The 144,179-nt window shown below is 46.9% G+C and overlaps 3 protein-coding genes across 5 annotated transcripts; 1 reads left to right on the forward strand and 2 right to left on the reverse strand.

Moving 5' to 3' along the window:
• Nucleotides 1–5,836: 5,836 nt before the first annotated feature.
• SMG9 (SMG9 nonsense mediated mRNA decay factor) lies at nt 5,837–20,326 on the reverse strand. The gene is made up of 14 exons (XM_040420358.1): nt 19,929–20,326; nt 18,025–18,184; nt 17,795–17,869; nt 15,912–16,134; nt 14,793–14,890; nt 14,274–14,386; nt 13,810–13,921; nt 13,634–13,729; nt 12,337–12,422; nt 11,895–12,001; nt 8,022–8,129; nt 7,446–7,571; nt 6,448–6,592; nt 5,837–6,289 (listed from the first exon to the last, which is right to left on the reverse strand). Exons 2-14 carry the CDS (start codon nt 18,178–18,180, stop codon nt 6,211–6,213), a joined length of 1,524 nt encoding a protein of 507 aa, XP_040276292.1. The 5' UTR covers nt 18,181–18,184; nt 19,929–20,326; the 3' UTR covers nt 5,837–6,210.
• A 35-nt stretch (nt 20,327–20,361) lies between these two features.
• LOC120991549 (zinc finger protein 721-like) lies at nt 20,362–25,696 on the forward strand. Of its 3 annotated transcripts, none has more exons than XM_040420350.1 (3): nt 20,362–20,455; nt 21,982–22,101; nt 22,873–25,696. In XM_040420350.1, exons 1-3 carry the CDS (start codon nt 20,369–20,371, stop codon nt 25,264–25,266), a joined length of 2,601 nt encoding a protein of 866 aa, XP_040276284.1. In that variant the 5' UTR covers nt 20,362–20,368; the 3' UTR covers nt 25,267–25,696. The 3 variants fall into 3 exon arrangements, with proteins under 3 accessions (XP_040276284.1, XP_040276280.1, XP_040276276.1); XM_040420346.1 differs by lacking the exon at nt 20,362–20,455 and adding an exon at nt 20,483–20,729; XM_040420342.1 differs by lacking the exon at nt 20,362–20,455 and adding an exon at nt 20,483–20,688 and having other exon boundaries at nt 22,873–25,694.
• A 34,838-nt stretch (nt 25,697–60,534) lies between these two features.
• Nucleotides 60,535–113,230, reverse strand: KCNN4 (potassium calcium-activated channel subfamily N member 4). Its single transcript, XM_040420367.1, has 9 exons — nt 112,738–113,230; nt 89,937–90,032; nt 80,554–80,972; nt 77,148–77,280; nt 76,741–76,851; nt 66,822–66,940; nt 62,256–62,325; nt 61,294–62,171; nt 60,535–61,182 (listed from the first exon to the last, which is right to left on the reverse strand). The coding sequence occupies exons 1-8, from the start codon at nt 113,026–113,028 to the stop codon at nt 62,025–62,027; spliced, it is 1,386 nt and encodes a 461-aa protein (XP_040276301.1). The 5' UTR covers nt 113,029–113,230; the 3' UTR covers nt 60,535–61,182; nt 61,294–62,024.
• Nucleotides 113,231–144,179: the final 30,949 nt, after the last annotated feature.

Below are 144,179 nucleotides of genomic sequence, written 5' to 3' on the forward strand. Positions count from 1 at the left end.
CCTTTCTGTGAGTAAGTCTCTCGAATCAGGTCTCTGATCCAGCGGGCTAGAGTTTGTTTCGAGGCCTTGTTGCCTCTGTTCTTTCCCCCAAAGGAAACAAAGAGGTTCTGTGATCTTCTCCACGGCTCCGTCCTTTGGAGGTAAGCGAGAATGGTTCTTCTTACGTCGAGGCAATGGAACCTTTCTTCTTTCGTATTCTTGGGGGAGGTACAAAAGGAGGGAAGAATTATTTCCTGCTCTCTGTGAAACGGTGATACCACTTTTGGCAAGAAAGATGGGTCTAATTTCAGAATGACTCTGTCATCCAGAATCCTCAAGAATGGTTCTCTGATGGAGAGGGCCTGAATCTCCCCAATTCTACGAGCTGTGGTAATAGCTAGTAAGAAGACAGCTTTAAGGGAAAGCATTTTATCTGATAATTGGTCAATAGGTTCAAAGGGGGGCCTACAAAGACTCTCTAGGACTACATTTAAGTCCCATGGGGGAACCGTCTGTCTAACAGTGGGTCTTAACCTGGAAATCGATTTAACAAACCTCTTAATCCACCTGTGGTCGGCCAGAGGGGTGTCAAGAAAATTACTCAAAGCCGAAATCTGGACCTTAAGGGTACTGGGCTTTAGGCCCAGGTCGAACCCTGCCTGTAAAAAGTCCAGAATGCAGCCTATAGATGGGACCGAGATTCCTGGATGAGTGTCTGCGAGCCATGATAAAAACCTTTTCCATATCTTTAAGTATATGGCAGAGGTTACCGGTTTTCGGCTCTGCTGCAAGGTTGAGATTACCTTATCCGAAAGGCCCTTACTTCTCAGGATTTGCCTTTCAGGATCCAGGCTGTTAGCATTAACTTCGAGATTCGGGTGTTCCAGGGGCCCCTGAACGAGAAGGTCCTTCCTTGCTGGAAGGGCTATTGGGTCTTCTAGGAGTAAGTCCGTCAAGAGCGGAAACCAGGCTCTCTTTGGCCAGGCTGGGGCTATCAGGATAAGGGTCGCTGAGCAAGCCTTTAGTTTTTTCAGGACCAGCGGAATTAAAGGAAACGGAGGAAAGGCATAAGCTAATTCCATGTCCCATTTGTGGGATAAGGCGTCTACCCCCCTCGGATTGTCTCTGGGGTTCAGGGAGAAGAATTGATCTACCTGGGTGTTCCTTCTGGAGGCAAATAGGTCTATCTGTGGGAACCCCCATTGATGGCATATTTGAAGGAAAACTTCCCGGTTTAGACACCATTCGCCTGCATCGAGACAGTGTCTGCTCAGAAAGTCTGCCGTGGAGTTCTCTGTCCAGTGAAATATTTTTCCGGATAACTCCAGAAGTAGAGGGTTCCTGGTACCCCCCTGACGCTTCAGGTAACATACAGTGGTTATGTTGTCTGACAGCACTCTGATGTGGTGGTTGGAGAGAATATATTCGGCTGACATTAGTGTCTTCCATACCGCCTTCAGCTCCCTGTAGTTTGATGATCTGCGGCTGTCCAGGGTGGACCATTTGCCCTGGAAGACATGTCCTTCCAGATGGGCCCCCCAACCCCACTGGCTTGCATCCGTGGTGATGATTATAGAAGGAGAAAGGTTCCAGGCAACCCCCTTCTTTAGGTTTCCGGGATTGGTCCACCAGGATAGAGAATCTAGACACCGCTTTGTAAGTGTTATCTTCGAGTCCAAGGACTGATGATCCCTGTCCCAAGCTGCCAGCACTGCTGACTGTAGGCCCCTGGAATGGAACTGGGCCCACGGGATCACTGAGATGCATGAAGTCATTAGGCCAAGGATCTTCATTGCCTCCCTTAAAGTATGACCCTTCTGTTTCTGAAAGGCCAAAATCTTTCTCCTTATTGTCTCCTGTTTGGATTCTGGAAGGAAGGAGAACTGACTTTCTGTGTCCAAGAGAACCCCTAAGAACTGTTTTTTGGTGTTTGGTACCAGGTCGGATTTGGGGTAATTTATCACCCAACCTAGATCCTTGAAGAGGGCTAAGGTCTGATGAATACTGCCCTCTAGATTTTGTTTTGTGTTGGCTATAAGAAGAAAATCGTCCAAATATGGAACAATCCTTATTTGCTGCTTTCTCAAATGCGCCACCATTTCCGTGATGACTTTTGTAAAGATTCGCGGGGCTGAAGAGATTCCAAAGGGGAGACACTGGAATTGATAATGAAGAACCGTCCCCTCCTGAATGACTGCAAACCTGAGATATTTCTGGTGTAGGGGGTGAATCGGGATGTGGTAATACGCATCCTTCAGGTCCAAGGTGCATAGAAGGTCTCCGTCTGAAATCAACGGAATTGCCGACTTTATGGATTCCATTTTGAATTTGTGATAGGTTAATGATTTGTTCAGGGACTTCAAATTGATAATTGTCCTGAAGGATCCGTCTGGTTTCTTTATTAGAAAGAGACTTGAGTAATGACCTAGAAATTTCTGATTTTCCGGAACCTGGACGATAGCATTTAATTTTAGTAGCTTCTGCACGTCCAGACCTAATTGATTCTGCTGACTTACTGAATGGACTTTTGTAACCAGGAATCTTTCCGGGGGAGGACCACGGAAATCTAATTTTACCCCTTCTCGGATGGTTTTTAGGATCCACTGGTTTTGGGTAATCCGAGTCCAGGATTCCCAAAATAAGGGGAGCCTGCCCCCTACTGGCCTGATGTCATTGCTTACTTGGGCCTGAGTTGGGATTGAAGAGGAAACCCCTACCTCTCCCTCCTTTAGGGTAGCTCCATCTACCTGTTTTACCTTTCCCTCTCTCTGAGGGTGTATACTGTTTGGAGGTCTTACGAAAGGGCTGCACAGGCTTTTTTGCTTTTTCCTCCGGAAACCCTTTCTTTTTATCGGCTGCGCTTTCCAGAATGGAATCGAGGACCTGGCCGAAAAGGTATGTTCCGGTGAAGGGAATTGCGCATAATTTGTTTTTAGAGGCAATGTCTCCTGTCCAGGATTTGAGCCAGAGGGCCCGTCTTGCAGTATTCGTAAGAGCGTCGTTCCTGGCAGCGAAACGAATGGACTCTGCTGAGGCATCCGCCATGAAGGATGCAGCAAATTTTAATAAGGGTAAGGACTCAAGAATTTCCTCCCTGGAGGTTTTCATCTTGAGATGCTCCTCCAGTTGCTCCAGCCATAAGCACATTGCTCGAGCCACTGAGGTTGCTGAAATGTTAGCATTAATAGTGGCCGCTGAGGATTCCCAGGCCTTCTTCAGGAGTCCATCCATTTTCCGGTCCATGGGGTCTTTTAATTGTGAAGAATCCTCGAATGGAATAGATGTCTTCTTCACCACCTTGGCCACCTGGATGTCGACTTTTGGAATTTCATCCCAAAGTTTAGTCTCCTCTGGATTGAAGGCCAGTCTGCTCTTGAATTCCCTGGGAATATAGAGCTTTTTGTCACCTTCTTCCCATTCCTCCTTGATCAGATCTTGAAGGTAAGAATTCACCGGGAAAATCTTTCTTTTCCTGGCCCTTAATCCGCCGAACATCTCGTCCTGTATAGAACGTTTCGGCTCCTCCTCCTCCACTGCCATGGTCTGCCTTAGTGCAGTAAGGAGCGAGTCCAGCTGATCCGAGGAAAACAGGTATTTCCTTGGCTCCTCTGACATCGAAGGGGGGATCTGATCCTCCCGATCGTCTGAAGGGTACCCGGTTTCTTCCTCTGAATCCGATACCAAGTGTACCCTGGTACGCTTGGACGGAGGGGAAGCGGGAACTGGAAGGGAAGGGGGCTGATTCATTCCGGCCGCCTGTACTTCCTCCCTGACGATGGTTCTCAGCTCTTCCAGGAAGGATGGTTGTTCTTCCTTCAGGATCCTTGCTAAGCAATCCATGCAGAGGGCCTTTTTATACGACTCAGACAGCTTTTTTGTGCATGTCGCACACTTCTTAGTTTTTTTCTTGGTGTCTCCATGCGGTCTATGTCCCGCCTCCTTTTCCACCTTAATAGGGGGAGAAGGAGATATAAAAACCAGCCTAGGGGGAACTATACACCTGCCAGCCGGATACTACTTACATTAGTCTGGACGAGGGGGTCAGCTACCGCATCTAGCTTGCTTACACCTTGGCCTTCCATGATGCAACCGCCACATAAGCATTCATCATAGCATTTAAATAAGGTTCCTACCTTACAGGCCCTCCCCTCATCGCCGCCGGGACCGCCTCCTCTTCTGGGGGACTCTTCCATAGAAAAATCAACCCCACATGCGAGGCCCCAAACCGAGGCCTCCAGCATGTATGCGCGCTGCCATCTTGGACGCGTCACTTCCGGGTCATCAGGAAGTGACGCCGATCGCATCATCGAGGAGGGCGGAGCCGCTGCTGAGCGCAGAGCTCCGTTGGAGAAGCCGCTCAGCGTCCGGGTACCTGCGGCCTGCTCAGGAAAAAAAGGTACCGGACAAGCTAGGGGACCCCTTCCCAGAGGGGTGCTGGCTTTTAGGCCCCACGGAGGCTGAAGAGGAGAGGCAAGAGCCCCCCGACCAGCCTCGGCCTAGTGTTTGCTCCCTACGTTTAGCAGGGATCCACTCACTGCTCCTATCCCTGTAGGGACAGGAAGAACACTGGTGGGAGGGTAGGGGAGGGGCCTTTTAACCTCTCACGCTTCCTGTCCCTACAGAGATCCAATAGGACATCCTCCAGTGGGTACTGTCATGGAGGGACGTCCTGGAAAAGTCAACTCTTATTAACGTTATGCGTGGTGTGAGCGATGAGGAAGAAGGTTCTGGCAGGACAGGAGTGGTCGGGACAACCATGGTCCCAGCGCCTGATTTACACCCACATCACAGAAACGTGAGGTATTGGGACCTCCCCGGGATTGGAACTCCAGGATTTAAGCCGATGGATTATCTGCAGTCAGTTAACTTCAATCAATACGACTTTTTTTTCATCATCACAAAGGAAACGTTTCAAAGAATGTCACATCCTCTTGGCCCAAGCCATCAAGTCCATGGGGAAGAAGTTCTACTTTCTGAGATCTAAAATAGACTCGGAAAGGATAGGACAGGACGCCTGAACAACGGAAACCAGACGGATCCGTTATGCCGCCCATAGACTTCTATTATGATGGAATGCAAAACGGAACGCCTCGTAAAGGCTTCCGTTTTATATGCAGTCATAGAATTCCGTTATTGTCCTGTTCCTGCTCCTAGAGGCTCCGTTCTTCCACCTCTGTCACCTACCTCCAAGTCTTGATTGACAGGGCCAGGCAGTGTTCGTATCCTCCTGCCGGCCCTGAGCACATGGTAAATCTCGCGCCTGCACCGTGCAGTATTGAGCGCAGGCGCAGTAAGGAAGTCGGCAGCCAGTGAGCGTCCTTCCTTCACTATGCCTGCGCCGAATACTGAACGGCACGGCACAGACGCGAGATTTAACATGCACTCAGGAGGATGCGAACGCTGCCTGGCCCTGTCAATCAAGACTTGGAGGGAGGTGGGAGAACGGAGCCTCTAGGAGCAGGAACAACGGAATCGGCTAGTTAGGTTCAGATGACGTTAGCACATCACTAATGTCAGCTGAATCTAATTTAGGTATTTCTGGTGACAGAAACCCTTTAATGTTGATATTCATGGATTTCATAAACCCTAAAAAAGCTGCAAAGGTAAATCATAAACCATGGATCGGCAAGGAAGGACACAGGAACCCAGCGTCGTCCAGCGATGGTGGTGAATGTGGCTCTGCAATGTCTCCCCATATTCAGGGTGCGCTTCCTATAAAGAACGACTTCCTAATAGATCATTACAATGGTCTCCACCGCTTATCATCACAGACTTTCAGGGTGGTTTGTGGCAGGAAGCACCTGGCGTTTAGTACCCACCTCCTACAGAACGGACGGTAGTCGCATAAAGCCCTGGATCAGGTTGTTGCACTTGTTTTATTGTCATTTATTCCCTTTTGGGTTGTGCGCTCACTATGGCGCCCCATGATGCCCTCGCTGACTTTAGTGCCCCTGTGATGCCCGCACTGACTCTGGCGGCCCCGGCCGCAGGTATTTACAACGTCCCATGATGAGAACAGATGAAATCCTCCTCCTGTATGAGAGGAATTTACCTTCGTCTCGCCCCCTCCGCTTTGTACAGGAAGGTAAGACGCCATAGCTGGGGCTCCTCCATGCTCGTCCTGCTGGAAGGAATGAGGTGCCCTGTGTACCCCGGATGCCACGTTATGTGACCTCTCGTCTACTGGGCAGAGCCACAGTCTATAAGCACCATACTGGCTGGGAGACCGTCCTAGCCCAGTAACCTGCTGTACTCAGAAAGTGCCGACGACTTCTTCACCCCGTCCCAGATACGAGCGGCATAGTGGAACCTGCAAAGAAGGAGAACGTGATTATTCTGATGCAGAGAAAGTGCAATTCCTTTAATCCGGCATCTGATTTTCCAAAACTTTTGGCCACAGAACTGTAAATTATTGAAAGTGTCTCTCTATCCTGACAGGTGGGCTTCACACATTCACGATCCCCTTACCAGTTCTTTTCCGTCAGGATGGTATGTGAAAGCTGCGGCCGTGACATGGACATAATCTGGCTTCGGAGTTTACTGATCATGGTGTGGAAGCTGGGGTGCCCCTTGTACGCCGGCAGGACAGGGAACGCTGGATTTCCTCCTGATCCTGCAAAAGAAATACAGAATGGTGGATATAATAACGGATAGATAAATCTGCTGCATTTCATCCGTACACACACCGTGGTATCGAACACTAGACAGCAGCAGATCGGGGCGGCCTCCGTGGATGCCACAGATGACAATCAGATCTGAGAACTTGTGGACAAGTCTGCTCCTTCATCGCTTTGTCACGTTCCTCATTCTTAGACAATTATTTGTAGTGTATCCTGCTGAAAGGGGTCATTGCCATGAAGGGGGGGGGGGGGTTCTTGTCAGTACAATGGTCGGGTAGGTGGTACGTGTCCCATCCACATGATGCCAGGAGCCAAAGTTTCCAGCAGAACATTGCCCGTATGATCACACTGCCGTCTGCCTTCTTCCCATAGTGCACCGGGTGCCATCTCCTCCCCAGGTAAGTGACGCACACACCCAGCCATCAGACCAGGCCGCCTTCATCCATGGCAGGTCTGATTCTCAGGTGCCAATTATTGGCACTTTTTGAAGAGGACAGAGGTCACCATGAGCAGTCTTATCAGTCTGTGGCCACACAGCGAGCTGCGATGCCCGGTGTGTCCTGACGCGTCTCTGACAGCAGGCTGCCACTCTACAGCAGCTCTTCTATGGGACTGGACCAGGCGGCTAGCCTTCGCTCACCACACAGCAATGAGCCTTGGACGCCCCCGACACTGCTGCCGGCTTACCGGACGTACTTTGATGAACCATTTTTGGACCATCCATTCTGAAGATGCTGAGGCCCAGACACAGTCACTCAGATCATTAGGCTTGTTCGTCTTTCCGCCATTATGACTAGATGATGTTATTCACGTCACCTGCAGATCTGGAAGAGAATTGTGACCTACCTGCTCTGGAGTTGGCTTCATCAGTATCGTTCTCCATGGTTGGTATTAGAAATAAATTCACTTCCGATTCCAGGAAGTCATAGGGTAACCCAGGAAAGATGTTGCAGTCCAACATGGAGACGGTGCCTTCAAGAGAAGAGACATGGGAGCAGGGGCTAAATTACAGCGATTAAACATAGTCTGCAGATGAGGCCTTATATTAGCCATAGGACCCCTTCAGAGCAGTTTACAAGTGATGGCCTATGGTCAGGCTATCGATATCTGACCGGCAGGAGTGACACCCGGCACCCTCCCCGATCAGCCTATGCCCGTTGTGTAGTGGACGGAGCTGGTTACTGACGTGCTGCTCCAATGAGGAGACCGTAACAAGTGAATGGAGCCAAGTAGGTTCATTACTGCAGAACAGCTAATCAGCGGGAGGGCAGGGTGTGCGACCCCTGCCAATCAGATAGTGAAGATCTATACTGAGGTTAGGCCATGACTTCTGAAAGAGTGGACAGCCCCTTTAACTCGTCATCAGCACTGTGGTTCACATCCAGCCCGTGTGTCCGTGGTGTCAGCTTGTGGCGACCTTACCTTTGTACCGCAGGCGCGAGTGAAGCATGAGCTTGTCAACCACCATGTTCATCTGCTTCAAGGTGCGGGGACAGAAGTCTTCTCTTTTGGCTTTATTTTGTAGGAACACTGAAAAGGAAGATCGATAATGGTAGAAGAGATCCAGTGACAGGACCACCTACCTGCATAACGAAAATGGAGAGTACCTAACAAGAGGCGCTAGAGAGGAGACAGCAGAAGACAAGCCATATTCCATGGATATTTAATGAAGGCTGAAGTTAGTGGAGGGATTAGTGCTTCTAGGGAATCTCTCCGACCCGGAGGAACAACTGCGCCGAGGGCGGCCCAGCCGCTGGGGGACACAACTGCGCCGAGGGCGGCCCAGCCGCTGGGGGACACAACTGCGCCGAGGGCGGCCCAGCCGCTGGGGGACACAACTGCGCCGAGGGCGGCCCAGCCGCTGGGGGACACAACTGCGCCGAGGGCGGCCCAGCCGCTGGGGGACACAACTGCGCCGAGGGCGGCCCAGCCGCTGGGGGACACAACTGCGCCGAGGGCGGCCCAGCCGCTGGGGGACACAACTGCGCCGAGGGCGGCCCAGCCGCTGGGGGACACAACTGCGCCGAGGGCGGCCCAGCCGCTGGGGGACACAACTGCGCCGAGGGCGGCCCAGCCGCTGGGGGACACAACTGCGCCGAGGGCGGCCCAGCCGCTGGGGGACACAACTGCGCCGAGGGCGGCCCAGCCGCTGGGGGACACAACTGCGCCGAGGGCGGCCCAGCCGCTGGGGGACACAACTGCGCCGAGGGCGGCCCAGCCGCTGGGGGACACAACTGCGCCGAGGGCGGCCCAGCCGCTGGGGGACACAACTGCGCCGAGGGCGGCCCAGCCGCTGGGGGACACAACTGCGCCGAGGGCGGCCCAGCCGCTGGGGGACACAACTGCGCCGAGGGCGGCCCAGCCGCTGGGGGACACAACTGCGCCGAGGGCGGCCCAGCCGCTGGGGGACACAACTGCGCCGAGGGCGGCCCAGCCGCTGGGGGACACAACTGCGCCGAGGGCGGCCCAGCCGCTGGGGGACACAACTGCGCCGAGGGCGGCCCAGCCGCTGGGGGACACAACTGCGCCGAGGGCGGCCCAGCCGCTGGGGGACACAACTGCGCCGAGGGCGGCCCAGCCGCTGGGGGACACAACTGCGCCGAGGGCGGCCCAGCCGCTGGGGGACACAACTGCGCCGAGGGCGGCCCAGCCGCTGGGGGACACAACTGCGCCGAGGGCGGCCCAGCCGCTGGGGGACACAACTGCGCCGAGGGCGGCCCAGCCGCTGGGGGACACAACTGCGCCGAGGGCGGCCCAGCCGCTGGGGGACACAACTGCGCCGAGGGCGGCCCAGCCGCTGGGGGACACAACTGCGCCGAGGGCGGCCCAGCCGCTGGGGGACACAACTGCGCCGAGGGCGGCCCAGCCGCTGGGGGACACAACTGCGCCGAGGGCGGCCCAGCCGCTGGGGGACACAACTGCGCCGAGGGCGGCCCAGCCGCTGGGGGACACAACTGCGCCGAGGGCGGCCCAGCCGCTGGGGGACACAACTGCGCCGAGGGCGGCCCAGCCGCTGGGGGACACAACTGCGCCGAGGGCGGCCCAGCCGCTGGGGGACACAACTGCGCCGAGGGCGGCCCAGCCGCTGGGGGACACAACTGCGCCGAGGGCGGCCCAGCCGCTGGGGGACACAACTGCGCCGAGGGCGGCCCAGCCGCTGGGGGACACAACTGCGCCGAGGGCGGCCCAGCCGCTGGGGGACACAACTGCGCCGAGGGCGGCCCAGCCGCTGGGGGACACAACTGCGCCGAGGGCGGCCCAGCCGCTGGGGGACACAACTGCGCCGAGGGCGGCCCAGCCGCTGGGGGACACAACTGCGCCGAGGGCGGCCCAGCCGCTGGGGGACACAACTGCGCCGAGGGCGGCCCAGCCGCTGGGGGACACAACTGCGCCGAGGGCGGCCCAGCCGCTGGGGGACACAACTGCGCCGAGGGCGGCCCAGCCGCTGGGGGACACAACTGCGCCGAGGGCGGCCCAGCCGCTGGGGGACACAACTGCGCCGAGGGCGGCCCAGCCGCTGGGGGACACAACTGCGCCGAGGGCGGCCCAGCCGCTGGGGGACACAACTGCGCCGAGGGCGGCCCAGCCGCTGGGGGACACAACTGCGCCGAGGGCGGCCCAGCCGCTGGGGGACACAACTGCGCCGAGGGCGGCCCAGCCGCTGGGGGACACAACTGCGCCGAGGGCGGCCCAGCCGCTGGGGGACACAACTGCGCCGAGGGCGGCCCAGCCGCTGGGGGACACAACTGCGCCGAGGGCGGCCCAGCCGCTGGGGGACACAACTGCGCCGAGGGCGGCCCAGCCGCTGGGGGACACAACTGCGCCGAGGGCGGCCCAGCCGCTGGGGGACACAACTGCGCCGAGGGCGGCCCAGCCGCTGGGGGACACAACTGCGCCGAGGGCGGCCCAGCCGCTGGGGGACACAACTGCGCCGAGGGCGGCCCAGCCGCTGGGGGACACAACTGCGCCGAGGGCGGCCCAGCCGCTGGGGGACACAACTGCGCCGAGGGCGGCCCAGCCGCTGGGGGACACAACTGCGCCGAGGGCGGCCCAGCCGCTGGGGGACACAACTGCGCCGAGGGCGGCCCAGCCGCTGGGGGACACAACTGCGCCGAGGGCGGCCCAGCCGCTGGGGGACACAACTGCGCCGAGGGCGGCCCAGCCGCTGGGGGACACAACTGCGCCGAGGGCGGCCCAGCCGCTGGGGGACACAACTGCGCCGAGGGCGGCCCAGCCGCTGGGGGACACAACTGCGCCGAGGGCGGCCCAGCCGCTGGGGGACACAACTGCGCCGAGGGCGGCCCAGCCGCTGGGGGACACAACTGCGCCGAGGGCGGCCCAGCCGCTGGGGGACACAACTGCGCCGAGGGCGGCCCAGCCGCTGGGGGACACAACTGCGCCGAGGGCGGCCCAGCCGCTGGGGGACACAACTGCGCCGAGGGCGGCCCAGCCGCTGGGGGACACAACTGCGCCGAGGGCGGCCCAGCCGCTGGGGGACACAACTGCGCCGAGGGCGGCCCAGCCGCTGGGGAATAGGACTCGCCAGGTATCATCGTTTTACCTCTGCACCGACCAGGCATGCATTTGTATCTCTCCATGCCCATTTTCATATTGGAAGGGAAAGTAATATAGGAGGGAGGAGTAGTCCCCTTCCTGGTGGTCTACAGTACAAGAAGTGGTTAATATTTGCTCACTAGTGGTCTAGGGTAAAAGAGAGATTAATATGTGATCCCTGGTGGTCTAGGACAGGCATGGGCAAACTGCGGCTCTCCAGCTGTTGTAAAACTACAAATCCCATCATGCCCTGCTGTAGGCTGATAGCTGTAGGCAGACTGGGAGTTGTAGTTCTAAGATTTGACTCTCCGTTGGTCTACTGTAAAGAGGGGGTTAATATTTGATTCCCTGGTGATCTGGGGACATGCCTCCTTCCGTGATGGTCTAGGACAGACACCAGACACTACCACCAGTTGGTGCGGGGGTCACTCACATGGCAGGCTCACGATGTGCACAGCTACCCTTCATGACCTGCACTGATCATAGCGCTCGGTGTCTGGCAGGGACTGGCAGTGCCATGGATCCGCCAGGTCAGTAAGGACACAGGGGTCTGGTGAGGCTGGAGGCCCCCGACTCTGGACAATAACCTGAAAGGTTCATCTTACAGCCTGAAGTGAAGTACAGCTCCATACTGAGCCAACAGCTGCCCATCCCCCACAGCTCCTACCCATGATAAGGCCCATTAGTTCTGATACATCATTGAGCTTGTTAACCCCTTATACACAGTATATCATGACTTACCTATGTGGGGGTAATACTCGATGCCTTCATCCCCTCCAGATGACCCACTAGACTCATGACTGGGAGAAGGGGTAGACGGTTTCAGCATCTCGGCGGTCTGCAGGAACCTAGACATAAAGGAAGACGGATATAAAGATCTAGTTATTACATAACATTACAGTGTCCCTGAAGCTGCTCAGTGCACAAAGGGTTAACCAGCCAGGATCAGAGCGGTGCTGGGGGGCTGCTGGTGCCCTGGGATTATGTCATGCAGAGGAAGGGGCGCAATGGGGCAAGAGAAGCACCTAGATGCCACAGTGAGCATGGACAATGTAATCTAAGGGGTTAAACTGGATGGACCCGGGGGGCGAGGTATCAGCACCAGGGGCCGAGGCGGTCACATCTCCTGAGCTCGCGCCTTACGAGAAGTGAGGGACCTTCTGTAACCGCGCCCAGATCTTACCGGTACAAGTTAAAGTCTGTGAACCAGTCCTGGACCACGACGACGACATGACAGACCGTGAACAAGAAGGCCGCGATCTGTAAGGACTGGAAGCAAAAGATGGTCAGGGGAGGAGGCGGCCGCGCTGAAACATGGCCATCGGGGCTTTTTTGCAATAAAATTAATTGGTTTTGCAGAACGGTTTTGTGAAACCACTGCCATTTTTGGCCTCGTTTCTGACTTCCGCGCGTTAGTACCACTTTTTGTGCGACTGCGTTTGGTTTGTTGGCAATTCCCTTTTCTGAACGTTATAAATGACTAAATATTTCTGTAAAAGGTTAAACCAGAATAATGACCAGCCTCTGCTAACCTCCGCTGCACCTCTTCCCACCTCAGGCCACAAGATGGCGCACGTCTGCTGTGGAGGATACCCACTAGGGATGAGCGAATCCACTGCGGATGAAATATCCAAAGTCGATTCACATAAAACTTCGTTAGAATACTGTACGGAGCGAGCGCTCTATACGGTATTAGAACGTATTGGCTCCTGTGAGTCGAAGTTATTACTTCGCGAACTTCAGAAATTAATTTCTACTGTAAAAAAAACTTTTACCGAAATCGGGTTCAGATCCAAGTGGTGCCTTGAAGTTATTATCCGAAGTCTCGCGAAACTTCGCAATGTAATAACTTCAACTCATCGGAGCCAATACATTCTAATACTGCATGGAGCGCTAGCTCTGTACCGTATTCTAACGAAGTTGTATGCAAATCGACTTTGGACGTTTCATCCAAAGTAGATTCACTCATCCCTAATACCCACCCATTCTATAGACCATTGGTGGCGAACCTATGGCACGGGTGCCAGAGGCGGCACTCAGAGCCCTCTCTGTGGTCACCCAGGCCCTGGAAAAAGTCTATGGTCTACCAATATGCCTTCGACTTCTCCTGCCATTTATCGGCGCAGGGCGCACTACGAGCGGCACTATGGGCGGCGCAGGGCGCACTACGAGCGGCACTATGGGCGGCGCAGGGCGCACTACGAGCGGCACTATGGGCGGCGCAGGGCGCACTACGAGCGGCACAGGCAGCGCACTGAATGTAGGCAGGCTATTAAAGCTACATGATAAAGTACATGGCAGATACACTGTACTGGACTGTAGTATTCAGATTAAATTGCCGTGTCGGCACTTTTTGATACATAAGTGGGTTTTGGGTTGCAGTTTGGGCACTCGGTCTCTAAAAGGTTCACCACCACTGCCATTAGACATTGGATGCTGCGTGCTGCCACCTAGAGGTTGTCTGCTGCTCCACCACTCACCTGCATCTCCACATAAGTGTGTGGCAGATTGTATTCGGGGGGCAGTTTCCGGTCGTTATTGATCAGATGGTCCAATATGGCCGGACTCAGGATGGGCTGAGGAACAGAAGTAAACCTATTTATACCATGCACTGCGCCACTCCTCTGCCCACGTCATGCCCGTCTTCTGCATTTACCTGCGTGTCCAGGAAGATAATCCTCTCCTGACTGATGAAGAAGTCGATGCCGCTCGTCTGGTTCCCAGCTCGCTCTCTCACCTCTTGACTTTGCATCCTGAAGACGTACGCCCTGAGGGAGACAGAAGGTTCGGGGGGCAAGGGGTTATATGGAGACATCAAAGGACCAGTGCTTCTCAATGTACCTGCACTAGAGACATCAAAGGAAGGGACAAGAGACTTTACAGCATTAGCACAGCCCCCAACCATGACCTGCCTGGATGTGCCGGCCTCCTCACCAGGCGGGTCAGCAGTCGGGGGACCTGCATCTATCACACACTGGGCTCCTTCCACCTCCACAGAGCACTTGGAGACGCCCCTTTAAGATGATGATGGCTGCAGGTTAAATAACGAGAGCATTCCCCCCGAGATTTCAGCTGCTCTATGTAACGCTGAGGACACGCTCAGCACATCGGGGGCCTCACCTCTGGTCGTCATCTGGAGAGTTGGCAGACAGAAGGGACATCATGGTGGACTTGCCGGAGCCCTGGAGGCCAAGGATGCCGACAACCAGGACGTCTGTCTGATCCAGCAAGAACTGAAACAGAAGAAGAAGAAGAAGTACAACACACACGGCATGGATATACCGACAACACGGGCGTACGCCGGGCGCCAACTGCGTCACCAGGACACAATGGAAGGGGGGATTATTCTGTGGTCACTGTGGCCATCAAAGGGTTAAACCGTCAGGATGGGAATTTCCTCGGAACCCGGCTGCTAGAGCAGAGGCCGTATTAGCAAGGGGTTAAAACAAGTTTAAATGGCTGCAAGTTATGAGAAAGACTAGATTGTAAATTCAGCGCTGATCACGTTCCCGGAACCAGACGTGTCAATTCACCAAGACGCCAACAGGAGGCAGCAGGGGCCCCAGGGAGCAGAACCATTGCTGTATCTGCAGGACATGTCTGATGAGAAGTCAGTGACGCTGTAAGGAAAGTCCTCACCTCAATGGCGCTGTCACACCAGTTCATGTACTCATCCACCAGCTTAATGCTGTGCTTCATCTTCTGAGGGGGCATCAGCTTCGCCTGACCGACCACCGCTGTAAGGAGGGGACAGATGTACACAGTGACTGCACCAGCAGAATAGTGAGTGCAGCTCTGGAGTATAATACAGGATGTAACTCAGGATCAGTACAGGATAAGTAATGTATGTACACAGTGACTGCACCAGCAGAATAGTGAGTGCAGCTCTGGAGTATAATACAGGATGTAACTCAGGATCAGTACAGGATAAGTAATGTATGTACACAGTGACTGCACCAGCAGAATAGTGAGTGCAGCTCTGGAGTATAATACAGGATGTAACTCAGGATCAGTACAGGATAAGTAATGTATGTACACAGTGACTGCACCAGCAGAATAGTGAGTGCAGCTCTGGAGTATAATACAGGATGTAACTCAGGATCAGTACAGGATAAGTAATGTATGTACACAGTGACTGCACCAGCAGAATAGTGAGTGCAGCTCTGCAGTATAATACAGGATGTAACTCAGGATCAGTACAGGATAAGTAATGTATGTATACAGTGACTGCACCAGCAGAATAGTGAGTGCAGCTCTGGAGTATAATACAGGATGTAACTCAGGATCAGTACAGGATAAGTAATGTATGTATACAGTGACTGCACCAGCAGAATAGTGAGTGCAGCTCTGGAGTATTATACAGGATGTAACTCAGGATCAGTACAGGATAAGTAATGTATGTACACAGTGACTGCACCAGCAGAATAGTGAGTGCAGCTCTGGAGTATAATATAGGATGTAACTCAGGATCAGTACAGGATAAGTAATGTATGTACACAGTGACTGCACCAGCAGAATAGTGAGTGCAGCTCTGGAGTATAATACAGGATGTAACTCAGGATCAGTACAGGATAAGTAATGTATGTACACAGTGACTGCACCAGCAGAATAGTGAGTGCAGCTCTGGAGTATAATACAGGATGTAACTCAGGGAAGGATTTTTTGTCTAGGAGTATATACAGAATGGCGCTGCTGCTAATATACAGGTCTGATGCAAATGACTGGGTTAGAGGGTGATCATAAACAGTCCGCACTTACGATCCACGTTACCGCCGGCATTCGCCGCTGCAGCCGCCATGCCCCTGTTCTGTATCTGATACACGGGCTGTGTTGGGCGCTGTCCTTCTTTCTCCACCTTGGCTGTGGCGGCTGTCGGCGTGAGGCTGGCGCCCTCTGCTGTCGGGGCCGGCTTACCCTCCTCTCTGGCCTTCATAAGTACGATGGGCTTTTCCAGAGCAGGCGGGGCTGACGTCGGCTTTGGCTATAACAGCAGAAGAAAACAACGTCAACCACACCCAGCCCCGCCGGACCGGCCCACCGCTGCATGGCGCCCCCATCTTGGCCATATGGCGCCACTAGCGTCAGCCAGAGGCAAGATCTACAGCAGCTAGCTACTCCGATTAATGGGGGCAGGGAATCCAACCCCTAATAATGTGCATGGAAAGGGTGGGCAACCTGTTTAACCCCTTAATGACGCACACAGAACTGCTTTATATTCCCATGGATTTTGCCGTATGAGGGCTTGTGTTTTTTGCAGGATGAGATGAGTTTTTAATGGCGCCATTTTTGGCTACATATAATGGATTGTCGAAGGGCTCGTGCACACGTATGTATGTTGCGGTCTGCAAAACACAGATCCGCAAAAAAAAAAAAAACAGATGACATCCGTGTGACATCCGTATTGCATCTGTTTTTTTTTTTTGCAGATCCATTGTTACAACGCCTATGCTTGTCCACAAAACAGAAAAACGGAACGCACACGGAGTCATTTCAGTTTTTTTTTTGCGGACCAGTGAAGTGAATGGTTCTGTATACGGACCTGTAAAAAGACGGAACGGACAGAAAATACGGTCACGTACATGAGCCCTAACCTTTGTTCCTCCTCTCTTTTTATGGCGCTCATCGTGCGGTATAAATGACATCTCTGAGTCGTTACGATTTCAGCGATACCCTTTTTAAAAAGGGGCTGTGCACCAATTTCCAGACCTCTCATACTGGTGGGACCCACGCTGGTGATCATACCTGATCCCGGCCTCCGCTGCTTATCTAAGGACCCTCAGCGGTCGTCCGCTCCCCTTGGATCACATGACCATTTGCCGGGGGAGAGAACGAGCCGATACCCAGCAGGTACGATAACCAAGGTGGGGTCCAGCCAGTCTGAGAAGCCTGGAAATTAGTACGCAACCCCTATTTAAAAAAAAATATTATTTTTTCAGTCACCACATCTTATGTAGTTTTTTAATATTTTTCATAATACATTTTGTAAAAATAGATTTTTATTTTGCATTTTTTTCCCCTGTGATTTCCGTTTTTTATAGTCCCGCTATGGGATTCTTTCATCCCTTGTATAATACACTGCGATACAGACAGGCAGCGTATTAGGTACTGCCTTAGGCAAGGCCCTACAGGCTCACGTACATGGCAGACCTGGGGGCATTTGTGAGGCCCCCCAACTACCATGGCAAGCCATTGGTACCCTGCGATCCTGTCATGGGGGCACCGGTGGGCTGACAGAGGGTGCTCCTGCCTTTACTGTCGGAGGAGCACACATCTATGGGGGGCATAAGCGACTGACTGAGACCCCGACTCAAATGCAGGGTCACTTACTTATTTTTTTTTCCTCTTGGAATCATTTTACTAAAAACCGCTGTTGATCAGCTCCAGCGGGCCCTCAGAGCTGGAATCCTCACATCCATGAGCTGCAGCTCCTCCCGCAGAAGACCCCATGAACGCGAGGCCTGCGCTGAGCAGAGTCCTGAGCTCGGCTCCTTCTGTAGCCGAGCATAAATCGGTAAGTGACCCTGCATTTAGATCCGGAACCGCCACCAGTGTATGCCGCCCTGCAGTACGCACTGGGACTGGCGACAGGTTCAATGTTATAGAGTGCCCGCTTTGCCCCTCTACAGGCTCCAGCTACTTACCCGCTCTGCAGTGGGCTTCGCCAGGATGATGGGAGTCTTCTGCATGGTGTAGCCAGAGTTATCGTCATTTCCATCCTGAAAACAGAGAAACGGATGACTGTCTGCAACTGAGCAAGGTCCCCAGGAAAGCAGTGGGAATCTGCACTGTCACCAGTGTAATACGTGATGCTGCCACCAGGTGTCAGTACAGTCCTGTAAATCCCGGGACCGCCATGTGACTGTGTCCTCACCCATCTGTCTTGATCCCGGTCTCGTAACGTGGGGTCTCTCTCTCGGCCAGGTTCGGAGAGGTTCAGATTCCCGAAAGGGCCCTGGTCCATCCAGCGACGCCTCCTATTGCGCCCGGGGACGTACATACTGGGCTGGCTGTGTCCAGAGTCCGACATGATTCTGTGAGGGAAGCAAACGCCATGTAATACGGGGGCAGAAGGAGACCGCTGCTTCTGTCCGGGGGGGGGGGGGTTCTCATTATATATATATATATATATAACATACACTTCTGCAACTCTTTCAACACTGTTGCTTGCTTTCATTCACTGACAGCAAGCACAGATGTTTAAAATGGTGAGGAACTGAAATACAAAGGGTAACAGGCGCACGTGGATCACTCGTCATGTAATTAACTTCCCCAATGTAAGAAGAAAATGAAAGGAATGGCTGTAGGTCCAGGGGCCGAGCACTCAGCTCTCCCACAGCCCTGATAGTCGCTGCACAGAGCGGCCGCAGGACACACAGCCGCAGGAGACACAGGCACAGCGGCACGGGCGCAGGAGACACAGACGACGCAGGAGACACAGACACAGCCGCATGATACAGCGGCACGGGCGCAGGAGACACAGACGCATAATACAGCGGCAGAAGACACAGGCACAGCCGCATGATACAGCGGCACGGGCGCAGGAGACAGACGACGCAGCCGCATAATACAGCGGCACGGGTGCAGGAGACACAGACGACGCAGGAGACAGCTGCCACAGATGCAGGAGACACAGCCGCCACAGGAGACGCAGACATAGCCACATAATACAGCGGCACGGATGCAGGAGACGCAGACACATAATACAGCGGCATGGGCGCAGGAGACGCAGACGCAGGAGACACGCAGACGACACACAGCCGCCGCAGGGGACGCAGACGCCTCAGATGCAGCAGACGCAGGAGACACAGGCACGGGCGCAGGAGAAACAGCCGCATAATACAGCGGCAGGAGACACAGGCACAGCTCATGATACAGCGGCACGGGCGCAGGAGACACAGACGACGCAGGAGACAGCTGCCACAGATGCAGGAGACACAGCCGCCACAGGAGACGCAGGCACATAATACACCGGCACGGGAGCAGGCAACACAACCGACGCAGGACACAGCTGCCACAGATGCAGGAGACACAGCCGCCACAGGAGACGCAGACATAGCCACATAATACAGCGGCACGGATGCAGGAGACGCAGACACATAATACAGCGGCATGGGCACAGGAGACGCAGACGACACACAGCCGCCGCAGGGGACGCAGACGCCTCAGATGCAGCAGACGCAGGAGACACACAGCCGCAGCAGACGCCGCAGGAGACACAGCCGCCACAGAAGACGCATACGCCGCAGACGCAGGAGACACGCAGACGCCGCAGATGCAGCAGACGCAGGAGACACAGGCGCCACAGAAGACGCAGACGCCGCAGATGCAGCAGACACGCAGACGCCGCAGCAGACGCACACGCCGCAGATGCAGCAGACGCAGGAGACACACAGCCGCCACAGAAGACGCATACGCCGCAGATGCAGCAGACGCATACGCCGCAGATGCAGGAGACACACAGCCGCCACAGAAGACGCAGCAGATGCAGCAGACACACAGCCGCCATAGAAGACGCAGCAGACGCATACGCCGCAGATGCAGGAGACACACAGCCTCCGCAGACGCCGCAGGAGACGCAGACGCAGCCATAGCCACATAATACAGCGGCAGGAGACACACAGACTCCGCAGATGCAGGAGCCGCAGGCATAGCCACATAATACAGCGGCAGGAGACACACAGACTCCGCAGATGCAGGAGCCGCAGGCATAGCCACATAATACAGCGGCACGGGCGCAGGAGACACAGGGGAAGCAATTCATAGCGCACACCCTACCTGGGACAGGAGTCCCCCTCTTCTTCCGCTATCCTACCAGCCTCCGTCCGCCAGTCCTCCGGTAACTGTCTGCCCGTTATCACTCAGCAGCTCTCTCCTCTCGTCTGCTCTTCAGTGAATCAGGCAATGCCCAGACAGGAAAGAAATATCGCGCAAAACGTTCCGGGAGAGAAAGGTTCCTACCCGAACGCGCGGTCGCTATAGCAACCGAGCTGCAGCGCCTGACACTGGCCGAAGGAGAGAACTGCAGCCTGGAACTAAAACAGGTAACACAAGTCGCTTCAAAATTTGAAAAAGGAAAAATCCAAATGTAAAAATATTTTGTGACATAAAAATCGTTAGAAAATCTGCCTGAGGCTTAGTAATGGTCACGTGACCGCAGAGCGACAGGAGGGCGGGGCTTAGTACAGGGGTACAAGGAGCAGCAGCAGGCGGGAGACATGAGTGCGGGGTGTCCGTGCTCCAGCTCCATAGACTGCGGTCAGGGGCCCGGGTCGTCAGAGAGCTGCTCTTTGCACATTATAGAAGTATGTCCCCTGCCAGCCACTGTACCGCGGCGGGACACGGGCATTCTGGGAAATGTAGTTCTGCTCAGGATGTGGTAGATTTCCTGACTACAGCTCCCAGCATCCTCTGTGAACAACTTCCAGGTCACGTGTTCGTCTTCTCCGTGACTTTCTCTTGTTGGGGGATATTTCAGGTGGGATAGCTGCGCTGTGATTGGCTAGAGGAGTGCGTCACGTGACTCCCGACTCCTAAGGTGAGTCCTGGGCAAACTGGAGCGTCACCTACCTGCAGACTGTATACTGTAAGTGTCACTGAGCTGCCAGCAGCTACCGGCCGGCTCCTGCTGGGACTTGTGGTTCATCTGCAGCTTCAAATAACGAGATGTGTGTGAAGTAAAAGACTTCAGTCTACCTGTGACCCAGCAGAATAGTGAGTGCAGCTCTGGAGTATAATACAGGATGAGTAATGTATGTTCACAGTGACTCCACCAGCAGAATAGTGAGTGCAGCTCTGGAGTATAATACAGGATGTAACTCAGGATCAGTACAGGATAAGTAATGTATGTTCACAGTGACTCCACCAGCAGAATAGTGAGTGCAGCTCTGGAGTATAATACAAGATGTAACTCAGGATCAGTACAGGATAAGTAATGTATGTACACAGTGACTGCACCAGCAGAATAGTGAGTGCAGCTCTGGAGTATAATACAGGATGTAACTCAGGATCAGTACAGGATAAGTAATGTATGTACACAGTGACTGCACCAGCAGAATAGTGAGTGCAGCTCTGGAGTATAATACAGGATGTAACTCAGGATCAGTACAGGATAAGTAATGTATGTACACAGTGACTCCACCAGCAGAATAGTGAGTGCAGCTCTGGAGTATAATACAGGATGTAACTCAGGATCAGTACAGGATAAGTAATGTATGTACACAGTGACTGCACCAGCAGAATAGTGAGTGCAGCTCTGGAGTATAATACAGGATGAGTAATGTATGTTCACAGTGACTCCACCAGCAGAATAGTGAGTGCAGCTCTGGAGTATAATACAGGATGAGTAATGTATGTTCACAGTGACTCCACCAGCAGAATAGTGAGTGCAGCTCTGGAGTATAATACAGGATGTAACTCAGGATCAGTACAGGATAAGTAATGTAATGTATGTACACAGTGACTGCACCAGCAGAATAGTGAGTGCAGCTCTGGAGTATAATACAGGATGTAACTCCGGATCAGTACAGGATAAGTAATGTATGTACACAGTGACTGCACCAGCAGAATAGTGAGTGCAGCTCTGGAGTATAATACAGGATGTAACTCAGGATCAGTACAGGATAAGTAATGTATGTACACAGTGACTCCACCAGCAGAATAGTGAGTGCAGCTCTGGAGTATAATACAGGATGTAACCCAGGATCAGTACAGGATAAGTAATGTATGTACACAGTGACTGCACCAGCAGAATAGTGAGTGCAGCTCTGGGGTATAATAATGTGTATATATGCAGTGAGTGAATATTGTGTGTTTCCTTCTTCTCTTGTAGGTGATCTGTACCTGGACTTGTTCCTTGGTCATGGATCCCAGTCTGGGGTTTGAGGTTGGTGCTGAAGTGGAACTGAATGACAATCTCCCGGTTCTGGAGGACTTGGGTACAATTTCCCTGGTGCGTACAGTGGATTGTGTGACTTTTTGTCTTATCTTCTATAACAGGTCTTAGAATAATGTTTTCATTTTTGAGTTTCTTTGATTTGACCGTAGTGTCACCTCAGAATGGGTGGTTAGTATCTCAGTGGCAGACCAGCCACGTCTGAGATGTATGGAATGGATCTGTGGTCTCTTTCTCTTCATGTCTCGGGTGACTTTTATTCTTCCATGAAAGGTCTAGACCAGGGATGGCCAACCTGAGGCTCTCCAGCTGTTGCAAAACGACAACTCCCAGCATTCCCACACTGCCTACAGCAGGCCATATGGTTTTCATTATATTTTTACAAGATTTTTCAAAAATCTGAAACCTTTAATTAAAAAATAACTTTATTCTTATTGCTATACATTTTTTTTATGCCGTCTGACTGATCAGAGTCTCCAGGTCTGATTGTCCATACTTTTTGTGGGGTCAAACAGCCGGGATTTGTCTTGGCTGCTGCAGGGAGATGTCCGCCATGTTACACAGACAGCACCCACCTCGTATATAGGGCTCGGTTTTCTTACGATCTGTGATGTACAGTTGCATTATAGGTCATTAAGGGGTTAAGTCAGTCATGATGTCACATCTTGATTTTCTTTCTGTTGAGAACTTGAGATGATAGGATCTACAGTGTAGAAAGCCTTGGTAGATCTAAAGCAGAACATTTATTCAAATCAAAAAATTGTAGAGTTTTTAGTCCTGATGTCCCTGTGCTGACTTGTCTTCTTTATGTCCTGATTCTTCCACTAGGAGAATAAGCAGGACTTGCCAGCCTGGCATCATCTCCATTACGTAGAGGAGTCGAGTAGCGATGAAAGTCTGGACCATCAGCACGTGTTTCCCACATCTTCTAAGGTCAAGAACATGGAAACATCAAAACATATGCTTGAACTCAAGACTCAAACTGAAAGGAACCATCAGTGGGAGAGGAAGATGTTCTCCACCTCGGACAGTCTCTACATGGACCCCCCGCCTCTCGTTACAGAGAAGGACGACCGGTCCGTGGTATGGAGCGATGGATATGATCGTGAATCCCAGGATCAGACTTGTCCTATGGTGCCCAGTGTGGAAGAAATTGAGATCTCGCACTTGGAAATGGTACCATCTTCGAATTATACCTCTTCTCCCACGCGACCTGTAGAGCTATATTCTGAAATGATGTTGTCCCAAGAAGGTGATGAAGCAGAGCCATTAGGGAGGTACAGCTTCTATAACACAAAAACCCAGTGTACGGGAACGGTAAAGCCTGGGGTGGGAAGCCACAAATGTTCAAAGTGTGGACGTCAGTTTGGACGTATGTACAACCTGGAGAGCCATATGTGCATCAAGACGGCCCTGACCAGGGTTGGTGTGGATGATACAATGTCCGGTCATATGTCTGATATCAGTAATTCACTCGGCAAATGTGAGCAAAGTGAAGAGTCAATGGATAGATTGGAGAAGATGTGTGCTGAAGCCCAGAAGGAGCTTCACAACCTTCAGGAACTGTATGGGAAAGAAGAGGAGAAACCTCTACTAAGTTGTGCAGAATCCACTCAAGTAGATGGATCTCATCCTGATAAAGTCCTGAAGTACCAACGTTCTTTTAGTTGTGACCGCTGCGGGCGATGGTTTAGGAAAAGGTTCAATCTAGAGTCCCATGTCTGCTGCATTGACAAAAATATGAGCGCCCCTCAAAATACCATAGTTATGAAGCCCGATAGCTCAATAGCATTGAACATCCTTGGTTGTTCAGATCCAACTTACTCAACTCAAGATAGACGTCCTCGAAGTAAATGCGAAAGCCTTGACTGCGCCAACGAAGGGAAAGTCTTCACGTGCCAGTATTGTGGGAAAGTGTATAATAGACGAGCATCTTACGTCACTCACCTACGATGGCATTCGAAGGAGAAAGATCTGGTGTCCTCTGTGAATAAGTCCCTAGCTACAGGAGACCTTGAACCTCTCCTCACCACCATTAATAGGACTTCTGTGGGGTTAAAAAAGAAAACGGGGCCAACGTTTACATGCCAGGAATGTGGCCGAATCTTTTATAAGCGGTGCTTCTACTCTACCCACATTCTGTGGCATAGTAAAAGAAGAAATTCTGGTTCTGCTTTGGCTGCGCCATCTGTAAACCAAGTAGTGGAGGGTCAGGAGACAAGGGCAGCAGAAGCACAAGTCCCTGCTGTATCTCCTAAGCATCAGGGTAGGGGTGGGACGAAGAAGGTTGCTCCCGACAATGTGTTTACATGCCAGGAATGTGGGAGGGTGTTTTCCAAGCGCATGGCTTATTCCAACCATGCCCGTTGGCATATCAAGGAGAGAGAACTGGAGCTAAGCGTCAGAGGCATGGAGCATCAACTAAGGATGTCTTCCAATGGGGTTGGTAATAAACACAAACCTATTTCCAGCCTTCAGTTTGATCATTTTCAAGGTTACTGCAACCTGGTGAAACCTCTAAACTTGGGGGAGCAACAGAACATTTATATAAATGATGGGATGGCCGTAGATAATCCGCCGTATCAGCCGGTAGATTCTGGCCAGCAGAGGACTCCTGCCGAGGTCCCAGAATTCATCTTTGAGCTGGAAGTGGGGACAGAAAGTTTTCATGAGGGTTTAATAAACAGAGATGTTGAAGTTTCAGACATTGTTGGGGATGCGGAGGAGACCATATCAAGGACTCAAACCAGTTCCTCGACCAATGAACCCAGTGAGAGACCTGTTCTTTCTCGGGTCTTACCCTGTGAATTGTTGCGTCGGCTTTTAAAAAGGCAGAGGTGGCCTCACAGATGTCGTGACTGCGGCACATGCTTTTCTCAGGCCTGGAGGTTGAAGTTTCATCAATACAAGGGTACAATGTGGAGATCCAGGCACAAGAGGCACAGGTGTGAATGTGGCCGATCCCCGACGGGTTTACTGCACTTCCTGCGGCACCAGTTGCAGCATCTGAGCGACACAGCTTTTATCTGTGCTGTGTGCGGAAAGGTGCTGAGGGGTCACCAGCAGCTTCGGGCCCACAGTGGCGTGCACCCGCTGGTATGCCAATTCCACTGCAAATGTGGGGCGCAGTTTACAAAACTGACGAGGTATCTCTGGCATTCCTTATTGAATAAGACATGGAAGAGAAGAAGACCCCAACAGAAGAGACGTCCTAAACCATGATGAGATGTCTGCCCCTAGAGACAACCCTTTGCAGATGGGTCTGCCTCTATCTGTGGGTGGGTGTAATACTGCCACGTGCCGATTGCACTGGACTTCTCATATTATGGCGAGACGTTTTGCACAGTTTTATATATTGTACATAAAACATTAAAATCCTAAATTCTAGCAGACTGTGAACGACTTGCTTACATACACAGAACCATAGCTAAAGGAACAAGGTGGCCGGGTATCCTGTCTCCTTTGTGACTATCCCTTTAAAGTCTACTTTTAGTTAGAACTACTTGTGTCTAAATCATTAGTATCAATGAATATGAGAAATTTTGTAATTGGCAGAAAGTGACATCTTCCACACCTTCCAGCAGCATTCTGATCCCCTCTTTGTACATGTGATGAATTTACAGTTTATGTAATGATGTCGTCTATATAAAAGGTTGAGCCGGTGTATGTTATGGACAATGGTTGTTGACCCGCTGTGCCAACTAAAAGGTTTGACGTTGAGCTGTTCCTGAGGGCATTGTCTTGGCAGTCCCCTGGTAGTCATTCTTTAACCCCTATAAAGGATCTGGCCTTTGCTGCAGAGGACCTCTTGGAATAGTCCTTGTGTGGTTGGCAGCTGACCCATGGGGATCAAAGACACCGATGCAAAGAACCAGGTGATCAGCCTATACTTGTAGTTAGTTAACAGGCAGAGGTCAGGGCAGCCAGAGTTTGTTCAATTCCGATAAACTAGTTCGAGGTCACTTCAGGCAGCCAAGGATCAGTGCGGTATACAGGCTTAGGTCAGGGCAGCAGAGTATTAGAGTCAGTAAACAGGCAGAAGATCAGCACACGGGCAGACAGTCACACCTTTACTGGTTAAACTAGGAAGTTAAGCTCAGGTAAACTCCCACTCGAAAAGGAGCCTTAAATACTCAAAAACTTCTAGCTATAGGCAGTGGAAGAATTAGGACATGCACACACTGGCCCTTTAAGAGCCAAGAAGTGCGGACGCCCAAGGGTCTGGGATAGGAGGCCAGCCCAAAAAGCACAGGCTTGTGGTCTGCAGGAGCAGAATGAAACCCCTTCGGCTGGACTTGCTGTTATCTCCAGGTGAGCACTGAGGCGGACATCTGCAGTCAGCAGATCTCTTCATCCCTGCTAAGGTCTGCAGAAGAAGTGCCAGATCTGGGAGAAGTTTTCAACAGAAGTCAGCTGCAGGGACCCCAGAAGAAACAAAGGGGAGTTGTCTCTGGCAACAGGTCTATGGGGCTATCGTAGGGGCAACGTGGAGGTAATGTTTCAGCCTCCTTCTTATTGAAGACATTGATGTAGCTGTGGAACATGGACAGGCTGTACGAGTGTTGGCAGCATCAACGAAGAATCTTCCCCGAGTTCCCGTATAGGACAGGTATGTGCAGGCAGAGCCACGGTGTTCTCAGTAGCCGAGAACTGGTAGAAGCAGGTAGAACAAACAAGGAGATCTTCTCTATGTGGAGTCCCCCACCTGTAAGTCCAAGGGCTAGGTGACTAACTGAATAGACTCTTTGAGAGCCCCCCCACCAACAGAAGTGACCACAAAGGGCTTCTGAATGTGTATTTGGTATTGGTTCACCATGGCCTGATGTAGGAAGCTGCCTGATGAACCAGAATCTAGGAAGGCCGAGTGGTGAACAGATTACCACCACAGGACAGTATCCAGGGCCGTCTTTATTATTGATTGGACCCTGGGCAAGAATTTACTTGGGCCCCCTGGATCCCGCCTTCCCACACCGTAGCATGCAAACACGCCCTCCACCACAACACAAAAAAAAAAAATCCACACACCTGGTAGAGTAGTAAACTTTAATAATGATGAGGGGCCACTAGAGGTGTTCCTAGGCAGTAATGTAAATACGGCCTTTTTTATTGAAAAGGTAGTGTTTACATTAAAAAGCTTGCAGAGACTATACAGTCGTGGCCAAAAGTTTTGAGAATGACACAAATATTAGTTTTCACAAAGTTTGCCGCTAAACTGCTTTTAGATCTTTGTTTCAGTTGTTTCTGTGATGTAGTGAAATATAATTACACGCACTTCATACGTTTCAAAGGCTTTTATCGACAATTACATGACATTTATGCAAAGAGTCAGTATTTGCAGTGTTGGCCCTTCTTTTTCAGGACCTCTGCAATCCGACTGGGCATGCTCTCAATCATCTTCTGGGCCAATTCCTGACTGATAGCAACCCATTCTTTCATAATCACTTCTTGGAGTTTGTCAGAATTAGTGGGTTTTTGTTTGTCCACCCGCCTCTTGAGGATTGACCACAAGTTCTCAATGGGATTAAGATCTGGGGAGTTTCCAGGCCATGGACCCAAAATGTCAACGTTTTGGTCCCCGAGCCACTTAGTTATCACTTTTGCCTTATGGCACGGTGCTCCATCGTGCTGGAAAATGCATTGTTCTTCACCAAACTGTTGTTGGATTGTTGGAAGAAGTTGCTGTTGGAGGGTGTTTTGGTGCCATTCTTTATTCATGGCTGTGTTTTTGGGCAAAATTGTGAGTGAGCCCACTCCCTTGGATGAGAAGCAACCCCACACATGAATGGTCTCAGGATGCTTTACTGTTGGCATGACACAGGACTGATGGTAGCGCTCACCTTTTCTTCTCCAGACAAGCCTTTTTCCAGATGCCCCAAACAATCGGAAAGAGGCTTCATCGGAGAATATGACTTTGCCCCAGTCCTCAGCAGTCCATTCACCAAACTTTCTGCAGAAGATCAATCTGTCCCTGATGTTTCTTTTGGAGAGAAGTGGCTTCTTTGCTGCCCTTCTTGACACCAGGCCATCTTCCAAAAGTCTTGGCCTCACTGTGCGTGCAGATGCGCTCACACCTGCCTGCTGCCATTCCTGAGCAAGCTCTGCACTGGTGGCACTCCGATCCCGCAGCTGAATCCTCTTTAGGAGACGATCCTGGCGCTTGCTTGACTTTCTTAGACGCCCTGAAGCCTTCTTAACAAGAATTGAACCTTTTTCCTTGAAGTTCTTGATGATCCTATAAATCGTTGATTGAGGTGCAATCTTAGTAGCCACAATATCCTTGCCTGTGAAGCCATTTTTATGCAACACAATGATGGCTGCACGCGTTTCTTTGCAGGTCACCATGGTTAACAATGGAAGAACAATGATTTCAAGCATCACCCTCCTTTTAACATGTCAAGTCTGCCATTTTAACCCAATCAGCCTGACATAATGATCTCCAGCCTTGTGCTCGTCAACATTCTCACCTGAGTTAACAAGACGATTACTGAAATGATCTCAGCAGGTCCTTTAATGACAGCAATGAAATGCAGTTGAAAGGTTTTTTGGGGATTAAGTTAATTTTCATGGCAAAGAAGGACTATGCAATTCATCTGATCACTCTTCATAACATTCTGGAGTATATGCAAATTGCTATTATAAAAACTTAAGCAGCAACTTTTTCCAATATTTATGTAATTCTCAAAACTTTTGGCCACGACTGTAGACACCAGAACTACGACGTTTAGCTCTTGTGGTTCTGGTGACTATAGTGTCCCTTAATATAGAGGAAAAAAAAGAATCAGCGCAAAAGTATCAAATAAAATGGCTGTATCATTATTTTAAAAATTTAAAAAGCACAACTTGTGACCCAAATATATAGTATTTTACAGATTACTTTTTTTTTTTTTTTTTACAATGTGCAGATAGTACTGTACTACTAACCCCTCCATCCACCCCTACATTCAGGGTAATACAGCGCCCCATACCTCTTACATCCAGGGTAATACAGCGCCCCATACCTCTTACATCCAGGGTAATACAGCGCCTCGTACCTCTTACATCCAGGGTAATACAGCGCCCCATACCTCTTACATTCAGGGTAATACAGCGCCCATACCTCTTACATCCAGGGTAATACAGCGCCCATACCTCTTACATCCAGGGTAATACAGCGCCCCATACCTCTTACATCCAGGGTAATACAGCGCCCCATACCTCTTACATCCAGGGTAATACAGCGCCCCATACCTCTTACATCCAGGGTAATACAGCGCCTCGTACCTCTTACATCCAGGGTAATACAGCGCCTCGTACCTCTTACATCCAGGGTAATACAGCGCCCCGTACCTCTTACATCCAGGGTAATACAGCGCCCCGTACCTCTTACATCCAGGGTAATACAGCGCCTCGTACCTCTTACATCCAGGGTAATACAGCGCCCCGTACCTCTTACATCCAGGGTAATACAGCACACATACCTCTTACATACAGTGTAATATAGCGCCCATACCTCTTACATCCAGGGTAATACAGCGCCCCGTACCTCTTACATCCAGGGTAATACAGCGCCTCATACCTCTTACATCCAGAGTAATACAGCGCCCCGTACCTCTTACATCCAGGGTAATACAGCGCACATACCTCTTACATCCAGGGTAATACAGCGCCCGTACCTCTTACATCCAGGGTAATACAGCGCACATACCTCTTACATCCAGGGTAATACAGCGCCTCATACCTCTTACATCCAGGGTAATACAGCGCACATACCTCTTACATCCAGGGTAATACATCGCCCCGTACCTCTTACATCCAGGGTAATACAGCGCACATACCTCTTACATCCAGGGTAATACATCGCCCCGTACCTCTTACATACAGGGTAATACAGCGCCCTGTACCTCTTACATCCAGGGTAATACAGCGCCCCGTACCTCTTACATCCAGGGTAATACAGTGCCCCGTACCTCTTACATCCAGGGTAATACAGCGCCACATACCTCTTACATACAGGGTAATACAGCGCCCCATACCTCTTACATCCAGGGTAATACAGCGCCCCATACCTCTTACATCCAGGGTAATACAGCGCCTCATACCTCTTACATCCAGGGTAATACAGCGCCTCTTACATCCAGGGTAATACAGCGCCCATACCTCTTACATCCAGGGTAATACAGCGCCACATACCTCTTACATACAAGGTAATACAGCGCCTCATACCTCTTACATCCAGGGTAATACAGCGCCCATACCTCTTACATCCAGGGTAATACAGCGCCCCGTACCTCTTACATCCAGGGTAATACAGCGCCCCGTACCTCTTACATCCAGGGTAATACAGCGCCCCGTACCTCTTACATCCAGGGTAATACAGCGCCTCGTACCTCTTACATCCAGGGTAATACAGCGCCTCGTACCTCTTACATCCAGGGTAATACAGCGCCCCGTACCTCTTACATCCAGGGTAATACAGCGCCCCGTACCTCTTACATCCAGGGTAATACAGCGCCCCGTACCTCTTACATCCAGGGTAATACAGCGCCCCGTACCTCTTACATCCAGGGTAATACAGCGCCCCGTACCTCTTACATCCAGGGTAATACAGCGCCCCGTACCTCTTACATCCAGGGTAATACAGCGCCCCGTACCTCTTACATCCATGTTCTCTTTCCTCATCTTCTCCTTTCAGTCCAGACGACCATTTTTCAGCCATTTCTCGTCTCTGCAGTTTGAGAAACAAAATCTTAGTTTACTACTTTTCCATCATCCTCCCATCTTCTGGACAAATCATCCTACCACCCCCAATACTGTGCCGCTGTGCTCCCCAATACTATACTGCAGAAACAGATAAACCCCCTGATAACAGTAGTACCATGCACACAGTGCTCTAAAATAACTGCGCCCAGCAAATAGTGCCCCTGACACTAATAGTGTAAACATAACGTCCCACAAACATAACTGTGGTAAGCTGATACTGTGCTACGGTACCCCCACAGTAATAGTGCTCCCAAAAGTCCCACCAATAGGAATAACTCTCTGCTAGAGCACACATGGTAGTAATAGTGCTCCTACAGTGCCCCCAACACGTCCCCACTGTGCCCCAGAAGTAATAATGCTCCCATAGTGCCCACACTAGTAATCAGGTTCCCCCTAGACCCCCAGTAGTAATAAGGCCCACAATAATGCCCAGTAGTAATAATTCTTATAATGTGACCGTGCAAAAAATACCCCCTTTTAATGCCCCCAGTTGAGCTAATGTCCCCATAGTGCCCCCATAATGTGCCAGTATAAAATACCACTATATAGTGCCCCCAGTAAATGCCCCATAGTGCTCCTTTCCCCCCTCCCTCCTAGTGCCCCCCATAATGTACCAGTATTTAGTGCCCCAGTAGATGCCCTCAGTGTCCCCCATAATTTGAAAGTATAAAATCCCCCTTCTCAGTGCCCTCCATAGATGAGCCCATAGTACTCCTCTCCCCCCTTCCCAATAGTACCCACCATAATGTGTCCCAGTATAAAATACCCCTATACAGAGCCCCCATATAAAATACCCCTTCTTTGTGGCCTCAGTAGATGCCCCCATAGTGCCACCAATAATGTGCCAGCAAGAAATGCCCCCACAGTGCCCCCAATAATGTGCCAGTAACCAGTGCCCCCATAGATGCCCCCCAATCATGTGCCAGTAGTAGTACCATCTGAAAAAAATAACCCCTTTCACTTGCCTCCATCAGGCTGGCAGCGATGCAGTCCTCTTACGACCTGTGTCCTCCACTCTTCGGCTCAGGCGGCACGATGACGTCATCGCGCCGCCTGCACCGGCCTCTGATAGGCTGCAGGCACTCCCTCCCCTCCCGCAGCACAGCCATCTGTACCGCTGTCCTGAGGACGGTGATACAGATGACTATGGAGATGAGCGCTTCCACAATGGAAGCGCTCATCTCCCTGTGCCCTGCCGCCGCCGCCCACGTCACCAGTGGCCCCCCAGGAGCAACTGTGGCAGCTGCCCCTTTTGCCCCGCGTTAAAGACGGCCCTGACAGTATCGCATGCAAAGTCAGTCTAGGAGAGGACTGATCTTCACCTTAGGCTCTGGAGTTGGAACCCCTGTGGAGATGCTCCTCTTCTGTCAGCCTAACTATGACCACCGGCATGGGCTCTGGTGTAAAAGTGGATGTAGAATAAGGACTAGGAGACAGTGTTTTTTGGAACATAAGTCCTATACAGGGAGGCCTCTTGGGATAGCTCCAGTGCAGTTGCCAGCTGACATATCGGGATCAAAGACACCGACACAAAGCACCAAGGGATCAGGCAATATAAATAGTTAATAAGCAAAGGTCAGGGCAATTCCAAGAAACTAGTCTGAGGTCAGGGCTGAAAGTACTGTGTCAGTACTCTGGGTCAGGGCAAGTAGCTGAGTATCAGAGTCAATTAAAAGGCAAAAATTCAGCACAACATCACTAGTACAGTAAGTAAGGAACCTAAGCTCAGGCACCTCCAGTCACAGGCTGGGGAAGAATTAGGACATGCACCTCCCGACCCATTAAGAGCCAGGAAGGGCACGTGCCCTTGACCCACCTTGGACTGAGCCAGAGCTGCATTCACTATTCTGCCGGCTCAAGAGCTGAACTTTTACTGCATCCCTTAATAACCCGTAGTCTGCATTCAGGAAAGTTAATGTCTAGTCTTTAAACCAAGTTTCTGATGTCAGAAAAACTAACTGCCCCCCCCCCCCCTCCAATATTAGTAATAGCTCAAGCTGTTTTGGGATGTGTCTGTTGAATACTGTATCTGATGGCACCATGCATAATTATGAGTACAGCTCTGGAGTATAATACAGGATGTAACTCAGGGTCAGTACAGGATAAGTAATGTATGTACACAGTGACTGCACCAGCAGAATAGTGAGTGCAGCTCTGGAGTATAATACAGGATGTAACTCAGGATCAGTACAGGATAAGTAATGTATGTACACAGTGACTGCACCAGCAGAATAGTGAGTGCAGCTCTGGAGTATAATACAGGATGTAACTCAGGATCAGTACAGGATAAGTAATGTATATACACAGTGACTGCACCAGCAGAATAGTGAGTGCAGCTCTGGAGTATAATACAGGATCTAACTCAGGATCAGTACAGGATAAGTAATGTATGTACACAGTGAGTGCACCAGCAGAATAGTGAGTGCAGCTCTGGAGTATAATACAGGATGTAACACAGGATAAGTAATGTATGTACACAGTGACTGCACCAGCAGAATAGTGAGTGCAGCTCTGGAGTATAATACAGGATGTAACTCAGGATCAGTACAGGATAAGTAATGTATGTACACAGTGAGTGCACCAGCAGAATAGTGAGTGCAGCTCTGGAGTATAATACAGGATGTAACTCAGGATCAGTACAGGATAAGTAATGTATGTACACAGTGACTGCACCAGCAGAATAGTGAGTGCAGCTCTGGAGTATAATACAGGATGTAACTCAGGATCAGTACAGGATAAGTAATGTATGTACACAGTGACTGCACCAGCAGAATAGTGAGTGCAGCTCTGGAGTATAATACAGGATGTTAATCAGGATCAGTACAGGATAAGTAATGTATGTACACAGTGACTGCACCAGCAGAATAGTGAGTGCAGCTCTGGAGTATAATACAGGATGTAACTTAATGATTTTCCAATTTCATGACGTAAAGTCATAGTTTTATTAAAGACACGGAGGCGAGTATTGCTTTCTCCTTCTTTACTGAACCACCAATAGCAGCAAAGAGAAAAAATTTACATATAAGGAACCATAGCAACCAAGGTCCCTCCCCACTGGCCCCTATAATAGGCCGCTCTTCCTCTGTGACTTCCTCTTTCTTTGAACATCTGGTGCTGACATCCCGAACATCCCAACGGTAACTCCGAACTGAACCGACATCACGAACATCCCAACGATGACTCCAAACTTTAACTGGAACAGACAGTCCAACGCCCAGAAGCGTAATCAACTAGCCCACCAGGCTAAACTGCAGAACACATCCACCGGAAAACACGGCATCCTGTAACGGAAAGACTTCATCCTGGAAAATAAAACAGACCATAGGCCTAGGTGAAACAACATCTCAAGACAGAATGTCCAGACGCCACCTTCGCCACTGGAAAAACAGGTGACAAGTGACCGAACACAATAAAATTGTAATAAATAACATGAAATACAATGTCAATGCAAGAACATTAGGACAATAAAAACCTAAACACAATAACTTAAAGGTTAATAATACATAGAGGCAATGATACATGACCCCTGTAACAAAAAACCGCGAGAAAACCCCAAGGGAGGGAATAGGGTGGGCAATACTCGCCTCCGTGTCTTTAATAAAACTATGACTTTACGTCATGAAATTGGAAAATCATTAAGTTTTACAGCAAGACACGGAGGCTTCGTATTGGAAGTTCAAAGCCTGTCTATGATTGAAGAAAACAAATTAGATGGAGGACGGAAATAGAACTCCCTGAACGTGGTAACATTGGACCAATCAGCCAGACGCATAACATCCTCCAATCTGGCTCCCGACACCGCCAAGGTGGTGGCAGAGGCCCCACGCGCAGAATGGGCCGTGAAGACCGACGTGTCAACACCCGCTAATGACATGACCCATTTAAGCCAGCGTGCTAACGTGGGGCTAGAAACCGGTCCAAAAGGATGACGAATAGAAATGAACAGCTGAGAGCTGGCCGGAGACCGATGCGCCAGCGTCCTGGACTCGTACTCTTTAAGGCACGCCACTGGACATAAGATCGGAGAGGCAGGAAAACTGGGGTAGGACACGAAACGTATGCTGGTCTTGGTGCGACGCGAGATGTTGAAAGTAACCCCCTCCGGGGTAAAGGAACGCGCGTCGTGATCAAGAGCCCTCACATCCGAGACCCTCTTGCACGAAATAAGGCAAAATAACGCCAACAATTTAGCTGACAATTGCCTAATTGTGAGGTCAGAATTCCTGGGCCAGGAGGCCAAGAAGGTAAGGACCAGGGAAACGTCCCATGTTGTGGAAAAACGAGGACGCGGGGGACGAGATAAACGAGCCCCCCTTAAAAGGCGAGAAACCGAAGGATGTTGGCCAGCCGCGACGCCCTCGAGGGTAGAAGAAATAGCGGACCTAAAAAGGTTAATGGTCCGATATGCCTTCCCCGCCTCGAAGAGAGAGGTGAGAAATTCTAGCAGGTGGGTTACAGGTGCCGAAACGGGATCCAAGTCCCGTTCCACGCACCAGTTAGCCCAAGTTCTCCAGGCTGCCCGGTACGACTTCCTAGTGCCGGGAGCCCATGCACTGTCCAATAGCTGTCGAGTTGCAGCCGAAACTCCCTCGAACGATCCAGGTGTCCGGAGATCCGGCATGCCAGCAGCCGCAGGGATCCGTCGAGTAGAAGGGGATGTTGTAGACCCAGAGGGTTGTGGAGGAGATCCGACCGGGTCGGGAGAAGTACAGGAATCTCCACTAGTATCCTCAGCAAGGAGGGGAACCAGACCTGAGACCCCCAGAACGGGACCACCAGAACTAGGTCCGCCTGCTGACGAATCACCTGCAAGAGTGTCCTCGGAATCATCGAGAATGGGGGAAACGCGTACAGGCGGGATACCGACCAATCCTGGAGGAACGCATCCACTGCTAATGCCTCCGGGTCCGGACGCCAGCTGTAGAACCGGGTGAGTTGTCTGGTCAGCCGTGATGCGAACAGGTCGATAGACATCGGACCCCACAATTCCGAAATTGCAGAGAAGACCAGAGGATCCAATTGCCAATCGCTGCCATCCGATAGGTAGCGCGAGTTCCAATCCGCCTGAACGTTGTTCAGCCCCGGTAAGTACTCTGCCTGGACCATGATGTCTCTGGATAGGCAAAATGTCCAAAAGTCTTTGGCCAAACGAGCCAAAGTCGCTGAGCGAGTGCCCCCCAAACGGTTGACATACTGGACTGCTGATATATTGTCCATACGTAACCTGATGCACGCGTTGGCGATCCCGTTGGAAAAACTCTTCACCGCAAAAGATCCCGCCAGGAGCTCCAACGCATTGATGTGCAGGAGGGACTCCTCCGCTGAACAGGGGCCCCCCGTGGATACACCATTGCAATGGGCACCCCAACCCTGGAGGCTCGCATCCGATTCTATGGTCAATTCTGGCAGGAAGCCGAAAATCGCTCTGCCGTTCCACGCCTCCAGATTGGCGATCCACCAACTCAACTCCGCTCGGGCCTCCGAGTCCAGCACCACCGCGTCCGCAAAGGATGCACTGGTCCGAAGATGGGCGATCTTCAGTCGCTGTAGCGCACGGTAATGTAACGGGGCTGGAAACACCGCCTGGATGGACGAGGCTAATAGACCGATGATGCGGGCCAGGTGACGCAATGAGAGATGGGGTATGAGGAGCGCATGTCTCAATTCTTTGTGGATCGCCCGCAACTTTGCCGTCGGCAGACTGAGGGACTCTGAGAGAGAATCCACCGTGAATCCTAAGAACTCCATCCTCTGAGCCGGGATAAGGCAGGACTTCTCTATGTTGAGGAGGAATCCGAGATCCGAAAGCAAATCCGACGTCCACTGGAGATGTTCCAGTAATCCCACCCTGGATTCGTGCATCAGAAGGATGTCGTCCAGGTAAATGATTAGGCGGACGCCCCGAGTTCTCAACCATGACACGACTGGACGCAGCAACTTGGTGAAGCACCAAGGAGCTGAAGACAGTCTGAATGGCAGACAGGTGAACCTCCAGACCTCGCCGTTCCACCTGAACTGGAGCAGGTCCCTGGAGTGAGTGGCCACTGGGACCGTCAGGTAGGCATCCTTCAGGTCCAGCTTTACCATCCAGTCCCCAGGAACTAACAAGTCCCGAAGAAGATGGATCCCCTCCATTTTGAAATGCCGGTAGCGAACTACCGCATTCAGCGCGCGCAGATTGATAACTGGCCTCATCTGTCCACCCTTCTTCTGGACAAGGAAGATATTGCTGATCACAGCCCCTCGTGACGGGGACGCTCGTTCGATCGCCCGCTTCTGTCTGAGGGAGCACAACTCCGCGTCGACAAGAGCGCAATCTGGGTGTGACAGGGGGACAAGTGGCGGGGAGGGAACAAGGTAGGGAGACCCCGTGAGCTCTATGTGAAATCCCTTGACCGTGGTAAGGACCCACGGGTCTGAGGTAATGAGACTCCAAGCGTGGGAAAAGCGCTGGAGTCTGCCCCCTACACAAGGCACCATAGAATCCCCGGTCTGGGGAACACTTACCCAAGGGTCTGCGATGGTTGGGGTTGCCCCGGAAGGAGCGAGAACGCCACTGATTTCCTCTGGAGGCGAAGAAGGGAGACGGGTTACGCTGCTCCTGGAAGGATGGACGATGTCCACCAAAACCTCTATTTGCTCCACGGGCCTGGAAACTAGCACGGCCGGACAGGCGGCCCCTACCACTGCCGGCCCGATGAGAGACCCGACCCTGGAATACTCTGCGCATCGAGCTCTGGGCCTTGTCAAGCACAGTAAAGGTGCCCACAAAACGACTCATGTCTTTAATGAAAGACTCGCCGAAAAGGAGGCCCTGGGCCTCCTTTCCCGCTTCAGTGAGCGCTAGATTAGCCAGCTTCGGGTCTATCTTGAATAAGATTGACTTGCGCCTCTCAATCGCCACTGCCGTATTGGCGTTACCGGTAAGGCAAATGGCCCGCTGGGTCCAGCCCCGTAATTCCTCGGGGTCTATTTGGGATCCCTCATTCCTAGCCATCTCGGCCATCTCCAAGATCTTGGTCAGTGGACCAAGGACATCTAAAATCTTGTCCTGGCAGCTGCGGAGAGCTGAATCCAGGCCTTTCTTTGAGTTCCAGACAGTCTTGGCCAGAAATTGCGCCATCTTGGGGTCTACTATTGGGGTGTCACACACCTTATTGGGTACTACTGGTCTGGGACACTCTGCCCTGAGCTTATTACGTGACTCGCGGGTAAGCGAGTGACGGACCCAATGCTCTAAGTAAGCGCCCACATGGGGAGAGGGGAGCCATTCCTCCGAACGCGGGTGATGTAAGGACTCAGGGTCGAACATAGGTTCTCCTGAGTCATCTAACACGACCTCAGAACGGTTAGCATAGCTAGAGGACGCCACATCCTTGGCAGAGGAGGCCGCCGTAGCGGAAGTCGAGGGGCCCTGAATTGGGGGGGTGACATCCTCCTCTGTCCCGTAACCCATGTCTGCAAATGCCTCCTCGTCTGAAGCTCTATCAGAGTCAGACAATTCCGGTAATTGCGCTCTCGCGCATTTCCATGTCCGCGCCCGTTCTGCCTGGCGGGAATAGGCCCTTTTCCGTGAGCTAAGCACGGTCTCTGGGGTGGCAAGATGCGCACCAGTCACAAGCTCCTGTGTCGCAGGAGGGTCATTAGAGGTAGGCTGCAGTGTGGCAATGGGGTCCTGCAAAGGTACAGTGAGAGGTGGGACAGACAGAGCCTGGGTAATGGTTTGTGAGAGAATGGATGACATGGAGCCCATGGCTGCCATAATCGCATCCGATACAGAGCGCTGCAGGGCCAGCGCCTGTGCATCCACCTCAGTGTAGAGACATCCCTCAGAGGGGGAGGGGGGCCTACTGGCAGTCTGAGGGGGGGTAGGTAATGACATCCCTACAAACTGGCCTGATTGAACTGTAAACCGCACTAATATTAAACCCACAGGGTGGGAAGAGGTCACCTGTGAGAAGCGCTGCAGCAGGGGAGCAGGAGCCGCCGACCGAGCCGTGTGTAGTGGCCGAATGTCTGGAGGAAGCAGGAAGTGCTGTAGCTCCGCCCCCAAAAGCCAGCGAATCGCGGCAGCCAATCCCGCTCCGGGAGCGTCAGGGATGGTACGGCGGTTCAAGGGGACAGAGGACCCGCCCACCGAGCTCCGGGAGCCGCGCTAACAAGCCGGTAGGTCCATAAGGGTCCCAATTAGTTGGGCAGGGTAGCGAACTCTCCCTGGGATAAGGGAGTAGGAAAAAGAAAGGGGGCAGATGTGGGAAAGCGTCCCTGGAAGCATCTAGCGTGGTGATAAGCGCAAGGGACTAGAGTAGCCGCCCCAGCCAGAGGCAGGCACAAAAAACAACAAATGGGGGCGCTGCAGGCAAACAGGGTTAGTCACCCTGGGGTATACAGCGCACAATAGACACCAAACATCAATGACATAAGCAAAGAAGAAGATGTACTTAACTTGGTGGCAGCAGCAAAGAAAGAGGGAGTCACAGAGGAAGAGTGGCCTATTATAGGGGCCAGTGGGGAGGGACCTTGGTTGCTATGGTTCCTTATATGTAAATTTTTTCTCTTTGCTGCTATTGGTGGTTCAGTAAAGAAGGAGAAAGCAATACGAAGCCTCCGTGTCTTGCTGTAAAACTCAGGATCAGTACAGGATAAGTAATGTATGTACACAGTGACTGCACCAGCAGAATAGTGAGTGCAGCTCTGGAGTATAATACAGGATGTAACTCAGGTTCAGTACAGGATAAGAAATGTATGTACATAGTGACTGCACCAGCAGAATAGTGAGGGCAGCTCTGGGGTATAATACAGGATGTTAATCAGGATCAGTACAGGATAAGTAATGTATGTACACAGTGACTGCACCAGCAGAATAGTGAGTGCAGCTCTGGAGTATAATACAGGATGTAACTCAGGATCAGTACAGGATAAGTAATGTATGTACACAGTGACTGCACCAGCAGAATAGTGAGTGCAGCTCTGGAGTATAATACAGGATGTAACTCAGGATCAGTGCAGGATAAGTAATGTATGTACACAGTGACTCCACCAGCAGAATAGTGAGTGCAGCTCTGGAGTATAATACAGGATGTTAATCAGGATCAGTACAGGATAAGTAATGTATGTATACAGTGACTGCACCAGCAGAATAGTGAGTGCAGCTCTGGAGTATAATACAGGATGTAACTCGGGATCAGTACAGAATAAGTAATGTATGTACACAGTGACTGCACCAGCAGAATAGTGAGTGCAGCTCTGGAGTATAATACAGGATGTAACTCAGGATCAGTACAGGATAGGTAATGTATGTACACAGTGACTGCACCAGCAGAATAGTGAGTGCAGCTCTGGAGTATAATACAGGATGTAACTCAGGATCAGTACAGGATAAGTAATGTATGTACACAGTGACTGCACCAGCAGAATAGTGAGTGCAGCTCTGGAGTATAATACAGGATGTAACTCAGGATCAGTACAGGATAAGTAATGTATGTACACAGTGACTGCACCAGCAGAATAGTGAGTGCAGCTCTGGAGTATAATACAGGATGTAACTCAGGATCAGTACAGGATAAGTAATGTATGTACACAGTGACTGCACCAGCAGAATAGTGAGTGCAGCTCTGGAGTATAATACAGGATGTAACTCAGGATCAGTGCAGGATAAGTAATGTATGTACACAGTGACTCCACCAGCAGAATAGTGAGTGCAGCTCTGGAGTATAATACAGGATGTTAATCAGGATCAGTACAGGATAAGTAATGTATGTATACAGTGACTGCACCAGCAGAATAGTGAGTGCAGCTCTGGAGTATAATACAGGATGTAACTCGGGATCAGTACAGAATAAGTAATGTATGTACACAGTGACTGCACCAGCAGAATAGTGAGTGCAGCTCTGGAGTATAATACAGGATGTAACTCAGGATCAGTACAGGATAAGTAATGTATGTACACAGTGACTGCACCAGCAGAATAGTGAGTGCAGCTCTGGAGTATAATACAGGATGTAACTCAGGATCAGTACAGAATAAGTAATGTATGTACACAGTGACTGCACCAGCAGAATAGTGATTGCAGCTCTGGAGTATAATACAGGATGTAACTTAGGATCAGTACAGGATAAGTAATGTATGTACACAGTGACTGCACCAGCAGAATAGTGAGTGCAGCTCTGGAGTATAATACAGGATGTAACTCAGGATCAGTACAGAATAAGTAATGTATGTACACAGTGACTGCACCAGCAGAATAGTGATTGCAGCTCTGGAGTATAATACAGGATGTAACTTAGGATCAGTACAGGATAAGTAATGTATGTACACAGTGACTGAACCAGCAGAATAGTGAGTGCAGCTCTGGAGTATAATACAGGATGTAACTCAGGATCAGTACAGGATAAGTAATGTATGTACACAGTGACTCCACCAGCAGAATAGTGAGTGCAGCTCTGGAGTATAATACAGGATGTAACTCTGGATCAGTACAGAATAAGTAATGTATGTACACAGTGACTGCTCCAGCAGAATAGTGAGTGCAGCTCTGGAGTATAATACAGGATGTAACTCAGGGTCAGTACAGGATAAGTAATGTATGTACACAGTGACTGCACCAGCAGAATAGTGAGTGCAGTTCTGGAGTATAATACAGGACGTAACTCAGGATCAGTACAGGATAAGTAATGTATGTACACAGTGACAGCACCAGCAGAATAGTGAGTGCAGCTCTGGAGTATAATACAGGATGTAACTCAGGATCAGTAGAGGATAAGTAAGGTATGTACACAGTGACTGCACCAGCAGAATAGTGAGTGCAGCTCTGGAGTATAATACAGGATGTAACTCAGGATCAGTACAGGATAAGTAATGTATGTACACAGTGACTGCACCAGCAGAATAGTGAGTTCAGCTCTGGAGTATAATACAGGATGTAACTCAGGATCAGTACAGGATAAGTAATGTATGTACACAGTGACTGCACCAGCAGAATAGTGAGTGCAGCTCTGGAGTATAATACAGGATGTAACTCAGGATCAGTACAGAATAAGTAATGTATGTACACAGTGACTGCACCAGAAGAATAGTGAGTGCAGCTCTGGAGTATAATACAGGATGTAACTCAGGATCAGTACAGGATAAGTAATGTATGTACACAGTGACTGCACCAGCAGAATAGTGAGTGCAGCTCTGGAGTATAATACAGGATGTAACTCAGGATCAGTACAGAATAAGTAATGTATGTACACAGTGACTGCACCAGCAGAATAGTGATTGCAGCTCTGGAGTATAATACAGGATGTAACTTAGGATCAGTACAGGATAAGTAATGTATGTACACAGTGACTGCACCAGCAGAATAGTGAGTGCAGCTCTGGAGTATAATACAGGATGTAACTCAGGATCAGTGCAGGATAAGTAATGTATGTACACAGTGACTCCACCAGCAGAATAGTGAGTGCAGCTCTGGAGTATAATACAGGACGTAACTCAGGATCAGTACAGGATAAGTAATGTATGTACACAGTGACTGCTCCAGCAGAATAGTGAGTGCAGCTCTGGAGTATAATACAGGATGTAACTCAGGATCAGTACAGGATAAGTAATGTATGTACACAGTGACTGCACCAGCAGAATAGTGAGTGCAGCTCTGGAGTATAATACAGGATGTAACTCAGGATCAGTACAGGATAAGTAATGTATGTACACAGTGACTGCACCAGCAGAATAGTGAGTTCAGCTCTGGAGTATAATACAGGATGTAACTCAGGATCAGTACAGGATAAGTAATGTATGTACACAGTGACTGCACCAGCAGAATAGTGAGTGCAGCTCTGGAGTATAATACAGGATGTAACTCAGGATCAGTACAGGATAAGTAATGTATGTACACAGTGACTCCACCAGCAGAATAGTGAGTGCAGCTCTGGAGTATAATACAGGATGTAACTCAGGATCAGTACAGGATAAGTAATGTATGTACACAGTGACTGCACCAGCAGAATAGTGAGTGCAGCTCTGGAGTATAATACAGGATGTAACTCAGGATCAGTACAGGATAAGTAATGTATGTACACAGTGACTGCACCAGCAGAATAGTGAGTGCAGCTCTGGAGTATAATACAGGATGTAACTCAGGATCAGTGCAGGATAAGTAATGTATGTACACAGTGACTCCACCAGCAGAATAGTGAGTGCAGCTCTGGAGTATAATACAGGATGTTAATCAGGATCAGTACAGGATAAGTAATGTATGTATACAGTGACTGCACCAGCAGAATAGTGAGTGCAGCTCTGGAGTATAATACAGGATGTAACTCGGGATCAGTACAGAATAAGTAATGTATGTACACAGTGACTGCACCAGCAGAATAGTGAGTGCAGCTCTGGAGTATAATACAGGATGTAACTCGGGATCAGTACAGGATAAGTAATGTATGTACACAGTGACTGCACCAGCAGAATAGTGAGTGCAGCTCTGGAGTATAATACAGGATGTAACTCAGGATCAGTACAGAATAAGTAATGTATGTACACAGTGACTGCACCAGCAGAATAGTGATTGCAGCTCTGGAGTATAATACAGGATGTAACTTAGGATCAGTACAGGATAAGTAATGTATGTACACAGTGACTGCACCAGCAGAATAGTGAGTGCAGCTCTGGAGTATAATACAGGATGTAACTCAGGATCAGTACAGAATAAGTAATGTATGTACACAGTGACTGCACCAGCAGAATAGTGATTGCAGCTCTGGAGTATAATACAGGATGTAACTTAGGATCAGTACAGGATAAGTAATGTATGTACACAGTGACTGCACCAGCAGAATAGTGAGTGCAGCTCTGGAGTATAATACAGGATGTAACTCAGGATCAGTACAGGATAAGTAATGTATGTACACAGTGACTCCACCAGCAGAATAGTGAGTGCAGCTCTGGAGTATAATACAGGATGTAACTCTGGATCAGTACAGAATAAGTAATGTATGTACACAGTGACTGCTCCAGCAGAATAGTGAGTGCAGCTCTGGAGTATAATACAGGATGTAACTCAGGGTCAGTACAGGATAAGTAATGTATGTACACAGTGACTGCACCAGCAGAATAGTGAGTGCAGTTCTGGAGTATAATACAGGACGTAACTCAGGATCAGTACAGGATAAGTAATGTATGTACACAGTGACAGCACCAGCAGAATAGTGAGTGCAGCTCTGGAGTATAATACAGGATGTAACTCAGGATCAGTACAGGATAAGTAAGGTATGTACACAGTGACTGCACCAGCAGAATAGTGAGTGCAGCTCTGGAGTATAATACAGGATGTAACTCAGGATCAGTACAGGATAAGTAATGTATGTACACAGTGACTGCACCAGCAGAATAGTGAGTTCAGCTCTGGAGTATAATACAGGATGTAACTCAGGATCAGTACAGGATAAGTAATGTATGTACACAGTGACTGCACCAGCAGAATAGTGAGTGCAGCTCTGGAGTATAATACAGGATGTAACTCAGGATCAGTACAGAATAAGTAATGTATGTACACAGTGACTGCACCAGAAGAATAGTGAGTGCAGCTCTGGAGTATAATACAGGATGTAACTCAGGATCAGTACAGGATAAGTAATGTATGTACACAGTGACTGCACCAGCAGAATAGTGAGTGCAGCTCTGGAGTATAATACAGGATGTAACTCAGGATCAGTACAGAATAAGTAATGTATGTACACAGTGACTGCACCAGCAGAATAGTGAGTGCAGCTCTGGAGTATAATACAGGATGTAACTTAGGATCAGTACAGGATAAGTAATGTATGTACACAGTGACTGCACCAGCAGAATAGTGAGTGCAGCTCTGGAGTATAATACAGGATGTAACTCAGGATCAGTGCAGGATAAGTAATGTATGTACACAGTGACTCCACCAGCAGAATAGTGAGTGCAGCTCTGGAGTATAATACAGGACGTAACTCAGGATCAGTACAGGATAAGTAATGTATGTACACAGTGACTGCTCCAGCAGAATAGTGAGTGCAGCTCTGGAGTATAATACAGGATGTAACTCAGGATCAGTACAGGATAAGTAATGTATGTACACAGTGACTGCACCAGCAGAATAGTGAGTGCAGCTCTGGAGTATAATACAGGATGTAACTCAGGATCAGTACAGGATAAGTAATGTATGTACACAGTGACTGCACCAGCAGAATAGTGAGTTCAGCTCTGGAGTATAATACAGGATGTAACTCAGGATCAGTACAGGATAAGTAATGTATGTACACAGTGACTGCACCAGCAGAATAGTGAGTGCAGCTCTGGAGTATAATACAGGATGTAACTCAGGATCAGTACAGGATAAGTAATGTATGTACACAGTGACTGCACCAGCAGAATAGTGAGTGCAGCTCTGGAGTATAATACAGGATGTAACTCAGGATCAGTACAGGATAAGTAATGTATGTACACAGTGACTGCACCAGCAGAATAGTGAGTTCAGCTCTGGAGTATAACAGAAGATGTTCTTTGTGTTTTTGCAGGCTGGAGTCCGTACTTCTCAGTCTGCCCTCCTTTCGCAACCTATAGAGGGCACGTGCCCTTCCTGGCTCTTAATGGGTCGGGAGGTGCATGTCCTAATTCTTCCCCAGCCTGTGACTGGAGGTGCCTGAGCTTAGGTTCCTTACTTACTGTACTAGTGATGTTGTGCTGAATTTTTGCCTTTTAATTGACTCTGATACTCAGCTACTTGCCCTGACCCCGAGTACTGACACAGTACTTTCAGCCCTGACCTCAGACTAGTTTCTTGGAATTGCCCTGACCTTTGCTTATTAACTATTTATATTGCCTGATCCCTTGGTGCTTTGTGTCGGTGTCTTTGATCCCGATATGTCAGCTGGCAACTGCACTGGAGCTATCCCAAGAGGCCTCCCTGTATAGGACTTATGTTCCAAAAACTACTGTCTCCTATTCCTTATTCTACATCCACTTTTACACCAGAGCCCATGCCGGTGGTCATAGTTAGGCTGACAGAAGAGGAGCATCTCCACAGGGGTTCCAACTCCAGAGCCTAAGGTGAAGATCAGTCCTCTCCTAGACTGACTTTGCATGCGATACTGTCAGGGCCGTCTTTAACGCGGGGCAAAAGGGGCAGCTGCCACAGTTGCTCCTCGGGGGCCACTGGTGACGTGGGCGGCGGCGGCAGGGCACAGGGAGATGAGCGCTTCCATTGTGGAAGCGCTCATCTCCATAGTCATCTGTATCACCGTCCTCAGGACAGCGGTACAGATGGCTGTGCTGCGGGAGGGGAGGGAGTGCCTGCAGCCTATCAGAGGCCGGTGCAGGCGGCGCGATGACGTCATCGTGCCGCCTGAGCCGAAGAGTGGAGGACACAGGTCGTAAGAGGACTGCATCGCTGCCAGCCTGATGGAGGCAAGTGAAAGGGGTTATTTTTTTCACATGGTACTACTACTGGCACATGATTGGGGGGCATCTATGGGGGTATTTGTTACTGGCACGATTGGGGGGCATCTATGGGGGCACTTGTTACTGGCACATTATTGGGGGCATTTCTTGCTGGCACATTATTGGTGGCACTATGGGGGCTTCTACTGAGGCCAGAAAGAAGGGGTATTTTATATGGGGGCTCTGTATAGGGGTATTTTATATTGGGACACATTATGGTGGGTACTATTGGGAAGAGGGGAGAGGAGTACTATGGGCTCATCTATGGAGGGCACTGAGAAGGGGTATTTTATACATGCAAATTATGGGGGACACTGAGGGCATCTACTGGGGCATTTTATACTGGCACATTATGGGGGGCACTAGGAGGGAGGGGGGAAAGGAGCACTATGGGCCATTTACTGGGGGCACTATATAGGGGTATTTTATACTGGCACATTATGGCGGCACTATGGGGACATTAGCTCAACTGGGGGCATTAAAAGGGGGTATTTTTTGCACGGTCACATTATAAGAATTATTACTACTGGGGGTCTAGGGGGAACCTGATTACTAGTATGGGCACTATGGGAGCATTATTACTTCTGGGGCACAGTGGGGACATGTTGGGGGCACTATTACTACCATGTGTGCTCTAGCAGAGAATTATTACTATTGGTGGGACTTTTGGGAGCACTATTACTGCGGGGGCACCTTGGCATAGGATCAGCTTACCACAGTTATTTTTGGGGGATGTTATGTTTACACTATTAGTGTCAGGGGTCCTGTTTCACTGTGTGAAGGGGTGCTACAGGTGCAGTGGCTGCATTGCCTGTCCCTATTTAAAATCTGGGAAAGTTTTCAGCAGTGCGGTCACAGGCAGGGAATATCGTATACATCATTTTATTAACTGCAGGACTCGCGGTGTCATCTACCTCCTGTCATGCGAGTGTGGCAGGGGGAATGTGGGTAAAACCATCCGTGAGCTCCGCAGACGCATTGGAGAACACCTTAGTGACATAGCAAAGGCTAAAGATACCCCTGTCGCCAATCGCGTCCACAATCAGCACAACGGTAAAACCTGCATCTCTGTGATGGGCATTGACCGGATCTTACCCCCAAAGCGTGGAGGAGACTGGGATCGTGCCATATTGCAGCGAGAATCACGCTGGATTTATTATTTGAAAACCATGGCCCCTTTGGGCTTAAACGAGCAGCTTAATTTCAGTTGTTTTATTTAAACTACTTTCTCTTCTTTCTCTCACTGTCTATCTCTGTGCCTCCACTGTGCCAGTTATACTTCTCCTGCGGCCGGCGTTCTCTGACAGCCTGCCTCTAATAGTTTGGTTTATCAATGTAATTATTTCTTACCATGGGATCCCTCTAACTATGGGCCCCATCTGCAACCATGTTGGTTTGCATTTATCTTGCGACCACACTATTGCCCGGTGCCTAATCCCGCCCCCTGAAAAAAAAGGTTGGGACCTGCAAAAACTCATTTCAGGGAGGTTTTATTTTTTTTCTTTCACAAACATTTTATGACATTTCCCAGACATCTGCAGTATCCGCACACTGTGCTCTATGGTGTGGAGGACGGGGCTCATTACCCTGTATATGATTAAAGGGATTCTGTCACCACCTATAAGCCCTGTGAGCTAAACATCTGCTCATGTCCAGGCAGCAGCATTCTGATTTCTAAGGTGGCCTTATAAAAGCTATTTGTGGCTTTATTCTGCGGAAAAACTGGTTTTACTAACCTGTCAATCACTGAATTAAGGTTCCCAAGCAGGGGAGGTCTGTGGATGCATGGTGCCCGGCCGCACGCATCGCCGCTCGTGCCCAGCGCCGCCTTCTACTCCTCAGCGCCGCCTCTCCCTCTCTCCACCTCCTCCCGCTTTGAGATCCCGCACGTGGGCACAGGCTCAGCCTGATGCGCCGTTGCGGACTGCTGCCATCGGCTTCTTCTTGCACTGTGCGCACGCGCAGAGAAGGGGACGCTGCTACAGGTCGCCGGAAAGGTTTACTGCGAGTAAACTAGAGATGGGAAGTCCGGATCTTTCACATGAACCGATTCATGAATCGAATCTTCGGTTCATTCGCTGAGCTGACAAGAAGCAAGTGAACCAAAGCTTAGGTTGCGCAATGCGCATGCGCGGATGCTTCGATTCACTTGCTGAGTCGGCTCTTGGTCTGAGTCAGGAAGTTTATTCTTTAAAACCCTGTGTATAATTATCTACCCCACTGTAGGAAAAAAACAAGCATCCAGGGGGGGTGAATTTAACACTGGGGTAAATAATATAATTCAAATGGAGGGTTAAATGTGTAAATGTATTTAAAAAAAATACATCTCTCTCAATAGTTCTATAGCTACTGAATGAGACAGAAGAAGGGATGCCTTTAACATATAGATCTCCTTGAGAAGCCAATTTGACCCTAAAGGGTTAATTCAACCTGTAATGTAAACTCTGTGTCATCTGTCACTTCTCTTATCTCTCTGCTCTGCTATCAGTAAACCTTCCCAGGATGTATTGTCTCACATGCCGGTGTCAGGGAGCCGCTATCTAATAGTGGGAGACTCCCTGAACGTCTGGGAGACTTGAGATCCCTGCACGTAGGGAGCACCCTCATAGGGTTTATTAGGGATTCCGCCCCTACAGGGTCAGGCATCCGGACGGGGACGCCCCTTGTGGGGCAAGTTCCTCGTGTACAGTCGTGGCCAAAAGTTTTGAGAATGACACAAATATTAGTTTTCACAAAGTTTGCTGCTAAACTGCTTTTAGATCTTAGTTTCAGTTGTTTCTGTGATATAGTGAAATATAATTACACGCACTTCATACGTTTCAAAGGCTTTTATCGACAATTACATGACATTGATGCAAAGAGTCAGTGTTTGCAGTGTTGGCCCTTCTTTTTCAGGACCTCTGCAATTCGACTGGGCATGCTCTCAATCAACTTCTGGGCTAATTCCTGACTGATTGCAACCCATTCTTTCATAATCACTTCTTGGAGTTTGTCAGAATTAGTGGGTTTTTGTTTGTCCACCCGCCTCTTGAGGATTGACCACAAGTTCTCAATGGGATTAAGATCTGGGGAGTTTCCAGGCAATGGACCCAAAATGTCAACGTTTTGGTCCCCGAGCCACTTAGTTATCACTTTTGCCTTATGGCACGGTGCTCCATCGTGCTGGAAAATGCATTGTTCTTCACCAAACTGTTGTTGGATTGTTGGAAGAAGTTGCTGTTGGAGGGTGTTTTGGTGCCATTCTTTATTCATGGCTGTGTTTTTGGGCAAAATTGTGAGTGAGCCCACTCCCTTGGATGAGAAGCAACCCCACACATGAATGGTCTCAGGATGCTTGACTGTTGGCATGACACAGGACTGATGGTAGCGCTCACCTTTTCTTCTCCGGACAAGCCTTTTTCCAGATGCCCCAAACAATCGGAAAGAGGCTTCATCTTAGAGTATGACTTTGCCCCAGTCCTCAGCAGTCCATTCACCATACTTTCTGCAGAAGATCAATCTGTCCCTGATGTTTTTTTTGGAGAGAAGTGGCTTCTTTGCTGCCCTTCTTGACACCAGGCCATCTTCCAAAAGTCTTGGCCTCACTGTGCGTTCAGATGCGCTCACACCTGCCTGCTGCCATTCCTGAGCAAGCTCTGCACTGGTGGCACTCCGATCCCGCAGCTGAATCCTCTTTAGGAGACGATCCTGGCGCTTGCTGGACTTTCTTGGACGCCCTGAAGCCTTCTTAACAAGAATTAAACCTCTTTCCTTGAAGTTCTTGATGATCCTATAAATTGTTGATTGAGGTGCAATCTTAGTAGCCACAATATCCTTGCCTGTGAAGCCATTTTTATGCAACGCAATGATGGCTGCACGCGTTTCTTTGCAGGTCACCATGGTTAACAATGGAAGAACAATTATTTCAAGCATCACCCTACTTTTAACATGTCAAGTCTGCCATTTTAACCCAATCAGCCTGACATAATGATCTCCAGCCTTGTGCTCGTCAACATTCTCACCTGAGTTAACAAGACGATTACTGAAATGATCTCAGCAGGTCCTTTAATGACAGCAATGAAATGCAGTGGAAAGGTTTTTTGGGGATTAAGTTAATTTTCATGGCAAAGAAGGACTATGCAATTCATCTGATCGCTCTTCATAACATTCTGGAGTATATGCAAATTGCTATTATAAAAACTTAAGCAGCAACTTTTCCAATTTCCAATATTTATGTAATTCTCAAAACTTTTGGCCACGACTGTAGATAGGTAGGACGTACTAGCCCCTGTCCCTTACTTAGGGCTGTCTAGGGTTAACCCACCCTGTCACCCAACAACGCAAAGGGGCACATACGCCTGGTACCTCCCAGTATGGCGATCCACCATTACAGGTCCGTCTCTATCCTCAACAACCTCTGAGAGAACCCCTGGTCTACATCTACACCTGGGTGAGAACGTTCTTGTTTATTTATACCATCTTTTCCATACTGTTTGTGTATGTTCAGTCTATGCCCCTAGGGCTGTCTTCATGTTGTTTGTTACAGAGGCCCATCCTCTAGTGTCCACTTATTTTAGAATTCCCTATATTAAATGTTAAGTTTTACCCCTCTGTCCCCCAGGGGAACAGTACATTTGCCATATTAATTTTGGGAGTAAATAGGTCTGGTCGTCAAACCTGGCCTCTCTGTGTTTCTTGATGTATTTATAAGGTGACTTTATGTCGTGCCTCTTACTTGTAAGCTGTGACATAGTGACATCTGTCCGTCCAGTCCAGCTGTTATCCTGCAGGGGGTCCCTTCAGACCAAGGGGTTTGAGCAGAAGTCCTCAAACCCTAATGACAAACCTCTTCACTGAGCCAGTTTATGTTTTCGTTGTACATTACCAGGTTTGGTGCTTTACGTTCGTGAATATTTGATCACTGAGAAAAAGCGTCAGTCCCAGCGAATGTAAAGCGCAAGGTCCATCTTACCCTCCCAGAGCCAGCGCCCCCTGAACTGATGTCACGCACTCTGCTGCAGACTGGAGGGCGCTATTATGATATTTGTAATTTTTTCTGAACTTTTTTGTATCTAGTTTATAAAGTTACCAAATATGTGCTGCAGATTAAAAAAGAAACTGCACCTTTTTAAACAATTTACTTGGCCTGTAGTAACATGGTTTTGTCACAAGGTGGCGCAGCAGAGCTACTAATAAGAAAATCTTTTTTCGTGACCCTAAACACAGGCAATAACATAGTAACATAGTATATAAGGCCGAAAAAAGACATCTGTCCATCCAGTTTGGCCTGTTATCCTGCATGTTGATCCAGAGGAAGGCAAAAAAAAACTGTGAGGTAGAAGCCAATTTTCTCCACTTTAGGGGAATAAAAAATTCCTTCCCGACTCCAATCAGGCAATCAGAATAACTCCCTGGATCAACGACCCCTCTCTAGTAGCTATAACCTGTAATATTATTACGCTCCAGAAATACATCCAGGCCCCTCTTGAATTCCTTTATTGTACTCACCATCACCACCTCCTCAGGCAGAGAGCTCCATAGTCTCACTGCTCTTACCGTAAAGAATCCTCTTCTATGTTTGTGTACAAACCTTCTTTCCTCCAGACGCAGAGGATGTCCCCTCGTCACAGTCACAGTCCTGGGGATAAATAGATGATGGGAGAGATCTCTGTACTGACCCCTGATATATTTATACATAGTAATTAGATCTCCCCTCAGTCGTCTTTTTTCTAAAGTGAATAATCCTAATGCTGATAATCTTTCTGGGTACTGTAGTTGCCCCATTCCAGTTATTACTTTAGTTGCCCTCCTCTGGACCCTCTCCAGCTCTGCTATGTCTGCCTTGTTCACAGGAGCCCAGAACTGTACACAGTCCTCCATGTGTGGTCTGACTAATGATTTGTAAAGTGGTAGGACTATGTTCTTATCACCGGCATCTATGCCCCTTTTGATGCAACCCATTATCTTATTGGCCTTGGCAGCAGCTGCCTGACACTGGTTTTTGCAGCTTAGTTTGCTGTTTATTAAAATTCCTAGATCCTTTTCCATGTCAGTGTTACCGAGTGTTTTACCATTTAGTATGTACGGGTGACTTGCATTATTCCTTCCCATGTGCATAACTTTACATTTGTCAGTGTTAAACCTCATCTGCCACTTATCTGCCCAAGCCTCCAATCTATCCAGATCCATCTGTAGCAATATACTGTCCTCTGTAGTATATATACAGTATACTGTCCTCTGTAGTATATATACAGTATACTGTCCTCTGTAGTATATATACAGTATACTGTCCTCTGTAGTATATATACAGTATACTGTCCTCTGTAGTATATATATACAGTATGCTGTCCTCTGTAGTATATATATATAGTATACTGTCCTCTGTAGTATATATATATACAGTATACTGTCCTCTGTAGTGTATATATATATATATATACAGTATACTGTCCTCTGTAGTATATATATACAGTATACTGTCCTCTGTAGTATATATATACAGTATACTGTCCTCTGTAGTATATATATACAGTATACTGTCCTCTGTAGTGTATATACAGTATACTGTCCTCTGTAGTGTATATACAGTATACTGTCCTCTGTAGTATATATAAAGTATACTGTCCTCTGTAGTATATATACAGTATACTGTCCTCTGTAGTATATATACAGTATACTGTCCTCTGTAGTATATATACAGTATACTGTCCTCTGTAGTATATATATACAGTATACTGTCCTCTGTAGTGTATATATATAGTATACTGTCCTCTGTAGTATATATACAGTATACTGTCCTCTGTAGTATATATATACAGTATACTGTCCTCTGTTGTGTATATATATACAGTATACTGTCCTCTGTATTATATATACAGTATACTGTCCTCTGTAGTATATATACAGTATACTGTCCTCTGTAGTATATATATACAGTATACTGTCCTCTGTAGTGTATATATATATAGTGTACTGTCCTCTGTAGTATATATACAGTATACTGTCCTCTGTAGTGTATATATATATATATATACAGTATACTGTCCTCTGTTGTGTATATACAGTATACTGTCCTCTGTAGTATATATACAGTATACTGTCCTCTGTAGTATATATACTGTATACTGTCCTCTGTAGTATATATACAGTATACTGTCCTCTGTAGTGTATATACAGTATACTGTCCTCTGTAGTATATATATATTCAGTATACTGTCCTCTGTAGTGTAAATTACTTTACACAGTTTAGTGTCATCTGCGAAAATTGATACTTTACTATGCAAGCCTTCTACAAGATCATTAATAAATATATTGAAGAGAATAGGGCCCAATACTGACCCCTGAGGTACCCCACTAGTGACAGTGACCCCTCAGGTACCCCTCTAGTGACAGTGACCCAATCTGAGTGTGTACCGTTAATAACCACCCTCTGTTTTCTATCCCTCAGCCAGTTACTTACCCACTTACAGACGTTTTCTCCCAGTCCGAGCATTCTCATTTTATATACTAACCTTTTATGTGGTACAGTGTCAAATGCTTTGGAGAAGTCCAGATATACAACATCCATTGATTCGCCGCTGTCAAGTCTAGAACTTACCTCCTCATAGAAACTGATTAAATTAGTCTGACATGACCGATCCCTCATGAAGCCATGCTGATATGGCGTTATTTGCTTATTTCCGTTGAGATGCCCTAAAATGGCATCTCTCAGAAACCTTCAAACAGTTTACCCACAACAGATGTTAAACTTACCGGCCTATAGTTTCCAGGCTCTGTTTTTGGACCCTTTTTGAATATTGGCACCACATTTGCCATGCGCCAATATTGTGGGACATTCCCTGTCAGTATAGAGTCCGCAAATATCAGAAATAAGGGTCTGGTTATGACATTACTTAATTCCATTAGGATACGGGGGTGTATGCCATCTGGTCCTGGCGATTTGTCTATTTTAATCTGTTTAAGTCGCTGATGTACTTCTTCCTGGGTCAGACAGGACACTTTTAATGGGGAATTTATTTTTACATTCTGCATGTCATCTGACAGTTTATTTTCCTCAGTGAATACATTGGAGAAAAAAATATTTAACAGCTTTGCTTTCTCCTCGTCGCTCTCTGAGACTCCCCCCTCATTACTCTTTAAAGGGCCAACACCTTCGGATTTATACTTTTTAACATTTATATAATTGAAGAACATTTTAGGGTTAGTTTTACTCTCTTTGGCAATTAATCTCTCGGTCTCTAGTTTGGCCGCTTTTATTAGTTTTTTACATATTCTATTTTTTTCCTTATAGTTTTTCAGTGCTTCCGTGCCACCCTCCTGTTGTAGTGTTTTATATGCTTTCTTTTTGTCATTTATTGCCTTCTTTACAGTTCTGTTTATCCACATTGGTTTCTTTTTGTTCCTTAACCTTTTATTCCCATACGGTATGTACCTCTCACAATGAGATTTTAGGATGTTTTTAAAGATATCCCATTTTGTGGCTGTATTTTTATTTTTGAGGTCCCAGTTAGTTAGGCCTATGGCCTCTCTTAGTTGGCTAAATTTAGCTTTTTTGAAGTTTGGTATTTTTGTTCCTCCCTGTAGAAACGCTATTTTGAATGATAATTGGAAGGTTATTACTTTATGGTCACTATTTCCCAGGTGTCCCCCGACCTGCACGTCTGTTGTTCTGTCAGGTCTATTGGTTAATACTAAGTCCAGTATGGCCGTCCCTCTAGTCGGGTCCTGAACCAGTTGGGAGAGGTAATTGTCTTTGGTTATAGCCAAGAACCTGTTTCCTTTATGTGATGTACAGGTCTCAGTTTCCCAGTCTATATCTGCGGAGTTCCCCCATAATAACCACCTCATTATGATTTGCCGCCTCGTCTATCTCGTTTAGTAGTAGATTTTCTGTGGACTCTGATATATTAGGTGGTTTATAGTAAACTCCTATTAGTAATTTATTATTGTTTTTGCCTCCATGTATCTCTACCCACAGAGACTCCACATGTCCATGTCCCTCACTTATATCTTCTCGGACTGTGGGCTTTAGTCAGGACTTTACATAAAGGAGAACCCCTCCACCTCTCCTGTTTTGACGATCCTTTCTAAACAGACTGTAACCTTGTACATTAACTGCCCAGTCATAGCTATCATCCAGCCATGTCTCAGTTATTCCCACTGTCATAGCTATCATCCAGCCATGTCTCAGTTATTCCCACTGTCATAGCTATCATCCAGCCATGTCTCAGTTATTCCCACTGTCATAGCTATCATCCAGCCAAGTCTCAGTTATTCCCACTGTCATAGCTATCGTCCAGCCATGTCTCAGTTATTCCCACTGTCATAGCCATCATCCAGCCGTGTCTCAGTTATTCCCACTGTCATAGCCATCATCCAGCCATGTCTCAGTTATTCCCACTGTCATAGCTATCATCCAGCCATGTCTCAGTTATTCCCACTGTCATAGCTATCATCCAGCCATGTCTCAGTTATTCCCACTGTCATAGCTATCATCCAGCCGTGTCTCAGTTATTCCCACTGTCATAGCTATCATCCAGCCATGTCTCAGTTATTCCCACTGTCATAGCTATCATCCAGCCATGCCTCAGTTATTCCCACTGTCATAGCTATCATCCAGCCATGTCTCAGTTATTCCCACTGTCATAGCTATCATCCAGCCATGTCTCAGTTATTACCACTATGTCATAGTCCTCCTCACACATCACTAATTCCAGTTCCCTAGTTTTAGTCAGGCTTCTGGCATTAGTATACATACATTTGAGAGGTTTATGTATATTTTTTACCCTTTTCCTTCTGAACTGTTCTAGTCCCTCCTTCCATTCCTCCCCCAGTCCCACTACCTGCCCCCGGTCTCTATCTGCACTATCTTCCCCTTCTATAGTGTAATTACCCTCCCCCCCAGTCCCTAGTTTAAACACTCCTCCAACCTTCTAGCCATCTTCTCCCCCAGCACAGCTGCCCCTTCCCAATTGAGGTGCAGCCCGTCCCTACGATAGAGCCTGTAGGTGACAGAGAAGTCGCCCAGTTCTCCAGGAACCCAAACCCCTCCTTCCTGCACCAGTTCTGGAGCCACTTGTTAATCTCACTAATCTCCAGCTGCCTTTCTTGTGTGGCCCGTGGTACAGGCAGTATTTCGGAAAATACTACCTTTGAGGTCCTTGCCCTCAGCTTTTGACCTAAATCCCTGAAATCATTTTTAAAGACTCTCCACCTACCTCTAACTTTGTTATTGGTTCCGATATGGACCATGACCGCTGGATCGTCTCCAGCCCCTCCCAGTAATCTGTCAACCCGATCCGCGATGTGTCGAACTCTAGCGCCAGGAAGACAGCACACTGTTCGGCGATCACGGTCTTTGTGACAGATTTCCCTATCTTTTCCCCTAATAATGGAGTCTCCCACTACCAGCACCCGTCTGCCCTGCTCTCCTGGTCCCCTGCTTACCAGAGCTGACATTCCCCTGACTGGCAGACAAAGTGTCTGGCTGCAGCAGTGCCGTCCCCGGACTGACATCCCCCTCATCTGCCAAACGTGCAAACTTGTTGGGGTGTGTCAGATCAGGGTTAGCCTCCCTGGCACTCTTCCCTCTACCCCGCTTTCTAACTTTTACCCAGCTAGCTACCTCACTTTCCTCAGCCTCCTCTCTGTCACCCTCCCCCTCATCTACCCCAAAGAGTGCTTGCTCGGTGAGAAGCAAACTCTTTTGCAAATTATCAATGCCTCTCAGTGTTGCAACTTGCCCGTTTAGAGACTCGATCTGCGATTCCAAACGGGTAATTTGCTCACATCTTGAACAAAGATATACACCCTCGAACGGCTGTTCCAGGACTGCATACATCATGCAAAATGTGCACTGGACAGCGTTGTAAATTGTGCAACACATACTAAATGGGGATTACAACAGTAAAAAAGTAAAACAGTATAAATGATTTAGATTTAGACCCTGTCTGCTGTAGTAGAAGGACCACGTAAAATTAAGCCAACAACACACAAGGAAATTATATCCAACCTTAGTTTCCAAACTCCTTTTCTTGAACTCCTTGTTTTTTAACTCCACTTAATAAGAAGCCACTTAGTAGAGCAAGCCTCAGAAAGAGCAGGCTCTGAAGAGTGTAAGTGGGTCAATTTATAGCACCTGGTTGCCCCGGGCACTCGCCTTAATTAAGCAGAGAGGAAAAAAAAAAAAAAAAAAAAGATTTTAAATGCAAGTACTAGAATACAAACACTTAACTTTCAATGATCTCTGCTGCAATCCACACTCAGCCACCTGCAATCACTCCCACAAAACCACACACAGCTCTAGAACTCCTTGTTTTTTAACTCCACTTAATAAGAAGCCACTTAGTAGAGCAAGCCTCAGAAAGAGCAGGCTCTATAGGAAAATTATGTGAATTAGCTTGGATCTGGTTTGGAGGATTTGAGCATTAAAGGTACAACTGCAACTTTAAAAAATACCCAAAACAATAATAGTAAAAATAAAGATTTTCATTAAATGGGTTGTTCACCTTGGAGTGGCCTCTCTGCCGGACCCCCCTTCCTTCATGTGATACTTACCTGCTCCATGCCACTGGGTTCCAGCTCCTTCTGTCCCCTGCGGCTGCTCTTCAGTCTTCGCATGTCAACCTTTTATTTCACAAAGGTCACGTTGCTGCTGCAGCCAATGTCTGGCTGCAGAGGAGCAGAGCTGTGATTCCGGCTCTACTCTCAGTGGTAGTTTTGGCACCAGGTAACGGATGATCCTCCAGGGTGTCGGACCCCCACCAATCTAATATTGATGAGCTGTCCTAAGATCAGGTGCTCAATATCAATAACCCGAAAACAATGTAATTTTGTAACTTTTTCTCTGTTTTTCTCCCATATACGTTAAAGGGGTTGTCCGGGTTCAGAGCTGAACCCGGACATACCTCCATTTTCACCCCAGCAGCCCCCCTGACTTGAGCATCGGAGCAGTTCATGCTCCGATGCTCTCCTTTGCCCTGCGCTAAATCGCACAGGACTAAGGCGTTTTTAGGAGTCCCGGTGACGTACCGAGCTCTCCATGGGGCTGCCAGGAAGCCTGGTGACATCACCGGCACTGATGGGCGGGATTTAGCGCGGCCCTAGACAGTAAAACGGCTAGTGCAGCGCTAAAGCACACCCATCAGAGCCGGTGACGTCACCGAACGCATCAGAGCATGAGATGCTCTGAACCCGGACAACCCCTTTAACTCACTTTTCGAAATTCCCATTCATTTCATTGGACATTGACTACACATCAGCCGCCACCTCTCAACCAATGCCTGGAATTAAAACCAACCCGTTCCACGGGGAAACCCACTGTCCCCACCACCACCACCACCACCCCCGATGAGGCTTTTATGACATATCATGGTCAAGTTAATGAGGGCAACTCCAGAAGTGACTCCATGTTTGCTTACTCTTGTAGCATTGTATTTTTCCGGTGGCCGGGGAGGGTCAAAACAGCGGACTGATCATTTTTGTGATATTTCAAAGGGGGTTTAAAGTTGACGACCCCTCCCCAGATCTAGTCTGCAGCATGTTGTGACTGAGATATTGACCCTAATCCCGAGACATCCCATCAAAGGGAAGATGGGATATTACGGTGGAAACCATAAGGAAAAACATTTTGAGTGGTAGCTCTGGGCAAAAATGGCAATTTCATCTTCAGCCAGAGAAGTAGGTAGCCTTCCAAGTCTTAGTCCCCTTAAAGGAGTTTTCCAGGACGCAGCAGGTCCATCAAACCCAGACTGATTACGCATTATATACAAGTAGAGGAAAGTGAGTAATATACTTACCTCTCAGGAACCCAGTCAGATAAGGCTTCTCTTCTGAAAAATCCACCTTCTACTGATATCCGGCCTGGGCTATGGACGGAGCTAGAACTATTTGCGTCCCCAGTGCTTGCACAAACTCCTAGATCCACCTCGTGTGCAGGCACCAGGAAGAAGAGTACTTCTGTCCCATCCACAGCTGAGGTGGCATCTTATCCATAGCCCAAGCTGGACACCTGGTGAAGGATGCAACATCGCAGAAGATGGATTTTCAGAAGAGAAACTTCACTTGAACGGGTTCTCAAGAGACCAATCTATGCAATTTTGTAATGGCGGGAGTCCTACAGGCATGTCATGTGTAAAGATGGATCCTGGAAAACACCTTTAAAAGGGTTCTCCACGATGGACAGTCCCTATTTGTTAGAAGTGTCGCTAGCTTCTCTGAAAGTCTCCTCCTACTGGGACCACCAGCAATCAGCTGTGATCTCTTGGGAAGCCTGGCAGTAAAGGTGGACTTAGAAGAGCAGTCTAAATCCACCTTAAGGCTGGGGCTACACGGTGATCTTGTCCACAGCACGGGCATGGGCTTCACACAGTCGTGTGAACGAGCCTTAAGTGTACGGTTTCCCTGCAGTGCTCCCAAAGGAGAAACGAAGTATTACACTGTGTCCACTGACATTGTTGGGTTGTCTGTAATGCAGGACAGGACAGGACCTCCGGTGTGAGAGATGATCTTTATAACCGTTCTCCTCTCTGGCCAAGAGATGAAAATCCAGTACAGCAAAATAAATGATCTAAACTGGAGAACCCCTTTAACCTCTTCGCAGTATATACAGCGCTGCCGGCAGGTACGGTAGTTATCACTAGCTGTCATACACAATGATAGAGCGGACTGAGTCTGTGCCCACAGCAGCGGGTATGAGCTCTGCTGCAACCTTCGGGGTCGGAGGTGACGCTGATCCTGGCATATATGCCACGGTCAATAGTGACCAGGCTTCCTACGTCCTTCCCCATGAAGCAACAGGTGCAGGGCGATATTGGGTTGCTGTGCCATCTTAGTATGCCTGTTAGGTCTGTGTGTAAGGAATCGATAGAATGAGTTTCACTTTTTGAATTGAATTCCTGAAATAAATTAACTTTTTGAAGATATTCTGATTTATTGAGATGCGCCTGTACGCTGCACTACGGAATAACTGCAGTGCTTTATGTGAGCAATGAGCTGATCACATGACCAAGTCCCCTGGCGGAATTTTTTTATTTTTTTATATGTTTAAAAATATTTTAAAATACACAACTTTTTTCCCCACTAAAAAGTAAAAAAAATAATGTCCATAACGACCTGAACAATAAAGCGATCGTGCTGTTTTTGTATTCAGTTGCATGTGAGCAGTTGTGCCCTATTATCAGACATTTCAGGCTGGAATTTCTTGACTTTCAGGGTGAGTGTTCTTAAAAAGGCGATCTACGAAACTTCATCACTGACCTATCCCGATCTATGAATATTCCTGGAAACACCCTTCAAGGCACAGGACACAATAAATGATCAAAAGAGAGCTAAAAAAATTCTTTATTGCTCTGCTGTTGTTCTGCAGTTGAGTTGATTTTGGAATGTTCTCGTAGTTATATCTCATAAACCCCACCCCATTGTACAATAAACAAGACAAACATTTAGCATTAACATTTTGGAAAAAAAATCATCTTAAGATGCAGCTTGTTCCCATTCGCAGCCCTTTATATTGAATAGTAACCTCCTGATATGTGAATTCTAAACCTCTCATCTACAAGCACTGCCTTTACAATCATTGTATGTACAACTTGTAGGAACACAAGTCAAGAGTCAAGAAATTATCTCATTTACTATATTTGAAAACCTTATTTGGGTAAAAATTGCACTTAAAGGTTCTCCACCTCTACCGATGTCCACAGATCAGCCAAGGCTTCACTTTGGCTCCATCTCTTCAACCAGAGACCAACGTTGGCTTCACCTTTTATAATAAAGACCCACCATAGCTCTTCCTTTTCAACCAAAGCCCAACCTAGACTTCACCTCTTTAGCAAAGACCCCACCTTGACTCTTTTTTTTTTTTTTCTTCAACCAAGGCATCTTGGCTCAACATTTTCAACTAAAGCACCACTTTTTCAACCAATGCCCCACCTTTGTTCTAACTTTTTAACCAGAACCCACCTTGGCTTCAACCTTTCAACCAAGGCCCCACTTTGGCTCCACCATTTCAACAAAGGCACAGTCTTGCTCAACCTTTTCAACCAAAGCCTCACTTTGGCTTCACATTTTCATCTAATGGCCCACTTTGGCTCTACCTTTTTAACCAAAGCCCTCCATTCTTTCAACACATTCCTCACATTGACTCCACCATTGTATCTAAGGCACTGTTTTGATTCCACCCTTTCATTCACCTTTTCAACCAAGACTCCACTTTGACTTTCACCTTTTCAGTCAAGGTTTAACCATGGCTCACCTTTTTTTTTAGCCAAGGCCCAACTTTGACTCTACCTATTCAATTAGGTCCCCTCTTTTGCTCCACCTTTTCAACCAAAGTCCCACCTTTAGCCAAGACCTTTTCAGTTAAGGTCCCTGCTTTGGCTCCACCTTTTCAACCATGGACCCACTATGGCACCATTTTGTAACCAACCAAGGTTCCTTTTGGGCAATAATCATATTTTCTATGCATCTACTGTAGATCTATAAAAAATTATCTCCCTTTTTAAAATGACAATACCCCATGTTGAAGCTTAGGGTCAATGCATCAGGGTGCATTGTCCATTAAGGTCACTATTTGGCCTCATCTCTTTGAAAATGTCATCAGTAGTTTTGAAGACAAGTCAACTACATACAGTTCATCTAGTAGCAACTGATCCCATGGAGGCTCTGAGCAGCCAAACATTTGTTATTTCGCCCTTGACCCTTCGAACAATGAAGGAGTGGACATTGAGTGGAAGACTATTATTCAGTGGTAAACAAAGTGACAGAGGAGTCCGAGAGCTTCAAGAGGACCCTCCAAGTATCTTGAGTTGTCAATGTCAGTGTGACAACTGCGGAGACTCTATAGCTGTCAAAATTAAACGGCTAATCTCATCCAGTTTCTTGTCCAGTTGGTCGATCCTCTTCTCCAGGTCTTGGTGTGAGGAGGTAAAGTTGCAGTCAAGGTCGGTCATGATCATCTGCATCTGGAGAACATACAGTAGGACATCACTGAAGGACACCCATGCATTTTAGTTTAAAGGACTCCATATCTAACTTGTTCTACTTACTTTGGAAATGTCGACCATAGCATTGACCTCATCCTTCAGATTTTTGTGCTTTCTCCTTCTGCGGCGGAATCTGCATAATTAAATATATACAGACATAAAAAATAAGACTAAAGGGACCAAGCGCTAATCGACTCATGCCCTCGTATAATGGTAGATGACAGTAAATGAATCGCACTAATTGATTAAAATACAACATTCTCGCATTTCCTGCACTATAAGACGCACTTCCCCCCCAAAAAAAGTAGGGAAAAAATGGCAGAGCGCCTTATGGTGCGAATACTTGTGAGCGCTTCCCTTATTAAGCACTAATTAGTACAGTAGGATCTGCAGAGGAGAATATAGGGGGTGCTGGTTTTACTCACCACTCCCTGGTCTTCTTTGGGCACCACGCTGTGCTGTGTCAGTATACAGTGTAAGGATGTAGTGTGCATAAGTGTGCAGTATGACCTGACGCTGTGCAACATCCGAACACAGCACAGCAGGAAGAGCCGCTGGATCTGTCGAGTGGCGGCACCATCTGGAGCAGGAGAGGTGAGTTTTTATTTTGTTTTTGACTGATCTGAGGTCTGATGAAGATTGGGGGGGAGCTGATCTGGGTATGATGAAAACATTTTTTTTTGTTATTTTCCTTCTCTAAAAGCTATATGTGGCTTATAATCAGGTGCGTCTTATGGTGCAGAAATACCGTACATTTACAATAATTAAAATAATAAATAATTTTAAGATGGTAATAATAATTGCAGTCACGCTCCCTAATTTGCTGAATGCAGGGCCTTCACAATAACAGCTAATGTAATCCAGAATGTGGTGACGTGAAAATGGAATACAGTGAATTATCCAGTCACCTGTACAACACTAATTGTCTTCTCCTTCGTAGACAGCTCTGTTGACCTGCATATATTATTAGTGATTGCAGAGTAAATTATCGAACTTCCAATAGCGATAGTTTCGGTACAGATACACGTTCTGCTGCTTTACTTGTGCCAAAAGAGGGATTATATAACCCCGGAGGGCGTGTCCCACAGTGATGGTGATAGATATTTCTGCAAGACTTCTTCTGTAATATGTAACAAGGAACACACATGAGGACACAGTGCAGCTCACCGCCCCCTTGCAATCACACTATAGGGTGGGGTTGCACTCTTTAGCACGAGTGCCCCCTGTGTAATACAGGACCCCGATCCGTCAGAGCTCCTCAGCTGCTTCTTGTATATCGTTCCATAAACTCACACCATATAAACAGTAGGAGAATACCAGTGTAGATAAAATACCAGTTCCACCATAGAGTCAGCGGTCAAACGTATTTTGGAACTTTCTCATCTCGTTCCTCAGTGGCTACTGAGGAAATGAGAGTTCCGAAACGCGTTTGACCATTGACTATACAGTGGAATCAGAGTTTAATCTACACTGGTACACGAGCTTACATAGACGCAGCCTAGAACTCCGAGCCGCGAGGGATTGGCGTCCTGCATTACAGAGGGCGCATGCATGAAGATTTCACAGGAGCGGATATCAAGCATTCGTACCGCAGGGCGCAGCACCGCGCTTCATGTGAACAGCGTACCCCATAGGAATGGTCTTCGAACTACAGGGCGCAGCTCTCCAGCGCGATCACAGGGGCGGTGTACCCCATAGGAATGGTCTTCGAACTACAGGGCGCAGCTCTCCAGCGCGATCACAGGGGCGGTGTACCCCATAGGAATGGTCTTCGAACTACAGGGCGCAGCTCTACAGTGCGATCACAGGGGCGGTGTACCCCATAGAAATGGTCTTCGAACCACAGGGCGCAGCTCTACAGTGCGATCACAGGGGCGGTGTACCCCATAGGAATGGTCTTCGAACCACAGGGCGCAGCTCTACAGTGCGATCACAGGGACGGTGTACCCCATAGGAATGGTCTTCGAACCACAGGGCGCAGCTCTACAGTGCGATCACAGGGGCGGTGTACCCCATAGGAATGGTCTTCGAACTACAGGGCGCAGCTCTACAGTGCGATCACAGGGGCGGTGTACCCCATAGGAATGGTCTTCGAACCACAGGGCGCAGCTCTACAGTGCGATCACAGGGGCGGTGTACCCCATAGGAATGGTCTTCGAACTACAGGGCGCAGCTCTACAGTGCGATCACAGGGGCGGTGTACCCCATAGGAATGGTCTTCGAACTACAGGGCGCAGCTCTACAGTGCGATCACAGGGGCGGTGTACCCCATAGGAATCGTCTTCGAACTACAGGGCGCAGCTCTACAGTGCGATCACAGGGGCGGTGTACCCCATAGGAATGGTCTTTGAACTACAGGGCGCAGCTCTACAGTGCGATCACAGGGGCGGTGTACCCCATAGGAATGGTCTTCGAACTACAGGGCGCAGCTCTACAGTGTGATCACAGGGGCGGTGTACCCCATAGAAATGGTCTTCGAACCACAGGGCGCAGCTCTACAGTGCGATCACAGGGGCGGTGTACCCCATAGGAATGGTCTTCGAACTACAGGGCGCAGCTCTACAGTGCGATCACAGGGGCGGTGTACCCCATAGGAATGGTCTTGGAACTACAGTGCGCAGCTCTACAGTGCGATCACAGGGGCGGTGTACCCCATAGGAATGGTCTTCGAACCACAGGGCGCAGCTCTACAGTGCGATCACAGGGGCGGTGTACCCCATAGGAATGGTCCTCGAACCACAGGGCGCAGCTCTACAGTGCGATCACAGGGGCGGTGAGACGCTCTATGCAGCGCTGTATCCTCGTGTATTACTTGTCACATATTACGAAAGAAGTACTGCAGAAATATCCATCACCATCGCTGTGGGACCCGCCTTCCGGGGTTATATAATCCCTTTTTAGGCACAATACAGTGTAAGTAAAGCAGGCGCTCGTGTGTCAGAACTATCGACAATCGGAAGTACGGGAATTTACTCGGAGTCTACACCGGCAATCACCAATAATTTGTGCGTGGTGACAGAGTTAGGGCGAGTTCACGTCACCGTTTTATTTTCCGTTCTTTTGTTCCGTCGGAAGAACAGAAAAATAAAGAAGAAAAAACTGATTCTGTAAAAAAACTAATTCTGTAAATCAGTTATGCACATTCGGAATCTGTTTGAGCCATTTCTATCTGAGATCCGTTTTTTAGACGGAAAAAAAAAAGTACTGCATGCAGGGCTTAATTCTCAGACGGAAAAGTGCGTAATGGATGCTTAGGATCTGTTTTTTTGTTTAGGATCCGTTTTTTACAGAATCCATTATTTCTATTCTTCTTAAGGATCAGAAGAACAGAAAATGAAACTGTGATGTGAACCCGACACCTTATCTACGAAGGGGAGGACGATTACAGTTGCACATGTGACTGGATAATTCACTGTATTCCATTTTCACGTCACCATTAGCCACATTCTGGATTACATCAGCTGTTATTGTGATTGCCCTGCGTTCGGCTAATTAGGGAGCGTGACTGCAATGATTATTACCATTTCAATGATTGTATTTTCATGAATTAGTGCTATTCGTTTATGGTCATCTACTGTTACGCGAGCGGCATTAAAGTTGATTAACGCTGCGACGACGTCATGGTGAAATTCTTGATTGGTGATTGGAGGCTCCCACTAATGGCTGAAACAAAGGGGCAGAAGTTCTCCGCTGATAACAGCGCTCCTTCGGTTGCGATTGGCTATGCTGATGGGCTCTATTTGGGCTGGTAGGGTTAGTTGATCCATAGAAAGCAGAGCAGTCGTCACCCCCTTCCCCCAAGGAAAGCCGATCGCAGCTGTAGGTACGCAAGGTTTCCACCCACAGCCTTCACCATAATTTATAACCTCAAAAGTTAGAGGTTTCTACGTTTTTAACAAGTTCCGAAACACGGACTGCTAGGTCGTTCATCAGTGAGGGAGGAAGTAGCTAGCTTCTTTACCTATTTGGGTTTCGATACCAATATAGGATTATTAAACTTTTTGCACGTCAGAAGTTTTGATGTCTTGGGTCCAGGTGCAGAGACCTCTGCTGAAGCGTTCCTCCACCTGCTGCGCCCCCTTTCAGTTGTCTTTGGTTTTGGGGACACTAGATGAGGAGAGCCGAGCATGTGGTGTGCAGACTCGTATACTCCCCGTGGATCCATACACCGCTAACTCTGCCTCCTCGAAGAAAGCCGAACAGAGGGGCCCAGTGCTCACCTGGTGGGGGTCTCCGCACACACGCCCCCAGTGATGAAAACTTCTGAGCTATCGCTATGACAGGTCAACGTTTTCATGAAACAACAGGAACGGTTTGACAATCCAAACTTCATTCCTATTGGAACCCAAGTAGGCTAAGAAGCCGCTACTTTCGGAAGTCACTATCCGGGTTTTCTCCCGGTAATCGACTGCCGGGGAGACCTGAGAGAGTGACGGGGGGCAGACACTTCCTGGATGACGGTGGTCGCTGCCGGACAGCTACTTCCTGTCCCAAAGGTATGACCAGCGGGCGATGTAGATTACTGGAAGGGATTGTGTTCTCCTCAAGGGGTTCCCTTCTGAGGAGATTGCCCCCCGTCATGTGTGATGTGGGGGAATAACCGAAACATGTTTGTGAGGTTGGACGTACATGTGAATAGCTGCCAGCAGCTCCCGCTGGTGCAGGCGGATCTTGGCCATGTCCCCCTGCTTAGTGTGTCTGTGGAGCAGCCAGGCCTCTCCCAGGACGTTGGCCGCGGCACCTTTAATCTAAAAGACAAAACGAACAAAACACGTGATCAGAAAGAAAAAAAAAACATAAAGAATGCGCCTCATTATAGCAGGAAGGAAAATAATGGCGTCCCTCCACCATGCTTTTCCTACCTGATACCCAGATGGCACGACCATCTCAACTGAGGCAGGTAAATCTATTACAGGAGCCCTTCCTGACAACTACTAGGAGGAGCTCACAGCAAACATTGTGATCACTAGAGAAAGCTCTGGTTATACTGTGTGACCACTAGAGGGAGCTCTGGTTATACTGTGTGACCACTAGAGGGAGCTCTTGTCATACTGTATGACCACAAGGGGGAGCTCACAGCAAACACTGCCCGATCCCCTGAAGACGCCAAGAGAGCTTGGCGAAACATGTCGGGGGGCAGAGTGTGTTGAATGTTATTTTAGGCAGTGAGTGCGATGCCAAGCAGTAGGAGTATTACATAGTAGTTACTATTAGCACACTGGGAAAAAGCCCGTAGCTCAGCGAGCGCGTTGTGGAAAAACAGTGCGCAGATACCAACTAGAAATTAGGGAACATGCCCGTTTCTAGAAGAGTACACTGTGCCAATAACAGTGCACCTGTAATAACGGCGAATTAATGCTGCATTGAGACAGCAGGAACTAGCTAAGAGAACCTAAAGGGCCCCCCAGTGGTCAATAAGCATATTATCTTAGGATACAATATAAGATACATTGTAATAGGGCAGGCACCACTGATAGTTTTAATGTGTGAGTTCAAGGCATCTATTTTAAACGTATGAAATAAACGTTAAATTTTATATGTAAATAACCAATACATTTAGTAGCACGTATAAACCAAGAGACAATTGTGGTCTTATTGACCAAATGAAAATATTTCCACAGCAAACCTCGACACAACTAGGGGGGAGCTCCTGGCATATTACGTGATCAATAGGAGAAGCTCCTAGCATACTTTGTGTCCACTAGGTGGCGCTCACCGCATACTAATTGTCATTAAATTCATGTAACTTTATTACTATTTGAAGCAAAGCTGTGGATTTGGAGCTTTATTTCAGATCTCCAACCTCCATTACTATAAAAAATCTATTTCGTTTGAAAATATCTCTACAGTCGTGGCCAAAAGTTTTGAGAATGACACAAATATTAGTTTTCACAAAGTTTGCTGCTAAACTGCTTTTAGATCTTTGTTTCAGTTGTTTCTGTGATGTAGTGAAATATAATTACACGCACTTCATACGTTTCAAAGGCTTTTATCGACAATTACATGACATTGATGCAAAGAGTCAGTATTTGCAGTGTTGGCCCTTCTTTTTCAGGACCTCTGCAATCCGACTGGGCATGCTCTCAATCACCTTCTGGGCCAATTCCTGACTGATAGCAACCCATTCTTTCATCATCACTTCTTGGAGTTTGTCAGAATTAGTGGGTTTTTGTTTGTCCACCCGCCTCTTGAGGATTGACCACAAGTTCTCAATGGGATTAAGATCTGGGGAGTTTCCAGGCCATGGACCCAAAATGTCAACGTTTTGGTCCCCGAGCCACTTAGTTATCACTTTTGCCTTATGGCACGGTGCTCCATCGTGCTGGAAAATGCATTGTTCTTCACCAAACTGTTGTTGGATTGTTGGAAGAAGTTGCTGTTGGAGGGGGTTTTGGTGCCATTCTTTATTCATGGCTGTGTTTTTGGGCCAAATTGTGAGTGAGCCCACTCCCTTGGATGAGAAGCAACCCCACATATGAATGGTCTCAGGATGCTTTACTGTTGGCATGACACAGGACTGATGGTAGCGCTCACCTTTTCTTCTCCGGACAAGCCTTTTTCCAGATGCCCCAAACAATCGGAAAGAGGCTTCATCGGAGAATATGACTTTGCCCCAGTCCTCAGCAGTCCATTCCCCATACTTTCTGCAGAAGATCAATCTGTCCCTGATGTTTTTTTTGGAGAGAAGTGGCTTCTTTGCTGCCCTTCTTGACACCAGGCCATCTTCCAAAAGTCTTGGCCTCACTGTGCATGCAGATGCGCTCACACCTGCCTGCTGCCATTCCTGAGCAAGCTCTGCACTGGTGGCACTCCGATCCCGCAGCTGAATCCTCTTTAGGAGACGATCCTGGCGCTTGCTGGACTTTCTTGGACGCCCTGAAGCCGCCTTAACAAGAATTGAACCTCTTTCCTTGAAGTTCTTGATGATCTGATAAATTGTTGATTGAGGTGCAATCTTAGTAGCCACAATATCCTTGCCTGTGAAGCCATTTTTATGCAACGCAATGAAGGCTGCACGCGTTTCTTTGCAGGTCACCATGGTTAACAATGGAAGAACAATGATTTCAAGCACCACCCTCATTTTAACATGTCAAGTCTGCCATTTTAACCCAATCAGCCTGACATAATGATCTCCAGCCTTGTGCTCGTCAACATTCTCACCTGAGTTAACAAGACGATTACTGAAATGATCTCAGCAGGTCCTTTAATGACAGCAATGAAATGCAGTGGAAAGGTTTTTTTGGGATTAAGTTAATTTTCATGGCAAAGAAGGACTATGCAATTCATCTGATCACTCTTCATAACATTCTGGAGTATATGCAAATTGCTATTATAAAAACTTAAGCAGCAACTTTTCCAATTTCCAATATTTATGTAATTCTCAAAACTTTTGGCCACGACTGTACACCGCCCTCCTGGCCTTGACTGACAGCTTCACTGTCCTACAATGTTACTGTGTGCGGCTGCAAAATCTCGTGGGTGCACTGTGCAGTACCAGTATGGCACCTGCGCAGTACTCTCCCTTCAGTCGGTAAAGTCCTCATTGAGTTAATGCAGGGTTGTTAGGACTCTGTACTGTGTACTCTGAGGACTCTGCTCTGCCCAGGGCAGGGTGACTGGAGCTAGGGGTGGGCGATATAGGCGATATGCGATATAAATTTGTGCCACGATATGGATTTTGCGCAAATCGCCGGACCGGGATATGATCGCGCTCTCGGCGCGCACCATGGTTTCCTGAGCCGACACAGTGGAGAAGGAGGGAGCCCCTCCCTCCCCACTGCGCGCGGCTGCCGCTGGCCACTAAGAACAGAGTAGGAGGAGGAGGAGGGGAGGGACTGTGGCCACTGCGCCACCAATGAATGCCTGAATACCAATGTGCTGGCCATATCCCGGCCCCTATGACTGCATGCTGTGATCCTCGCGATTAACCCCTCAGTTGAGGGGTTAATTGTGCGGATCACAGCGTCCTGTCAGAGGTCGGGTGCCGGGAATGTTCTTCAGTCTCTGCAGTGGGCAGTTCCGATCGGTGGGCAGTGGGCAGTTCCGATCGGAGTCCCAGCAGTGTAATTCTGGGGCTCCGATCAGTTACCATGGCAGCCAAGACGCTACTGAAGTCCTGGCTGCCATGGTATGTTAGTGAGCAGCATTATACTCACGTGCGCCGTGGCCGCCGGTCGCTCCTTCTTCTGTCTGTGCGGCGCATTGCTAATGCTTACAGCATTAGCAATGCGACGCACAGACCTATGAGAAGAAGGAGCGCACGGCGGCCACGGCGCACGTGAGTATAATGCTGATCACTAACATACCATTGCAACCAGGACTTCAGTAGCGTCCTGGCTGCCATGGTAACCGATCGGAGCCCCAGCATTACACTGCTGGGACTCCGATCGGAACTGCCCACCCATCGGAACTGCCCACTGCCACCAATGATGGGGGGGGGGGAGAGGGGGACCCTGTGGCCACTGCCACCAATGATAAATACTGGGGAGCGATGGGGGGTGGGTTTGGGTTACCAGAGGGGGCTGATAAGAGGGAGAGGCTGGGGGGCGGATCAGGGGCTGGGGGGCTGATCAGAGTCTGGGGGGCACATGAGAGGCTGGCTGCCATGGTCGGCTCCCTGCTGTTGTGTGCACAAAGCACAGGGCAGCAGGGAGAGTGTAAAGTCCTATTCACCCTAATAGAGCTCTATCAGGGTGAATATGACAAGGGTTCTAGCCCTTAAGGAGGCTAATAGTTATTAACTAAAAAGTAAAAAAATAAAAAGTTTAAACACCCCCCCCCCAAATATAGAAAACAATATATTGCGATATATATCGCATATCGCACATGCTTAAAATTATATCGCAATATAGATTTTAGGCCATATCGCCCACCCCTAACTGGAGCGCATGCGCCAGCCTGGGACCACAGGGAGCATGCGCAAGAGTTTTCTGCTGCGTACAGCAACTTTACAGATCACTTAAACTGTCCGTCAAGGCCAAGGGGGTGGCATGAAGTACATTGGGCAGCATTCACTCAGGAGAGCTGAGCACTTGCCAAGTTGGGGACACTTGCCAGCTCATTTGCATGAAGAACAAAACTTCTCTTTCTTCTCAATAATAAGGCAGTCAGAGGCCACAATTATGGTTTTCTACATCTTTAAGCACCCTACCCTGGGATGTTCATAGTCTATACTTACCCATAACCACCCGAGACCAGAATAGATATTGGAGAGGCCACCAGAGACATCTAAACCCCCCTCTAGACCACCAGGAGTATTAGAGGTATACAATCACTAACCTCTAAACCACCCGGTGTACAAGTGTGGAATGTGTAGAAGGAGGGGGTATGAAGGGCATTTTTCTATGTCTGTCCCGGCATCAGCGGAATTAGGACCCCCTCACCCCACCCTTACAAACCCCACGTCTCCCTTGGAAATGAGCGGACCTTACAAGGCCATCTATTGTATTTTTATGGGGAATGATCTTTACAAGTGTAATCTGGGTCATCGCTAACGAGGGCCTTTCAAAAGTCACGTTCTCATAAGGTCAGATCTGGAAGACGTCCACTGGCTGGTAAATATTGATGCCCCCGATTCTCTCCATGGTTAATCTAACTTCGAAACGGTTCGTAAACGTCTTTTTCCTGCCTGGAAATCTTAATTGCTTCCTCTGAGGAAGCTCAAGTCTTCTGACCCAGCTATAATAAGAAACTGAAGGTCACGCCCTCCACGTCACCCTCCCTGTATTGTGTGACTACTAAAGGCACCTTTGGGACCTCGGTAGATTTGGAGATGGATAAAAAGCCTCCACCGCCTGTAATAATAGACCGGCGAGATCGTTATCAGAAGGTCACAATACCTGCGGCCGCTCGGGGGCCCTGTTACTCGAGTTTCCTTAACTAGTGTATTTTGTGGGAACTTTGCTGTACCCAGCAGTGGAACATACATTGGAGGGTAGGGGCCCGGTTACATAGGAGCATTCGTTGGATGGTAGGTGCCCGGTTACATAAGAGCATACGTTGGAGGGTAGGTGCCCGGTTACATAGGAGCATACGTTGGAGGGTAGGTGCCCGGTTACATAGGAGCATACGTTGGGGGGTAGGTGCCCGGTTACATACTGTAGGAGCATATGTTGGAGGGTAGGTGCCCGGTTACATAGGAGCATATGTTGGAGGGTAGGCGCCCGGTTACATAGGAGCATACGTTGGGGTGTAGGTGCCCGGTTACACAGGACCATACGTTGGCAGGTAGGTGCCCGGTTACATAGGAGCACACTTTGGCAGGTAGGTGCCCAGTTACATAGGAGTATACTTTGGGGGGTAGGTGCCAGCTTACATAGGAGCATACGTTGGAGGGTAGGCTCTCGGTTACATAGGAACATACCTTGGGGGGTAGGTGCCCGGTTACGTGCAGTGTTTTACTGAAATGACGGATACTCAGAGTTTGGCCTACATCTTACGATGCCCACTGGCCCAATGTTGTGACTGCAAGAGCTCAGAAGATGCCTGTGCCGTACATGTCCAGATGGGAGGACACATAAGTCAATGGTGCACTGTATGACACTATTGATCTGGACACTGTATGACACTATTGATCTGGACACTGTATGGTACTATTGATCTGGGCACTGTATGGTACTATGGATCTGGACACTGTATGATACTACTGATCTGGGCACTGTATGGTACTATTGATCTGGGCACTGTATGGTACTATTGATCTGGACAGTGTATGGTACTATTGATCTGGGCACTGTATGACACTATTGATCTGGGCACTGTATGACACTATTGATCTGGGCACTGTATGACACTATTGATCTGGACACTGTATGGTACTATTGATCTGGGCACTGTATGGTACTATGGATCTGGACACTGTATGATACTACTGATCTGGGCACTGTATGGTACTATTGATCTGGGCACTGTATGGTACTATTGATCTGGGCACTGTATGGTACTATTAATCTGGGCACTATATGGTACTATTGATCTGGACACTGTATGACACTATTGATCTGGACACTGTATGGTACTATTGATCTGGGCACTGTATGGTACTATTAATCTGGGCACTATATGGTACTATTGATCTGGGCACTGTATGACACTATTGATCTGGGCACTGTATGGTACTACTGATCTGGGCACTGTATGGTACTATTGATCTGGGCACTGTATGACACTATTGATCTGGGCACTGTATGGTACTATTGATCTGGGCACTGTATGGTACTATTGATCTGGACAGTGTATGGTACTATTGATCTGGGCACTGTATGACACTATTGATCTGGGCACTGTATGGTACTATTGATCTGGACAGTGTATGGTACTATTGATCTGGGCACTGTATGGTACTATTGATCTGGACAGTGTATGGTACTATTGATCTGGGCACTGTATGGTACTATTAATCTGGGCACTATATGGTACTATTGATCTGGGCACTGTATGACACTATTGATCTGGGCACTGTATGGTACTACTGATCTGGGCACTGTATGGTACTATTGATCTGGGCACTGTATGACACTATTGATCTGGGCACTGTATGGTACTATTGATCTGGGCACTGTATGGTACTATTGATCTGGACAGTGTATGGTACTATTGATCTGGGCACTGTATGACACTATTGATCTGGGCACTGTATGGTACTATTGATCTGGACAGTGTATGGTACTATTGATCTGGGCACTGTATGGTACTATTGATCTGGACAGTGTATGGTACTATTGATCTGGGCACTGTATGGTACTATTGATCTGGACACTGTATGGTACTATTGATCTGGGCACTGTATGATACTATTAATCTGGACACTGTATGGTACTATTAATCTGGGCACTATATGGTACTATTGATCTGGGCACTGTATGACACTATTGATCTGGGCACTGTATGGTACTATTGATCTGGGCACTGTATGGTACTATTGATCTGGGCACTGTATGGTACTATTGATCTGGACAGTGTATGACACTATTGATCTGGACACTGTATGGTACTATTGATCTGGACACTGTATGGTACTATAGATCTGGGCACTGTATGGTACTATTGATCTGGACACTGTATGACACTATAGATCTGGGCACTGTATGACACTATTGATCTGGGCACTGTATGACACTATTGATCTGGACACTGTATGACACTATAGATCTGGGCACTGTATGGTACTATTGATCTGGACACTGTATGACACTATTGATCTGGGCACTGCATGGTACTATTGATCTGGACACTGTATGACACTATAGATCTGGGCACTGTATGGTACTATTGATCTGGACACTGTATGACACTATTGATCTGGACACTGTATGGTACTATTGATCTGGACACTGTATGGTATTATTGATCTGGACACTGTATGGTACTATTGATCTGGGCACTGTATGACACTATTGATCTGGGCACTGTATGACACTATTGATCTGGGCACTGTATGGCACTATAGATCTGGGCACTGTATGGTACTATTGATCTGGGCACTCTATGGTACTATTGATCTGGGCACTCTATGGTACTATTGATCTGGGCACTGTATGACACTATAGATCTGGGCACTGCATGGTACTATTGATCTGGGCACTCTATGGTACTATTGATCTGGGCACTCTATGGTACTATTGATCTGGGCACTCTATGGTACTATTGATCTGGGCACTGTATGACACTATAGATCTGGGCACTGTATGACACTATAGATCTGGGCACTGTATGGTACTATTGATTTGGATACTGTACGGTGTGGTGTATCTGGATACTGTACGGCAGTATTAACTTGGACACTGTATGACACTATTGATCTTAACGATGTATGGCACTATTAATCTGGACACTGTATGGTTCTATGTCTCTGGGCTGCCTATGGACAATATTAGAATTTTATCTCACTGTAAGGGTCCATTCACACGTCCGTAAGTGTTTTGCGGATCCGCAAATTGCGGATCCGCAAAACACGGACACCTGCAATGTGCGATCCGCAATTTGCGGATCCGCACATCACAGACACTATAATAGAAAATACCTTTTCTGGTCCGCAATTGCGGACAAGAATAGGACATGTTCTATTTTTTCCAGGAACGAAATTGCGGATCCCGAAAAAACGGATGCGGATCCCGAAAAAACGGATGCGGATCCAGGAAATGTGGATTTGCATCCATTCCAGCCCCATTGAAAGTGAATGGGTCCACAAATTGCGGAACGAATGCGGACCCAAATTACGGACGTGTGAATGGACCGTTAGGCTTCATGCACGCGACCGTATTTTCGGTCTGCATCCAACCCACTTTTTTTGTAGATCGGATGTGGACCCATCAATTTCAATGGGGCCCCACAAAAGATACAGACAGCACACAACTTGCCTGTTGCGCCAGCCTGCAAAAAAATAGAACATGTCCTATTTCTAGGACATTTCTACGGGAGTAAAAATGGCAGCATGTACACGGCCGGAATCTGTGTTTTGTGGATCCGCGGTTTGTGGACTGCAAAATATGTATATACACTGCTATGTGTAGCGGCATTTACTGTCAGGGTGTGGTTGGGGCAGCAATAAAGGGTCCGGCTGTATTTCACATGATTCTTGATCCCATCGGTGTCACTGGAAAAGATTCTGCATTGCTGGCAGCTGTGTGCATGTGGTACGTAGGAGCGGTTGTATCACAGGATACCGCCACTTACTGCAAGAGCTCATTTTCCGCTCCCATGATGCTCTGCGGCCCTATTCACCAAGCAGGTAGAATGAGCTCAAGAAGCTGCTGGCAGATGAGGGAACTATTGTGTTCAGTGAGGTGCTTCACAGGCTGGTGGCTCCTGCTGGTCCCAGAGCCGGATACAATCTCTGCTTGCTGTGCTGTGCCAACCGTTGCTATGATGGCGAAGAGCAAAATTTAGGAAAAAGTGGCTGGAATAAGATTTATAAGAGCTGCCATCAATGGTGCATGTACCCTTTGCAACTATATGCCAGAGAGGAAACATAAACAGATTGTTTCCATTCAATGACAGCAAGCAAAGATATTTAGAATGATGAGAAATTGTAACAAAAAGCCTTTTAGGAAGTTGCAGATCTTAATGATTAAGAAGAGAACGGGAAAATCCTTTAAGAAGAAGGTTCCTTCATAGAGTGTATAACTGCTTGGATAGTTCGAAATATCTTCTTAAAGGGATTATTCTCATCTCAGACGCTTTTTTGTACCTGTAGGAAGGGGGCGATCAGGAGAAGGAAAACAGCCGATTTCTTCCAAAAAGCAGCTCCAGAGTTCTACATAAATTGCAATGGAGCTGAGCTGCAGTACCAGAGTCCACCTATAGATAGGTGTGGCGCTGCTTAGGAAGAAAGCAGCCATGTTTTTCTAATCCTAAACTACCCATTTGGGCCGAAGATGCCAATGGGCCCAGTAGCAATATGTAAACTAGCCGTATAAAGACGGGACTGCGATCTGTGGAGCCCAGCAATCTATGGTAGGGACCCGCCTGGAGTCAATGTAGTGATCTACACAGGAAAGCAGAAAACCATCGGGGTCCTATGTAAATCTGTATGATTGAGAGCACTTACCTGCTTCATATAGTGGATATCCATCATGAAGTTATGTACGTGCTTCTCTGCCTTAGTAAATTCCAGTTTCTGAGCAGCTACAGCAACGATCAGAGCCGTACACCCGACCCCCTGGAACAGAGGCACAAAGTGAGACCCCACACCGAATCCAACATGTAGACTACAGGGGCCCGTATACTGCTCGGGGACCGCTGGCCAGGAAACGCTTCATGTACATGGACCTAAAGCAGAGCTGACGTCCAGGAGTCTGAAGGAACCCAGACACAAACCCGAGCAGGCGGACATATTAGTGTCACCAGATTACGAAGGAGCAGGAAATGAGGCCAAATAGGAACCGGAGTATAATACAGAGCGAAATTATAACGCCGAAGCTTCCATTCTAAGCCAACCCCAGATCTTCTTCTTACCATAACTCCGGTGACGAGACAAACCATCTTCCCACAAATAGTATCAGGCACCATATCCCCATAACCAATGGTTAAGAAGGTGATAGGAATCAACCACATAGAACTCGTCAGATTAGCCGTCCCTTGAGTATCTCTGGGGGGAAAAAAGTAGATATAAATATATTCATACCGCCTACTGATGTATATAATAATCTTTATATGCTATAATACTGCCCCAATGTATAACAGTATAACTACTATAATACTGCTCCTATGTACAGGAATATAACTACTATAATACTGCTCCTATGTACAAGAATATAACTACTATAATACTGCTCCTATGTACAAGAATATAACTACTATAATACTGCTCCTATGTACAGGAATATAACTACTATAATACTGCCTCCTATGTACAGGAATATAACTACTATAATACTGCCTCCTATGTACAAGAATATAACTACTATAATACTGCTTCTATGTACAAGAATATAACTACTATAATACTGCCTCCTGTGTACAAGAATATAACTACTATAATACTGCTCCTATGTACAAGAATATAACTACTATAATACTGCTCCTATGTACAAGAATATAACTACTATAATACTGCTCCTATGTACAAGAATATAACTACTATAATACTGCTCCTATGTACAAGAATATAACTACTATAATACTGTCTCCTATGTACAAGAATATAACTACTATAATACTGCCTCCTATGTACAAGAATATAACTGCTATAATACTGCTCCTATGTACAAGAATATAACTACTATAATACTGCTCCTATGTACAAGAATATAACTACTATAATACTGCCTCCTATGTACAAGAATATAACTACTATAATACTGCTCCTATGTACAAGACTATAACTACTATAATACTGCCTCCTGTGTACAAGAATATAACTACTATAATACTGCTCCTATGTACAAGAATATAACTACTATAATACTGCTCCTATGTACAAGAATATAACTACTATAATACTGCTCCTATGTACAAGAATATAACTACTATAATACTGCTCCTATGTACAAGAATATAACTACTATAATACTGCTCCTAGGTACAAGAATATAACTACTATAATACTGCTCCTATATACAAGAATATAACTACTATAATACCACCTCCTATGTACAAGAATATAACTACTATAATACTGCTCCTATGTACAAGAATATAACTACTATAATACTGCTCCTATGTACAAGAATATAACTACTATAATACTGCTCCTAGGTACAAGAATATAACTACTATAATACCAGCTCCTATATACAAGAATATAACTACTATAATACCACCTCCTATGTACAAGAATATAACTACTATAATACTGCTCCTATGTACAAGAATATAACTACTATAATACTGCTCCTATGTACAAGAATATAACTACTATAATACTGCTTCTATGTACAAGAATATAACTACTATAATACTGCTCCTATGTACAAGAATATAACTACTATAATACTGCTCCTATGTACAAGAATATAACTACTATAATACTGCTCCTATGTACAAGAATATAACTACTATAATACTGCTCCTAGGTACAAGAATATAACTACTATAATACTGCTCCTATATACAAGAATATAACTACTATAATACTGCTCCTATGTACAAGAATATAACTACTATAATACTGCTCCTATGTACAAGAATATAACTACTATAATACTGCTCCTATGTACAAGAATATAACTACTATAATACTGCTCCTAGGTACAAGAATATAACTACTATAATACTGCTCCTATATACAAGAATATAACTACTATAATACCACCTCCTATGTACAAGAATATAACTACTATAATACTGCTCCTATGTACAAGAATATAACTACTATAATACTGCTCCTATGTACAAGAATATAACTACTATAATACTGCTTCTATGTACAAGAATATAACTACTATAATACTGCTCCTATGTACAATAATATAACTACTATAATACTGCCCCTATGTACAAGAATATAACTACTATAATACTGCCCCTATGTACAAGAATATAACTACTATAATACTGCACCTATGTACAAGAATATAACTACTATAATACTGCTCCTATGTACAAGAATATAACTACTATAATACTGCTCCTATGTACAGGAATATAACTACTATAATACTGCTCCTATGTACAAGAATATAACTACTATAATACTGCTCCTATGTACAAGAATATAACTACTATAATACTGCTCCTATGTACAAGAATATAACTACTATAATACTGCTCCTATGTACAAGAATATAACTACTATAATACTGCTCCTATGTACAAGAATATAACTACTATAATACTGCTCCTATGTACAAGAATATAACTAATATAATACTGCCTCCTATGTACAAGAATATAACTACTATAATACTGCCCCTATGTACAAGAATATAACTACTATAATACTGCTCCTATGTACAAGAATATAACTACTATAATACTGCTCCTATGTACAAGAATATAACTACTATAATACTGCTCCTATGTACAATAATATAACTACTATAATACTGCTCCTATGTACAAGAATATAACTACTATAATACTGCCCCTCTGTACAAGAATATAACTACTATAATACTGCTTCTATGTACAAGAATATAACTACTATAATACTGCTCCTATGTACAAGTATATAACTACTATAATACTGCTCCTATGTACAAGAATATAACTACTATAATACTGCCTCCTATGTACAAGAATATAACTACTATAATACTGCTCCTATGTACAAGAATATAACTGCTATAATACTGCCTCCTATGTACAGGAATATAACTACTATAATACTGCCTCCTATGTACAAGAATATAACTACTATAATACTGCTCCTATGTACAAGAATATAACTACTATAATACTGCTCCTATGTACAAGAATATAACTACTATAATACTGCTCCTATGTACAATAATATAACTACTATAATACTGCCTCCTATGTACAAGAATATAACTACTATAATACTGCTCCTATGTACAAGAATATTACTACTATAATACTGCTTCCTATGTACAAGAATATAACTACTATAATACTGCTCCTATGTACAAGAATATAACTACTATAATACTGCTCCTATGTACAAGAATATAACTACTATAATACTGCTCCTATGTACAAGAATATAACTACTATAATACTGCTCCTATGTACAAGAATATAACTACTATAATACTGCCTCCTATGTACAAGAATATAACTACTATAATACTGCCCCTATGTACAAGAATATAATTACTATAATACTGCACATTACTGTAATACATAGCACTGTCCACTGTGTATCCAGGTGGTATAGCTGAACCCACTAGGAATCCTGGGCCACACGGCTTATTTCTGTAAGTTGCCCTTTATGGGGTGTCATTAGTCGCCCTCTCACCTTTCGCACACAGACAGAACCCAAGAAGCAACCACCCACAGGCTGATGGTCAGGATGAGCAGGACTCGGCCCGGGCAGGTGTTCATCAGGATCTTAATGACAAACTGGTACTGGAACTTGATCTTGTTTAGGGCCCCGATGCTGCGGTAGGAGGCGTTCGCCAGCACCTTGCTATGGAGCAGCACAGTCCGGGGCAGCAGATAAACTCGTAAGAACATCAGGATGGACAAGAATATGTCGGCCTGTGACAGGAAAATCAGGGACTGTTTCTCCGAGTTCGGTACCTCCATTTCATTGCACCGTTGCGCATAGGGGAATGGATGGATGGCGCAGACCATAATCTCCAGAAGAATCCACACCATCTTCTTAGTATTCACAGCAATGCGCCAGTGCACCAAGGAATTATCCGTCATGAAGAGCTGCGAGGAAGACAACATAAAGTATTAGATCATGTCTCATCATGTCGCGGAACCTGAAATACGAGATGAAGTGACAAACTTATCTACATTTCTATAAACAAAATCGTGATGTTTACCCCCTGCCTCAAAAATGCCCCAAAATTGACACTTTTAGGAGGGGTTTGCATACGCTCCACCCTTTTTCTGTGGCAATTTCCAGGATTGTAATCTCCTGAGCTCCCTCTAGTGGTGGTTGTATATATCTGTATGTAGTAATGTCCTGAGCTCCCTCTAGTGGTGGCTGTATATATCTGTATGTAGTAATCTCCTGAGCTCCTTCTAGTGGTGGTTATATACATCTGTATGTAGTAATATCCTGAGCTCCCTCTAGTGGTGGCTGTATATATCTGTATGTAGTAATGTCCTGAGCTACCTCTAGTGGTGACTGTATATATCTGTATGTAGTAATCTCCTGAGCTCCCTCTAGTGGTGGTTGTATATATCTGTATGTAGTAATCTCCTGAGCTCCCTCTAGTGGTGACTGTATATATCTGTGTATAGTAATCTCCTGAGCTCCCTCTAGTGGTACTGTATATATCTGTATGTAGTAATCTCCTGAGCTCCCTCTAGTGGTGGCTGTATATATCTGTATGTACTAATCTCCTGAGCTCCCTCTAGTGGTAGCTGTATATATCTGTATGTAGTAATCTCCTGAGCTCCCTCTAGTGGTAACTGTATATATCTGTATGTAGTAATCTCCTGAGCTCCCTCTAGTGGTGGCTGTATATATCTGTATGTAGTAATCTCCTGAGCTCCCTCTAGTGGTGGCTGTATATATCTGTATGTAGTAATCTCCTGAGCTCCCTCTAGTGGTGGCTGTATATATCTGTATGTAGTAATCTCCTGAGCTCCCTCTAGTGGTCGCTGTATATATCTGTATGTAGTAATCTCCTGAGCTCCCCCTAGTGGTGGCTGTATATATCTGTATGTAGTAATCTCCTGAGCTCCCTCTAGTGGTGGCTGTATATATCTGTATGTAGTAATATCCTGAGCTCCTCTAGTGGTAGCTGTATATATCTGTATGTAGTAATCTCCTGAGCTCCCTCTAGTGGTGACTGTATATATCTGTGTATAGTAATCTCCTGAGCTCCCTCTAGTGGTGGCTGTATATATCTGTATGTAGTAATCTCCTGAGCTCCCTCTAGTGGTGGCTGTATATATCTGTATGTAGTAATCTCCAGAGCTTCCTCTAGAGGTGGCTGTATATATCTGTATGTAGTAATCTCCTGAGCTCCCTCTAGTGGTAGCTGTATATATCTGTATGTAGTAATCTCCTGAGCTCCCTCTAGTGGTGGCTGTATATATCTGTATGCAGTAATCTCCTGAACTCCCTCTAGTGGTGACTGTATATATTTGTGTATAGTAATCTCCTGAGCTCCCTCTAGTGGTGGCTGTATACATCTGTATGCAGTAATCTCCCGAGCTCCCTCTAGTGGCGGTTGTATATATCTGTATATAGTAATCTCCTGAGCTCCCTCTAGTGGTGGCTGTATATATCTGTATGTAGTAATCTCCTGAGCTCCCTCTAGTGGTGGCTGTATATATCTGTATGTAGTAATCTCCTGAGCTCCCTCTAGTGGTGGCTGTATATATCTGTATGTAGTAATCTCCTGAGCTCCCTCTAGTGGTGGCTGTATATATCTGTATGCAGTAATATCCTGAACTCCCTCTAGTGGTGACTGTATATATCTGTATGTAGTAACCTCCTGAGCTCCCCCTAGTGGTGGCTGTATATATCTGTATGCAGTAATCTCCTGAGCTCCCTCTAGTGGTGGTTGTATACATCTGTATGTAGTAATATCCTGAGCTCCCTCTAGTGGTGGCTGTATATATCTGTATGTAGTAATCTCCTGAGCTCCCTCTAGTGGTGGATGTATATATCTGTATGTAGTAATCTCCTGAGCTCCCTCTAGTGGTGGCTGTAAATATCTGTATGTAGTAATCTCCTGAGCTCCCTCATCACATGATCCATCACCATGGTAAAAGATCATGTGATGACCGGAGTGACGTCACCAAAGGTCCTTTACCTGTAATTAATGCTCACCTCAGGTCCTGTTCAGCAAAGGAGACAGAAGGAGATGCCTGGCCGCGATCAAGTGGACTAAGGTGAGTTAAATTTTATTTTTTTTAACCCCTCCAGCGCTGTTTTACTATACATTCTGTATTCAGAATGATATTATTTTCCCTTATAACCATGTTATAAGGGAAAATAATAATGATCGCGTCTCTAACCCGATCGTCTCCTAGTAACCGTGCGTGAAAATCGCACCACATCCGCACTTGCTTGCAGATGCTTGCGATTTTCACGCAGCCCCATTCACTTCTATGGGGCCTGCTTTGCGTGAAAAATGCAGAATATAGAGCATGCTGCGATTTTCACGCAACGCACAAGTGATGCGTGAAAATCACTGCTCATGTGAACAGCCCCATAGAAATGAATGGGTCGGTATTCAGTGCGGGTGCAATGCGTTCACCTCACGCATCGCATCCGCGCGGAATACTCACCCGTGTGAAAGGGGCCTAAAGATATGTTATGATATCAGCAGGGGTTGTCGCGCTCCTCCATGACGCCTGCAGATATGGTGATTGCTCCAGTATTGCAGTATGAATATGTGGGTTTGGTCTCCCACTTTCCGGTAAGCTGGGGCTGTAGCAATCAGTACTTTGTCATCACTCAGCTTTCCCAGAAATACTGAAGATTTAATATTTTAGGTGACAATCCTCACAATGTTCCTTATTTTTCTATTCTTCCAGTCACACAGGGGCAGATATGGCGGAGTCCTATCACGAGCACACAGACCGTAGGTGCGGTCACCGTATCTTCCTAGTCACCAGTAACGACATGGAGCCGCCCGACTGTTTACATTGTGCCAGCAGAGCGGGCACAGGGTGACCAGAACACCGAGGTGATGACACATCTAGAATAATAGTCCTGCTGCCAAAATAGCCTTCTTTACATGAAGAGAGGGTAGAACTCTGAGTCACCGGGACGGGCGCAGCTCGGGGGAGACCGCGAATGTCTGACACATGGGGGAGAGCAATCTGGAAAGTATTTATATGGAATTCATCTCCTACAACGGCCTTGACATAGTGGTGTAGATATAAAGGGGGTGCAGGGGCTATAGATATAAGGGGGCGCAGGGGCCACAGATATAAGGGGGCCATAGATATAAGGGGGCGCTGGGGCCATAGATATAAGGGGGCGCGGGGGCCATAGATATAAGGGGGCGCTGGGGCCATAGATATAAGGGGGTGCTGGGGCCATAGATATAAGGGGGCGCAGGGGCCATAGATATAAGGGGGCCATAGATATAAGGGGGCGCTGGGGCCATAGATATAAGGGGGTGTGGGGGCCATAGATATAAGGGGGCGTGGGGGCCATAGATATAAGGGGGCGCTGGGGCCACAGATATAAGGGGGCGCTGGGGCCACAGATATAAGGGGGCGCTGGGGCCACAGATATAAGGGGGCGCTGGGGCCATAGATATAAGGGGGCCACAGATATAAGGGGGTGCAGGGGCCATAGATATAAGGGGACGCTGGGGCCACAGATATAAGGGGGCGCTGGGGCCACAGATATAAGGGGGCGCTGGGGCCATAGATATAGGGGGCCATAGATATAAGGGGGTGTGGGGGCCATAGATATAAGGGGGCGTTGGGGCCATAGATATAAGGGGGCGTTGGGGCCACAGATATAAGGGGGTGTGGGGGCCACAGATATAAGGGGGCGCGGGGGCCATAGATATAAGGGGGCGCAGGGGCCATAGATATAGGGGGCACAGGGGACATAGATATAAGGGGGTGTGGGGGCGACAAATATAAGGGGGCGTGGGGGCCATAGATATAAGGGGGCGCGGGGGCCATAGATATAAGGGGGCGCGAGGGCCATAGATATAAGGGGGCGCAGGGGCCATAGATATAAGGGGGCGTGGGGGCCATAGATATAAGGGGGCGTGGGGGCCATAGATATAAGGGGGCGTGGGGGACCATAGATATAAGGGGGCGCGGGGGCCATAGATATAAGGGGGCGCTGGGGCCATAGATATAAGGGGGCGCTGGGGCCATAGATATAAGGGGGCGTGGGGGCGACAAATATAAGGGGGCGCTGGGGCCATAGATATAAGGGGGCGCTGGGGCCATAGATATAGGGGGCCACAGATTTAAGGGGGCGCTGGGGCCATAGATATAAGGGGGCCATAGATATAAGGGGGCGCGGGGGCCATAGATATAAGGGGGCGCAGGGGCCACAGATATAAGGGGGCGCTGGGGGCGACAAATATAAGGGGGCACTGGGGCCATAGATATAGGGGGCCACAGATATAAGGGGGCGCAGATATAAGGGGGCGCTGGGGCCATAGATATAGGGGGCGTGGGGGCCACAGATATAAGGGAGCACGGGGCCATAGATATATGGGCGCAGGGGCCATAGATATAGGGGGCGTGGGGGCCATAGATATAAGGGGGCGCAGGGCCATAGATATAAGGGGGCGTGGGGGCCATAGATATAAGGGGGCGTGGGGGCCATAGATATAAGGGGGCATGGGGCCACAGATATAAGGGGGCGTGGGGGCCACAGATATAAGGGGGCACGGGGCCATAGATATATGGGCGCAGGGGCCATAGATATAAGGGGGCGCGGGGGCCATAGATATAAGGGGGCGCAGGGCCATAGATATAAGGGGGCGTGGGGGCCTTAGATATAAGGGGGCGTGGGGGCCATAGATATAAGGGGGCATGGGGGCCATAGATATAAGGGGCATGCGGGACACAAATATAAGGGGGCGCGGGGGCCATAGATATAAGGGGCACTGGGGCCACAGATATAAGGGACATGGGGGCCATAGATATAAGGGGGCGCGGGGCCATAGATATAAATGGTAGTGCAGGGGCCACAGATATAAGGGGGCACGGAGGCCACAGATATAACGGCATGGGGGACACAAATATATGGAGAACGGGGTCTATAGATATAAAGGGGTGCGGGGGCCACAGATATAAGGGGACAGGGGCCTCTGTAATACATATGGGGTTCAGCAAATTGATCACAGGATCTCCTTTTTTTTTTGCTTATACATGAATAGAATGCCAGAACCATAGTGAAGACTGACACAAAGGAGGAAGTAGAAGAGGATGAGCAAACAATGCAGATTTTCGTGCAATTCCGGCCGGTAGAAAGCTGAGTACCAGTCTCTGTGTGCAGTATAATGGGATGCACTTGGCCCTGGGCAGCGGTCCGTTTTTAGCCTCCGGGTGACGCGCTCTTTCCATCCGCCCGCTAATAACCGTACGTTATATTCTGGAGAAGCCACATCTGCTTCTCTGCCCTGTTATTTCAGGCTCCATTGCTAGCGGCGAGGACTTGGCAGCGCCCGGTGCCGGCTGTGCCCCACCTGCTGAGCACACAGACCTAGTTAATGGCTCACTGGCATCCGGCTCTGCGAGGACTGTCTGAAGAGGGCGGATTAGTCACACGTGCCTGCACTGGATGAGCAGACCTGACACGCACCGCCATGACTAACTCTCCAAATACTTCCCGTTACTTATTCTGCGCTGATCCTGATGTTATACTTCAATCACATCCAAAGCTGCTCACAAAATTCTCTTGGTCCTCCTTTTCACAGATCAGCTCTCTGTTCAAAACTGAGGACCAACCTCAGTGACATCTATAGTATGCGGGTAGATGGGCAGAGGTTGTGAGCTCCTGCAATGCTCCACTCTCCAGCAGAATCCTAAATGCAGCTTTGGATGTGACTAGAGCAACTGAAAATAACCTCTGGGTATCAATCATATTCCACAAATGATAACTAAAGACAAGTATTTGTGTAATTACATATTATGGCGACGTTCTGGGTGGAGTTCCACTTTAACAGGCTCCGAATCGAATGCAAATCTCAAACCCAAGTCTAGTGCTGGACCCCGGAGCAGAGCAGATACATGTCTATCCATATGTAACCATTTGTATACCTTTTCCTAATCACATGGTTGCGTATATTAGGCAATTGCATAAATATCAGTTCCATATTGTTCCTCTCTGATCTGGACATCACCGTGGGTCAGTCCACCGAACACGACATCACCGCGGACAGCCTACAGCTATTAGGACATGCTGGAAGTTGTAGTTTTGCAACAGCTGGAGGGCCACGGGTTAAGCATCCCTGGTCTGGCCTTTAGGAGGAGAATAATAGCGGCCTATAGGTCACTTTTATTGGGAACCTGTTGGAAGCGTTTTGCCCCCTGATCCACCTGACCGTCCTGCTCCGGTACTTTCCATCCTTAGTAGCCGGTTCCTCTTTTTGATTAATGCTCAAGCGCACCGTCCAGTATGTAACTAACCTGTGGAGATGCGAAGGTGTCCAGACCCTATCCCTGCCCTGGTGTGATGGACATCATCACACACCTGACTGAATCTCACCATGTGCCACTGTCTTCCACTTCCAGATCATGCGCAGTGCAGCAGGATGTACTTACCTTGTTTCTGACACTCTCCTGGCACATGCGCAGTGAAGCACTTAGTACTTACCTTGGCTTCTGAAACTCTCCTAGCTTCTGGCACATGCGCAGTGAAGCATGGAGTACTTACCTTGGCTTCTGGCAGGCTGCTAGCTTATAACGCCTGCACAGTGAGGTGCAGTATACTTGCCTTGGCTTATGACGCTCTCCTAGCTTCTGGCACATGAGCAGTAAAGTATGGAGTACTTACCTTGGCTTATGACATGATCCTGGCTTTTGGTGCATGCACAGTGAAGCACAGCGTAATTGCCAAAGCTTCCCACATTCCCAGATTCTGGCACATGCGCAGCGAAGCAGGGTGTACTTGCCTTGGTTTATGATGCTGTCCTGGCCTCTGACACATGAGCAGTGAAGCGGGGAGTACTTACCTTGGCTTATGACATGACGTGCTTTTAGTTTGTGGCGCATGCACAGTGATTGCAGTGTACATGCCTTGGCTTCTAACACTCCCATATTCTGACGCATGCGCAGTGAAGCAGGGTGCACTTGCCTTGGTTTATATGATGTCCTCTTAGCTTCTGACTTGTGTGCAGTATACTTGCCTCCAAATTCTGACGCATGCGCAGTGAAGCAGGGTGCACTTGCCTTGGTTTATATGATGTCCTCTTAGCTTCTGACTTGTGTGCAGTATACCTGCCTCCAGATTCTGACGCATGCACAGTGAAGCATGTGTACTTGTGCATGCGGCAGAAGCTGTGAGAGCGTCAGATGCCGAGGTAAGTGCAAATAGTTTCGCTGCGCATGCACCGCAAGTATAAGATAATGGCACACTCACATTCATGGCATCGCCAAGATGGTGGAGGGGCGAGAAGGTGGAGCTCACGGTCTGCTCCAAAAACCCAACGCATTTCAATTCTACAAAGCAGTTCTGCCTTTCTATAATCTACTTTCTGTACCCCATGCAGGGTTTTTCAGTGTTCAATATATCTGCTTCCTGTCAGTGAATAGAAATGAAGTTGTCTTATGAGCTTGATGAAGGGATCCCAGGCATTGGAATCCTGGAATTATTTTGGTGTTTAGTATTTAGTATTCCTGGCCCTGATCTGGGCCTTACCTGCTGTATACTAATGTGAAGGGAACTTATCCTAGAGGTAGGTGCTCTTCAATAACCCCATATTTGCCCACGTTGATCCCTCGGAATGTTCCCTGTGGAATTATCTTTGTAAATAGAACATATGGTAGGTAGGACAGTTATATGGCGGGGCTATAATGGTTCAGGGAGTCTCCATGTATTGTATTAGGACGGCCGCCGTCCCCACTGTTTACACTGCCGAGCAGCTCAGAGGGGGCGTGGCTACAAAGTGATTGACAGCCACAGTCCTGTACTGGGAGATGACCTGTCCCTTTTACATGTCCATCTCTATGGGATACCAGATACTTGGGGGGGGGGGAAGGGGATTGGGGTTGCACTTGGCTTCACCCGCTGATAGACTGTGAGTGCCAGGATATAAAACGGAAGACACTGGCATTGGCGGTGGCACGGCTAATAAGTCATTTGGAACAGAGAATTTCTGAAGAGGTCAACAGCGAGGTTCTTCCGACCTCCGAGTCTATTCATCGTCGGAGAGTCAATAGAAAGCGTTGACTCTCGGCCAGTTCCTTAAGTGCCTCGATCATTGTGCACAAATACATCGCGCGGGACTCCTGGCACGGCCTCCGGCCTCCGAACATAATAGGACACTTAATATTTCACTCTCCGTGCAGGGTCTTAGTATGACAACGAGAGAAAGGCGGCCGCGGCGTAACAATGGCGCTTAATCCGCCGCCAGAGAAAACAGCGGAGAATTCAGTGTCCTTTTGGCCTCGTTGAGCAGATCTGAAACGTCGTTAATTGCCTCTTTCTCTTTTCACTGGCAATTTTTCACCACTTTACAAGGTCGTGGTTTAAAGGAGCACTCCGGACACAACTCATACACTGGGTTATGTCTAGAGCAGGGCTTGAGGAGGCGGAGCATATCATAGGGGTGCTGTTTCCTAGTCTCCACCCCCTCAAGCCCTGTGATAGACGTAACACGGTGTGTTCATTTTACTGTTCCTTTAAGTCTTAAAGTGCACCTCCAGGTATACCTATATTGTTGCAATATGCCACAATGATTTCCTTATTCTAGTTCATGTCCACCACTAGGTCGCCCCAACCATACGTGGACTTTGGGTGGACAACAATAGCCCCTCTAGTTCACTTTTAACGGGAACCTGCTGGAAGCCTTGCTCAAAATAAGATCTAAAGCTGGAACTTGGCAAGACAGGGCAGCTGCAGGTCACTGGGCGAGTCTAAGAGGGTGGCCGCCACCTGAGGACCCTCACTGACCAAGAGTTGCCCCCCAACCCCCATTCCTGAATATTTGACAACACGTTGAGGCTGAAAATCCTCATTATGCCCCCAATCAAATATGAATTGGTGATGGATGCAGATACCTTGATCTCCTTGACATGGAAGGTAATGATGAGGATGAGAAGGATGATGGTGGAGATGCTGATGGTGCATTTCATCAGGTACAGGTAGACAAACCACTGCAAAAGAAGAAAACAATGTGTTAGAGAAGACGAGGAGGATACCATGAGGTGGTCGGGAAGATTCTGGAGCATAAATGTCTGGCACAAAGATAACTATTGGTTAGTTTATGCACCAATCAGATTTAGCCTGGCCCATGAGAAGATCCAAGGATCCTCCCCCGCTGAGCCTAGGAACCAGGTCTCCAAAGGTTAGCACTTCTGGGTAATTTCCGCTGGTTCCTAGATTCAGCACTGAGATCAATGATCACTTTTTCCAGACGCCTTGAACTTTTTTGGCCGTCTTTGCTTCTCCAATTCTAAATGTAGAAATCGGGCAGTGATACGTCCTGACATTTACTCTGGATTTATTATAAAACTCATGCTTTGTTTATGAGTCATAGGATGAAATTGGAGATAATATGTGGGAGTCTGAACTTCAGGAGAGCAAATTTTATGTGTAATACACATCCACTATATGGAGAAAAGTATCCAGTCTCACGTCTTAATCATTACCACATCCAACCTCTAGTCATGCAATCTACCATTACACAGTGTATAAAATCCAGCCTCTAGCCATGTAGTCTACCATTACCACAGTGTATAAAATCCAGCCTCTAGCCATGTAGTCTACCAATACCACAGGGTATAAAATCCAGCCTCTAGCCATGCAGTCTACCATTACCACAGTGTATAAAATCCAGGCTCTAGCCATGTAGTCTACCATTACCACAGTGTATAAAATCCAGCCTCTAGCCATGCAGTCTACCATTACACAGTGTATAAAATCCAGCCTCTAGCCATGCAGTCTACCATTACAACAGGTGTATAACATCCAGCCTCTAGCCATGCAGTCTACCATTACCACAGTGTATATTATACAGCCTCTAGCCATGTAGTCTACCAATACCACAGTGTATAAAATCCAGCCTCTATCCATGCAGTCTACCATTACAACAGGTGTATAACATCCAGCCTCTAGCCATGTAGTCTACCATTACCACAGTGTATAAAATCCAGCCTCTAGCCATGTAGTCTACCAATACCACAGGGTATAAAATCCAGCCTCTAGCCATGCAGTCTACCATTACCACAGTGTATAAAATCCAGCCTCTAGCCATGTAGTCTACCAATACCACAGGGTATAAAATCCAGCCTCTAGCCATGCAGTCTACCATTACCACAGTGTATAAAATCCAGCCTCTAGCCATGTAGTCTACCATTACCACAGTGTATAAAATCCAGCCTCTAGTTATGCAGTCTACCATTACAACAGGTGATAACATCCAGCCTCTAGCCATGCAGTCTACCATTACCACAGTGTATAAAATCCAGCCTCTAGCCATGTAGTCTACCATTACCACAGGTGTATAGCATCCAGCCTCTAGCCATGCAGTCTACCATTACCACAGGTCTATAACATTCAGCCTCTAGCCATGCAGTCTACCATTACCACAGTGTATAGCATCCAGCCTCTAGCCATGCAGTCTACCATTACCACAGGTGTATAACATCCAGCCTCTAGCCGTGCCTTCTACCATTACCACAGGTGTATAACATCCAGCCTCTAGCCATGCAGTCTACCATTACCACAGTGTATAACATCCAGCCTCTAGCCATGCAGTCTAACATTACCACAGGTGTATAACATCCAACCTCTAGCCATGCAATCTACCATTACACAGTGTATAAAATCCAGCCTCTAGCCATGTAGTCTACCATTACCACAGTGTATAAAATCCAGCCTCTAGCCATGTAGTCTACCATTACCACAGTGTATAAAATCCAGCCTCTAGCCATGCAGTCTACCATTACACAGTGTATAAAATCCAGCCTCTAGCCATGCAGTCTACCATTACAACAGGTGTATAACATCCAGCCTCTAGCCATGCAGTCTACCATTACCACAGTGTATAACATACAGCCTCTAGCCATGTAGTCTACCAATACCACAGTGTATAAAATCCAGCCTCTAGCCATGCAGTCTACCATTACAACAGGTGTATAACATCCAGCCTCTAGCCATGCAGTCTACCATTACGACAGTGTATAAAATCCAGCCTCTAGCCATGTAGTCTACCAATACCACAATGTATAAAATCCAGTCTCTAGCCATGCAGTCTACCATTACCACAGTGTATAAAATCCAGCCTCTAGCCATGTAGTCTACCATTACAACAGGTGTATAAAATCCAGCCTCTAGTTATGCAGTCTACCATTACCACAGGTGTATAACATCCAGCCTCTAGCCATGCAGTCTACCATTACCATAGTGTATAAAATCCAGCCTCTAGCCATGTAGTCTACCATTACCACAGTGTATAGCATCCAGCCTCTAGCCATGCAGTCTACCATTACCACAGGTGTATAACATCCAGCCTCTAGCCGTGCCTTCTACCATTACCACAGTGTATAACATCCAGCCTCTAGCCATGCAGTCTACCATTACCACAGTGTATAGCATCAAGCCTCTAGCCATGCAGTCATTACCACAGTGTATAACATCCAGCCTCTAGCCATGCAGTCTACCATTACCACAGTGCATAACATCCAGCCTCTAGCCATGCAGTCTACCATTACCACAGGTGTAAAACATCCAGCCTCTAGCCGTGCAGTCTACCATTACCACAGTGTATAACATCCAGCCTCTAGCCATGCAGTCTACCATTAGCACAGTGTATAACATCCAGCCTCTAGCCATGCAGTCTGCCATTACCACAGGTGTATAACATCCAGCCTCTAGCCATGCAGTCTGCCATTACCATAGGTGTATAACATCCAGCCTATAGCCATGCAGTCTGTCATTACCACAGGTGTATAACATCCAGCCTCTAGCATGTATACAGATAATGCCATACAATCCCCTAGTAGGGCATTAGTAAAAGGGTTTTCCAAGATTTTAATACTGATGACCTATCCAGAGGATAGGTCATCAGTATCTGATCGGTGGGGGTCTGACACCCAGACCCCCCACTGATCAGCTGTTTCTAGCAGCTCACCAAGCACAGCGCCGTACATTGTATAGTGGCCGTGCTTGGTATCACAGCTCAGCGTCATTCACTTCTAAGGGGCTGAGCTGCTCCTCAGCCATGTGACTGATGAAAGTGACGTCACTGGCCTTGGGTAAGCTGCTAGAAGGCCATGGCACTCACCGGAGCAACAGCTGATTGGCGGGGATCCGGTGTATTATCAGATACTGATGGCCGTCCAGAGGATAGGTCATCAGTTCTAAAATCTTCAAAAATTCCTTTAACTTGTCCTTGCCTCTTTCCCCCGGTGGCAGGTACCACAAACCATGTAGTCACAATTGCGCTGACTGCAGAGGATCCCTGGCAGCCACCATCTGCTATTTTAAAGGCAAAAAAGTCCAAACCCTGCAAGTGTGAAATCTGTCCTTACCCGGGTTGTCCAGGTCCCCACCAGTTATGGCCACATGTGCTGTGTATATGGTGTGCTCTGCAGCGCCTACATAAGGCTGTGTTCACACCATGTGTGTACACAGAGCTGGAAATGTCTCAAATGGGGCCACAGACCCCTATGGCCAAAATAGTGCCCCCTGGGCTGGCATATGTTAGGGTCTTGTCACTTCTGTGTCACGGTTTCTTTACTGAAAGGACGCCATGATGTAGAGCCGGATGTGTCACACGACTAAAACAGGTGTAGAATATGATAAATGAGACGGGCCTGCCGCCATTCCTCCATTTTTTAGAACTGCCGTCCGTGGCACAGATGGGGAAGGAGTCACAGATTTGGCCGCAAATCCCCTTTGCGACCGAATCTGCGACGGATATTCGCCAAAAATTGCCATATATCTATTCATAAATGACCCCTACTAACAGCATTTACGTGATGCCGCTAAAGGGTTAAACCAGATGGCAGTGTGCGCATGCTCTCCATGTCATAGGACCTATAAGTGCGCCCACATGAGAGTCTGACGCCTTCAAATAAGCCCCCGACAACCAACCAGAGGCCGCGACCCATTTCTAGGTTTCAACCAGTTGGCAGCCAGTCTTAAAGAGGACAATACCCAATACCGGGCGGCGCACCAGGCCTCTAATCCAGTATACAGCGAGACACCCCCTCCCCTCCAGTATATACTGTCAGCACGTTACGTGTACACCAAGGATCCATAGCCCCCCTCCATCAAGTATCAACCCATTAGTGACGGGCAGGAGCCTGGCTCTTATATGGCAGCCGGGCGCCTGCTCTAAACGCCCGGTTTGGCAGAAGCGCCGAATCTTTAACTCCCTAGATGCCGCGGTCAGTAGCAACTGCGGCATCTAACTGGTTTAGAAGGAGGGAGCCCCCTTCTCAGACATCTTCACCCGCAAATGAGATAGGCAAAATTTATAACTCAGTGGCGGAATTGCTGCTTATTCCCATCTCCCTCCCAGAAAGAGTTAATAAAAGTTCTCTGTACCCCAAAATGGTGCCATTAAAAACTACAACGTTTCCTGCAAAAAACAAGCCCCCACTGGGCTACCTAGACGGAAAAATAAAAAAAAGTTATAGCTCTTGGGAGGGAACAGTAAAAAAATGGAAAAAAATTGTTTGGTCACTAGGGCCAAGAGCAACCAATCAGATTCCAGCTTTCATTTCTCAGAGCTCCTTTGGAATATGAAATCTGGAATCTGATTGGTTGCTATGGGCAACGAAGCCCGTTTTCCTTTACACCAGTTTTGATAAATCTCCCCCAAAGAATTATGAAACTGTCTAAAGGTCCTGGTTGTCCTTAGCAACCAATCAGAGCGCAGCTTTCATTTCATACTCTGCTCTTCAGCAATGAAAGCTGCGCTGTGATTGGTTGCTTTGGCCCAGAAAGACAGCTCCACTTTCAAAAATCCACCCAATGTTTTATTTAAAGGAACAGAAAGTATAGATTGGGGCAGATTTATGAAAACTTGTCTAAAACAAAAACCATGGCGGCCGATCACTGCACAGCTTTCACTTCTCAGGAGCACTATTAGAAATGAAAGCTGTGCTGTGATTGGTTGCCGTAGGTGACAAGGACAGTTTTCCTGTTAGTTTTCATATATCTGAGGGGCGGAGCATGACACAAGGGGAGGGGCACAGTGCCTTCAACCTGACTGAAGTGTTCCTTTGAATAGACTATGACCTAGAAGACATTTTGCCCCTGTCCGGTAGACCCTTCTTCATCATGGCTGACTTGTAATTCTATATCGTGTGTTTCCAGACATGGCGCCTGAAGACAGACTGCCATTCACCCGGCTTCTATCCCAAAACGGGTCATCTTCAGGAGACCACCCCTTTAACATGTTTGACTGAAGGAGCTCCACCTCCGGATCAGACTACACACAGGTTTTAGTTTGTAGTCTGTAACCATGACGACACATAGGTCTGCACAGGAGCTGTATACACAAAATGGTCAGCCATCGGGTATACAAGACGCCACATTCCCTGCAGGATCCCTCACAGGACAATGGCGGCTTTGTGGCCGCGTCAGATAATCTTTGATCCGTGGTTCGCTGTTGGTGGAAATGTTTGCTCAGAGGGGGAGCGAGCTCGTGCGCTATGTGTTAGCACCATGAAAATGAAAGCTCTGCTCGATGAGAACAATGAAAAATAGAAAGCTGCTGCTGCTGCGCTCACTGCATCCCCTGCTGGTTCAGCGTCTGCAAACCCAAATCTGTAATTTAACCGCCATCTCGTGTCATGTCCCCGTTACGTGGCACGCACAGCACTCCATAGCATCTGGCTACTTGTGGGGACCAAGCAGGGGTTAATAGTTTAGCACTGGGGCGTTGACTCCCTCGGAGATTAGGACTCTAGATCTTCTCATTAGGTCAGCAACAACCAACAAAGCGTTTGTTCTCCGGTGATAAGACTCCAGCGCGGTGACGAGCGCCATAGAGCGAGATTACCAGGCCCTGCCTGAACATACTGCGTGCCATGGGTGCTGAAGGGGGCGCCACAGTCTGCACCGCTGACTCCAGCCTAAGACAGGACAGAAAAATATAATTCATGAGAATGGGAGCCCCGTGTCCCTCTGGAGTGGTGGTCGCACATGTGCACTACCTCTCCATTCACTCTCGAGGGGATGGGTGAGCATAGCCGACTGTACTGCGCATGCTCCACTGAGTCCCCCTATTCTCATGATCAGTGGGGGTCTTGGTCAGCCTTTCCGCTGCCCCCCTCCTGCCCCTACCTGGTGCTGCCTGAGGCAATCGCCTCACCTGGCCTCATTGGTGGTGCGCCCCTGGTCTTGGTAATAAATGTTGCTCGTGGCCCGTCCCCTTTAATAACATCCTGTCTTGCAGCGCGTTATAATACCCCAGTGCTGAGAAAGTAGTCACCGGAAGAGCGCAGCTCTGGAGGTGAGCTGCGGGGCGTGATGTAACTCAGGACCAGTGCATGATGAATGATGTAAAGTATGGGCAGAGTTCCTCCGTATGACCTGTACATTCTATCTGGACGCCCAAAGTAAAAAGTTGAGGTGCACTTTAAAGGGGAACTCTGACAGAAACCTGGATTTTCTCATTGATTAGTAAACTGCAGGGGAGGTATGGCCGCCGTTTCCCAGGGCGTTAGCCACCATGAAGTCGGAGGGTTTCTTAAACTGTCTATTTTTTTTGCTATTTATTATCCTTTTAGATTTTTCAAAAACTTCCAGGAGGAGTCGGCAGAGCGCCGCCGATGAAAGCTGAGGTTTTATTTCATCCCGCTCACATGGTCCTATCCTCCACCCCGCGCGGGCACTTTCTGATTTCACACATTGCGGCTTCCTGTGGATCTAAATAAACTCCTCCGCTTCTACAACAAACGTTATCTCTCCCACAAGATCGAAAACAATGGGGAGTTCCTGCTTCCGAGGAGAGTTCAAAACAGAAGCTCCAACACAGACGAGGGGGGGGGGGGGGGGGGGGGCGTCATCGAAACACGCAAGTCACCGGCCGTCCAACAATGGCTCTGCCTAAAGTCAGAGGTCAGGAGGGTTGACTTTCTCTGGTCTTCATTCTGTAGATCTGCACTAGTAAGAGGTCTACACCACCAACCCGAGGACTACTCACTGCCAAGACCTGACTGCATTAACCTAGAGCGTAATACAGAATGTACACAGTGACTGCACCAGCAGAATAGGGAGTGCAGCTCTGGAGTATAATACAGGACGTAATTCAGGATCAGTACAGGATAAGTAATGTATGTACACAGTGACTGCACCAGCAGAATAGTGAGTGCAGCTCTGGAGTATAATACAGGATGTAACTCAGGATCAGTACAGGATAAGTAATGTATGTACACAGTGACTGCACCAGCAGAATAGGGAGTGCAGCTCTGGAGTATAATACAGGACGTAACTCAGGATAAGTAATGTATGTACACAGTGACTGCACCAGCAGAATAGGGAGTGCAGCTCTGGAGTATAATACAGGATGTAACTCAGGATCAGTACAGGATAAGTAATGTATGTACACAGTGACTGCACCAGCAGAATAGTGAGTGCAGCTCTGGAGTATAATACAGGATGTAACTCAGGATCAGTACAGGATAAGTAATGTATGTACACAGTGACTGCACCAGCAGAATAGTAAGTGCAGCTCTGGACTATAATACAGTATGTAACTCAGGATCAGTACAGGATAAGTAATGTATGTACACAGTGACTGCACCAGCAGAATAGTGAGTGCAGCTCTGGAGTATAATACAGGATGTAACTCAGGATCAGTACAGGATAAGTAATGTATGTACACAGTGACTGCACCAGCAGAATAGTGAGTGCAGCTCTGGAGTATAATACAGGATGTAACTGAGGATCAGTACAGGATAAGTAATGTATGTACACAGTGACTGCACCAGCAGAACAGTGAGTGCAGCTCTGGAGTATAATACAGGATGTAACTCAGGATCAGTACAGGATAAGTAATGTCTGTACACAGTGACTATACCAGCAGAATAGTGAGTGCAGCTCTGGAGTATAATACAGGATGTAACTTAGCATCAGTACAGGATAAGTAATGTATGTACACAGTGACTGCACCAGCAGAATAGTGAATGCAGCTCTGGAGTATAATACAGGATGTAACTCAGGATCAGTACAGGATAAGTAATGTATGTACACAGTGACTGCACCAGCAGAACAGTGAGTGCAGCTCTGGAGTATAATACAGGATGTAACTCAGGATCAGTAAAGGATAAGTAATGTATGTACACAGTGACTCCACCAGCAGAATAGTGAGTGCAGCTCTGGATTATAATACAGGATGCAACTCAGGTTTAGTACAGGATAAGTAATGTATGTACACAGTGACTGCACCAGCAGAATAGTGAGTGCAGCTCCGGAGTATAATACAGGATGTAACTCAGGATCAGTACAGGATAAGTAATGTCTGTACACAGTGACTGCACCAGCAGAATAGTGAGTGCAGCTCTGGAGTATAATACAGGATGTAACTCAGGATCAGTACAGGATAAGTAATGTATGTACACAGTGACTCCACCAGCAGAATAGTGAGTGCAGCTCTGAAGTATAATACAGGATGTAACTCAGGATCAGTACAGGATAAGGGATGTATGTACACAGTGACTGCACCAGCAGAATAGTGAGTGCAGCTCTGGAGTAATGCATGCAGACAGTGACTCAGCTTTTTATACAGATTATGTTATCAGTAAAGTGGTGCTGAGCGGTGAACCCTTGTGCTGCATCTACATACTTGTCTTTAGTCTGACAGTTGACATTTGGGAACGTTACTCTCTAGGATGGAGCTGCTCCGTCCTGCACAGGACAACGGCTTCTAGTGATTATTAAGGAGCTGCTGTAATCGGATGGATCCTGACAAACTGAAGGTCATACACAGGATATCCTGTGGGGGGCACTCAGGGACTAGCCTCGGGCAGGTCACACCGTCAGCTGAGCACACGGGGTAACTGGGGTCCTAATGAAAGGCTCACCGGATTGCCACATGCCAGTTATTGGGCACATGCCAATGTGACAGTTATTATGTCCGTGGTTTATACCAGTCTGACTCGTTTAATAACTTCAGGAAAAAGAAAAATGTAAATCCGGCTTCTGTGATAACAATAAGATCGCCTTTATTATTCCATCAGTGTAAAATCCATGCAGTCACCAAGTCCACGCGTTTCAGGTCTCGCTCGGACCCTCACCCATGACATAATGGTAACAGATTTAACAGGTGTTTAAATACAACCCCCCACCAATTATACGTGGATGGGGGGAGAGTATATTACAAGGCCTGCATGACCAGCACATACAGAGAACACAAAGAAGAACACAACCTAACAATGTAACATTATGTCTGTTAACCCATTGAGTGTCAAGCTGAAAAATCCAAAAGGATTCACGATTCAAAAGTTTGCGCCTGTGATCTCCTCCCCGGATCGGTAAGGACGCGCGTTCCGCCCCCTGCACGGAGAAATGAGCGGTACTGCCCTGACGGACTACCGCGAAGTGCGGACCGGCCGCAGAAACATTCCTGCTTTTATAGTGCGGTATGTCCGATAAATGTTCCCCGATTCTAACCTTCACCGCGTGCACACGACCGTTGTGTGTTTTGCCGTCCGCAAATTGTAAATCTTCAAAACACGGATGGCGTCCGTGTGCGTTCTGCAATTTGCGGAACGGCACGGACAGCCTTTAATATAACTGCCTATTCTTGTCCGCAAAGCGCGTACAAGAATAGGACATGCTATATTTTTTTTGCGGGCCCGCGGACCGGAGCAACGGATGCGGACAGCACACAGAGTGCTCGGGTCGCACATGCAAATATTATGTCCGTATTTATAGCTGCCGGGATAGCGTAACCAGGTGGCTAAAGAGCCCCCGTCCGCCCCCGATCAACGTGCATTGTTCTTGTGAACAAAGGCGAGGGGTCAGGGGGTCCTTTGTGTGCCTGGCCCTTTAAGATAAATAGTAGGAGGTGACATTTTCAAGCTCCTCCCTTTTAGATCCTCCCCCGCTTAGTAAATGCAGCAATATTTTCATGAATGTCCTTCTTGAACCTCGGCTGGAGGTTATTTCTGACTGTGGGTTCAGTCTGACGGATCTGCTGATCCCACCGGGCGTGGCTGCGGGTGGAGGGGCCACGTTCTGCGGTGACTGCAGAAAAACGTGCTAAACAATGACACAAACAGCTAAACGAGACCTCGCCCTCGCCCTAACCGTCCTCACCCCTCCCCCCGCTCGCTTGTGGACACACACCCATCAGTGTCTTGTGTACGAGATATACAGTAGAGTAGAAGCCCCTCCCACCACACACCGCAGCCAATCAGAATCCAGTTTGTGACCTCAGGACAAGTCATCAGTATCTGACACCCAGCACCCCTGGTGGTCCCATGTTGGAGGCGGCGCCGCTGCGGCCTCGGCCTGGGACATCACATCAGTATCTGACACCCGGCACCCCTGGTGGTCCCATGTTCGAGGCGGCTGCGGCCTCGGCCTGGGACATCACATCAGTTGGTCACATCTCCTTCCTGCAGCTCAGTCCCAGCAGCTGTAATACTAGACATGGCCACTATACAATGTGTGGCGCTGGAGGGCTACGAAGAGGGGCTGTGGCCTCTTCAAATAAAGGGATCGGCGGGGGTGCTAGGAGCCGGACCCCCACAGATCTGATAACAGTGACCTGTCCTGGGGATGGGCCATGTTCATGGATATATCAGTGGTGCTCCTGCAGTGGAGGCAGACCACGTGACTGCTATGGGGCCCCTGGGCAGGGGGGACCGCTCTGAACTTTTTGGAGTAAATACATAGAGATATATGGTTGGTGCTCATAATAATAATAATATAATAAATCAATATCAATACACGCCACATATCTACAGCGCCTGAAGTGGCCGAGGCCAAAGACAAGCGTTTATTGGTTACAAGTTGTATCTAATTCAAATTTATTCCACCTGAAAAATATCAATTCATCAGAAATCTGGAGAGTTGGGTCTGATCTGCCCTGAGTGACTGATGCCCGTACAATGGGAATGTAAGTGCAGGGGCCGAGGAGGTCTGTGTGCGCCCCCTCTGTCATCTGTCTGTTATCTATCTATTATCTATTATCTATTATCTATCTATTATCTATTATCTATTATCTATCTATTATCTATTATCTATCTATTATCTATTATCTATTATCTATCTATTATCTATTATCTATTATCTATCTATTATCTATTATCTATTATCTATCTATTATCTATTATCTATCTATTATCTATTATCTATCTATTATCTATCTATTATCTATTATCTATCTATTATCTATTATCTATTATCTACTATCTATTATCTATCTATTATCTATCTATCTATTATCTATCTATTATCTATCTATTATCTATCTATTATCTATCTATTATCTATTATCTATCTATTATCTATCTATTATCTATTATCTATCTATTATCTATTATCTATTATCTATTATCTATCTATTATCTATCTATTATCTATCTATTATCTATTATCTATTATCTATCTATTATCTATCTATCTATTATCTATCTATTATCTATCTATTATCTATCTATTATCTATCTATCTATCTATTATCTATTATCTATTATCTATCTATCTATTATCTATTATCTATTATCTATTATCTATCTATTATCTATCTATTATCTATTATCTATTATCTATTATCTATCTATTATCTATCTATTATCTATTATCTATCTATTATCTATCTATTATCTATCTATCTATTATCTATCTATCTATTATCTATTATCTATTATCTATCTATTATCTATTATCTATCTATTATCTATCTATTATCTATTATCTATCTATTATCTATTATCTATCTATTATCTATCTATTATCTATTATCTATCTATTATCTATCTATTATCTACTATCTATCTATTATCTATCTATTATCTATCTATTATCTATTATCTATCTATCTATTATCTATCTATCTATTATCTATTATCTATCTATTATCTATCTATCTATTATCTATTATCTATTATCTATCTATCTATCTATTATCTATCTATTATCTATTATCTATCTATTATCTATCTATTATCTATCTATTATCTATTATCTATCTATTATCTATTATCTATCTATCTATTATCTATTATCTATTATCTATTATCTATCTATTATCTATTATCTATCTATTATCTATCTATTATCTATCTATTATCTATCTATTATCTATCTATCTATTATCTATCTATTATCTATTATCTATTTATTATCTATTATCTATCTATTATCTATCTATTATCTATCTATCTATTATCTATCTATCTATTATCTATCTATTATCTATTATCTATTATCTATCTATTATCTATTATCTATCTATCTATTATCTATCTATCTATCTATTATCTATTATCTATCTATCTATTATCTATTATCTATCTATCTATTATCTATCTATTATCTATTATCTATCTATCTATTATCTATCTATCTATCTATCTATCTATCTATCTATTATCTATCTATCTATTATCTATCTATTATCTATCTATTATCTATCTATCTATTATCTATCTATCTATCTATCTATCTATTATCTATCTATCTATTATCTATCTATTATCTATTATCTATCTATCTATCTATCTATCTATCTATCTATTATCTATCTATTATCTATTATCTATCTATTATCTATCTATTATCTATTATCTATCTATTATCTATCTATCTATTATCTATCTATTATCTATCTATTATCTATCTATCTATTATCTATTATCTATCTATTATCTATTATCTATTATCTATCTATTATCTATTATCTATTATCTATCTATTATCTATCTATTATCTATCTATCTATTATCTATCTATCTATCTATTATCTATCTATTATCTATCTATTATCTATCTATCTATTATCTATCTATCTATTATCTATTATCTATCTATCTATTATCTATCTATTATCTATCTATTATCTATCTATCTATTATCTATCTATTATCTATTATCTATCTATATTATCTATCTATTATCTATCTATTATCTATTATCTATCTATTATCTATCTATCTATTTATCTATCTATCATCTATCTATTATCTATCTATTATCTATCTATTATCTATTATCTATCTATCTATCTATCTATTATCTATTATCTATCTATTATCTATCTATTATCTATTATCTATTATCTATCTATTATCTATCTATTATCTATTATCTATCTATTATCTATTATCTATTATCTATCTATTATCTATTATCTATTATCTATCTATTATCTATCTTTCTATCTTTCTGTCTGTCTTTCTTTCTTCTTTTCATACTGGCTTTTCCTGACAACCAGTAATAGTTGCGGTTTCTCGGTGACAGGATAGCCGCCCCCGCCACTTGCCAATTACAGATCTGCAGTGCGGGATGGCTGACGAAGTGACGGCTTCACTGTGAGGCCTCATGCCCACAACCGACCGTGGTTTTGGTTCACATCCAATCGCCATTTTTTGCGGATCGAATGCAGACCCATTCATTTCAATGGGCCTTCCAAAGATGCGGTTGGCGCGCGGTGTGCTGTCCGCATCCGTATGTCCGTTTTGCGGTAACGCAAAAATATAAAACATGTCCTATACTTGGCAGATCTAACAGAGGGCAGGACGTACCATTCCACAAAATGCGGAACGCACACGGCTGGTATCCGTGTCTTGTGGAACCGCAATTTGCAGACTGCAAAAACGTCGCTACAGCCCTAAGGGTCCATTCACACATCCGCAATTTCGTTCTGCATTTTGCGGAACGGAATTGCGGACCCATTCATTTCTATGGGGCAGTACTTCCGCGTCCGCAATTCCGTTCCCGAAAAAAAATAGAACATGTCCTATTCTTGTCGGCAATTGCGGACGAATAGGCATTTTCTATTAAGTGCCGGCGATGTGCGTTCCGCAAAATGCGGAACGCACATCGCCGATGTCCGTGTTTTGCGGATCCGTGGATCCACAAAACACAAATGGACGTGTGAATGGACCCTAAATGTGGAATATTCTGGAGGAATATTATTATTATTCCGCACATCGTCCTTCCTGAATGCAGCAGATGTTTCCCGTTTTCCCGTACTATACAGTAACCGGCAAGAAACCGCCACAAAACCGTTTGGCTCTGTAACATGTGAGGAGTGGTTTTACATAGGACTGCATGTAGGTCTACTAGCCATGGAATGACTGACATAAACAGCTCGATGACAATCTCAGCTCTGCTACATCTGCATGGCGGATGTGATTGGTGTTTTTACAATAATGGCGTTTGCGGACGTGGAGCGGATTTATCGCTCAGGGATCGGTCGTCAGCGCTCGGGATCCTCAGGAAAGCGACAAGAATCTTAGCAAAATATTCACAAGAACAAGTGTCGCCCTCATTACATAAGAATCACAGATATGAAGGTCCTGGGTGGTAGAGGTGCCCGCTTCATGGATTTCTGCAGAACAGGCCGTCTGCAGCTGGCACTATAGGAAACATTTGTGGCTGGCACTATGGGCAGCATCTGTGGCTGGCACTATGGGCAGCCTCTGCGGCTGGCACTATGGGCAGATTCTGTGGCTGGCACTATGGGCAGCGTCTGTAACTGGCACTATGGGCAGACTCTGTGGCTGGCACTGTGGGCAGCATCTGTGGCTGGCACTGTGGGCAACATCTGTGGCTGGCACTGTGGGCAACATCTGTGGCTGGCACTTTGGGCAGCCTCTGCGGCTGGCACTGTTAGCAACATCTGCAGCTGGCACTGTGGGAAGCATCTGTGAATGGCATCTTTGATGGTATCCATGGCTGGCACTAATGGGGACCTCTGTGAGTCTGTGCCACTGTATGGGGGGCATTTACGGCACTTATGGTTCATCTGTGCCTGGAAAAAATATTAGTAAAATATCTGCATCACACGTGGCATCGCCTGCTGCCCTGTTATATTCACTATCCTGTATCACCATATCCATTGCCCCCCGCAGAGGCGCTCCTGTAAACCCTGCCCTCGGACCACCTGAACTAGGGGTCATGTATGACCTATGAAGGATCCATGTCCGATACCGGCCTGACTCCAAACCCTCTAGGCATAGGCAGGGTGCTGCCAACATCTGGGGCACCCTAAGGCGCTGGTGATCTGTTGAGTGGTGCCACTTACATAAGGGCAAGATACTATTCAGTGCCCTAAATACTGGCTCCCATGACAACTACAGTGCCCCTATGCCAACCATGATCCCCCTGTACCCCCTTGCTGTCCACAGTGCCCCCATGACAACCACGATCCCCCTGTACCCCCTTTTCTGTCCACAGTACCACCATGCCAACCACAATCCCTTCCATCACCTTGCTGTCCACAGTGCCCCATGCCAACCACGATCCCTTCCACCCCCTTGCTGTCCACAGTGCCCCCATGCCAATCACAATTCCTTCCATCCCCTTGTTATCCACAGTGCCCCAATGCCAACCACAATCCCTTCCACCCCCTTGCTGTCCACAGTGCCCCTTTGCCAGATAAAATGCCCTCCACTCCATTGCTGTCCACAGTGTCCCCATGCCAACCATGATGCCCTCTACCCCCTTGTTATTCACAGTGCCCCCATGCCAACCATGATGCCCTCTACCACCATGCTATCCACAGTGCTCCCATGCCAACCATGATGCCCTCTACCCCCTTGCTGTCCTCAGGGCCCCTTCTGCTTATGCCCAGGCCAGGCTTGTCTCATGTCTATGGCACCAGTTGCCACCTGTCCCCACGCCCCTTGTGCCAGCATGGCCCCCGGCACAGGTCTGTCATGGTGACCCCGCTCTGGAGCTGTCTCTCTGCAGGTTCCCACCGCTTTTCGCTCCATTGTTTCCTATGAAGGGAAATGTTTCGCTATTTGTAGCTTTCCATAAGAAACAATGAAACGTTCTTATCAGCGACAGGACGGGGGCAGGGCGGGCACCAGGGGCACCGCTAAAAATGTCCCGGGCACTGACAGAGGAATATGATAGCGGGAATGTGATCGGACGCTGTCGGCCAATCTGGACATCACGCAGAGATGTTGCGCCCAACCTGGCGCGACCGGCCATATGAGGTGAGTACTGGGAGTACTGGGACGTCACCGTCCAGAACGCCCCATTAGGGTCAGTGAGGCATAGAGCGCCCCCTCATGGCTATGTCTATACCTCGCACTGACAGCGCCTGCAGCCCCAGAGCCCCCATATCTAGAGGTGGGCACATGACCCTATGCACTTTTATAGCCGCGGGGCACCACCTCCTGTATGTTGGCCCCTGGTCCTCAGTGATGCCCCCCAGGGGGGCAGTAATGTGTTCGCCTACATGATGCCGCCATGTCAATCCTGGTGACAGGAGACGCCGGGAAATCACCTCCGGATAACAGGACCGATCCGAGTACTGGAGGGGGATGTGCAAACCAGTGACCCCAGTAACCCCCATACTGGGAACTATTCCCATTAACGGGACACTATTGTTCTAAAGAACATGTGATGCTCAGGAATAGGTGCCAACGTGGAAGCTGGCACTACAGGGCAGGAGACGGAGGCGAAGAATAACCCATTCACTGCCAAAGCATTAGACTAATCCAGGGGTGACAAGTAATGTACACAGTGACTGCACCAGCAGAATAGTGAGTGCAGCTCTGGAGTATAATACAGCATGTAACTCAGGATCAGTACAGGATAAGTAATGTCTGTACACAGTGACTGCACCAGCAGAATAGTGAGTGCAGCTCTGGAGTATAATACAGGATGTACCCAGGATCAGTACAGGATAAGTAATGTACGTACACAGTGACTGCACCAGCAGAATAGTGAGTGCAGCTCTGGAGTATAATACAGGATGTAACTCAGGATCAGTACAGGATAAGTAATGTATGTACACAGTGACTGCACCAGCAGAATAGTGAGTGCAGCTCTGGAGTATAATACAGGATGTAACTCAGGGTCAGTACAGGATAAGTAATGTATGTACACAGTGACTGCACCAGCAGAATAGTGAGTGCAGCTCTGGAGTATAATACAGGATGTAACTCAGAATCAGTACAGGATAAGTAATGTAACGTACACAGTGACTGTACCAGCAGAATAGTGAGTGCAGCTCTGGAGTATAATACAGGATATAACTCAGGATCAGTACAGGATAAGTAATGTATGTACACAGTGACTGCACCAGCAGAATAGTGAGTGCAGCTCTGGAGTATAATACAGGATGTAACTCGGGATCAGTACAGGATAAGGGATGTATGTACACAGTGACTGCACCAGCAGAATAGTGAGTGCAGCTCTAGAGTATAATACAGGATGTAACTCAGGATCAGTACAGGATAAGTAATGTATGTACACAGTGACTGCACTAGCAGAATAGTGAGTGCAGCTCTGGAGTATAATACAGGATGTAACTCAGGATCAGTACAGGATAAGTAATGTATGTACACAGTGACTGCACCAGCAGAATAGTGAGTGCAGCTCTGGAGTATAATACAGGATGTAACTCAGGATCAGTACAGGATAAGTAATGTATGTACACAGTGACTGCACCAGCAGAATAGTGAGTGCAGCTCTGGAGTATAATACAGGATGTAACTCGGGATCAGTACAGGATAAGTAATGTATGTACACAGTGACTGCACCAGCAGAATAGTGAGTGCAGCTCTGGAGTATAATACGCTGTATGGTGCCATTGTCTGGAAATAGCGCCCCCCAGAGTCCCTCCCGGGGATTATCGCCCTGTGTATGTGACATCTCCCGCTGCCATACCACCTTTCTCTCTGTCCTCCTCCTCTGATGTCAGTTCCCAGTGACCGGGCAGGATTACCAGGAGTACAATGGTGATTGTGTGCAGTGTTTTCCTCTGTCAACCTGTTTATGTAGAAACTGCTATTGATAGCCTGACTTGGATCATGGCTCCTGGCACACAGCCTGCCCTCACTGATCGCTGGCAGCGCCCCGGACCCTTATTACCAATTAGCAGTCACGACTGACGACCTTTATCTCAAGGCTCTTCACATTTATTGAAGAGGTGCCACCATGATGGACTTTCTTAGGCCTCCTGCACACGACCGTTTCCCCCCCCCAGTTTTACTGGCCGTTTTTTGCGGTCCGTATACGGAACCATTCATTTCAAGGGTTCCGCAAAAAAAACTGAATGTTCTCTGTATGCATTCCGTTTCCGTATTTCCGTTTTTCCGTTCCGTTTAAAGATAGAACATGTCCTATTATTGCCCGCAAATCACGTTCCGTAGCTCCATTCAAGTCAATGGGTCCGCAAAAAAACGGAACACATACGGAAATGCTTCTGTATGTCTTCCATTTCCGTTCTGTTTTTTGCGGAACCATCTATTGAAAATGTTATGCCCAGCCCAATTTTATCTATGTAATTACTGTATACTGTATATGCCATACAGAAAAACGGAACGGAAAAACGGAACAGAAACGGAAACACAACGGAAACAAAAAACGGAACAACGGATCCATGAAAAACGGACCGCAAAACACTGAAAAAGCCATACGGTCGTGTGCAGGAGGCCTTAAGTGCACGTCTCTTCAAAATGTCCATTCAGTGTGTGCCCCTTTAACATGCCATTCAGTGTGTGCCCCTTTAGCATGCCATTCAGTGTGTGCCCCTTTAACATGCCATTCAGTGTGTGCCCCTTTAACATGCCATTCAGTGTGTGCCCCTTTACAATGCCCAACTAGGGTAAAGGGGAAGTCCATAAACTATGCGGTGCTTTTATACTGTACCCATCAGCACTGCTGCATTCAGGCACCATAAAGAACCCTGTCCCCAGTATCGATGCCAGGCTACTTACCTTCTGGGGTCCAGGATGCCCGGACCCCCCGGCCCATTAATTCCATACTAATTGTTTGGGCACCCCTCCATTGATATCTAAGGGTTGTAGAAACCTACAGAACCCTAAATCAGAGCCGGAGGAGTCTGGCCCTTTAACACTGGTTAGCCCCCCATCATTCCGCTCCGGGACCCCTACACACAGGTCACTTCCTGCCTTGATGGGACAACCCCTTTATGTAAGACCGCTTCCCATAAAAACCCACCAGTATCGGGGAACCTGCCAACGCCCCCCAAAGGAAAAGCCGAATCTCCAGTGTTCTACATTGTATCCTAAAGAGAAGCTAACTTTCTTTTGTTTTGTTTTGTTTTTTTACTTTCAAGATGTCTGCTTGCTGTCAGTGAATGCAAAAACTATCCCAATGCCAGGTGCATAATAGCTTGTTCCTAGGCATCAGAGCCCTGTCCTGTGGTCTCTAGAAACAAGATTATTCCTGTTCACTGACAGCAAGCAGAGATATTGAAAAGTTAAAGGATGAAAATTAGAATTGTGTTAGCGATATTGTAATGTTTCTGTGAGGCTGGGCGGCCCCTCTGATCGGGGGCAGGGGGTCCCCTGTGACTGGGGGGGGGGGTGACGTAACACTGTATACAGGCACTCTATATCAGCAGTCGTGTGCGGTGCACTCTATATCAGCAGTCGTGTGCGGTGCACTCTATATCAGCAGTCGTGCGCGGTGCACTCTATATCAGCAGTCGTGCGCGGTGCACTCTATATCAGCAGTCGTGCGCGGTGCACTCTATATCAGCAGTCGTGCGCGGTGCACTCTATATCAGCAGTCGTGCGCGGTGCACTCTATATCAGCAGTCGTGCGCGGTGCACTCTATATCAGCAGTCGTGCGCGGTGCACTCTATATCAGCAGTCGTGCGCGGTGCACTCTATATCAGCAGTCGTGCGCGGTGCACTCTATATCAGCAGTCGTGCGCGGTGCACTCTATATCAGCAGTCGTGCGCGGTGCACTCTATATCAGCAGTCGTGCGCGGTGCACTCTATATCAGCAGTCGTGCGCGGTGCACTCTATATCAGCAGTCGTGCGCGGTGCACTCTATATCAGCAGTCGTGCGCGGTGCACTCTATATCAGCAGTCGTGCGCGGTGCACTCTATATCAGCAGTCGTGCGCGGTGCACTCTATATCAGCAGTCGTGCGCGGTGCACTCTATATCAGCAGTCGTGCGCGGTGCACTCTATATCAGCAGTCGTGCGCGGTGCACTCTATATCAGCAGTCGTGCGCGGTGCACTCTATATCAGCAGTCGTGCGCGGTGCACTCTATATCAGCAGTCGTGCGCGGTGCACTCTATATCAGCAGTCGTGTGCGGTGCACTCTATATCAGCAGTCGTGTGCGGTGCACTCTATATCAGCAGTCGTGCGCGGTGCACTCCCGTGCGGCGTGGAAATATCTAACCACAGAAATGTTGCCACAAACTGGAAGAAATGTCTCCTAATTCATCCAATATACGGAGAGAGCGGCAGAGACCCTCCCCCCCCCCCCCCCCCCTTCCCAGGATGTAACCGGCAGAGACCCCGGCCTTAGCATCGCAAGACAGGGATATCTGTGATAGAGTTATATACAGATGTAGCAGAGCTGAGTGCGTCATCTGTTCTGTGCATGGTAATACATGTGTCCATGATGTATTAAAGCTGAGAGTGTTATTATTGGATGGGTCAGTCATTCTGTGCATTCTGATAAATACAGATGTAGCAGAGCTGAGTGTGTCTACTTCTCTGCATGGTACTGTATGTAGATGTAGCAGGGCTAAATATGTCATCTGTTCTGTGCATGGTAATACATTCATATACAGATGCAGCAGAGCTGAGTGTGTCTACTTCTCTGCACGGTACTATATGTAGCAGAGCTGAATATGTTGTAGCTTCTCTGTATGGTAATACATTAATTTGCAGATGTAGCAGTGTTGAGTGTGTCATTACTTCTCTGTATGGTAATACATGCATATTCAGATGTAACAGAGCTGAATATGTAATCTCTTCTGTGCATGGTAATACATACGTATGAAGATGTAATAGAGCTGACAGTGTCATTACTTCTCACATGCATATTCAGATGTAGCAGAGCTGGATAGGTCATTAATTCTGTACATTCTAATAAATGCAGATGTAGAAAAGCTGAGCGTGTCTACTTCTCTGCATGGTACTATAGGTAGATGTAGCAGTGCTGACTGTGTCATCTCTTCTCTGCATGGTACTATAGGTAGATGTAGCAGTGCTGAGTGTGTCATCTCTTCTGTGCATGGTAATAATACATGTGTATGAAGATGTAGCAGTACCGGATGGGTCATTAATGTTGTGCATTGTAATAAATATAGCAGATGTAGCAGTGCTGAGTGTGTCTACCTCTCTGCATGGTACTGCATGCATATGTAGATGTAGCAGTGCTGAGTGTGTCTACTTCTCTGCATGGTAATAGATGTATATACAGATGTAGCAGCACTGAATGTGTCATTACTTCTGTGCATTGTAGTTCATTCATAAACATATGTAGCAGTGTTGAATGGGTAATTTCGTCTGTGCATTTTAATGCATGCATATACAACACATTCAGCTCTGCTACATCTGTTTGTCATTCATACAGTACACGGACAGATCTGGATGTGACAGAATGGGCAGAAAATCACCGCGTCAGGATGTCGTCAGCTAGAAAAACGCCAAACAGCTGGAGGAACCTGGCAGAGGCTGTGGTCAGAGAAAGGCAGAAACGTTTGTGATAGTTTTGTACAGATGTAGCAGAGATGAAAGTGTCGTCTTTTCTGTGCATGGTGATTCTTCCATATACAGATGTAGCAGTGTTGAACCTGTAATTTCTTCTCGGCATGATAATATGTACAGATGTAGCAGTGCTGAATGTGTCATCAGCTCTGTGCATGGTAATACATGTATATACAGATGAAGCAGAGCTGAATGCCTCATTTGCATGTATTAACGAATAAACAACACATTCAGCTCTGCTACATCTGTATGTGCATGTCCATGGATTGCGGTGCTTTGACTGATCTCTGAATCAAATTAATTTATCAGCTTTAACTGCAGCACTATTCAAAACTCCAGAGTCCATAATTGTGCCAAATGACAAACACACCTCTCCTACATGGCGGGCCCAAGTCTGCTATATCTGTTTTACGAGAATCAGTGGCTTTTGGAAATGATTACTCGGCATTGCGTGGGGCTCCAGTCCTGGCAACAACTCGGTGGAAGTGAGACAGATGTAGCAGAGCCGAGTGCAAGTTGTTGCAGACAATAATAATTTTTATTGAAAACAACATTTTTCAACACTTCAATGACAAAACTGTAAAACAAACGGCGTGTCCTCTTCAGTGGTATCTAGTGGTTTGGTCACAGCGTGTCCACACTGGACCACGGAATTGTACACGTCGTGGACTCAAAGTTGTTCGATTTTTGCAAGTTTTCAAGACTGCAAGATCTGCCCTCAATAGTAGCTTTCCCTGCAGTCCTATATTAGACCACAAGCAAAAATGTTGTGCAAAATGACAAATTCAGCTCTGCTACACCTGTTTTGAAACGGAATCTCTAGGTTTTATCGCCAACGCCAGGTCTAGTTTGCAGAAGGCTGGTTTCTGCTGCTGATAATGAGCTGCAGATAATTCGCCTCTGCGTAGAGATCTGCAGATTAGTATCCTGTTCAGCTCTGCTACATTCTCCACAAGACTCAACGAGGAAATCGCTTAAATTGCAACCCCCTCATTGGACGCGGTGGTGACTTTTCAGGGCCGTGGAGAGAATTTGATCCAGCGTCAGAACCCAGGCTCCGTCAACAGCAGCTTGCCTGTAGTCCCAGCGCTCTGGAGGCTGAGGAGCGTTGGCGCGGCCGGCGTCTGACAACACGATGGCAGGAAATCGCTCAAAAGGCAATTCCATCATCGGGCAGTTTTAGGTCTCCAGATGGGTGATGAGGGTGCCACCTCTGAGGACTTACCTGGCAGTTGGCATAGCAGAGCAGCTCGGTGTGGATGACCATCAGCAGGATGCCGAGCAGAGCCAGGAACAGGATCCAGGCGGACAATCGCTTCTTCTGCTCCACCAGGACTTTCCTCTTCTTCAGCTTCCTCAGCTTCTCCGAGGCGGGTTCCCGTAGGATGTCCACTTTGGGTTTGGCGCTGAGGATGGAGATCTCGGTCAGCTCCTTGGTCTGCATGTCGCTGCGGGCTGATCTCCCTCGGGATGCAGGAAGGCATGTTGTAAACAGAGGCCAGCCGCTCCTTCCCATGTGCCGCTTGGGCAGCGTCTCCGGAGCCCCGGCCCAGTCCGGCCACCAGAGTCAGCGAAGGAAACCACAGCTTCCTGTGTTCTCGCCTGGCAACGTCGACTCCTTCTCTCCGACCGCTTCTTACCTGCCTCCTGCTTTCTTCCACAAAATTTGGGAAAATTTTTAAAATTTTAAAAAAATTTTGCACCCTTTTCCTATTGGCTGATGCTCGGGGGGGTCCTGGAGGTTTTGCACCCTCTGTGCTGGCTCTGCCGTCTGCGGCGCTCTCTCGCTCCCTCTGATGCCTTTACCCTGTAAAGTATATTTGTTTAGCTGCAGGGGAGGGGGGGGGGGGGGGGAGGCGGCACAAAAAAAAAGTTTTTGACTGGAGATTTTAGAAGGTAAGATATAATGGGAGGAATTGTCTCCGGGATAGAGGTGGTGCCAGCGCTGCGGTCCTCCCGTGCCCACCTGGACCACACACTCTGCCCGCTCCAGAGACGGACAGCGGGCAGCGCACACAGGGCGGGAGAGAACTGCTTGCACTACTACTAGGCTCAACGGGCAGGGCATACTGAGAGTTGTAGTTCCACAACAGCCACTGGCTGCTCTGATCGCCCTACACTCACCACACAAGGGTTAAACAGGCACCTTCGGGAGACGCAGGGTGCAGGCTCGCGCTGTGAAATTCCTTTAATCCGGCGTCTGACATTCCAGAAAGTCTGATAATCCGGCGCTTGTTTCCAGTACGGATTCAAGGAAGAGGAGCAGATCCGGGGCAGCTCTGATGGAGGGGACAAAGGGTTAACGGCGGATGGTGCGCCCATCTGAGCTTCTTCATGCGACCATCTGATAATCCGGAATATTCCGTAATCCAACATCAATGAAAATACTTTGAAACTGGAATAAAGGACTTTTGCCGTTCCTCGCTTTTCTTAATTTCTACGTTAAAGTCGATGAATTATCTCGGCTGCGGAGACGTTTATAAAAGTCGAAAACGAAGGAGGCGAAAACTATTCTAAAGGGCAGACATTGTTCCCAGCGCCACCTGGCTGCACTGGAAGGAATGACACGTAACATGGGATCCTTACCAGCTCTCCACCATCTCCTCCACCTTCCACCGATGACCCTCTGTCCTTCAGGAAGAACTAGAAATGACTATACAATCTGGTACCTACCTGCAGAGGAACCCCACCCTGATATCTGGTACCTACCTGCAGAGGAGCCCCACCCTGATATCTAGTACCTACCTGCAAAGGAACCCCACCCTGATATCTGGTACCTGCCTGCAGAGGAACCCCGCCATGATATCTGGTACCTACCTGCAGAGGAACCCCGTCCTGATATCTGGTACCTACCTGCAGAGGAACCCCACCCTGATATCTGTTACCTACCTGCAGAGGAGCCCCACCATGATATCTAGTACCTACCTGCAGAGGAACCCCGCCCTGATATCTGGTAACTAACTGCAGAGGAACCCCACCCTGATATCTGGTACCTACCTGCAGAGGAACCCCGCCATGATATCTGGTACCTACCTGCAGAGAAACCCCGCCCTGATATATGGTACCTACCTGCAGAGAAACCCCGCCCTGATATCTGGTACCTACCTGCAGAGGAACCCCACCCCGATATCTGGTACCTACCTGCAGAGGAACCCCGCCCTGATATCTGGTACCTACCTGCAGAGGAACCCCGCCCTGATATCTGGTACCTACCTGCAGAGGAACCCCGCGCTGATATCTGGTACCTGCAGAGGAACCCCGCCCTGATATCTGGTACCTACCTGCAGAGGAACCCCGCCCTGATATCTGGTACCTACCTGCAGAGAAACCCCGCCCTGGTATCTGGTAACTAACTGCAGAGGAACCCCACCCTGATATCTGGTAACTAACTGCAGAGGAACCCCGCCCTGATATCTGGTACCCACCTGCAGAGGAGCCCCACCCTGATATCTGGTACCTACCTGCAAAGGAGCCCCACCCTGATATCTGGTACCTACCTGCAGAGAAACCCCGCCCTGATATCTGGTACCTACCTGCAGAGCAACCCCGCCCTGATATCTGGTACCTACCTGCAGAGGAACCCCGCCCTGATATCTGGTACCTGCCTGCAGAGGAGCCCCACCATGATATCTGGTACCTACCTGCAGAGGAGCTTCGTCCCAATATCTGATAACTACCTGCAGAGAAGCCCTGCCCCGATATCTGGTACCTACCTGCAGAGGAGCCCCTTCCCAATATCTGGTACCTACCTGCAGAGGAGCCCCGTCCCAATATCTGGTACCTACCTGCAGAGGAGCCCGTCCCAATATCTGGTACCTACCTGCAGATAGGCCCCGCCCCAATATATGGTACCTACCTGCAGAGGAGCGAACGCCCCAATATCTGGTACCTACATGCAGAGGAGCCCGTCCCAAAATCTGGTACCTACCTGCAGATAGGCCCCGCCCCAATATATGGTACCTACCTGCAGAGGAGCCCCTTCCCAATATCTGGTACCTACCTGCAGAGCAGCCCCGCCCCGCCCCAATATCTGGTACCTACCTGCAGAGGAGCCCCGTCCCAATATCTGGTACCTACCTGCAGAGGAGCCCGTCCGAATATCTGGTACCTACCTGCAGATAGGCCCCGCCCCAATATATGGTACCTACCTGCAGAGGAGCGAACGCCCCAATATCTGGTACCTACATGCAGAGGAGCCCGCCCCAATATATGGTACCTACCTGCAGAGGAGCCCTTGTCCCAATATCTGGTACTTAAATGCAGAGGACCCGATATCGTTATTTATTCCATTCTCTGGTCGCCATGTTCAAGTTTCAAAAGTTGCAGCAACACAAAGAATCTCAAAAATTGCAGCAGTGTAGGAGGGAGGCCACAATAAATTGCGCTTTAAACCCCTTTAGCTTCTATTATCATAGACGCACAATACTTACTACAGCCAAAGTCCCCTTGTAGCGATAAAATAATTCCACCTGCAGCCAACAATAGAGGGCGCTCCCTGCATTCTGTGTTATTATTGAGTGCATAGTGTATAAAGCTCCCCCTAGTGGTGGCTGTATATATCTGTATGTAGTAATCTCCTGAGCTCCCTCTAGTGGTGGCTGTGTATATCTGTATGTAGTAATCTCCTGAGCTCCCTCTAGTGGTGGCTGTATATATCTGTATGTAGTAATCTCCTGAGCTCCCTCTAGTGGTGGCTGTATATATCTGTATGTAGTAATCTCCTGAGCTCTCTCTAGTGGCGGCTGTATATATCTGTATGCAGTAATCTCCTGAGCTCCCTCTAGTGGTGGCTGTATATATCTGTATATAGTAATCTCCTGAGCTTCCTCTAGCGGTGACTGTATATATCTGTATGTAGTAATCTCCTGAGCTCCCTCTAGTGGTGGCTGTATATATCTGTATGTAGTAATCTCCTGAGCTTCCTCTAGTGGTGGCTGTATATATCTGTATATAGCAATGTTCTGAGCTCCCTCTAGTGATGGCTGTAAATATCTGTATGCAGTAATCTCCTGAGCTCCCTCTAGTGGTAGCTGTATATATCTGTATGTAGTAATCTCCTGAGCTCCCTCTAGTGGTGGCTGTATATATCTGTATGTAGTAATCTCCTGAGCTCCCTCTAGTGGTGGCTGTATATATCTGTATGTAGTAATCTCCTGTGCTTCCTCTAGTGGTGTTTGTATATATCTGTATGTAGTAATCTCCTGAGCTCCCTCTAGTGGTGTTTGTATAAATCTGTATGTAGTAATCTACTGAGCTCTTTCTAGTGGTGGCTGTATATATCTGTATGTAGTAATCTCCTGAGCTCCCCCTAGTGGTGGCTGTATATATCTGTATGTAGTAATTTCCTGAGCTCTAGTGGCGGCTGTATATATCTGTATGCAGTAATCTCCTGAGCTCCCTCTAGTGGTGGCTGTATATATCTGTATATAGTAATCTCCTGAGCTTCCTCTAGCGGTGGCTGTATATATCTGTATGTAGTAATCTCCTGAGCTCCCTCTAGTGGTGGCTGTATATATCTGTATGTAGTAATCACTTGAGCTCTCTCTAGTGGTGGCTGTATATATCTGTGTGTAGTAATCTCCTGAGCTCCCTCTAGTGGTGGCTGTATATATCTGTATGTAGTAATCTCCTGAGCTCCCTCTAGTGGTGGATGTATATATCTGTATGTAGTAATCTCCTGAGCTCCCTCTAGTGGTGATTGTATATATCTATATGCAGTATTCTCCTGAGCTCCCTCTAGTGGTGACTGTATATATCTGTATATAGTAATCTCCTGAGCTCCCCCTAGTGGTGGCTGTATATATCTGTATGCAGTAATCTCCTGAGCTTCCCCTAGTGGTGGCTGTATATATCTGTATGTAGTAATCTCCTGAGCTCTCTCTAGAGGTGGCTGTATAAAATTGTTTGGAGTAAGCTCCTGCAGTTCTCCTAGTGATGGCTGTAAATATCTGTATGCAGTAATCTCCTGAGCTCCCTCTAGTGGTGGCTGTATATATCTATATGCAGTATTCTCCTGAGCTCCCTCTAGTGGTGACTGTATATATCTGTATGTAGTAATCTCCTGAGCTCCCTCTAGTGGTGGCTGTATATATCTGTATGTAGTAATCTCCTGAGCTCCCACTAGTGGTGGCTGTATATATCTGTATGTAGTAATCTCCTGATCTCCCTCTAGTGGTGGCTGTATATATCTGTATGTAGTAATCTCCTGAGCTCCCTCTAGTGGTGGCTGTATATATCTGTATGTAGTAATCTCCTGAGCTCCCTCTAGTGGTAGCTGTATATATCTGTATGTAGTAATCTCCTGAGCTCCCTCTAGTGGTGTTTGAATATATCTGTATGTAGTAATCTCCTGAGCTCCCTCTAGTGGTGCCTGTATATATCTGTATGTAGTAATCTACTGAGCTCTTTCTAGTGGTGGCTGTATATATCTGTATGTAGTAATCTCCTGAGCTCCCCCTAGTGGTGGCTGTATATATCTTTATGTAGTAATCTCCTGAGCTCTCTCTAGTGAGGACTGTATATATATATGTATGTATTTGAAACAGAAAAATCACCCAGCACGTAGTAGGTTAAAACACGGCATCATCTTTATTCCTTCGTAGATAAAATCAGTATACAAAGCAGTAGTCGTAACCTCCCATCACCTCCGTCAGACTAAGGTCTGACGGAGGTGATGGGAGGTGACGACTACTGTTTTGTATACTGATTTTATCTACGATGGAATAAAGATAATGCAGCATTTTAATATACTATGTGCTGGACATTTTTTCTCTTTCAAGTGTCGACATTGAGCCAGCCTTGGCTTGTCCATGAACTGTGGATTATTATGGTGAGCTGGACTTTTCTCTCTTTATATTGTGCATATATCTGTACGCAGTAATCTCCTGAGCTCCCTCTAGTGGTGGCTGTATATATCTGTATGTAGTAATCTCCTGAGCTCCCTCTAGTGGTGGCTGTATATATCTGTATGCAGTAATCTCCTGTGCTTCCCCTAGTGGTGGCTGTATATATCTGTACGCAGTAATCTCCTGAGCTCCCCCTAGTGGTGGCTGTATATATCTGTATGCAGTAATCTCCTGTGCTTCCCCTAGTGGTGGCTGTATATATCTGTATGTAGTAATCTCCTGAGCTCCCTCTAGTGGTGGCTGTATATATCTGTATGTAGTAATCTCCTGAGCTCCCCCTAGTGATGGCTGTATATATCTGTATGTAGTAATCTCCTGAGCTCCTTCTAGTGGTGGTTGTATATATCTATATGTAGTAATCTCCTGAGCACCCCTAGTGGTGGCTGTATATATCTGTATGTAGTATTCTCCTGAGCTCCTTCTAGTGGTGGCTGTATATATCTGTATGTAGTAATCTCCTGAGCTCCCTCTAGTGGTGGCTGTATATATCTGTATGTAATAATCTCCTGAGCTCCCTCTAGTGGTGGCTGTATATATCTCTATGTAGTAATCTCCTGAGCTCCCTCTAGTGGTGACTGTATATATCTGTATGTAGTAATCTCCTGAGCTCCCTCTAGTGGTGACTGTATATATCTGTATGTAGTAATCTCCTGAGCTCCCTTTAGTGGTGGTTGTATTTATCTGCATTTAGTAATCTCTTGAGCTCCCTCTAGTGGTGGCTGTGTATATCTGTATGTAGTAATCTCCGGAGCTCCCTCTAGTGGTGGCTGTATATATCTGTATGTAGTAATCTCCTGAGCTCCCCCTAGTGGTGGCTGTATATATCTGTATGTAGTAATCTCCTGAGCTTCCCCTAGTGGTGGCTGTATATATCTGTATGTAGTAATCTCCTGAGCTCCCTCTAGTGGTGGCTGTATATATATATATATGTGTGTATTAATCTCCTGAGCTCCCTCTAGTGGTGGCTATATATATCTGTATGTAGTAATCTCCTGAGCTCCCCCTAGTGATGGCTGTATATATCTGTATGTAGTAATCTCCTGAGCTCCTTCTAGTGGTGGTTGTATATATCTATATGTAGTAATCTCCTGAGCACCCCTAGTGGTGGCTGTATATATCGGTATGTTTTAATCTCCTTAGTTCCCTTTTGTTCTGGCTGTATATATCTGTATGTAGCAATCTCCTGAGCTTCCCCTAGTGGTGGCTGTATATATCTGTATGTAGTAATCTCCTCAGCTCCCTCTAGTGGTGGCTGTATATATATATGTGTGTGTATTAATCTCCTGAGCTCCCTCTAGTGGTGGCTATATATATCAGTATGTTTTAATCTCCTGAGCTCCCCCTAGTGATGGCTGTATATATCTGTATGTAGTAATCTCCTGAGCTCCTTCTAGTGGTGGTTGTATATATCTATATGTAGTAATCTCCTGAGCTCCCTCTAGTGGTGGCTGTATATATCGGTATGTTTTAATCTCCTTAGTTCCCTTTTGTTCTGGCTGTATATATCTGTATGTAGTAATCTCCTGAGCTCTCTATAGTGGTTGCTGTATATATCTATATGTTGTCATTTCCTGAGCTCCCTCTGGTGGTGACTATATATATCTGTATGCAGTAATCTCCTGAGCTCCCTCTAGTGGTGGCTGTACATATAGTACAGACCAAAAGTTTGGACACACCTTCTCATTCAAAGAGTTTTCTTTATTTTCATGACTATGAAAATTGTAGATTCACACTGAAGGCATCAAAACTATTAATTAACACATGTGGAATTATATACATAGCAAACAAGTGTGAAACAACTGAAAATATGTCATATTCTAGGTTCTTCAAAGTAGCCACCTTTTGCTTTGATTACTGCTTTGCACACTCTTAGCATTCTCTTGATGAGCTTCAAGAGGTAGTCCCCTGAAATGGTTTTCACTTCACAGGTGTGCCCTGTCAGGTTTAATAAGTAGGATTTCTTGCCTTATAAATGGGGTTGGGACCATCAGTTGCGTTGAGGAGAAGTCAGGTGGATACACAGCTGATAGTCCTACTGAATAGACTGTTAGAATTTGTATTATGGCAAGAAAAAAGCAGCTAAGTAAAGTAAAACGAGTGGCCATCATTACTTTAAGAAATGAAGGTCAGTCAGTCAGCTGAAAAATTGGGAAAACTTTGAAAGTAAGGGCTATTTGACCATGAAGGAGAGTGATGGGGTGCTGCGCCAGATGACCTGGCCTCCACAGTCACCGGACCTGAACCCAATCAAGATGGTTTGGGGTGAGCTGAACCGCAGAGTGAAGGCAAAAGGGCCAACAAGTGCTAAGCATCTCTGGGAACTCCTTCAAGACTGTTGGAAGACCATTTCAGGGGACTACCTCTTGAAGCTCATCAAGAGAATGCCAAGAGTGTGCAAAGCAGTAATCAAAGCAAAAGGTGGCTACTTTGAAGAACCTAGAATATGACATATTTTCAGTTGTTTCACACTTGTTTGTTATGTACACTGCTCAAAAAAATAAAGGGAACACTTAAACAACACAATGTAACTCCAAGTCAATCACACTTCTGTGAAATCAAACTGTCCACTTAGGAAGCAACACTGAATGACAATCAATTTCACATGCTGTTGTGCAAATGGGATAGACAACAGGTGAAAATTATAGGCAATTAGCAAGACACCCCCAATAAAGGAGTGGTTCTGCAGGTGGTGACCACAGACCACTTCTCAGTTCCTATGCGTCCTGGCTGATGTTTTGGTCACTTTTGAATGCTGGCGGTGCTTTCACTCTAGTGGTAGCATGAGACGGAGTCTACAACCCACACAAGTGGCTCAGGTAGTGCAGCTTATCCAGGATGGCACATCAATGCGAGCTGTGGCAAGAAGGTTTGCTGTGTCTGTCAGCGTAGTGTCCAGAGCATGGAGGCGCTACCAGGAGACAGGCCAGTACATCAGGAGATGTGGAGGAGGCCGTAGGAGGGCAGCAACCCAGCAGCAGGACCGCTACCTCCGCCTTTGTGCAAAGAGGAACAGGAGGAGCACTGCCAGAGCCCTGCAAAATGACCTCCAGCAGGCCACAAATGTGCATGTGTCTGCTCAAACGGTCAGAAACAGACTCCATGAGGGTGATATGAGGGCCCGACGTCCACAGGTGGGGGTTGTGCTTACAGCCCAACACCGTGCAGGACGTTTGGCATTTTCCAGAGAACACCAAGATTGGCAAATTCGCCACTGGCGCCCTGTGCTCTTCACAGATGAAAGCAGGTTCACACTAAGCACATGTGACAGAGTCTGGAGACGCCGTGGAGAACGTTCTGCTGCCTGCAACATCCTCCAGCATGACCGGTTTGGCATTGGGTCAGTAATGGTGTGGGGTGGCATTTCTTTGGAAGGCCGCAAAGCCCTCCATGTGCTCGCCAGAGGTAGCCTGACTGCCATTAGGTACCGAGATTAGATCCTCAGACCCCTTGTGAGACCATATGCTGGTGCGGTTGGCCCTGGGTTCCTCCTAATGCAAGACAATGCTAGACCTCATGTGGCTGGAGTGTGTCAGCAGTTCCTGCAAGACGAAGGCATTGATGCTATGGACTGGCCCGCCCGTTCCCCCGACCTGAATCCAATTGAGCACATCTGGGACATCATGTCTCGCTCTATCCACCAACGTCACGTTGCACCACAGACCGTCCAGGAGTTGGCAGATGCTTTAGTCCAGGTCTGGGAGGAGATCCCTCAGGAGACCGTCCGCCACCTCATCAGGAGCATGCACAGGCGTTGTAGGGAGGTCATACAGGCACGTGGAGGCCACACACACTACTGAGCCTCATTTTGACTTGTTTTAAGGACATTACATCAAAGTTGGATCAGCCTGTAGTGTGTTTTTCCACTTTAATTTTGAGTGTGACTCCAAATCCAGATCTCCATGGGTTGAAAATTTGATTTCCATTTTTTTTTATTTTTGTGTGATTTTGTTGTCAGCACATTCAACTATGTAAAGAACAAAGTATTTCAGAAGAATATTTAATTAATTCAGATCTAGGATGTGTTATTTTTGTGTTCCCTTTATTTTTTTCAGCAGTGTATATATATATATCTGTATGTAGGGTATCTTCAGAGCTCCCTCTAGTGGTGGCTATATATATCTGTATGTAGAAATCTCCTGAGCTCCCCCTAGTGGTGACTGTGTATCTGTATGTTGTAATCTCCTGAGTTCCCCCTAGTGGTGGCTATATATATATACAGTGAGGAACAGAAGTATTTGAACACCTTGCGATTTTACAAGTTCTCCCACTTAGAAATAATGGAAGGGTCTGAAATTCACATTGTAAGTGCATTCCCACTCTGAGAGATAGAATAAAAAAAAAAAAAAGGAAATCACATTGTAGGATTTTTAGAGAATGTATTTGTCTTGCACTGCTGAACATAAATATTTGAACAACTGAGAAAATCAGGGTTAATATTTGGTACAGAAGCCTTTGTTTACAGAGGTCAAACGTTTCCTGTAGTTCTTGACCAGGTTTGCACACACTGCAGCAGGGTTTTGGCCCACTCCTCCACACAGATCTCCTCTAGATCTGTCAGGTTTCAGGGCTGTCGCTGAGCAACAGAGAGTTTCAGCTCCCTCCAAAGATGTTCTATTAGATTTAGGTCTGGAGAACCTTGATATGCTTCTTATGGAGCCACTCCTTGTTTATCCTGGCTGTGTGCTTCGGGTCATGTTGGAAGACCCAGCCACGATGCATCTTCAATGCTCTGACTGAGGGAACAGGGTTGTTGCTCAAAATCTCACAATAAATGACCCCATTCATCCTCTCCTTAATATAGTGCAGCCGTCCTGTCCCCTTTGCAGAAAACCCCCCCAAAGCATGATGTTACCCCCCCCCCCCCCCCCCCCTATGCTTCACAGTAGGGATGGTGTTATTGGGTGAAGTTTAGACCAAAAAGTTCTACTTTGGTCTCATCTGACCACATAACTTTGATCATCCAGATGGATTGGTCATTGGCAAACTTCAGACGGGCCTGATCATGTGATGACTTGAGCAGGGGAACTTTCCGTGCAATGCATGATCTGAAACCATGACGGCGTAGTGTTCCACCGACAGTGACCTTTGAAACTGTGGTCCCAGCTCTCTTCGTGTCATTGACCAGCTCCTCCCTTGTAGTTCTGGGCTGATTCCTCACCTTTCTTATCATCAGTGATACCCCACGAGGTGAGATCTTGCATGGAGCCCCAGTGCGAGGGAGACTGACAGTCGTCTTTAGCCTCTTCCATTTTCTAACAATTGCTCCAACAGTTTATCTGTTTTCACCAAGCTGCTTGGCAATTGCCCCGTAGCCCTTTCCAGCCTTGTGCAGGTCAGAGATTGGGAATGCACCTACAATGTGAATTTCAGACCCCTCCATGATTTCTAAGTGGGAGAACTTGCAAAATTACAGGGTGTTCAAATACTTCTGTTCCTCACTGTATATATATATATATATATATATATATATATATATATATATATCGTAATCTCCTGAGCTTTCTCTAGTGTTGGCTGTATATATCTGTATGTAGTAATCTCCTGAGCTCCCTCTAGTGGTGGCTGTATATATCTGTATGTAGTAATCTCCTGAGCTCCCTCTAGTGGTGGCTGTATATATCTCTATGTAGTAATCTCCTGAGCTCCATCTAGTGGTGGCTGTATATAACTGTATGTAGTGATCTCCTGAGCTCCCTCTAGTGGTGGCTGTATATATCTGTAAGTAGTAATCTCCTGAGCTCCCTCTAGTGTTGGCTGTATATATCTGTAACTATTAAACTCCTGAGCTTCCTTTTGTGGTGGCTGTATATATCTGTATGTAGTAATCTCCTGAGCTCCCTCTAGTGGTGGCTGTATATATCTGTATGTAGTAATCTCCTGAGCTTACTCTAGTAATAGTTATGTATATCTGTATGTAGTAATCTGCTGAGCTCCCTCTAGTGGTGACTGTATATATCTGTATGTAGTAATCTCCTGAGCTCCCTCTAGTGGTAGCTGTATATATCTGTATGTAGTAATCTTCTGAGCTCCCTCTAGTGGTGGTAGTATATATCTGTATGTTGTAATCTCCTGAGCTCCCTCTATTGGTGGCTGTATATATCTGTATGTAGTAATCTCCTGAGCTCCCTCTAATGGTGGCTGTATATATCTGTATGTAGTAATCTCCTGAGCTTCCTCTAGTGGTGGCTGTATATATCTGTATGTAGTTTTCTCCTGAGCTTCCTCTAGTGGTGGCTGTACATATCTGTATGTAGTAATCTCCTGAGCTCCCTCTAGAGGTGGCTGTATATATCTTTATATAGTAATCTCCTGAGCTCCCTCTAGTGGTGGCTGTATATATCTGTATGTAGTAATCTCCTGAGCTCCCTCTAGTGGTGGCTGTATATATCTGTATCTAGTAATCTCCTGAGCTCCCTCTAGTGGTGGCTGTATATATCTGTATGTAGTAATCTCCTGAGCTCCCTCTAGTGGTGACTGTATATATCTGTATGCAGTAATCTCCTGAGCTTTTTCTAGTGGTGGCTGTATATATCTATATGTAGTAATCTCCTGAGCTCTCTCCAGTGGTGGCAGTTTATTTTTGCATGTAGTAACCTCCTGAGCTCTCTCTAGTGGTGGCTGTATATATCTGTATATTGTACTCTCCAGAGTGTCCTCTCGTGGTGGCTGTATATATCTGTATGTAGTAATCTCCTGAGCTCCCTCTAGTGGTGGCTGTATATATCTGTATGTAGTAATCTCCTGAGCTCCCTCTAGTGGTGGCTGTATATATCTCTATGTAGTAATCTCCTGAGCTCCATCTAGTGGTGGCTGTATATAACTGTATGTAGTGATCTCCTGAGCTCCCTCTAGTGGTGGCTGTATATATCTGTAAGTAGTAATCTCCTGAGCTCCCTCTAGTGTTGGCTGTATATATCTGTAACTATTAAACTCCTGAGCTTCCTTTTGTGGTGGCTGTATATATCTGTATGTAGTAATCTCCTGAGCTCCCTCTAGTGGTGGCTGTATATATCTGTATGTAGTAATCTCCTGAGCTTACTCTAGTAATAGTTATGTATATCTGTATGTAGTAATCTGCTGAGCTCCCTCTAGTGGTGACTGTATATATCTGTATGTAGTAATCTCCTGAGCTCCCTCTAGTGGTAGCTGTATATATCTGTATGTAGTAATCTTCTGAGCTCCCTCTAGTGGTGGTAGTATATATCTGTATGTTGTAATCTCCTGAGCTCCCTCTAGTGGTGGCTGTATATATCTGTATGTAGTAATCTCCTGAGCTCCCTCTAATGGTGGCTGTATATATCTGTATGTAGTAATCTCCTGAGCTTCCTCTAGTGGTGGCTGTATATATCTGTATGTAGTTTTCTCCTGAGCTTCCTCTAGTGGTGGCTGTACATATCTGTATGTAGTAATCTCCTGAGCTCCCTCTAGAGGTGGCTGTATATATCTTTATATAGTAATCTCCTGAGCTCCTTCTAGTGGTGGCTGTATATATCTGTATGTAGTAATCTCCTGAGCTCCCTCTAGTGGTGGCTGTATATATCTGTATCTAGTAATCTCCTGAGCTCCCTCTAGTGGTGGCTGTATATATCTGTATGTAGTAATCTTCTGAGCTCCCTCTAGTGGTGGTAGTATATATCTGTATGTTGTAATCTCCTGAGCTCCCTCTAGTGGTGGCTGTATATATCTGTATGTAGTAATCTCCTGAGCTCCCTCTAATGGTGGCTGTATATATCTGTATGTAGTAATCTCCTGAGCTTCCTCTAGTGGTGGCTGTATATATCTGTATGTAGTTTTCTCCTGAGCTTCCTCTAGTGGTGGCTGTACATATCTGTATGTAGTAATCTCCTGAGCTCCCTCTAGAGGTGGCTGTATATATCTTTATATAGTAATCTCCTGAGCTCCCTCTAGTGGTGGCTGTATATATCTGTATGTAGTAATCTCCTGAGCTCCCTCTAGTGGTGGCTGTATATATCTGTATCTAGTAATCTCCTGAGCTCCCTCTAGTGGTGGCTGTATATATCTGTATGTAGTAATCTCCTGAGCTCCCTCTAGTGGTGACTGTATATATCTGTATGCAGTAATCTCCTGAGCTTTTTCTAGTGGTGGCTGTATATATCTATATGTAGTAATCTCCTGAGCTCTCTCCAGTGGTGGCAGTTTATTTTTGCATGTAGTAACCTCCTGAGCTCTCTCTAGTGGTGGCTGTATATATCTGTATATTGTACTCTCCAGAGTGTCCTCTCGTGGTGGCTGTATATATCTGTATGTAGTAATCTCCTGAGCTCCCTCTAGTGGTGGCTGTATATATCTGTATGTAGTAATCTCCTGAGCTCCCTCTAGTGGTGGCTGTATATATCTCTATGTAGTAATCTCCTGAGCTCCATCTAGTGGTGGCTGTATATAACTGTATGTAGTGATCTCCTGAGCTCCCTCTAGTGGTGGCTGTATATATCTGTAAGTAGTAATCTCCTGAGCTCCCTCTAGTGTTGGCTGTATATATCTGTAACTATTAAACTCCTGAGCTTCCTTTTGTGGTGGCTGTATATATCTGTATGTAGTAATCTCCTGAGCTCCCTCTAGTGGTGGCTGTATATATCTGTATGTAGTAATCTCCTGAGCTTACTCTAGTAATAGTTATGTATATCTGTATGTAGTAATCTGCTGAGCTCCCTCTAGTGGTGACTGTATATATCTGTATGTAGTAATCTCCTGAGCTCCCTCTAGTGGTAGCTGTATATATCTGTATGTAGTAATCTTCTGAGCTCCCTCTAGTGGTGGTAGTATATATCTGTATGTTGTAATCTCCTGAGCTCCCTCTAGTGGTGGCTGTATATATCTGTATGTAGTAATCTCCTGAGCTCCCTCTAATGGTGGCTGTATATATCTGTATGTAGTAATCTCCTGAGCTTCCTCTAGTGGTGGCTGTATATATCTGTATGTAGTTTTCTCCTGAGCTTCCTCTAGTGGTGGCTGTACATATCTGTATGTAGTAATCTCCTGAGCTCCCTCTAGAGGTGGCTGTATATATCTTTATATAGTAATCTCCTGAGCTCCTTCTAGTGGTGGCTGTATATATCTGTATGTAGTAATCTCCTGAGCTCCCTCTAGTGGTGGCTGTATATATCTGTATCTAGTAATCTCCTGAGCTCCCTCTAGTGGTGGCTGTATATATCTGTATGTAGTAATCTCCTGAGCTCCCTCTAGTGGTGACTGTATATATCTGTATGCAGTAATCTCCTGAGCTTCCTCTAGTGGTGGCTGTATATATCTATATGTAGTAATCTCCTGAGCTCTCTCCAGTGGTGGCAGTTTATTTTTGCATGTAGTAACCTCCTGAGCTCTCTCTAGTGGTGGCTGTATATATCTGTATATTGTACTCTCCAGAGTGTCCTCTCGTGGTGGCTGTATATATCTGTATGTAGTAATCTCCTGAGCTTCCTCTAGTGGTGGCTGTACATATCTGTATGTAGTAATCTCCTGAGCTCCCACTAGTGGTGGCTGTATATATCTATATGTAGTAATCTCCTGAGCTCCCTCTAGTGGTGGTAGTAATAATCTCCTGAGCTCCCTCTAGTGGTGGCTGTATATATCTGTATGTTGTAATCTCCTGAGCTCCCCATAGTGGTGACTGTATATATCTGTATATAGCAATGTTCTGAGCTCCCTCTAGTGGTGGCTGTATATATCTGTATGCAGTAATCTCCTGAGCTTCCTCTAGTGGTGGCTGTATATATCTGTATGTAGTAATCTCCTGAGCTCCATCTAGTGGTGGCTGTATATATCTGTATCCAGTAATCTCCTGAGCTCCCTCTAGTGGTGGCTGTATATATCTGTATGTAGTAATCTCCTGATCTCCCTCCAGTGGTGACAGTTTATATTTGCATGTAGTAATCTCCTGAGCTCCCTCTAGTGGTGGCTGTATATATCTGTATGTAGTAATCTCCTGAGCTCCCTCTAGTGGTGACTGTATATATCTGTATGTAGTAATCTCCTGAGCTCCATTTAGTGGTTGCTGTATATATCTGTATTCAGTGATCTCCTGAGCTCCCTCTAGTGGTGGCTGTATATATTTCTATGTAGTAATCTCCTGAGCTCCTTCTAGTGGTGGCTGTATATATCTGTATGTAGTAATCTCCTGAGCTCCCCCTAGTGGTGGCTGTATATATCTGTATGTAGTATTCTCCTGAGCTCCCTCTAGTGGTGGCTGTATATATCTGTAGTAATCCCCTGAGCTCCCTCTAGTGGTGGCTGTATATATCTGTATTCAGTGATCTCCTGAGCTCCCTCTAGTGGTGGATGTATATATCTGTATGTAGTAATCTCCTGAGCTCCTTCTACTGGTGGCTGTATATATCTGTATGTAGTATTCTCCTGAGCTCCCTCTAGTGGTGGCTGTATATATCTGTATGTAGTAATCTACTGAGCTCCCTCTAGTGGTAGCTGCATATATTTCTATGTAGTAATCTCCTGAGCTCCTTCTACTGGTGGCTGTATATATCTGTATGTAGTAATCTCCTGAGCTCCCTCTAGTGGTGACTGTATATATCTGTATGTAGTAATCTCCTGAGCTCCCTCTAGTGGTAGCTGCATATATTTCTATGTAGTAATCTCCTGAGCTCCCTCTAGTGGTAGCTGCATATATTTCTATGTAGTAATCTCCTGAGCTCCCTCTAGTGTTAGCTGTATATATCTGTATGTAGTAATCTCCTGAGCTTCCTCTAGTGGTGGCTGCATATATCTGTATGTAGTAATCTCCTGAGCTCCCTCTAGTGGTGGCTGTATATATCTGTATATAGTAATCTCCTGAGCTTCCTCTAGTGGTGATATTATATATACATATATGTACATAGTAAGCTGATGAGCGCCCTCTAGTGGTGGCTGATTTATATTTATGGGATTTGGGGATTTTTAACTGGGAATTAGAAAAAAAACACCAGGACAATTTAGGAAGAAATTAATCTGCACAGGACCTAAAAAGCTATACTAGATGGAGATCCACATTAAAGTTTACATCTTGGTAAAAACTAAAATTTGCCGGAGCTCCTGAGTCCTCAGGCACAGTAACCCGATGAGCTCCAATGTTGTTTCTCCAGCCTACATTCCCTGGGACAGCATGTAGCTGCCTGACACTTACCATTGTCAGCCATAGTAGCTGTCATGGGTTGACTGTTTTTGTCACTGGGCCACACGGATGTTGTTCGTCCCTCTCTCTTCTCCTCCTGGCAATCAATAACAAGAGGACCATTGTTCTCTGTTATCAGTGACTTTACTTGTCCGTCAGGGATCAGTAGACTGACCGGATCCGAATTTACAGCCTATTACATTACAAGGATAATTTTTTTCTTCTTTTAAGCAATGAATTCTGGGAAGTGTAGTTCTGTGATCTGGAAATAGCTAACTTCTCCTCCTACAATAGAAATCAAAGTGGCTGCTGGAAAGTTCTCCCTGGATGAGGCAGATCTGCCAAGCCGCTTGTTAGAAGAGCAGGTCTTGAGCCACATGGACAGGTGGTGCAGGAGCAACAGGGGTCGAAGACTGGTGTAGCAGAGCTGGTGTAGTGTAGCAGGATTGATGTAGAAAAGTTGAATGAAGACTGGTGAAGCAGAGTTATCTTGTAGACCGGTGTAGCTGGGATGTAGCAGATTTAACAGGAGATCAATGTAGAGTGATGCAGCAGTGTTGTAAGAGTATACTGGAAACTGGTTTAAGACAGCGATGTAGCAGAGTCGTAGCAGTAGAATTGAGACATATATGACAGTTATATGGCAAAACGAATTATAGACTGGAGACCAGTATAGAAGAGTGTTGTAGCAGAGCTGATGCAGCGTAGCTGAAATGATGTAGCAGAGTTGTCAGTCAGAAGTATTGGGCGCAGGCTACTACTACATGAATAATTAAGCAGGGTCCCAGAGCCGGGCTGAATTAACCCAGTGGAGTGATGTCAGCAACTCGGTGCACAGGAGAAGAGACTGGAGCTGCCGGAGGAGGGGAGCGAGGCAGGACAGGTGAGTAACAGCTGCAGCCAGGAAAGGTAAGATGTGGGATTACTAATAAATGTAACATTGGGGGATTCAGGGAACTTTTGGGGTCACAGATACATTTGACATAGATTTGTTGCTATTTGCCTATCTCTCCCCTCCCCCCTGAGGTGAGAACAGGGCTTTATCATATGCACCACATACGTTATGATCATGTGACCACGTCAGGAAGGAAATCCAATCTCCGCAGTTCTCAGGGTCACATGGTGCTGGGTCCCAGCGGGACTGTATGAGGTCATGGGTTGCTCCATTGGGTGCATGGGAGCATTGCAGGAAAGAAAGATCCCACAATGCAGCAGCTCAGAGCTCTGCTATGTCCATTAGTCCATAAAGGAGAATCCCGCTGAAATACAGAAATGTCACCTCAGCCGTGTTAGCCCCCCCATATCAACATTTTTGAACAAAACATATGCAATTGGTTAGATCTTTGTTAGATCAGGTTAGATCAATTGTTGTTTGCGTTAGATCTCATACAGAAGTAGAGATATTAACAGTTATTTGCAGGGGGGGCTAACCCGTCATCAGCCCCCCCTTATCAAAAAATTGACCAAAAAATTAGCTATTTTGGAAGATATTTGTTAGATCAGGTATGATCAACTAGTTGTTTTGTTAGATCTCACATAATTACAGACTTATTAAGTGATTAATGAAGGGGGGCTAGCCCCCCCACATGCAATTTTCTGGTAAAATTTGATGCAGACTAATAGGCCTTCGTTAGATCCGGTAAGATCAAGTGGTTTCAACGTTAGATCTCATATAATTACAGAGATATTTCACATTAAAACACAGATATTAGGTAGTATTAAATAGGGGAGCTAGCCCCCCCACATGCAATTTTCTGATAAAATTTGATCTTACCACTTGATCTTACCAGATCTAACGAAGGCCTATTACTCTGCATAAAATTTTACCAGAAAATTGCATGTGGGGGGGCTAGCCCCCCCTGACGTAATACCAAATATCCATAATATCTCTGTAATTATATGAGATCTAACGTTGAAACCTCTTGATCTTACCGGATCTAACGAAGGCCTTTTAGTCTGCATCAAATTTTACCTGAAAATTGCATGTGGGGAGGCTAGCCCCCCTTCATTAATCACTTAATAAGTCTGTAATTATGTGAGATCTAACAAAACAACTAGTTGATCATACCTGATCTAACAAATATCTTCCAAAATAGCTAATTTTTTGGTCAATTTTTTGATAAGGGGGGGCTGATGACGGGTTAGCCCCCCCTGCAAATAACTGTTAATATCTCTACTTCTGTATGAGATCTAACGCAAACAACAATTGATCTAACCTGATCTAACAAAGATCTAACCAACTGCATATGTTTTGTTCAAAAATTTTGATATGGGGGGGCTAACACGGCTGAGGTGAAATGTCTAGTAAGGTGGCGAGGGAGAGGCGCGTCCCCTATAATAACATCATATTGGGGGATTGGAATTCAAGCGATTGCCCAGCCGTCTCCGCCCAGTAGATGATGGTGGTTACTCTTCCGTCGGCTCCGGATCTGCAGTAAAACAATCTGTGCACCTGACTCTGGGTAATTTTCCAGAAGGAACTGAGCGGAGGATGAGGAGCGGTGACGGGAATGTCAAGTGTCGCCCGGGGCAGCAGGATCAGGAAGCCTCTGTGACAACTCCTCTCAATAAGCCCTGTTTGTTTTCTCCTCGTCTCCTTTCAGGTCATTAACACTTTGCAAAACTGCAAATCCAAGGAGGAAGCGCTAACACTGAGATCTCCTGATTTAAAGGGACACACACATAAATAAGGGTGAAAAAAACAAAGCTGGAGGCGCCTAAAAATCATTCTCCAAGAGGCCCCCCTATCAGCAAACAAGGGTCTGACTGGTCAGACCGGGGCTTTGGTCTCATTCAGATGAGCCGCACATCCTCTGTCTGATTGCCGCTTATCTCCGGCACATCTACAATTAAGATGAATGTGAACGTTAATGATTTCGGCATCATGTGCACTGACATGTATATATACTGGATGCTATATTTACTGTTTTCACCCAGGATTGGCGGCCCAATGGGTAGACCAGTCACCATCATACCCGGGTCCGTACAGTTCATGAACCCCTAAATATCTATAAGTAAGGGGGCTCCCCGATGATAACAGTCGGAGCACTGACTCCTCCAGCAGAAGGCTAACATATCTTTAATTGCAGGTCCTGTATTTTTGTGTGCACTGTTCCTTTAAGACCGAAGGTATAGACACTGTTACCGGTGACAGCCGCTCGTGGAGTATAGAGACTGTCCAGTTGCTATTAGTACCCGCCAAACCCTGTGCCGCCATACTGTGTGCAACCATCAAGTTTGTGCCCTCTGTGAGAGTCTGTAACCAGTACTTGCCAGCTCTTCCGGAACGTCCGGTAGGCTCCTGGAAAAGGGGGAGTCCTCCAGGAACCTGGCAAATCTCATGGAGGGCTGCTTTTTCCCAGTAACCTTCCTGGAAATGGGTGTGGTTAAGTGGTGTGTCACTCAACTCCCAGAGGGTAACCGCACATGTGAGTGTGAGTCACTGCGCCATGCTGGAGCGGGGTACCGTGTAGAGGTCGGAGGCCGCACCCATACTTTTCCGACCCTCTTACAAGTGTGATATGCAGTGGTGTACATACAAGATGGGGGGGCTTTAACACAGAGTAACATAGACCCCCCCCCCCCCGCCAGGACCCAGGACCGCGGACACTGCGGCACGCGCAGAACAGGAGGATTTATCACGGCCACTCAGTGCACACTTTTCTAAGCTTCTCATGTAATCTCGTAAACTCCTCGCGCCAGCAGAGAAGTTTCCAAGGAAGGAAATCAGATCAATCACATCTGAGTCACTGAATTATTCTTGGAAATCGTACATGAGAGCTCATTATAATTCACCAGACGCTGGCCCTTTAAATAGAAGAAAAGCTTAGCGTGCCGGACAGGGTTCCGCGTGTGTACAGACGCTGACATCTGTGGAGCCTGACGTGCGGGAAGACTTCAGACCGTCACGGTGTTAATGTTACCCTGAATAAGCGTTGTCCAAATATGTTTATGTAGGAAATGGAATTTCAATTGTCCACATCACAGGGTGGGTAACATGTGGAACCACAGAAAACAGCGCCCCCTGTCTGGAAGGATCCTATCCAGTCTGTACATTAGTCGCATCTTACCTATGATTTCATGTATGATCAAGCCCTGGACATGCAGTCTACCATTACCACAGGTGTATAACATCCAGTCTCTAGCCATACAGTCTACCATTACCACAGTGTATAAAATCCATCCTCTAGCCATGCAGTCTACCATTAGCACAGTGTATAACATCCAGCCTCTAGCCATGCAGTCTGCCATTACCACAGGTGTATAACATCCAGCCCCTAGCCATGCAGTCTGCCATCACCACAGGTGTATAACATACAGCCTCTAGACATGAAGTCTACTATTAGCACAGTGTATAACATCCAGCCTCTAGCCATGCAGTCTACCATTACCACAGGTGTATAACATCCAGCCCCTAGCCATGCAGTCTACCATTAGCACAGTGTATAACATCCAGCCTCTAGCCATGCAGTCTGCCATTGCCACAGGTGTATAACATCCAGCCTCTAGCCATGCAGTCTGCCATTACCACAGTGTATAACATCCAGCCTCTAGCCATACAGTCTACCATTACCACAGTGTATAAAATCCATCCTCTAGCCATGCAGTCTACCATTAGCACAGTGTATAACATCCAGCCTCTAGCCATGCAGTCTGCCATTACCACAGGTGTATAACATCCAGCCCCTAGCCATGCAGTCTGCCATCACCACAGGTGTATAACATACAGCCTCTAGACATGAAGTCTGCCATTACCACAGTGTATAACATCCAGCCTCTAGCCATACAGTCTACCATTACCACAGTGTATAACATCCAGCCTCTAGCCATACAGTCTACCATTACCACAGTGTATAAAATCCATCCTCTAGCCATGCAGTCTACCATCACCACAGGTGTATAACATCCAGCCTCTAGCCATGCAGTCTGCCATTACCACAGTGTATAACATCCAGCCTCTAGCCATACAGTCTACCATTACCACAGTGTATAAAATCCATCCTCTAGCCATGCAGTCTACCATTAGCACAGTGTATAACATCCAGCCTCTAGCCATGCAGTCTGCCATTACCACAGGTGTATAACATCCAGCCCCTAGCCATGCAGTCTGCCATCACCACAGGTGTATAACATACAGCCTCTAGACATGAAGTCTACTATTAGCACAGTGTATAACATCCAGCCTCTAGCCATGTAGTCTACCATTACCACAGGTGTATAACATCCAGCCTCTAGCCATGCAGTCTACCATTATCACAGGTGTATAACATCCAGCCTCTAGCCATGCAGTCTGGCATCACCACAGGTGTATAACATACAGCCTCTAGCCATGCAGTCTGCCATTGCCACAGTTGTATACCATCCAGCCTCTAGCCATGCAGTCTGCCATTGCCACAGTTGTATAACATACAGCCTCTAGCCATGCAGTCTACCATTACCACAGGTGTATACCATCCAGCCTCTAGCCATGCAGTCTGCCATCACCACAGGAGTATAACATACAGCCTCTAGCCATGTAGTCTACCATTACCACAGGTGTATAACATCCAACCTCTAGCCATGCAGTCTACCATTACCACAGTGTATAAAATCCAGCCTCTAGCCATTCAGTCTGCCATTACCACAGTGTATAACTTCCAGCCTCTAGCCATGTAGTCTACCATTACCACAGGTGTATAACATCCAACCTCTAGCCATGCAGTCTAACATTACCACAGGTGTATAACATCCATCCTCTAGCCATGCAGTCTGCCATTACCACAGTGTATAATATCCTGCCTCTAGCCATGTAGTCTACCATTACCACAATATATAACATCCAGCCTGTAGCCATTTAGTCTGCCATTACCACAGGTGTATAACATCCAGCCTCTAGCCATGCAGTCTACCATTATCACAGGTGTATAACATACAGCCTCTAGCCATGCAGTCTGCCATTGCCACAGTTGTATACCATCCAGCCTCTAGCCATGCAGTCTGGCATCACCACAGGTGTATAACATACAGCCTCTAGCCATGCAGTCTGCCATTGCCACAGTTGTATACCATCCAGCCTCTAGCCATGCAGTCTGGCATCACCACAGGTGTATACCATCCAGCCTCTAGCCATGCAGTCTGCCATCACCACAGGAGTATAACATACAGCCTCTAGCCATGTAGTCTACCATTACCACAGGTGTATAACATCCAACCTCTAGCCATGCAGTCTACCATTACCACAGTGTATAAAATCCAGCCTCTAGCCATTCAGTCTGCCATTACCACAGTGTATAACTTCCAGCCTCTAGCCATGTAGTCTACCATTACCACAGGTGTATAACATCCAACCTCTAGCCATGCAGTCTGCCATTACCACAGTGTATAATATCCTGCCTCTAGCCATGTAGTCTACCATTACCACAATATATAACATCCAGCCTGTAGCCATTTAGTCTGCCATTACCACAGGTGTATAACATCCAGCCTCTAGCCATGCAGTCTACCATTACCACAGGTGTATAACATCCAGCCCCTAGCCATGCAGGCTGCCATTACCACAGGTGTATAACATCCAGCCTCTAACCATATAGTCTTCCATTACCACAATATATAACATCCAGCCTCTAGTCATGCAGTCTACTATTACCACAGGTGTCAAAGGTATAGAAAAAACTAAAGTAGAACCACTATTCTGGCTCTGGCAGTAAAAACATTGATCGTAGTATGATAAAATGTATTTTATTGATGTCAACGCATTTCAAGGGTGACTAGCCCTCTTCCTCAGGACAATTGTATAACATGTGGTTTAAAAAGTGATTATTTTTTTTGCGCACAGGCTATGAGGGCGAGCGGGTGTGAATCAGCAAATAGGTAATATATGAAAACAATCATCACAAAATAGGGAATAATGAATTTTTGTGTCAGTTTTAATATGTAAGAAATAAAAAGCTATAATTAAAAAATATATACTTTTTAATAATAATTAGCGTTTTTTTCCAAATTAAACCTAAAAAAAAGTGTCAAGTAAAAAAAAAAAAAAATCCCAAAAATTATTTTGGTAGTCAAACAAATAAAAAAATCTAGGGTCACTAAACCACCGCGTGCACAAAATCACAAAAAGTTGCCTGGACATTCAGGCTTTTGTTTGGGCCCGGTCACGTTTGTATTGACTATAAGGTATATTTTGTAACCATTTTTTGTGATGGAAGCTGTGGCAGTGGATATAGCTATATGTATCCACAAATTTAAAATATGTTTTGGTAGAAATGCAATTGTTGCGATTAGTAATAATAATATCTAGGAACTCTATTTCTGTCCTACTATAGTTGGGGGTGAAGGAAATCCCCCACTCCGTATTATTGACAGAGTCACAGAAGATTGTCGCAGAATCTTCGTCCACATCCCAGATGATGACAATATCGTATCTTTTGAAGTATCTGATCTGTTCTTTTTGTATGGGGTGATTTTGTATGTATATATGCGGATGAGGGCGCTACTCGCGGTCCAGTTGCGCTGATGATAAACTGTGTTATATATGAAATATTATTTTGAAGAATAAAGCGTAGGCTCTCTAATAAAAGGGTTGTTTTTACTCACTGGATTCCTAATTCATTTTGTGCAGTGGCCGCGTTTGGGGTGACCCCAATGCTACGATGGGTCCCCCGGACACCGTTGAGGTGTCACCACGTGTTGCTGCTCTCCGGAAAGGATGGTAAAGCGTGGTGCACCCTAATGGGAGAAAATCTAGAGAGTCAAGGTCTGCAGTAAACCGGTGTGCTTCTTTACTGGAGGAATTCAGGTGCAAAACAATACAGACGAGACATAGGGCTGGCTTCTCCAGTCTCCTCCCTGGCAGAAGAATGGTTTGATGCTGAGGAAAGGCCTGGGCTAGCTGTTCCTCTCAGAAGGCTGGTAGCCTGTTCAAGAGCTAACAGTTTTGTAGCTCAGTAGTCCTGATCTCAGCGTCTTCCTCAGGTCACTCATGCAGACGGGCAGAGTCTTCTATGCACTGTTCTCTAACTGCAGAACACTAGGGTCTCTGACCGCTCCCCTTATATACAGTTTCTAGCTAGACTGGAGCCTTCTAGTGGGAGGGTTGGAGTGGAGAAGCTCAGCACAAACAGATACAATGTTACACTTTCAGTCTCTCATAGACTAACAGTAGGGCTTCAATGATACTCAACGGCGATGACACAGCAGTTTTTCCAGACAAAAACAAGTTTTCAGACACAACAACAAAGCTAAACCAGACAATCAAAAGGTCAGTCTGTCTGGTTTTGGTGGTAAACAAGTCTGGCTTTTTCCCTCCAAAACATGCTCTTCTTTAAACCCTATGGCAGCTGTGGAAAATTACCAGCTTCTTATTCAAAGTCCCAAAAGTCTCTCAGTATTTGTTAACCCTTTCCACAGAGCCTAGCAAATACAGTGCAAATGAACAGGATATATATCACAACATACATATAAAATGCAGTTACACGGTATTAAACAGTGCAAATTAACCCTTTCAAGTGAAATAAAGTTAGAAGTTTTAACTTTGCATAGGGGAAACAGGAGAAAATGTCCACAAATGTAAGGACTTCAAAGTACCCCTGCTCCAGGGTACTACATATGTTTGAATAAAGGGCCGTGACTTCCATTGTTAAAAAAAAGCATAGGTGTCTTGCCACGTGATAGTTTTTAGTTCACAAATCAATTGACTAGAATCATGAAGATAACTAGATAAGATTCCTGCCATATTGTTGCATATACAAGTCCGAATAGTGTGATAAATTACTCTTAGCGCATCTCGTATTCCAGACAATTGGTCTACCCAGAGGTGGTAAAAATAAGGGGTACAGGGAGACTTGTGTAATAAAAAGTTCCTTTCTTTTTTATTTATATATTGTTTTTCATAAGCCTTTTTAATGAATCTACTACATTTTCTGGTTATTTCAGGCAATGGGTTGCAAGTAGTTTTTTTTATAGTAAGTTGTGTCGCTAAGGATCTTTTGGGCTTCCTTCTAATAATCCGTATAATTTTGAATTACCACTCCACCCCTTTATCTGCTGGGCAGATAATTAGCTCCTTATTTTTTAGGTTTTTTAAAGCTTCGTTCATATTTTGTTAAGTTGCCTTCATAGTTCAATATAAGATTCATTTGAGGCCTTTTTCAGATCTGTGTATAATAACAAAAAAAAAAAAATGGTATATAATGCCCTTGGCTTTGAAAAGGAAAAAAGTTTGATTTCGGATGAATGTCTTGATGTTAATGTGTTAAAGGTTCTGCAACCCTTGTTTCCTTACTATTGTTCTTTTGGAAACTTTTTGTATCCTCTATATAGAAATGTCTTTTTATAGTAAGGTTCCTCCTAAACCTTTGTACACTGCTCAAAAAAATAAAGGGAACACAAAAATAACACATCCTAGATCTGAATTAATTAAATATTCTTCTGAAATACTTTGTTCTTTACATAGTTGAATGTGCTGTCAACAAAATCACACAAAAATAAAAAAATGGAAATCAAATTTTTCAACCCATGGAGGTCTGCATTTGGAGTCACACTCAAAATTAATGTGGAAAAACACACTACAGGCTGATCCAACTTTGATGTAATGTCCTTAAAACAAGTCAAAATGAGGCTCAGTAGTGTGTGTGGCCTCCACCTGCCTGTATGACCTCCCTACAACGCCTGTGCATGCTCCTGATGAGGTGGCGGACGGTCTCCTGAGGGATCTCCTCCCAGACCTGGACTAAAGCATCTGCCAACTCCTGGACAGTCTGTGGTGCAACGTGACGTTGGTGGATAGAGCGAGACATGATGTCCCAGATGTGCTCAATTGGATTCAAGCCTGGGGAACGGGCGGGCCAGTCCATAGCATCAATGCCTTCATCTTGCAGGAACTGCTGACACACTCCAGCCACATGAGGTCTAGCATTGTCTTGCATTAGGAGGAACCCAGGGCCAACCGCACCAGCATATGGTCTCACAAGGGGTCTGAGGATCTCATCTCGGTACCTAATGGCAGTCAGGCTACCTCTGGCGAGCACATGGAGGGCTGTGCGGCCCTCCAAAGAAATGCCACCCCACACCATTACTGACCCAATGCCAAACCGGTCATGCTGGAGGATGTTGCAGGCAGCAGAACGTTCTCCACGGCGTCTCCAGACTCTGTCACGTCTGTCACATGTGCTCAGTGTGAACCTGCTTTCATCTGTGAAGAGCACAGGGCGCCAGTGGCGAATTTGCCAATCTTGGTGTTCTCTGGCAAATGCCAAACGTCCTGCACGGTGTTGGGCTGTAAGCACAACCACCACCTGTGGACGTCGGGCCCTCATATCACCCTCATGGAGTCTGTTTCTGACCGTTTGAGAAGACACATGCACATTTGTGGCCTGCTGGAGGTCATTTTGCAGGGCTCTGGCAGTGCTTCTCCTGTTCCTCCTTGCACAAAGGCGGAGGTAGCGGTCCTGCTGCTGGGTTGTTGCCCTCCTACGGCCTCCTCCACGTCTCCTGATGTACTGGCCTGTCTCCTGGTAGCGCCTCCATGCTCTGGACGCTACACTGACAGACACAGCAAACCTTCTTGCCACAGCTCGCATTGATGTGCGTGTCATGCTACCGCTAGAGTGAAAGCACCGCCAGCATTCAAAAGTGACCAAAACATCAGCCAGGAAGCATAGGAACTGAGAAGTGGTCTGTGGTCACCACCTGCAGAACCACTCCTTTATTGGGGGTGTCTTGCTAATTGCCTATAATTTCCACCTGTTGTCTATCCCATTTGCACAACAGAATGTGAAATTGATTGTCACTCAGTGTTGCTTCCTAAGTGGACAGTTTGATTTCACAGAAGTGTGATTGACTTGGAGTTACATTGTGTTGTTTAAGTGTTCCCTTTATTTTTTTGAGCAGTGTACATCTATAAAGAGTTCCAAAGGATTGATTTTATTATAACGACAAAAAGAAAACCCTTTTTGTAATAATTTCATTTCTGTATTGTTAGTTTATGTGTAGAGAGATTAAAGATCTTCACAGTTGATACGGGATCCTTTTGAGATGATTTGTTTTTGTCTGTAGTCGCTAGATTGTTTTTCTTTTTTTCTTTTCCTCCTCGTCTTCTAATTTTCTTTATCCATAACCTCGTCTGTGGACGGATTCTGAGAGGTGTCAATATGTACAGAGTGAATGCTAGAAGGAGATGCTAATGTCTTCTTATCATTTGTACCATTATTGGTCTCAGTATGGTTTATAGGACTTGTATGTAAGTGAAAATTAGGGCTGGTGTTTATGTGAGTTGTTACTATTGGATTATATGCAATGTATATATCAGAAGTGCCCGAACTTATCTTGCCCCCAGACGCTATTGTATCTACGTTTGGCTGGTTATTACATTCAGCCTCATCTATGTGTCCAGGTTGATAAGTGAAAGAACAGGCTCTGGTTTTACCATAATTAGTTTGCATGTGATGATGTCTAGTTTTAATTTTCACAAAAAAAATTTACTACCCCCGCGACCTGTTTTATCCTGCCTGCTTTCTAATGGTGTTGTATTAAATATATTTGTACCATGGAAATCTGGATTCCCTTACGTCCTACCAGCAGCACAGATGGGGTTAACTGCCCCCCGTGGACTGGTAGGACCGGCGGAATTTTTTATGAGCCCAAAGAATAACCAATAGAAGAACTCCAGCTCCCTTAAAGGGAGGGGTTCGCCCCCCAGCCCACCGTGTTTTTTTCTGTCCTTTGGACAGGTGGACTGGCGAAGCTCTCCCTTTTTGGGATTTGGAGACCATTATCAACTATGTTTGTTTGGTCTCTTTTCTTTTGTCACTTTTCATCTAGCACTTATGTCTCTGCGCTTATTTTTTTCTATTTTTCCCCCAGTCAGCTACCATAAGCGATACCTGGGGGCGATGTGTTCCTGTTGGTGCACTGGCTCCCCTCCTGAATGCATCGGACCTCAAGGATGCTTACCTCCACATCCCGATCCATCCTTCCTCCCGGAAATTTCTCAGGATCGCGGTCCAGATTTCAGGAGTGTGCAGGCATTTTCAATTTGCCGCCCTTCCCTTCGGAATCTCATCTGCCCCCCTTATCTTCACCAAAGTGGTAGTATCAGTGGTGGCAGCTCTGAGACTCCAGGGTCTGACCATTGTCCCTTACATGGACGATTGGCTTCTTCTAGCCCCTTCAGTTCCTCTACTTTCCCATCATCTTCATGTCGCAATTTCCTTTCTGCTCCGCCTAGGCTGGATTATCAACTGGCAGAAGTCGAACGTGAGCCCTTCAACTTCTATTCATTATCTAGGATTCATAATCGACTCTCTGGAGATGTCCCTCCAGTTGACGCCAGAAAAAAGAACGCGGATTCAGGACCTGGCAAGGTTCCTTTACGCACCACGACGAGTCTCTATACGGACCCTCATGAAGATGTTGGGGCTCATGTCAGCGGCTGCGGATGCAGTCCCTTGGGCTTTATGGCACCTCCGACCTCTTAAGTCGGAGGTCTTAAACAAATGGAACGGCAGCCCTACGGGGCTAGATTCCCGGTGCTCCCTATCCAACCAAACCGGAAATTCCCTCAGGTGGTGGTTCCATCTACCAGAAGGGAAGTCTATGACCCAACCAGCTTGGCTCATATTGACTACGGCTGGGGCGCCCATTTAGACGGATCCCCAGTTCGGGGTTCTTGGTCCCCTCAGGAGCGGCATCTTTCTTCGAATCTCCGCGAGATGCGTGCTATCCGGCTAGCCCTCCTTCACTTCGCCCCTCAGATTCGGGGCAAAGCAGTGAAAGTCCAGTCAGACAACATGACTGCCGTGCTTTACATAAACAAGCAGGGAGGCACAAGATCCTTACCCCTTCTTTCAGAGATTGGGGTAATTCTGCGGTGGGCAGAGCTGAACCTATCCCATCTATCCGCCACTCACATCCGAGGCTCCCTCAATATCATCGCGGACCGCCTAAGTCGCGGCTTACCAACCATGGAATGATCACTGCATCCGGAGATCTTCAAACAGCTAGTCCTCAGATGGGGTATGCCAGAGGTGGATCTCATGGCAACCAGGTTTAACGCCAAGGTACAGAGGTTCTGTTCCCTATACAGGGAGGACAACCCCCTGGCGATAGATGCTCTGACAATACCGTGGAGGTTCAGGCTGGCGTACATCTTCCCTCCTTTTTCCATGATTCCGAGGGTATTGATGAAAATCCGTCAGGATCAGGCCTCGGTAATAGCCATCATACCATTTTGGCCCAGGAGATCCAGGTTTACCCAGCTCATTCAGATGAGTCGGGGACAATATTGGAGACTCCCCCCGGAGCAGACCCTGGTGTTGTGGGACACTCATCTCTGCCCAGATCTGCACAGATTCAACCTGACAGCCTGGAGGTTGATCAATCCCTTCCCAGAGTGGATGGGCTCTCTGAGTCGGTCCTGAGAACTTTGTCGCATTCCAGAGCAGAGTCTACCAAGAAGGCCTACTCCTGGATCATGAGGATCTTCACCTCTTGGTGTAGCTCCAACCAGGTGGCGTCTGCAGATCCGCCCCTCTCAGCGATCTTACAATTCCTTCAGGATGGGATAGACAGAGGTCTCTCCCCATCTACCCTAAAGGTCCAAGTTTTTGCCATCTCGGCCTGTCTCAACAGGCCATATTCTCGGGACCCGCTCATCAAACGCTTCCTTAAGGGAGCGGAAAGATTGAAGCCTACAATACTGAAACCCGTTCCTCAATGGGATTTGTCAGTTGTTCTCAGGGGGTTAGCATCTCCCCCCTTTGAACCCTTGGAGGAGGCAAACTTTAAATTTCTAACACTCAAGGTGGTCTTTCTTCTGGCCATAACCTCGGCCAAAAGAATTTCGGAGCTGCAAGCTTTCTCCGCTTTACACCCATACACCATGTTCTTACAGGATAGGGTCCTTCTAAAATGTCTACCTTATTTTAAAGTTCCAACCTTTCAAAATATCAATCAGGTAATCTCTCTACCTGTATTATTCTCTGCCTCCTCCTCTGATGTTCCAGTCCGACATCCACTGGATATATGGAGATGCCTCCAGATCTATGTGGATAGATCCAAAGAATTCAGGATAGATGAGAATCTCTTTATCCTGTTTGCTGGTAAGTCTAAAGGCTGTAAGGCGTCTAAAACTACTATTAGTCGCTGGGTCAAGGAAGCCATTAGGGAAGCTTTCACCTCCCAATCCTTAGATCCTCCGGAGTTTGTGAGGGCCCATTCTACAAGGGCTGTAGCTACCTCTGTCGCGGAGAGAAGTCTTCTCCCCCTAGAGTTGATCTGTAAGGCAGCTTCCTGGAGCTCTGAATCAACCTTCATCTTCCATTATAGGATAGATGCTAAGGTAGCAGAGTTTTCGGCCTTTGGGCAGACAGTCCTTACTTCTGCCGAGCATGAGGACCCTCCCTAGGGGATTCTTCTTGCTATCTCCCAATCTGTGCTGCTGGTAGGACATAAGGGAATTGTTCATTTCTAACGATAATTTGTTTTCCCTTAGTCCTAACAGCAGCACACAAATTTCCCACCCTAAAAGTACTTTCTTGTTATAGACACGGTGGGCTGGGGGGCGAACCCCTCCCTTTAAGGGAGCTAGAGTTCTTCTATTGGTTATTCTTTGGGCTCATTAAAAATTCAGCCGGTCCTACCAGTCCACGGGGGGCAGTTAAC

Source organism: Bufo bufo, chromosome 1 (assembly GCF_905171765.1).
Source record: "Bufo bufo chromosome 1, aBufBuf1.1, whole genome shotgun sequence".
NCBI lineage: Eukaryota > Metazoa > Chordata > Amphibia > Anura > Bufonidae > Bufo > Bufo bufo.

Bases quoted from the DNA above. Each gene is read 5' to 3' on its own strand.
- LOC120991549 (XM_040420350.1), top strand. From the start codon at position 20,369: ATGAGTGCGGGGTGTCCGTGCTCCAGCTCCATAGACTGCGGTCAGGGG. The intron at 20,456-21,981 runs GTATGTCCCCTG...CTTCTCTTGTAG, and splicing joins GCTCTTTGCACATTATAGAA to GTGATCTGTACCTGGACTTG. The intron at 22,102-22,872 runs GTGCGTACAGTG...TTCTTCCACTAG, and splicing joins ACTTGGGTACAATTTCCCTG to GAGAATAAGCAGGACTTGCC.
- KCNN4 (XM_040420367.1), bottom strand. From the start codon at position 113,028: ATGGGAAGGAGCGGCTGGCCTCTGTTTACAACATGCCTTCCTGCATCC. The intron at 80,973-89,936 runs GTATCTGCATCC...TCTTCCTCGCAG, and splicing joins TCCATGTCAAGGAGATCAAG to CTCTTCATGACGGATAATTC. The intron at 77,281-80,553 runs GTGAGAGGGCGA...TTTTCCCCCCAG, and splicing joins GTTCTGTCTGTGTGCGAAAG to AGATACTCAAGGGACGGCTA.
- SMG9 (XM_040420358.1), bottom strand. From the start codon at position 18,180: ATGTCGGACTCTGGACACAGCCAGCCCAGTATGTACGTCCCCGGGCGC. The intron at 13,922-14,273 runs GTGAGGCCCCCG...TGTCTCCCTCAG, and splicing joins TCTCCAGATGACGACCAGAG to GGCGTACGTCTTCAGGATGC. The intron at 12,423-13,633 runs GTGAGTGGTGGA...TTTTGCTTCCAG, and splicing joins ACACTTATGTGGAGATGCAG to TCCTTACAGATCGCGGCCTT.